General features: G+C 40.8%; 5 protein-coding genes and 1 non-coding gene across 10 annotated transcripts in view; 5 read left to right on the forward strand and 1 right to left on the reverse strand.

The window, feature by feature from the left end:
* The window catches only part of LOC103461725 (interferon-induced protein 44-like), a 5034-nt gene extending 3650 nt beyond the window's left edge, over nucleotides 1-1384 (forward strand). The window contains exons 8-9 of the mRNA XM_081604594.1: nucleotides 522-622; nucleotides 702-1384. Coding sequence (XP_081460720.1) covers nucleotides 522-622; nucleotides 702-863 — 263 coding nt within the window. The 3' untranslated portion in view covers nucleotides 864-1384. The remainder of the gene's footprint in view (nucleotides 1-521; nucleotides 623-701) is intronic.
* A 1034-nt stretch (nucleotides 1385-2418) lies between these two features.
* LOC103461724 (interferon-induced protein 44-like) lies at nucleotides 2419-6715 on the forward strand. Its single transcript, XM_008404075.2, has 9 exons — nucleotides 2419-2422; nucleotides 3251-3280; nucleotides 3538-3558; nucleotides 3632-3665; nucleotides 5197-5398; nucleotides 5527-5685; nucleotides 5790-5958; nucleotides 6132-6232; nucleotides 6310-6715. Exons 1-9 carry the CDS (start codon nucleotides 2419-2421, stop codon nucleotides 6469-6471), a joined length of 882 nt encoding a protein of 293 aa, XP_008402297.2. The 3' UTR covers nucleotides 6472-6715.
* A 1474-nt stretch (nucleotides 6716-8189) lies between these two features.
* Nucleotides 8190-20481, reverse strand: LOC103460036 (activin receptor type-2A-like). The gene is made up of 11 exons (XM_008402004.3): nucleotides 19455-20481; nucleotides 16384-16600; nucleotides 14953-15068; nucleotides 13383-13528; nucleotides 12416-12559; nucleotides 11305-11448; nucleotides 10545-10678; nucleotides 10356-10470; nucleotides 9721-9859; nucleotides 9155-9285; nucleotides 8190-8972 (listed from the first exon to the last, which is right to left on the reverse strand). Exons 1-11 carry the CDS (start codon nucleotides 19507-19509, stop codon nucleotides 8778-8780), a joined length of 1536 nt encoding a protein of 511 aa, XP_008400226.1. The 5' UTR covers nucleotides 19510-20481; the 3' UTR covers nucleotides 8190-8777.
* A 16080-nt stretch (nucleotides 20482-36561) lies between these two features.
* On the forward strand, nucleotides 36562-36635 carry trnas-gcu (transfer RNA serine (anticodon GCU)). The gene has a single exon. It is a non-coding gene; the product is annotated as a tRNA-Ser (tRNA).
* Nucleotides 36636-55853: 19218 nt separating this feature from the next.
* LOC103460027 (zinc finger E-box-binding homeobox 2-like) lies at nucleotides 55854-100587 on the forward strand. 3 transcript variants are annotated; one of them, XM_017303190.2, is made up of 10 exons: nucleotides 55854-56033; nucleotides 56860-56947; nucleotides 86377-86601; nucleotides 87257-87325; nucleotides 87436-87630; nucleotides 87731-87945; nucleotides 89299-89407; nucleotides 90087-91966; nucleotides 93478-93658; nucleotides 97778-100587. In XM_017303190.2, exons 2-10 carry the CDS (start codon nucleotides 56887-56889, stop codon nucleotides 98353-98355), a joined length of 3513 nt encoding a protein of 1170 aa, XP_017158679.2. In that variant the 5' UTR covers nucleotides 55854-56033; nucleotides 56860-56886; the 3' UTR covers nucleotides 98356-100587. The 3 variants fall into 3 exon arrangements, with proteins under 3 accessions (XP_017158679.2, XP_081460722.1, XP_081460721.1); XM_081604596.1 differs by having other exon boundaries at nucleotides 93478-93580; XM_081604595.1 differs by lacking the exon at nucleotides 55854-56033 and adding an exon at nucleotides 56040-56144.
* A 1033-nt stretch (nucleotides 100588-101620) lies between these two features.
* On the forward strand, nucleotides 101621-121204 carry gtdc1 (glycosyltransferase-like domain containing 1). Of its 3 annotated transcripts, XM_081604597.1 has the most exons (11): nucleotides 101622-101704; nucleotides 111273-111463; nucleotides 113839-114006; nucleotides 114361-114534; nucleotides 116821-116889; nucleotides 116961-117050; nucleotides 117520-117629; nucleotides 118302-118446; nucleotides 120270-120340; nucleotides 120641-120732; nucleotides 120833-121204. In XM_081604597.1, exons 1-11 carry the CDS (start codon nucleotides 101690-101692, stop codon nucleotides 120905-120907), a joined length of 1200 nt encoding a protein of 399 aa, XP_081460723.1. In that variant the 5' UTR covers nucleotides 101622-101689; the 3' UTR covers nucleotides 120908-121204. The 3 variants fall into 3 exon arrangements, with proteins under 3 accessions (XP_081460724.1, XP_081460723.1, XP_081460726.1); XM_081604598.1 differs by lacking the exon at nucleotides 118302-118446 and having other exon boundaries at nucleotides 101621-101704; nucleotides 116961-117015; XM_081604600.1 differs by lacking the exon at nucleotides 118302-118446.
* Nucleotides 121205-129047: the final 7843 nt, after the last annotated feature.

Raw genomic sequence — 129047 nt, forward strand, 5'->3', positions numbered from 1 at the left:
TTTAAAAACACGGTTATTACAGAGGATTTGGACCTCGATGTGGCCATCCTGAATTCGACTCCCATCCTCGGTTCCGTTGCTGCATGTCTTTCCTTCATGCTCCATGGCCCCTTTAGACTGCTGTCAAATAAAGTTTGCTAGTGCCATAAAAATGACTTAAAAGCAAACAAACGCAATGTTTGTCCAATGGACATTTGGATAAAAGTAAGGAAGTATGCAGGCTATTTATTGCAAGGTGAGTTATCCTTCCACCAAAGCACTAATATTATTTGAATAATGCATTTCATGTATGATGATGTTTATTTCTTGAGATATCAAAGGCTTTCTTTTAAAAATTCCTGAGCATGTAAAGCAGGAAAACAGACATTTGGTTTGAGGTAAAAAGCATTTTTCGAAAACGCACATTTTTGCATTTCAAGCTTACAAAGTTGAGAGCATTGTGAGTTTGATTACATGTTTTAATCAGTTGAGAGCACACAGAAACAAGTTTTATTTACTTGAATGAGTTTCTTTTCCTGCAGGAATTCCTCAGATGGCCATGATGACCCACATCGATGAGGCCTGTGGTGAAATAGAGAAAGACTTGAGGAATGTCTACAAGAGCAAGTACCTGAAGAAAAAGGTGACTTTCAGTCAGTTGGTCTAGAGAAATAACACAAAGTTATTTTAGAGTATAAATGTAACTGATATTCACTGTTCAGATGAAAGACTTCAGCGCAGCAGTGGGAATCCCCATGAACTGCATCTTCCCTGTGAAGAACTACAGTGAAGAAATCGACTTGAAAGATAATATTGATGCTCTGATCCTGAGCGCTCTGAGGAATATGGTCGACTTTGGAGACGACTTCATTGAGAAGATTTAAACTGAGATGAAGAGAAAACAATGAGGAGAAGCAGGTTCATTTACATCCAATATACTGAATATATATGTAGAGTTACGGCTTCATAAAGTTGTTAGGTAAGAGGAACACATTTAGTAGAATTTGTTTTAAATCAGAACTCAAAAAATATATATGGTCGTGCAGTCGTGTTTATTTTCTTAAACATCTAATCTGGTCTTTCATATATATACAAGATTCTCTAATATTTTTTAATATACTTTTATGTGACATTGCCTTTATCTTTTTGATTTATCGGTTGTTTTTCAGCTCTGTTTTTTCATGTACTAATAAAATACATTGTCATTTGAAACGCTTACATGCATTACGTGTTCAAAGCTGGTGCACAAATAAACCTTTTCTTTTCAATAAAACTTGTCATAAATTGCTATTCATTGTGATACAATGTTAAACATCTTTGGACAGTCTGATTAAATGTTATTTTGACATAAGAAGATAATTCAATTATGTACCAGAAGTTTGAATAAACTCTCTGTCAACTTCAACATCTTGTCAATAATTTGTGCACCTGTGGATGTATTTTAATTTCACACCTGGAAAACACTGCTTTCTTGTTAGACACACAAGGGGAAAGTCAAAATATACTGAACAAAAATACAAACGCCCCACATCAAATACGGTTGCCATGTGGAGTTAACGACTGTAAATTAGGATGTGCGGACATTTCATTGTACAATGGAAGTAACACTTACCTTGATTTGTGTATAATTTTTAATCCAGCTCATTCTCAGTGAGCATTACTCAGTGAACTGTTTTTTACCCAGTGCATGGGTGGGGAATGTCCCAGCTGGACAATAAAAGGCCACTATGCTGCCCTCAAGATGTGCTGCACTTACAAAGCTAGACAGCTAGCTAACACGTGAGCTGAAAATAATCCAGTCCTTGATAGTTTTCTTGTTTTATTTGGGAACTCTTTTCTTGTTGTTTTTTTATTTTTGTAAAACTGTAACAAAGCACAAAACTTACAGTAGGGTTGCCACCTTTCAAATATTAAAATAAGGGACCAGTCCCTATGTGTGTAAAGCGCGGAGGGGGGCAGGGGGGGGACTGCAGTGGCAGCGTGTCAGTTAGTGTGTGTTACCCAGAAAGCAGTTGGGCACAATGTCGCAACACCAACACCATGAGTGACTACCATATAAAGTACTCGGGGATCACTTTTGTATTAGTACACATGTTTGTAGAGTACGGAAAAAATTGTGTCCTACATTTAACAGCCAACTACGGGACGGTTTTGTATTTTACGGCAACCTTACAAATGACACCATGGACGAGTTCTGCTCGACAGACCAAATTAAAGACGTGAATAATGTCCACTAGGTCTCAGTATGTCTTTACAGTTTAACTTACAATTTACCAAGGGAAAACTAAACAAAACATAATGATGGAGTCAGCACAGCCACCCCAAAATGTCAAATTTTGTAACAAGTCATAAGGCCTCAGATGTCACAAGTTATGCGGGAGCTGCCATTGGTTCAGGGAACATGGTGAGGGCAACAAGATATGGTTGAAGGAAAAAAATATGGGTGAGAGCAGTGGATACTCCTGAGATTCACTCTGAAATGTGACCGAGAGGATCTTTACTGTAAAAATAAAATGTAAGGATCCCACAGGGCTCAGAGCAGGTGTAGCATATTAGGAGCTTCAGTCCCCAGCATAGTTGTCCCACAATCAGCTTCAGGTCTTCCCCTTCTCTCTTTGCCCTTCCAGTGACACTTTATTGTTCTTCACTCAGTAAAGATACTCACCCTACTGACAGACTGAAATTTTAAATAAGAGTAGCAATGCTTCATAATAATGCTATTTAAGTTAAAAGTATAACACAGAGAAACTACTCCGAGATGTTACTTAACTAAATGTAATTTTGTAAATGTAGCTGGTTACGACCTACCTCTGTCAAAAAGTGAAAGTAAACGGAGCAGAGGCTTTTTTTAAGAGATAATGTTGCTGATGATTCACTTTGCAGCAGAGCAGCATGGATCAACGGCATGCTAATCGTTTTTCTCGTATCAGAGAATTTTTGAGTGAGTGAATTTTACTTTAGATAACTTTTCTAGATATTTCCCAAAATGTATTCACAATAACATTGATGCTGTGTTCATGTTACCTCGTGCTCTAGCTAAATAAAGAAATACGGCTTTCCAACTGAGGATTGCTTCTCCTGTCTTCTCTCATATCATGACAATTGATAAAATATTTAATATGAAAAGAAAGCAGTCGATTCCTTCATCAGATTGTAATTAATGTTTCTGTTTTAATCTTATTTGAAGAATTTTCTCACCAGTAAATCTTGTAGAAACATCCTGCAGCATTCTTTACGAGCAGCTTCATATGTTACTCTATTTCCTCCGTAGGTAGACACATACATTATGTGGACGATTCTGGTAAGTTAAAGTTTCAAATTCAACACAAATTTACTATTTCCTCTTCCTGACGCTGAAACTGTGTTAAAGGGAAAACTAAATTTTAAAGTGTTTGTGTAAAACTAAAAAAGACTTTGAGTACAAGCATTACAAGTTTCTTCTTTCATCTTGTAATGCTTCTTGAAGCTTTACACATTTGTGACTGACTTGATTGAAGAAAGCCCGTCAGGAACTCGTTTAATTGATTTATTTTTTCTTTTTGTTTTTCTCTGCTAAAGCTGAGGTTGCTGAGTCTCCAAGTGAGTGATTCCATTTTGGTTTTGAAAATGTTCCAGTCATCGCTGCAGAATAATAATTCATGTTTCTGTTCAGCTCTGGGTGAACCGTGGAGGGAACTAAGCTGGGGGTGAGTTTACAGTAAAACTGTCACATCTGATCAATAACAGTCTGTTTACTGCCGCTCGGTTGTTTGTCATTCTGCTGAAAGGTAAAACTGGGGCTTCAGATCTCACTGGATAAAGCTTTGAAACAGAGTTGGGTTGAGAGTTAACAGTAATTGAAAGAACAAAGTGGAGCAGGAACTAAACGTTAGTGTGGATTGAAGTCGAGTCTGAAACCAAAAGATGATCATCATACATGAACCATCATCACAGGAGGAACAGTTCAAGTAACTTGGTGAACAAATTTCACAAGAAGTTCTTATTTGATGTAGGGATATAAAACAAGTTAGCTGAACATTGATAACAGGACATAAAAAGGCAGTGGGATCAAAGCTCACCATCATTCTGAGAGAAAAGCAGAAGAACAAATGAGTTATGAGACATAGCCATGGTTATAAAGTTTATAAGTTTTGGCAGGTGGTTGGCTGTGTGTGTGTTGGTGAACGGGGGTGTTGATTGGTTTGGGAGGGATGGGTGGCATGTTTGGCCTGCAGTTACAGTCGGGGGGAGGGGGTGGAGCAGTGGAGTTCACATCCGCCTAGATGTTTCTCTGCTTCAACACATCTGACTGTTAGAGATTTTTTTGGTATTATCATTTTGTTATTACTTTAGTTCATATTCAGTCTAATGCTCAGTTTAAAGTGTTCTCTTTCTTCTGTGTGACCTGGAGGCCCCATCTGCCTGTTTGTTTTCATGTGAAACAGTTAACTGTGTGTTTCCCAGACCTTAAATTACGTTTCCACAGGTGCCTTCTTATCAACCGGAATACTCCCTATTTTAGAAACTGCCTGTGTGCAGTCATAAATTGTCTCTGCTGTCTTCTTTAGCTATCCTCCCTGTTTCTGCTTGATAATAAAAGACAAGCTGTAACCAAAGGTCTTCAGAACGCTAAGTGAATGGCTTGGAGGAGCAGCTTGCTGAGTCTTCTCCTTTTGCAAAAGCTTGGTCATAAAATTCATATACGTTGTCTGTAGTTCTTTTATTGAAGGTTCGAGAAAAATACTTATCAGACTCCAATATGAGCTCATTAGAAAAGCTCTGCAGAGCTTGACTGCATCCTAGTGAGGCAGTTTCACCATCTAATTCAAGCATATAGGAGACAGGACATCTAAAAGTTCACCCTGGAGGAATGAAGCTTAAGGCCACTGCTTTAAAACTTCCCCCATTGTTCCCTTTTCCATCTCAGTGTCCTTCACATTTGAAATAAACTCAAATCAATTTCTAATACATTTACGTATATATCAAGTGGAGTATCACAGTGAAAGTCAAAATGGTTCACTAATCAAAGTCTGTTGGGCCTCGTCTTGGCATTTGGATAACAATTCAGAGTCCCACACTGATGGACAAGACACTTTGAAATAAAAATGACCTGAAGTGTTTTTTTAAATTTATCTCTCAGTTTTTCAGATGATCTCGGATTCTGAGCCCATTGGATTGAATATTTCCTGTTATCTCGTTTCAGAATGACCAAACTAACTGATTTATTTATGTTCTCAGAGAAAAACAGAAGGATCTTCAGTATGTGCAGGAATACAAACCTGAAAAAGACGACATCAAGTACCTACGAGTCCTCCTGGATGGACCTGTTGGATCTGGAAAGTCCAGTTTCATCAACTCTGTCGGTAACGTCCTCAGAGGACGGATTACAATTCCTGCTTTGGCCAGCGCGACCACGTCCGATAAAAGCTTCACCAAAAAGGTTTGAGAAGTAACATGTTTCTGTTCATCTTCCAGAACTGACTTTAATGGGCCAATCAAAAAATGACTGCATCAGCAAAACGAAGTTTCCCTTGATGAACATGTTTGTTTTTTCTTGCCGTGTTTCAGTATGAGACTCATAAGTTCAGTAAAGGACGAGGAAGCTCAAAGACATTTTATCCTGTGGTCTTCAACGACATCATGGGACTGGAAGACGGGACCAACAGGGGAGTTCATGCTGACGACATCAAACTGGCTTTGAAAGGACATGTGAATGAGGGTTATAAGGTACAACAACTGGATGAAGTTCTAAGAACTACATATATGAATACATGGATGTAATTTCTTATTTGATTGTTTTAAATATTTCTGTATCTTTTGCTCTTTTCCAGTTCAACCCAGTTGCTCCTCTAACTCAGGATGACCCAGGCTACAACCCGACTCCCTCTGCTGATGACAAAGTTCATGTCCTGGTCTGTGTGATGTCAGCCAACACTCCACAGATGAATTTTTCAGTTCTGGAGAAGATGAAGAGCATCAGAGAAACAGCCAGTGACCTGGGTGAGTTTACACAGAATGATTTAGTCCACATGGTAACAGACCTGATCCATAATAAGGTCCAACGTCAGCGTCTCTGGTTCCAACAGGAATTATACCTGCATTGATTTCAGTTACTTTAACCTTTCAAGTTGAAGAAAGCATAAATATTTTCTTCAGTGAGTCTCTTCCTGCAGGAATTCCTCAAATGGCCGTGATGACCCACATCGATGAGGCCTGTGGTGAAACTGAGAAGAATTTGAGGAATGTCTACAAGAGCAAGTATCTGAGAAAAAAGGTGAGTTTCAGCCCGTTTGTTCAGAAACAACACAAAAACGTATGAAAGCATAACTGTGATAAATGTTCACCGTTCAGATGAAAGACTTCAGCTCAGCAGTGGGAATCCCCATGAACTGCATCTTCCCTGTGAAGAACTACAGTGAAGAAATCAACTTGAATGATGATATTGATGCTCTGATCCTGAGCGCTCTGAGGAAAATGGTCGACTTTGGGGACGACTTCATTGAGAGGATTTAAACTGAGATGAAGAGAGAACAGTGAGGTGGAGCAGATTTAGGAGAGAGAATGTTGACGATGTTGCAATAATGTAATTCATTGACATTAAAACGCATGATTGGACAAATTTGAATCTACTGAAGATTTATCTTAAATCAGAACTGAATCTTTTTACTGCAGTTGAATGTTAAGGGTACTTGATTTTTTTTTATGTAAAAGGTTCTTCTCTATAATCGTTTTTCATATTAAAGTGATATTTACCTGATGTCTTTCATCAGTTTTTTTATGGAAAGCACTTTAAATCACCCTGTGTACAAATAAACCTGCTTTGCCTTTTCTTACCAATATTACATTATTACACACTGCATGGTGGTCGCCATGCAGTGTGATACAGTGATAAGCATGTTTAAACTATTGGGTGTGATTTTGATGTAAAAGGAACAAGTGGGATGATTTTGATTTAAGACAAAAATGCAACGTTAGATCAGAAGTTTGAATAAATTCCACAAATCTTATGTCTTATCAGTTTAATAATTTTGGTTTATTTGTTGAGTTGGATGCAAGTTTGATAAAAACAAGTGAACGGTTTATTCACTAGCAGCAACTTCATATCACTCTTTAAGGTGATATGATGAATTTTGTACAACTTGAAGCTAGGAGGGATTTCTCAGGTTGACCAAAGAGAAGACGGTTTCAGTCGTCGATGCGGGAGGTGACCAGGCCATGGACCAGAGCAGATATGGAGCGTGAGGGACAAAGATGAATAATATGGAGGTGGAAATAAACAGAATGGGTCATATTGAAAGGGGAGGTGAAGGACGGAGTGCTGTCGATGATGACATGGACTCTTTAACATGAGGCTAATTGGAGAGTAGAACCATCAAATGAAAGAGAGAAACTGTCAGCATTGAATGATACAGATTTGGTTCCTACAAGGAGGATCTCAGTTTTGTTGCTTGTCGGTTTAAGGACGTCAGATGTGAACATTTCAGATAAACAGGAAGTTGGGCAAGTTGGCTTATAGGAAAGCTGGAGCTGTGTGAGGGACTCAAAGAACCTGTGATTGTTCTAAAGCCTCACAGAGGTTTCTTCTTCCGTCTTGCTCATTTCCAACCCATTAACAAGACAGAAGAAATGTTTGCTACTTCTTAAAGTAATAAGAAAACCACCTGAACTTACAAAATGAGCAGCTCCTGTTAAAAAGCCTGGATAAAGTAATAAAGCTCTTTGCAGTTTCTGCATGACAGAAACAGGCAGCTCCATTTAAATTTAAGCTAAAATCATGTCAAAACAACAAAAACTGTAAAATTGCATTAACATTTTTAACATATTAAAATCTATTTAAGTAACCAAAATGAATGCATTAAAGACCCGGTCCCAGTGAAAAACAGAATATACAACATAACATTATGCCATCATACAGATGTTTTGCTATCGTATGCGTTAGAGTTTACATCTTAATTTAAATTTTTTAACTGCATACTCAGAAAAAAATTGTCTTTTGTAAGAATGACACGGTGTATGTCATGTTATCATTTTGATTTGTTAATGCAGTCAGGACTGTAAGAAAAGAACCACTTTGCTCTGAAGTTTTCAACAGTTGTTCTGTGATATAAAGCACCAACTTACTAACTACTTATTACCTACAAGTAAGCTGAAGTATTCATTCTCTGTTTTGAAAAAACTAACATTGGGACACTGCTATGTTTCAACAGAAGAGAAAAATGAAAAGGCTCAAATCTTGAAAACTGTTTTATTTATTTTACAAACACTGAAAACATCTGGATTGCTTCGTCACAGACTTGGTGGATTGTAATAAAACTATAAAATAAAGTCAGCTGCATTCTGCAGAGCAGTCACCGATTATTTTTTTCAGATCATCAATAAATAATTTAGTTCCTAAAACATCTGAAGTTGTCCTGAGATGCTGGTCACGAAACACTAAACAGGTCAGTTCTTCAGTTGAGCAGCAGATGTTCAACAGTAAAAGGTTCCTCAGGTTCCTGTAGATTAGACACCTCGTCTGTGGGAAGGAAGTGTCCACAGAAAGTCTTCAGCAGTGATTCTCTGCTTTCCAGAAGATTAAAAACGAGGTCAACAATTCACCTGGAAACTGAACCATCGTCCTCCGATTCCACCGTCCAAACCCTCTAGTCCTACTGTCCATCAGGAGCAGAACCAGCTCTTAGTTTCACCCTGAAATCCCTCACTGTCCATCATCATCATCATCATCACCATGATCCTCAAGTCTTTTATTTTGTAGTGCCAAAGTTACGTCACGGGTTTCAGACTACCTTCCACCTGCAGGTAGAAGTCAATGTTCACCATCAGAGCCCGGATTCTTTTGGAGGATAGTCCATGTTGGTTACCATGGTAACGACCGTGACGAGGTCCTCGGGAGCGGTGGCGTTGGTCAGCCGCTGCATCTGCGCCACGCGTTCCTCCACGCAGCCGGCCGACAGCCGAGCCTCGGCCTCGTGGTCCCAGAGCTCCTCGATGGTCTCGCAGAGCAGAGCCAGACCCTGCAGGGGAGACGGACACGTCCACAACACCGGTCAGAGACCCATCAGAAACAAACACGTCCACAACACCGGTCAGAGACCCATCAGAAACAAACATGTCTACAATTTCTAACAAGGCTGTCATTTCATCAGTTTGAGTTGTTAAAACAGTGGTGCATGCTGGGTAGTGTAGTATGACTCACCGCATGTTTCTGCCAACACTCCCTCAAGGTCGGCCTCAGCTTCTTGAAGACCACCACCTCCTGCATGTCCTCCAAAGACGGGTGCTGGCCCACCTCCTCCTCAAATGGCAGCATGTACTCATCCACCGGACCTGGATATGGAGCAGAACCGGATATGAGCAGGAGGTTAGCGGTGGCCTCAAGTCACAGAACGCAACAAAGATGTTTGAGTGAGACTCAAACTTTTATATGATAAAAAAGTCTGCAGAGAAAGAAACACCTCAGAATAAACAAGATTCAAAGATCCTGTCAGGATAAATCTAAGACCTGTAATTAACATATTACAGGCCAACTAACTTTTTAAAATGAATTCAAGACATTTTAAGGCCTTAATTTTATTTATATGAATTTAAGGCTTCTGAGGGATGCACAGTCACTCTGCCTACGGGTTGAACTTGTCCAGACTGAATCCAGACTTGGTCTGTTTGGTTCTGATAAACGTGTGAACCACACAGTTTATCACACAGTTGTTAAACTCTTCCGCTATTTTAATGATCTAGCCGGACAAGTCGGGTCGTGTTTCTTACCGTCAGCAGCTTTGCAGCGTGAGGCGAGCTCCCACAGCACCAGGCCCACAGCGTACATGTCTATCCTCAGGAAGACGTCTCTCTGGAAGTTAATGGCCCCTTCCAGGACCTCAGGGGCCATGTAGCGCCGGGTCCCCACCTGAACAGGGACATAGAGATATTTCACAAAAAAGTTTTTTTTTTTATAAAACTGATCTGAAAGAACTTTAAAGTAGAGCTAAAGCTCAAGAATCATTGACACTGATGCCTAATTTGATCGTTTATCGATAATTTGAGAAATAGCACATTCTACAGATTTTTCTTTTTAAGCGTATTCTCTACAATATTAGAAATACACAGAAAATTAAACTTTGGTGGAACAAAAGTATATACATTTTGTATAGTTTTGACTATTGCAGCTCTAACCATGTTGTTCTTTCAGCAAATTGACTCTTTTTGAGTCTGTATAGTCCAGTTACAATTAACTGATTAATTAATTACTAACTTAGTTGACAATTATTTCAATAATCGATTAATCATTTCAGTCCCACTTCTGAATAACTAAATCAGCCACCAGAACAGTGAGACCAGCTGCAGGTTACCTAGCAACAGCCCTTTAGAGATTACAAATCAGAACTTTTCTCTGGAGGACTCACGTGTCTGTGGTTCGCTGCTGAAAATTTCCCAGCCTCAAATCTCAGAGCGAGGCCGAAGTCGGCGATGCAGGCAGTCAGGTCAGACTTCAGGAGGATGTTCTTCGTTTTAAAGTCCCTGAAAGAACAAGACGACTGAAAACCTTCTGTGTGCCTGTGGTTTAACCTCCGTACCTGGATGTGACGTCTTACCTGTGAGCAATGGAAGGTTTGTGTCCAGGTACGTCCTTATGGAGGTAGGCCAGACCTCGGGACATCGTCTGAGCGATGAGACAGAGCTCAGACCAGGAGAGGACGTTGGCTTTCAGGTAGTCACACACCGAGCCCTGAGGACACAGGACGGACAGATAGGATACTGTAACACAGCTGTGTTGGAATATTAGTTTGATCACTAAAATAAATGCAGTTTTTACACTTTTGCAGCAGGAAAACTTCAATAAATGTGCCGTTTTCAGGAGTAATACTTCTGAAGATCCAAGTCAATGTTTACGCTCCACTTCTATGACTGTCCAGCAGAGGTCATTGTGTCTTCATTCAACAAAACTTCCCACAAGAAACTTGCATGTCTTGTTTAAATCAAAATCTAAAATTATTTTAAATTTATATTTAAAAAAATGACACTATTCTGTTTGTGTCTTATAAAGGGTTAGGGTTTCTTTAGCACAAGAGTCTAACCAATTAATGAGTCATACAAACACTGACATCTATAGGAGAAAATTACATGCATTTCTGGTTGAGAATCTTCACATTACTTCACGACTTCACATTACAGATACGTTTTTTTTATGTTTACTGTAGTTTCTTCTGTATCCAGCAGAGGTCATTGTTCTATGTATTTAGCTTGATGGTCCATATTTTATTTGCTGCAATACACTGCATCACCAGCAGAGGTCCACCCTCTGTCTTAAGGTGTTGCAGTACCATAAAAGCCCAGCAGGGGTCACCGTTTCACCTTGTCATGGTAGGCAGTAATGAGCCAGAGCTCCAGCTCGGCGTTGCAGCCTCTCTTCTCTGCTCCGATGAACTGCAGCAGGTTTTCGTGCCTCATCCCACTCAGGCTGTAGATCTCGTACTCCGTCTGCCACGACTGACGTTCCTGAACACACAGATGGAAAACTCGACATAGCAACTCTGATTCAGACAAGACTGGAAACGTTTATTAAAGTAAAATGTGTTTTGGAAGTATTGATCAATCTCTTGGAACTGCATGGATTCTGCAGAAGTCAGTAAATAAAACTTGTGGCCATTTTTATGTCACTTTCTCACTCATAATGCCATCAACAGTGAATGCATGAAGTGAACTTTTAGAAATACTATTTTAATCCATTGACAATAGAATCGTAAACTATTACACATTTTTGTGTCGTTTCAACAACAGATTACGTCATGTGGCTTAGTTTGAAAACTTTTCTTCGCAGTTCTAACTCAACATTGTTCAGTTCATTGCTTCTGTCCCTCCATCATTGCGCTGGATTCATTTTCAGCATGATCAGCTAACTCATCAGCATCCTTTGGCAGATCATCTTTCAAGCCTCTTTTCTCCCCCTCTCCTTTTCTTCTTATTAAAATGTAGCCAGATTTATCTTTTCCACATGTGAAACATTTGGCCATTTCTGAATCTGGCCATCCAATAAGAACAAATACTGTTAGCATACCAGTGGAAAAACAACTGGACAAACTTAACCGTTTTCTTTATTTATAGTTGATTTATGGCCCCCAGATTGCATGTATGCATCTTTTTTTGAAAACTAATCAAATTCATTGCCACCAAGATTCAAATTTTATGTTTTTAATGTCATTTTCAGCAACAAAGCAGTTCATAAAAACATCATAGTTACCAGTTGTGAAACTAGTAAATATTACATTTTGTCGAGTGCCATCATCCATACACACCAAATATGTTAGTCAATGTTCTAGTGTTTATGGTTCTAAAAGCCACTCTATTCATGTTTTTCCTTTACACAAACTCAATGTTTCAGCTGTTTTGCAGTTTCCTGGAAGTTTGTCCATTTAAGGCTTTAAATTTAATGACTTTAAATCCTGAACTGATGGAGCAGACTCACCTGGATGGGGAAGACCTTGACAGCTACTTGTTCACTGAGCAGCTGAGCCTTCCACACACAGCCAAAGCGCCCCCTAGCTTTGACCTCCAGGAGCTGCACAGGCCTGTGACCTAAGACAGGGGAAGGGGGCATCGGACCGGGGTCCTACAGGAAAACAGAAACAGGAGATTCTGGGTGAGATGGGATCCATCAGATCTGAGTCGTTTTCCTCAACATAACCAAACAGATCTCCATGCATCATCATCATCAACATCCTCCTCTTCCTCAGTGGACATCATCAGTGTGAGACGAGCACAGGCAGCATCACAGTGATCAGTGTTTGAACACACAGAGGGGGGATGGGAGGGATGAGAGCAGCTCTTACCTCCATCAGAATGTGGAAGACGTTCTGAGGCACAAACACAAACAGGAGGTCACAGTCAGAGCTGATCTGAGATCTGCTGTCAGTCGCCACCGCCAGCGCTGAGCTGCTGACTCCGTTGGCCACAAGTTTATTCACAGGGTACAAAAATGTCTGACTGACACCACCTCAAATGTCTGCCACCGTGACATGGAGAAACGATCAGAGTTCTGATCCAGAAGGTTTAGAAAAAGATGAGTTTCTGATGAGCTGCGTCTCTGTTGCTGTCTGAACAGACAGGACTCAGAAACTAAAAGTCAGGATCTGGCACTTATGTGCAGTGGAGAACCCTGCAGTGTTTGGACTCAGCCCATCACACAATGTTCAGACAACTTTGTCAGACGGCACTAATTTCCCAGGGTTCCCATGGCAACACCAGACCATCACAGAAGGTCTGAGCTGAACTGTTGAGACTCGGTCTGTCCCAGTAAGATCAGTTTGGAGCAACAGAAGAGATAGAACCTGTCAACTGTTGTTTTTTTGTTTTTTTTAATAAAATAACATGAATAAGAGATCAAACTGCAGCTGAACCATTTCGCTCATGGGACCAGAACCAGGTGGACTCACCTGTGTGGGCAGCAGGACCGGAGGGTACGGCCGTCTGTGGCGTCGGTACATCCAGAAGGAGAGCAGCACCGCGCCGCTGACGGCCAGGCTGGGCACCATGGAGAAAATCAGAGGCTCTACTGGCTGCCTGGGTGGGGCACTGGTTGCTATGGAAAAATAAATGAAACACGAGAGGCAAAAATATCAGACATGATATAACCAAATGAGAATAACCATGTGTGATAAAGTTGTTAACCAGGAAGAACTGATGATGCCATCAGGCCTGTCGTGATAAATTCTGCTGGACTAGACATTGTCCCAGAAGTTATTGCAATAAATAACTTTGTTATTGTAACTACATTATTATTTAAAGCAACTTCATTGCATTATTATTACTCATAATAATGAAAGTTCACCTTCTCAAAAAACATTTAATTTTGTAAAGAACACTGCAACATATTTTAAATGTCCAAAATAAAACAAAACCACTGAATGCAATACAACTAAAACCATAAATAAAGTTATATATAAAGTCTCAACAAAATTTTTCTTCAAACAATAATCAGAATGAAAATTATCAAGCTCATTTTTAACCGATTCATTTCTTATTACAACAGACTTGGATGTCATCAGGTTATCATGAAGTCATCAAGGTAACAATGATGACATCATCTATATTTGGGTGTTATGCAATAATTATGACATCATGGGACAATTGCAATATCCAGATGATGTCATAACCCAAGAATTGTGATGTCAGCTGGCTGACACAGTCATTACACATCAGTGTAATGATGACATCATTAGTTTATTTCTAAAAGTAGGAAAGACATTGATGTCAACAAGTAAAGCAGCTGAAACACTGGGTGCCTTTAAATCTCAACTTAAAACCCACCTGTTTAGAGCTGCTTATGGCTAAATTAGGGTTAGAGTGCGGGTTTTGATGTCTTCCATGTTTGTATGTCTTTAATGTTTTTAATTTCTTTTCTACGTTTTAATGATGTAAAGCCCCCCGGAAAACGTCCCAGTTAAACGACGTTTAACTAAAGTTCTACGGGGTTTAGAGTCCCAGTTGACGGAGTTTCAACTAAAAACCTAGAGGTTGGAGTCCTTGTCAAACGGTGTTTTTGACTAAAGTCCCTGAGGGTTAGAATCCCAGTTAAACGGCGTTTAACTGAAGTCCTAAAGGGGTTTTAATGTTTTTATCTTTTTTTTTTCTTTTTAAAAAAAATCTCTCTCACTGTTTATTTAATGTCACATGCTGTTTTTATTTTCATTATGTAAAGCACTTTGAAATGTCTTGCTGCTGAAATGTGCTATACAAATAAAATTTGATTGATTTGATTGAAGAGATGAGCATCGACTTAGACACCAATCTACATCATATTTTAATAAAATGTGAGTCCAAGTAAACAGCAGATCTAGAGGCAGAACGATCTACCCTACAGTTTCAAAACTATCCTAATCTATACAGAGTTTCTACATCTGCAGTTTCTACTTTGAGTGATTACAAACAATTGACACAATCAGTGAAGTTATAGGTCTGATGAACAGGAGGTAAAGGCGTGGCCGGTGAACAGGTGTCTCTTACGTGTTATTGGGGGCGTGCTGACGTTGGGTCGATGGTAGAACTTTATGTTACACAAACTGACATCACAGCAACAGAAGAAGACTCCAGGGGCTTCTCCCATGTCCACACACTCACTCCTGGTGGAGGAGGAAGAACAGGGACACATCATCATCATCACCATGTGAACGCAGTGGTCAGCTGACCAATCAGAGTGAAAACATCTCTAACTGAACTCTAGTGTTGACTCTAGTGAGAGTTTTTTTTTCATTATTTCTCCTGAAGAAACATGTTATTATCCGTGTTATTATCACAGTGGTTTCACACCATCAAAAAATCAACTTTTTCAGATATGAATAAATGTAACCAATATAGAATAAACAATAACAAATGTAATTAAAGACATCAACAGCTTCACAGACTTTCAATATGTCAAGAGTTACAAAATAAAAAGTAAATCAGGAAATAATACAATTAATTTACTACTGATAAATATTGCAATGTCCACACCACTCAATACTTCAGCATGATAAAAATATACATCAAGTGAAGGAAGTCAGATCCACCCAACAGCCCAAAAATACTACAGGTATGCAGAAATAGCATGCATGGTGCTTTAAATATAACAATCTGCCAAATATTGTATACAAGCAGTTCTACACAAACATTGATGCTGATATGATGAAGGTGGTTTAACAAATAGCACAGCTTTACTCTATATTTGTTTTAGTCAGAATTATCTGTTGACTGTGGAAAAAAAGGAAGGAAGTCGTGTTTCATTTATGAAATGTTCATTTTCACAAGAATATTAAAAACTGACATGATTTGCATAGCAAAGTCAGGGATTCTGATTCTTATATTTAAATAAAGAGAAACTTTAACCTGGACGTTTTGGGTGACTGAAAACATTTTAATATTTCAAACAGGAATCCAGCTACACCAGCTGTTCTCAGCTCAGGTCTGGAGCATCAAGGCCGTTGTGTAAAACAAGAATGTAAAACAAAACTGTTTTGTTCGTTTAATAAACGGATGAAACTTGAATGACTCCTGTTGTGATCTTAGTCAATATAGAGACAAAGTGAACTAAAATTCACCCCGAAGGGATGAGAGATGTTGCACAATAATGCTATGGAAACACTGATGTTTGTCCTCATAAAAACTAAAGTAGTACACAGCTTTCATTATTATTCAACAGGCAGAAAGACGTGAACTCACTGACACTACAGATGTTAATAAACTGGTTCAACAGGATGTGAAGGAAGCTCACCAACCACCACGTTACGGTTAACTTATTAAATCGCACAAATAATGTTAGACAGGCAGATTCCACAGTAAACATACAGATAAACCCAAAACTATTCAGATTCTTGTCACATTAAAGACAGGAATCTGCCTGTGTTCGGATGTCCTTTTATTTAATAACCAATCCTAGGAGCACAAACAGTTTTTCCCCACCTGTAGCAGCTGGGGTGGTCCAGCCAGCAGCCCTGCTGGATCAGCTTCACCTCTCCGGAGGCGTTCTTCCAGGTGGAGAAGCAGTGCTGCCGCTTGTCCTCCTCCCCGGAGCAGGTCACCACCGTCCTGCCGTCTGCGTTGCCCGTCCCGATGGATGACGGCGGGTTGTGGGTGTACTGAACACACTGGTGGGTCTCTGAGCGGCCCAGGATCGAACCTGACGCGACAAAAAGACTTTCAATATGCAGACGTTCTGCTGCAACCGTTCATCATGTGGAAGAGCTCATCAGCGGTCTCACAGGACTGGTTTTTAACTTCACTGTGATTAAAATAAGTCCTACACAAATTAAATAAAAACTTACGTTAATAAATATTTAACTTTTTCAGTTTAATTTGGCGTTTTTCATGTCTGGCCTGGGACTTGAATCCTTTTACACCAGCGTACAGTAAGCAGTGATCTTCATAAGTTATTAACTAGGTTTTAGTTGGCCATTATAATCCCCGTTCAAGAAAAATCTCATTTAATCAGGATGAAGGAGCAGTTAGTGGAAAACCCAAACGGGTTTATTTTTCATTGACTAACCAAAACTTTTAAACCAGATCTTACGAATCATGGAAAAGAAAATCAATCAGAACATTTTATTTGATAAGATTCCTAAACATCTTTATGGAATAACTCAAATTCCTACAGTTGAGCTGAAACAGATTTTATTGACTTGTACGTCCTTTTTCTAAAATCCAATAAACATAAAAGACACAGCCTGAATGCATAAGGCTTAGATTATTACCCAACACTTAATGAAGTCCCAGCAGCTCTTCACAATATGCATATTGTGTATTATGATATTGTAATAATACATTTAATGGCTCAATAAATGTCTACTTTTGATATATTAAATATTACTACATTATTGTTAATTACAAAATAGCCAAATATTTCTTCATTTTAAGTGTTTTACTACACCAACTATTAAAATGTGTAGCATTTCTCTAATATAGATAATCTGTACCATATAAATGTTTGCATATTGTCCATATATTATCCAATATAAACCTACATTAAATTAATTTGTGCTTCACTGGGATCCTCTGGGAATTATGACATTTTTGTTCTTCAAACATAAAAACAAAGTGTGCTGCAGAACTGATAACTGCTTACACAGCATTATAAGAGCAAGTCAGGCAACATGTGTTTACGTATTTGAAATTGGCGAGCGCTGATGGTGCTTGTTGAAGCAGTGTCCCATTTCGCTGTGGAATATTTTAGCTTCCTGATTTAGGAGCCAACAGCGTGAGAGAACAGGACACACTAGTGAAATAGGATTTAGCCCAAAGTTTGGTACCACGAGCCTCATCCGACCCGGACTGAGCAGACACATGGTGGCTCCCAGTGGATGGATTGAAGGAAAACAAATGAAGAACGGAGGCAGACGTCAGAGCATCAAGGTGAAAAAGTGAAAGCAATAAAACTACTGACAAAAAGACAAAGGGAAGAGAACAGGAGTTTGATAAATGTCAAACTTCAATCTGTTCTTCAGAATCGAAGAACGACGAGAACTTGATGCAGGAAGAAGAATTGTCCTGAATTAAGATATTTAGACTTTGTGAAAATTCAAGAGAGCTGGAATTTCAGTTCAGGTTCATTTTCCCTTCCACTCCTTCTGAAAAGAATGAAAAAATATTTATTTTTGACGTTTCTGGAGTCAGACTGTTAGCTGAAGGTGGATACCTGGAGTTCTCCAGGACAACTGGTTTTATGTTGTTCCAGTTACCTGGGAAGTGGGAACACAAAACTGTGTTTGGCGTCAGACCAGAGATCACAGAGGAAGTCGGAATTTCAACACGGCATCGCCCTTAAACATTGTTTGATGTTACAAACATTATTTTAAGCGTAACTTTCCATAAGCAAACACTCTTACTTGTGTGTCTTGTAAAATAGGTCTCTCTGTCCCATCATGATGATGAGCCGGTCTAGTATCAGCTAAGGACGGTTGGTGTATTTGAAGACATTTACGTTGGGAAATTATATTGACAATATATTGTTTACTGCAGTCAGTGCATTAAGTCAACTGACTTTGACTTAATGCTCTGACCGGCGTGACTGTCACATGTCGCACAGAACCTATTTCCAAGTAGCTTTGCTGGAAAACAAATGTAAAAAATCCCGGTTTTTTTGGCCATCTTTCAAAAATTTCAGTAAAAATAAAATTGTACAATCTCACTGACCCTGAATATAACACTAAGTGGGATAGTTAACTGAGTAAGACATAAAATAATGAGCTCATTGTTTTGTGTTTAGTGATTCTGACCAGCTTGATTCACACATGTTTTTATCAATATTGATGTGAAATTGGCTGTAGATTTAACCCACCTGGCCTGAAAGATATTTAGTTTTCCATCACATCCAAATTCAAAACCACTCCACTTTATTTGCAATGATTTAGATTTTTTCATGTGGTTTATTTGTTAAAACAGACCAAATACAGTGACTGTCCCAAATAAATGTTGTGTTTAGAATATCTGGCCCATATTTACGGAGGACTGCTTTTAGAAATAAAAGCAGAAAAATAAACGCACCAGACCTTCCTGAGTTTACTTGTGATAACTTCATATATACTTATTTCATTTTTTGAAAACTTTTTTTTATTGAATATCAAGTTTAACAGAACAATGCGCAATAAAGAGGTCCAATTTCAAAATGCTTTTTATACTTTGTGTTCAGCTGCACATATTCTATCATTTTAGATAAATTCAGATTTTAAAAAGAACAAATTGTCCATTATTTGAATTTTATGTATAATTGCAAATTATATTAAAAAAATTAAATAAAAACGACTCGAAATGACTTGAAATTAAAGGTTCCTGACTTGAGACTTGACTCGACTTTTGCCTGTCTTGACTTGAGACTTGAGGACAGAGACTTGAGACTTACAACACAGTGACTTGGTCACAACTCTGGCAAAACCACCAGAACCACACACCTCTGGTCCACTAAACAGAACTATTCTGGATGAAACTGTATTCCAGATGCTACTTTGATCAGCTAACCTTTAGCTAGGTGTGCATCTCACCTGAGCAGCAGGAGATGAGAAGAATACTCAGAACCAGTCTGGCTTCTGGTCCCATCCTGAGTCCAAATCTTAAGGCTCGAGTTGCGTTTGTGACCCTGTGACTTTTAAACTGGCTCTGATGAGCGGAACACGGAACCACGTTTTGATCCAGACAGCTGATTAAGGTCGGTCCCGTTTACCGAAAAACACCGAACCAAAGCTCTGTGGAAAGAGTCAGAACCCGTTTTTGGAACTGGAGAAATGTCCGAAACGTTGACCCACAGAGTTCGGTCATCATGTCCCCGCTGTGGGCAGCTGAAGTCGGTTCGGATCAGGGGGATCTTAATCACAGCAGAGTTCCAGAGGAGGCGGACTGGCAGAGATTGACTGCTTCAGGAGCGGGTTGGGTTCTGGCTGGAAAGCTTCGCTCCAGACCTGGAGCTGTTTTGCACGAGAACCGAACCACCATTCGGTCCTTGTTTTCCTTAGTTCGGTTCGGATGTACTCGTGTTCGGTTCCTTCATCTACCCGAGCCGGGGTTAGCTACTAGCTTAGCACCGCCACTAAAACAGAAGAGGCAATTCTTCATCCAGCACAAACTGAAACCCGACCAGAACCGAATCTGCCGAGGTTCTGATTCCGGACTTAGAACGGGTAGATACAGCGCTTCAGTTGTCTCGGGCTCCGTTCTGCTCTCCTTGACCGAACCAGCATAGCAAAAAAATGGCTACCGTGTAGATATTAATCTGTTTTTAAGCTTCTGCCACAATATAGTGACTGACACTGCAAGCAGCCAATAGAAAGATGGAATGGTCTTTCTCCACCAATCAACTTCTACGTGTGGATGTAAAACAGCTGATGGAGCGGGAAAAACCCCGCCCCCTGTCAGGCTCTTTAAACCAGCAATCCGAAACCTCTTTTGCCCCACGATCCAGATTCATGTTCTGAAATATCTGACAGACAATGGGAATGTAAGACCGTCACGACATAACTGCAATCTAACAAACTATAAAAAAAAAAACTATGAACACGGGCCCTATTTGTTCCCACAGCGCCTCTTTATACTTGTCAAGATTACCAACAGGAACAGAAGGCTGCATCCGGTTTTTCAAAATAAAGCGTCTTGTGATGCTTAAGACAGCGGAAATAATATTTTTTGAGGCAGGTGCTGCTTACTAATTTACAGGCTAAACCAACCAGTTTAACCAGCAGATTCCAGTAAACCAGTTCCATTAATTAACCAAAGCAGTTTATAATAACTGAGCTCATTAACAAAGATTAATAGCTCTGATGATATGAATTATTAAATGTGTTTATAAATTGAAAAGCTCATTGGATTTTTAAGTAATATTCTCTATCAACCTTAAAACATCATCTTCAAATATAAATCAAATTTTCATATTTTTGGTTAAAGTTTCCTTTGGCAATTTTTTAGAGATAAAAAAAAGGGGAAAACAGCAGAGAGAGGAGAAGTGAGATTGAAACTGAGGGTCATAATTTATTGGACATAATGACAAAACAAAATCGGGACACTTTTGATATAACCACAAACTTTTAAAAAATATTTTCCAAAAGAGAGAAATTCTAGGTCTTCAATAGATACCCACGGAAGAACCATATAATCTGGAGCTGTGTCCATCTGAAGGTTCAACGTTTCCACTTTAGTAGCTTGAGAGAGAGAGAGAGAGAAATGAGAGCTCCTCTATTTTTTTCATTTTGTAGCTCAACTCTCACTCTCTGTGTCTCTGCTCACAGCATAACTTTACTTTGACGGGATCATACTGTTGTGTAAAAACTGAACGGGTGAGAGACGATCAGGTGAGTCCATCACCTCAGTCAACAGACAACAGAGAGGAGGAGAGAGTTAAAACCCATAAATGTAACTGACATCTGTAAGAGAAGCTGATTTGGATACAGCTTAAAGATATACAAACAAAGGTCTGTTCGCTTACAGTGTTATGTTAATTTGTTTTGTGTTAAATAAAAAATAAATGTACTATACTTTTGTATAGTAATTTAATACTGTACTTTCTGCTTCTCTAACAGAGTAGATACATAGTGAAGCCAGTAGCGCTGAGGCTTCTCATACAGCGAACACTGAGTGCAACAGGATTTATCTTACAAAACATTCACACTGTCCAAATTAAGATACAAGACCTCAGATGATAATAAATCATGAAATGGTGGCCGTTTTTAACACTGAAGATAAAATGATCAGGGTCAAAGATGAAACATTTTGGATAAAAGTAATCAAAATGAACGATGAAATTACTGTTTAAACTTCAGGATGATGAAAGGAAAAAATGTGATTCTTTTTAAAAAAATGTGTAGTACTGCAATCAGTCCGGTAGAGGGCGGTATGATACCAATCTGTTTCTGTAAAATCATCCACATACATTGAAAGCGCAACAGCCAGATCTGATTTGGGATCAGCTGACACACCACGGACACGGAGGTGGAAACGGGAACCTATTTTCTGTCAACCATCAGAAATAAGAAATGCATTTCTAAACAACCCACAAACTATTTATTTTCCTTGGGTATGTGATAGATCAACAAAATGGCGAATATAGGGACTTTGAGCTAAACTTTAAATAATTACTGTGGTCAATCTCCTTTAGCTTCTCTAAAAGACAATCCAAGGCATTTACCTGCCTTCAAATTTCACAATAAAAGCAGAGGTAAGATATAAAACCATATCCCAAGCTTGAGACATCGCAAGCAGAGCTCTTTCAATCCAACATGTGAAAATGGAAAGAGCATGGTACAACTCCAAACCAACCACAACCTCCAATATACTCACAGAGCCACCATGGAGAGCAGCCAAGAAGCCCATGGTGCCTCTGAAGGGTGTACAAAGAGCCATGGTTTAAACTATATCCACAGTACTCAGAACTCATGTTCTGCACAAATATGATGACATGAAAGCAATTGTTAAAACTATTGAATAAAGGAGCTCTGGAAAACCTGGAAGTTGAGCTTCAGTGGAGAGCAGAGGAAGGTTGCTTTTCTCTATAACATTTTATTTTAAAAGGATGAAATTCCCTGAAGTAAATCCTGGAATCAGAACCAATAGAACCTTCCACTGGAGACCTGAAGCTTCTTCAGCGACCATTTAAACCAAATCCACTTAGTTCTGCAAGAATACTGGGAAGCTACGATGATCTTAAAAGATCCTCACTGCTTCCATTGATCCATCAGAGCAGATTATGAGTTACTACCAGGAACCTTTGGTCTGATCTGGGGTCAGCTTTGTGGGAACATAAAGGTTTCTGGTGGTTTTGGTTTGTTTCTCAAATAAAGGCTTCTGTCCCACCAAAATAAAAGCTTGTTCGGAGGACAGGAACTCCTGGCGTGTTCTGTTCATCTGAACGTGTGAAGAAGAGGAAACAGTTCCTGCTCCAGCTGGGACTTAATGAATGCAGCAGTGTGGAGGTTTATTTTAATGCTTGGCTCCGTCTGCCAACATTATGACCCTTTGTGGGAACCACCGGGAGCTTTTTGTTTCTCAGACATCATGGAGGGGTTTTATTTAGCTTGATTTGCCTTTAATAAACAGATTTAAAAGAAAACTTTGCTCTCTCCTCATCAATCAGCTCCACCTTCTGACTCCATTAGTAACCCTGAAGGATGCAATTCCAATGGGATTTTTTCTCAGACCTTTTGAAAATGTTACAGTGAGATCCACCTCATAAATGTGGAATACAGCGCTTTGCAAAAGTAGCAATAAATCCATCTTCTATGGATTTTCTCAGTTAGATCAGCAAGTATAGTGCAGAATTGTAATGTGGTCAGAAAATTATCTTCTGATTAGTCAAAGTCGGTAAAGAAGTGGAGCAGCAGTGAAGAATTCACCATAAAAATCTGGTCATTCTGCAAATTAGCAACTTGCTCTAAAACACATGAAACTCTAATTTCAGCAATAATTATGCACAGATGATCATCATTTTTTTCCCCCCAATTTCTTTAAAACTTTGGAACACCATGGACTTCCTGGTGCTGGTCCCACACAAAAAAAATTTCTGTGGAATATTGACTGGTAGTTTTAATGTAAAAAATGTGAATGATTTATTTATTCTTTTTTTTTTTTTTTTTTTTTTTAGCAAATCACTAATAAAGCTATTTATTTTTTATTGGTCCTCCCTGTTCCTGTCCGACAGGCCCTTCCAGCTGAGTTCTGGTCTGGTTTGAAAGGTGCTGTTGCTAAGTGATGCTGCCGCGGCTCTGGAAGCGTCTCCTCCCCGCCGGTCGCTCTCCTTTGCAGCCAACATTAAAACCAAACGCACCCTCGGTTTTATTCAGGCCTTTTGCTGCAGACATCCTGCAGACATCAGGGGCCCATTGGTGGCTTTCAGCTGCAGACTCCGTCCTCCTCGACTCCGTCTTTGTATTCAGAGTCAGGACGAAGAAAAGTGACCTGATGGCAGTGGCTGGACGTCCTGCAGGGTTTTTATTCTGAAATGGAGAGCCCAACTGGGACAAAACAAACAGGCTGAAAGTGGCTGATGTGTTCATGTCATGCTGCTTCCTGTCTGTTGGTTTAAAGGCTGTTCCTGCAGAAAGAAGGTGTCAGAGTGACTGCAGAGCAGCACAGGGAAAAGAGCCTCCACTGCAGAGCGACCACCAGGAGAATTAGAAGTCTTGAATCCCAGTCGGAGACAACAGAGCTGCTTTTTGTCTTCATAGTTTCACCCAGACAGAAATTCAAAAGAATTTAAGAATGCAGGAAGTAATTTTGCAGAAGCCTCTTGCTGCAGGAAAAGTATACTTGCCTTTTTTTTCTTCACTTTGCAGATTTTTATTTTTTTGAAGAAAAAAAAAAGATAAACCATGGATGTATGTAAGATGACTGACAGCTTGATATGGAGGAGAAGCTGTCCATCTGCTGAGGACACTGCCTGCTAATGGAGCTGACCACAGGGGAATTCATAGAATGATCTGACTTTGGAGAGAGAGACTACTGCACTTGTATGTGCACAAAATCTCAGAGTTGAGCTTTTACCTACTGGAACTGCATCCCTCTTCCTTCAGTATGTCCGTGCTGGATCTTGGGTCCAAAATATTTTATCCCTTCGAGTCTCAAGATTGTTGTTTAGAAGAACAATAAAATCAATTTCTTTTATTATTATCCAATGTAACAGCTCTCATGTTACCCCAAGTCTGCTTATGATTGGCTGATGAACCCCTCATGACGACTCCTTCCCTATAAGCTGGTCCCAAAGCACATCTTATTCAAGAGATTCAGTGAGAAACGAGCGAAAGAAACCATGAATCTGTCAGAATGGAGACTCTGAGCTATAAGTGTTTTTATGTCATATTAAACTTGACTCTGTTTTTACTCCACCCACATTGAACATGTGTTCGGTATGGCTTAGTAACTCTCTAAGTAAAATCCAATTCAGATTTATGCTGGCTCTGATTCTGAAAATGAACTGCCAAGTCATACCATGACCTGGACCAAAACTGACAGCTTTCCAGTCTGAGGGAATTTTGACCGAAACAACAGCAGTTTGTCCTGAGATTTTACCCGTCAGTCAAGTCAAGAAACTAAGTGACGACAAATCCGGTCAGTTCTGTGAGCGAGACAACAGCTCAGGCCATAAAGCTCCTTTCTCTAGACATGCAGAAGACACAATGAAGCTTTGATAAACACAATAATGATTTAATTACCTCTTCAGCATCCATCACATTTGCCTTAAAGACCCAGTCATTTGATTCAAGCCTTGTGGGAACAGCGACTCATCCCAAAGCTGCAGGACAGTAGCTCTTGAAAACTGGAGCTGGACACCCATTGTCTTCAGCCTTACAGTTCACTCACTTAAAGTTCAGAAAGACGTCACTGCAGATTCCAATTGTCAGAGTGGCAGATACCACAGTCTGAGCAGAAACTACACGCGTGTCTATCTGAACATACGTGAACTAAGTGGGTTCTGTCTGGAGGAAGTTCAGAAATCAGCAGCATCTGTATTCCGACATGTTTCTCCTGCTTCTCTCTGTCTGGATGAGAACCTTTCAGCCTCCAAGGACACGCTTTGTGTCAGAGTGGAGGTGATAATGTTATCGATGACCTCTTGACCCCCCCATCAGCCTCCCCTCCTCATCATTCGTTTGTCTCATTATGAAGGCACCGTGCTGTCGTCCAATCACAGCTCAGATAATGAACACAGATACTGGATGCAGCAGCTCATCACATAAGTAATGAAGCTCTCTGATTCCGTTCGCTCCCAATGTCTGCAGATTTTTGGATCCTTTTTTGAAACACACAGGAAAGCTCTCCTCTGCGGTTTCCTGTAGGTGTGTTTGTCTGTTTGAGTAAACCTTTACAGATGAAGCTGCAGAAAGTGAAACTCCCCAACCATTCTTAATCTGGTCTGCATCAAATCCTAGGTTCAGATTTTGAGTGAGATTAGTCTCATCTGTTTATTGCGTCTGATCTGAAGTTTCCTATTCCTCTCCTCCGAAGGTCAGACTTTTCAGATTAATTAAATCTGTAGCAGTTCTGTTTTCTGTCAGAATTGCAAAAATGATGATTTGCAGGCAGAGTCTCTGATAAGACTTGTTAATATTCAGTTGAGAAACACAGTTAAAATGAATGTCGGAGCAGCCAGAACAAGCCTGGTCATTCTGATCTGCAGAACCAGAAAATCCTCTAATGTCTGGTTCGCACAGCAAATTTTCAAAACCTGAGAGACCACACACACATGACGATACACACTCTAAGCTGTAACAGATTTGATTGTATAGCAACACACCTCAAACAAATCTCACAAATCAATTTCATTCACCAACATTCAGGTGTCAGACGGGAAATCTAACAAATCTCGCAAACCCCTTCAGGCCAAATGTGAGTTCAGAGTAAACAACATGGCCGACTAGACAGATGTATTGGCGATAGATTGTGGATTATGCCTAACAGAGAAAAAAATAATATAAAGATGTCTTTGACATCCAACAGACTTTTTAATGCGCCAAAGCAGTTATGTTGTCATCTTTGTTTAGAATTCCTCTCTGTGTTTCCGTCACCGACATGATATCAAGGCAAAACAATTCAACATGTTCGATTTTTCGATTTTAGATCCCAGTCGACTCGTCCCGATGTCTTTCTGAGCAGACCAGATCACTCTTAGCACAAAACACACAGCAGGAAGATCTTTTAAGATTACCTCAAGATACATTGTGATACTCGGAAAAGCTTTAAGATTGTCAGAGGGTGAAAATTGGCATAAAAATCTTGACATGTGAACGAGGCATTAGGGATTCATTCACCTTCAGGGTTTCTTCTTTCAGCCCACAGTATCAAACTGAACCTGATGATCTGGATGTAGTTTGGAATCGGTTTGGAAACACTCCTGGATCCGTCTGGATTGTGTTCATGAGTAAAGTTGATGGATGGTGTCTGAATTTTGATTGGTTGTTTCAGCAAATCAGCAGCTTGTGATTGACTTACTGCAGAGTGGAGATAAAAATCTAGTGTTTCAATAAAGTCATATGATCTGAGGTGACAGGAATCATCTCTGCATTCATGCAGGTGGAAGGTGACAGAACTGAAGCATATTTCTCTTGAGGAGAAGGTTTGAAAGCTTTTCTTTTGTCAGATATTTTCGCAGCAGGCTGGCTGGGTTGTGGTGTTATCCTGTAGCTGTCATGTTGATGGACTAATATGATGATGTCACTTGGCCACTCAACCTGTACCTGCGTGTTGAAGGGTACAGGCAGGGCGACAGTCTGTCTGTTGCTGCATGTTTTGCTGTGTTTTTGTGTGTGTGTGTGTGTGTTTTCAGGTTTAAGTGTGTTTGTGTGTGCCTACATATTTCAGTGTGTATGTATGTGTGTGTGTGCAGCCAGGCATTCAGTGGTAATCTGTGCTAATCTGATAAAAGGGTCAGATTACAGCGATGTTTGCAGCTGATAACAGATCAGATGTAGGATCAGAACATTGTCAGGGCGGCGGGTCGGGCTGGGGGATGGGACGCTCCATGTTTAACTGGACTCAGTCACATGACCCGTCTTTGTTTCTGCACAGAGGATCTGATCGTTTCAGAGGTCTGATCTACACCTGCTCTTAGCTGAAAACAGTGTCCATCAAATAATACCCACAATACACTGCAGACTGGGTACAGCACCCTCTAGTGGCAGCTTGGTGCAGTAAACCTCATTTTGTCATCTTCCTTCTGCTGAAACTCGGATTTTAGAGATTTTGGTTTGGATGTGGGGGCTGCACAGTGGCGCAGTTGGTAGAGCTGTTGCCTTGCAGCAAGAAGGTTCTGGGTTCGATTCCCGGCCCCAGTCTTTCTGCATGGAGTTTGCATGTTCTCCCTGTGCATGCGTGGGTTTCCTCCCACAGTCCAAAAACATGACTGTCTGGTTAATTGGCCTCTCTAAATTGCCCCTAGGTGTGAGTGTGTGTGTGCATGGTTGTGTGTCCTGTGTGTCTCTGTGTTGCCCTGCGACAGACTGGCGACCTGTCCAGGGTCTACCCCGTCTTTCGCCCAGTACGCTAGCTGGAGATAGGCACCAGTAACCCTCCCGACCCCACTGAGGGACAAGGGTGCAAGAAAATGGATGGATGGTTTGGATTTGTCCACTGGATTTTTGTTCTGGTATAATGCGTAACTATGGCAACAGGATAGCTGTTTAAGTTTGGATGGATTTTCGTAAGACAAACTAATTTGATATATTTTCTAGGTATCTCCAGAAAATGTGTTTTCAACCTAATTTAAAGGAACTTAGCGTTTCAGCTGTTTTGCAGTTTTTCTAGAAGTTTGTTCCAGATTTGAGGTGGATAGAAGCTGAATGCTGCCTCTCCATATTTGGTTCTGATTCTGGGTCAGAAAGTTTTGACCTGAGAACTGGGTCAGGAGCAGACCCTGTATAGAGGCAGTTAACACCAACCTCAGAAACCTACTAACCAGGATTAACCGGCCAACCCAGAACATCCTTCATTGGTGATGTATCTCTTTATGAGCCGGCTCTGGTGACCTTTGTCACTGGATCTCACATAAGTAGAAAAGTATTACAAAAATTCTTTGTGTCACACAAAAATCACCTGAATGACTGAAACTGGGCAGCAGGTCATGAATATACGGTATGAGGAGATAACTTCACGACACAGACAGAAACCAGGTGAAAGGTTTCAGGTTCTGGTTCATTTAAATTAGGGTCAGGCAGATGTTGTGCTCTGACAGCACCTCCTGTCTCCAGTCCTGTTAGGAGGGTTCTGTTTATGGGTCAAAGGCCGGACCAGGGGAGAGCACCAGTCTGGGGGAAAGTTCGGATGTGATGAAAATCAGATCGAGCATAAAGAAATGTGGAAAACAGTCTGATGAGGAAATTTTCAGAAATAAAATCTGGTTTTGTTCAGAAAGATGGTTTTAACAATTTCTGACTCAATAAGTATAACAGCAGCTCTGGAGACGTTTCAGTCATTAAATACAGAGTCTGGTTTTAAATGACTCTACAAGCAGCAGGTTGTTTTATACTTACATAAATTATCCTGAATCATCAAACAAATTCACCTAAATGCTTTAACTTTATCTTGAGTAAGAATTAGGTCTGACACATCTGAGTCAGGTCCAGGTCCAGTTCTCAATAGGTCATAGGTCATAGGACATTATGCAAACAGAATCAAACTGAGAACATCAAAAAGGAAGGAAATGAATTCTGTAATGACTGAACTCACTAGAACCAAGTGGTGAGTTCAACATTATTACAAATTCAACTTGTAACAAACTACCAAACCAGGTCAAGGTCAAAACCAGCTGATTAGTGAAACTATAACTAGATGTGGTTTGTTAACTTACCAGAACCAGACATAAAGATTAATAAACCAGAATCAGGTCCAACAAACTAAAATACCAAGACTGTGTGATCACAAACCAGAACCAGGTCTGATTGTACAAATACAGGCAGAAACGGGACACAACCATTAAATCCCTTAACATAGAACCTGGAATAGGACATAAAACAAACAAAATCCTGATTATAACATCCTAAACAGAACTGGAAAAAATCTAATGTTTTTTTCCATTAGAAACTGAAATCAACACTCTTTCTACTTTGCTTTCTTCTATGTTTAACATTTTTTTCTTATTTTCTTCACGTTTAATAGTTTAGGTGGTTTTTAGATCGTTAAGGTAGCTTGTAACATTGTGACAGTGACTCACTGACCCTTTCTGAGCAGCGATGAGGCAGAGTTTGTCAGCAGGGCGTTGATGCGTCTGCAGGATGCTCCTGCAGGCTGGACAGAAGGTAAAATCTAACTCTGTTCCTCTTGTCTTCCTCTGAAACCGATCAGAGAGGAAGTGTGGGAGCAGCAGGTCGTCTGGAGTTGCCACATTGCTGACAGTTTGTCTTACCTGCTAACAGACGCGGCGCTGAAAGCTGCTGAGTGAGCACTCTGAGTCAGACTGACGTTGGCCAACCAGCCGCCGTTTTACCCAGTTCTCCTTTCACAGCAACAAGGTGAGAGGTGGAGCTGCAGCTCCACAAGTCAGACTAAGCTGCAGCCAAGATGAAGAGCAGAAGATTAAAAAACTTCCTACCTTCATCAGAAACATATCTGGTGTGATGCTGTGATTCTTTCATGCATGTATCTAATTGTTTGATCATGCAAAGCTCCATTTATTATTTTACCAACCTTGCAGCTGTTTTGTCATTTTTTATGCATCATAATAACATAATTAAAGTTTGACTGGAACCTGATACACTCTCATGGATGGATGGATGGATGGATGGATGGATGGATGGATGGATGGATGGATGGATGGATGGATGGATGGATGGATGGATGGATGGATGGATGGATGGATGGATGGATGGATGGATGGATGGATGTGACACCATTTAACACAGCAGCCCTCCATCAGCTCCCAACAGCATGAATTTACCTCGGATACCTGCATTAGAGGCCTAATCTGATTATAGAAACATTATGGGATGCTGAATGCTGCTGTGGCAACAGCAGGTGTCTCTGCATTAGGATGAAGATTATCAGACTGCACTTATCTTTGTTGACACACATGAGTGCGGGTGGGGTTGGGTGGTCTTTAATCTGCGTCTGACATTATAAAAACACACAATGATCCATCACTGAGACAGAAACAGGTGGGAACTGATGAGAAGTCAAGAAAATCCAAACAGAAACCAAAGATTCCTGCTGGAACGTCTCAAAAACAAAACTAAGAACACAAAAAGAGGAAATGAGGTTCTTTAATGCGGAGAAGAAGGAGCAGCAACTTTATTCGTTTTGTTCAAAATATTTTCTGATTTTGAAGGGGTTGTTTTTGTTTTTTAAAGGAACACTACAACACATTTGTGATCTTTAAAAATACAGAACAGGTATATTTGCTAGTTTTATTGCTTAAAGGGGTATTCATGGGTTTTACTATTTACAGGAACAGTCCATTTTGTTCTTTTCTGCTGGCTTTGACTAGTTCAGGTTTTTTATAGTTAAAATAATAGTTCAGACTTTTGTGTGTTATTTTAAAAGAACAACTCTTGATTTTTTGGAGTACTTTAAATGAAGCATTCAACTGTATGTGGGCAGTTTCTGCTCTGTTTGACTGTAATACAGAAAGACCTCCCAAGCATCCCCTGTATTTTAAATTAGTTACAATTTTTGCATTAAAAAGGTCTTAACAATGTTTAAATTGAACTTGCTGAAACAAACAGACACCATTTCAGGTTTAAAAGGAGCATCATTGTTTTATTAAAAGAACAGCACACATTTTCAGTGTTCAGGAAATGTTTGTGTGTTTTGATACTTTCAAGAACAGCTGAGATTTGCTGGATTCTTTTAAAGGAACAGTTCTGACGCAGGTCAAACTGGAAACTCTCCCAGAAGTTTGAGCTGCTGTGACGGGTAAAGACTCTCCCTGCTTGTCACGTTAAACATCAGGGGATTAAAGCGCCTCTGTTTCCTCTGTTCAGACACATGAACCAACTGCAGAAGGTGACAGTGAACACATGAACTGTGCTCTGTGGCCCCCTCCCTGCCTCTGTCCTCTCTGTTGGGGGGGCTATATGAGGTGCAGATGAGACCCTGAGTGTGTTTGGAACAGGGGGGGCATTGATAGGCTGGCTCTGACCGCTGCACATCTGGACGACAGTCAACAAGCAGCTCAGTGTGGTGGCATCCTCCATCTCTATATGAAATCAGACGCACATTCATAAACCCCCCAAACGGGCTCCTGGGGGCGGGCACCACCATCAACTCTTTATCTGTTCACTGCTGAAGAACACGTTTGTTCGGAGTCCTGATAACGAGTCAGAGAGAGGATGACAACGACGACGCTGTGAGGGGAGCGAGGGAAGAAGATCCTCTGAGGTGGGATAGAGGGGAGGAAAATCTGCTGTTTATCCTTCAGACGTTTGATCAATACATGATCAGATTGATTGGTAAGTTTGAATGAACAGAAAGTTTTCAGAGCAACAGTTTGACGCTCTTCTCACAGCAGGTCCTCTGTCTGACTGAAAAATACTTCAGATTTACTTTCTTTAATTGAAATGAACTGAAACAGTTAGGGACCACAATCTCCTGCAATTACTTCAAAAAAAGAGTTGTATCTGCCTTTTTCAATTGTTCAAACGCATAATATCCCTTATGTATTAATCATCTTAGCATTACCGCAGAAGCTAACATTTATATTTCCCTTATCTCCCACTTTGGAGGGAGCCAATCAAAGAAAGGAAATGGTGCTCCTGTATTGGCTGCTTTCCTTGATGCCAGCCAATAGTGTGTCAAGTTGCATTGTGCTGAGATATTTCAGCTTCCAATAGTGCATTGTCGTTTGAATATTTTAGATATGACCAGCCCTGAATTCAGTGTAGAAATAGATATAAGCTGTAAAACATGTTTGTCAAACAAAGGAAGTTGTTGGGTGGAAAAACGGCACTTTCGAAACCCAAGGAGTGGAATAAACAATCCCAACTTTCCAAAATTGGAAAACAGAGCATTTGTTTCAAGCAACAAGCAGTTAATCAGTTAATCACATTATAAATTCAATATTAAATTGCTCTTAATGTTTTTTGAAGGGAAATTTTGTTTGCAGAGACATCATAATCCATGTTATTAATAGTTTCAGTTATACTTTTTATTTTCCGTTTTATTTATTTATTTGTTATATTTTGGTTGTTATGTTTTATTTTGCATGTTTAAAATATCTTCCAGTTTCAATGTGAAGTGTTGTTTATAAAATTATAAAAAGTTTATGGTTCTTGAGAGGGCAAACTTGCATTATTATGCCATTATCATTATTAGTTTGAAATGGTCTTAAAACAACAATAACATCTTTTATCACAATAATTTCTGGGATAATTTATCGTCCAGAAAAATTTGCTATCATGAAAGGCCTAACTCAATAAATTCATAAAATCTATTTATTGCCCAGTCCTAACTTAAAGTCATATTTTTTTTATCAGAGAGGTAGAACTGCTGACAGGAACAGGAGGAAGATGAGAAGCAGAAAGACGCAGAGGAGACTTTTCTTGTTCTCTCTCTCTCCACACTCAAACATCAGCAGCTGAACGTTTCCTCTGGATCTATGTGAACATTTTAGTAATTTTCCTTTAACCTTTGATTCAAACTAAACAACTAGCTGTTCGACGTGACCTTACAGGCTTCATGTGATCTGTTCTGCTCCAGACAGCGTCGGGAAGAGGGGAGGGGGCTGATTGGGGGCTTCCAAATCCAGAATGTACAGAAACCAAAGCCTATTAGAGAGTGAAACATTTTGATCTATCAGATCCAAACAATGTCAACACCCGAACACATCTGTTGCAGCTTAATGTGGCTGAAAATCTGCAGCTGGCTGCAGCTCGCCGTGCACCTCCGCATGCGGCGGAGAGCTGATCAGAGCGAGCAGATTTCAGGTTTTAATCTGCACCTCTCAGACCTGAGGATCAGCGTTTCCCTCTACGACCTGCTGCCTGATCAGGGTTTATCTCCATCCCAACACCAACACTCACACTCAGACCTTCATCTCTTTAATTAGACTGAGCCTCTGCCTGTCCAACCAGCAGGAGCGGAGCGGCGGGGGGAGCGGAGGGGGTTCATCATCGTCTTCATCATGTCGTGCTTTTAAAACCCACTGATACCTGAACACAGACCGCTGGCTGCAGCTCAAACTCTCAGAGGATTTTCATGTCAGCCTGTAAGAGGCTTTCAGTTTTCATACTAATGCCGACTTAAAAGGTAAAAAACAATCTGCTGCCGCTGCGGTGGCGGCGTTCACCTGATGATGTCCAAACAGACCGGAGCATGATGGGTAAATCTGTTGATCTGCAGGATAAACAGGCAGCTGGCTGCGGCACAGGCATCAGCCTGTTGTTTCAGTCATTCGTGGAGAAATTCCTCATCAGGAATGAAGAGCTGAAAACACGCTGCGGCGTTCCTGCAGGATCCTCCGAGGTGTTCCCGCCACAGAGTGCGATCGAGGAAACAAAAAACGGGGGCCTCTTTCAACACACACATCATTAAAGATTAAAGATGTAAATAAACATGAATGGGATCCGTTGGGGGTTCCGGGATGCAAACAGAGACTTTTCCTCCTTCCTGAGGTGGTTTCAGTCACAACCAGGCAAATTAAAGCAAAGGCAGAGGAGTTGCTTCGGAATCAGATTAGAAAACTGGGGCAACGTTTCCCCGGAGAGTTTGATGTTCAGCTGGAAAAGACATCTGCAGAAAACAATCACAGCCTGCCAGCATGTATACATCTGTCCAACCAGACAGGATCCTACCAATCAGAAGTCAGAGGCCTGGCAGGTGAGCTGATGGCCTGTTTCACCTGGAAATTTCAGGTTGTGTGTTTGTTTTTGAGAAACATTCAATTTTGAGTTTCAGAGACAAAAAGAACTTTAGATATCAAACAGGGAACAAAAAGACCTAACTGCAACTTCATTCAGAAACTCCACCTACAACTCCACCTGAACTACAACAGAAAATGCCTCTAGGAGGATCCAGGTGGATGAACAAACGGAATGATGGGTAAGTGGAGCCTTTTGAAGTTTCAAGTCGACCTGAAACTTCAGTGTTTCAGTGGGCTAACGAAGGAAAACTTCTTTTACTAATGCAAGTTACAGTATTTAATATGTAGTCCTATCCATCAGCAGGTATAACATGTCCCCTAGACAACAACTCCGCCTTGTTTCATAAAAGAAAGCCTTATAATTTTTAAACATTTGAATAATGTTTCTAAAAATATTAATACAACTCAATTGATTTTGGGGCTATGAGTTTTGCATAAACTACAAAACATACATACATTCATAAAATAAAATTTGGCCATCCCCAAAAGTTAATGCCCTGGGTTGGTGCCTCTTTAAGCCTTTTCTGACCCGGTTCCCAGCTTACCTGCAGACTCACAGGTGAACATGAATCCAACTGAATGTTAAAAAACAAAATCCCATCAAATATTAATCAGCGCTTTTTATTTGCATGAAATTCCAGGAGAGCAGAGGAGAAAAAAGGAAAACAAGGTGTGGATGTATTCCCAGTGTTCCCAGCGTTCCCAGTCAGCTCTGGTTCCGTCTCTGATGTTCAGGACGATTGTGGTGGATCAAAGTGGAGGTCGGATGATCCCAGTAGCTCATTTCCATAAAGGCAGAAGGACGGATCTGTTCTTAATATCTCCATTTCAGAGATGCTTGTTTTTAATTAGTGCAGTAATTTAACCTGATGTTTCCATGGAGTCATCTGCTGACACCCCCCTCCCCCCACTTCCTGTTCGCCTTAGTTCATCTTATAGATGGGAAGATCTGGTGGGAGTGGAGTGTGTGTTGATTTTAATAGCTAATCAGTGCTTTGCTGCTGTCAAAACAGGGAAGCTTTTAAACAGTTACTGTTGGGTTAAAGATTATATGTTTTGGATCATCTCCACTGGGACACAAACTGGACCTGTGGACCTGGTTTGCTCTTTGTTACCAGAACATTCGTCTATGTTTCTACTGCTCCATCTGCTACAAGGCTGCCTGGTTTGACCTTTGGTTACAACAGTTTTGCCTTCTTTTTGCATTAACTTTTTTAGCTTGTCTGCCTTTTTCATACTGTTTTGATATTTGATTGATAGTGGTTGTTTAACCTAGTTTTCTGCTTATTTAAAATCATGTCAATTGTTCTTAAATCAATGGAAACTCAACATTGTGTATGGCTGGTTAGCTCAGCTGGTGCTAATAATGCTGAGGTCATGGGTTCAATCCCCATACTGGGCAGTTCAAATCTAAGGTCTTTCAGACAATTAATACTAAGTAAAAAAAAAAGATGGAAAATCAAATATTAGAAAAGCATTAGAACACGAGCACTTTTCTTAAATCTTCATTGTGTTAAGATCATGTAAGTTGTTCTTAAATTGATGGAAACTCAACATCATGTAAAATAGGTTAGCTCAGCTGGTTAGAGCGTGGTACTAACAAGGTCATGGGTTCAAGCCCTGTACCGATCAATTCAAATATAAAGTATTTCACACATTCATCACTTCAAAATCAAAAAGGGCTGGAAAACAAAATTAACACTTCAAAATAAAAAAGGGCTGGAAAACAAAATCAACACTTCAAAATAAAAAATGGCTGGAAAATCAAATATTATGCATGCTGATTTTGAAAAACATTAGAATATGGCTACATTTATCATGTCTTGTGTTGAGATGATGTAAGTTGTTCTGAAATCGATGGAAACAAAACAGTATGTAAGGTAGGTTAGCTCTGCTGGCCAGAGCATGGTGCTAGTAATCCTGAGGTCATGGGTTCAAACCCCATGATGGCTAAATCAAGTCTGAAGAAAATCAATGCATAAAAAAGGATGCAAATCTTAAGCATGTTGATTTTGAAAAACATTTATCTTATTGTCTAATCTTTATTGTGTCACAATCATTTAAGTTGCTGGTTAGCTCAGCCGCTCAGTACGTGGTGCAAGTGAGATCATGGTTTCAATCCCCATGCTGGGCAAATCATATCTAAAGTCTTTCAGAGAATAAAATTACAAAAAGCAGGAAAACAAACTCAAAATAAAAAAGGCTGGAAAATCAAATATTATCCATGTTAATTTTGAAAAACATTAGAATATGAGCACTTTTCTCAAATCTTGTTAAGATCATGTAAGTTGTTCTTAAATCAATGGAAACTCTACATTGTGTATGGCTGGTTAGCTCAGCTGGTCAGAGCGTGGTGCTGCTAATGCTGAGGTCATGGGTTCAACCCCCATACTGGATAATTCAAATCTAGAGTCTTTCAGACAATCATTACTTCAATATATAAAAAAAGACTGGGAAATCAAATATTATGTATGTTGAATATGAGCACTTTTCTTAAGTCTTGTGTTAAGATCATGTAAGTTGTTCTTAAATTGATGGAAACTAAACACTATGTGAGGTAGGATAGTTCAGCCACTCAGAGCGTGGTGCTAGTGATTCTAAGGTCATGGGTTCAATCCTCATACTGGCCAGTTCAAATCTAAAGTCATTCAGAAAACAGACACTTAGAAATAAACAAAGGATGGAAATCAAATATTGTGCATGTTGATTTTGAAAAACATTAGAATATAAGCACTTTTCTCAAATCTTCATTGTGTTAAGTTTACATAAAATAGAAATATCCATCCCACTGTGGAGAAATTCACATCACAGCAGCAAGTTAAGGTGAACAGTAACATACATATTAACACAAAGTAAAAAAAATATTAAAATATGAATAAGATACTGTTCAATAAGTACACATTTATTAATTTACTTACTAAATTAAAATGTGATATGCCTTATTGAAACTGTAATCTCATTATGTTTTGGTGAAAAACATTGTTAGAAATTAAAAATTTGCAATGTCTTGGATTTCATTGTATATCTCATCTGTTCAGCAGTTTGTTGAAAAAAAGAGAAAAAAGACGACTTTAGGAAATAATCCTTGAGATTAGGACGTCATGGTATTAAGAAATTCAACAGCAAGCGCATTGTTTCCAAAACCTTCAAACCTTCAGCACCTTGATGATCTTTATCCAGTATCGGTATCTACTGATAAGCTAAATATCTGATTACTGAACAGAGTTTGTATTCATGACAGTTCAAAAATGACAACCAACAAACAGAATAATATTCTAAAAATCAGCATTTTAGAGAATTATACTGTAAATTCAGACATCTCATTGTTAAAATCTCTTCTTTAAAAAGTAAACTGACACAATGACACTGGCTACACAAAGAGAGATACCATAGCATCAAAGTACTAGCTGTTTTTCTTCTTCTTCTTCTTTTTTCTTTTTACAAAATAAAAGCTGCTTATTTCACTTAACATGCAGGGGAATGTGTGGGTGGGTGTATGACGGTGAAGGTGCAGAAGGAGGGGCTCGCTCAGAGCCACCGTTTCCTGGACAGGTCAGCCAACCATCACAGGAACAACATACAGGATAGAAAACCCCACATACACACACCTTAGAAATTTTTAAAAACGTAAGTTTTTTTGGAATTTTGAGAAAAACATTTGAGTACTTCATGGAAAACCAACAGATTTACATTGTGTCAGAGAGAAACACCCCGGCTTGGATTCAGACCTCCATTGTTTGAGGCCAGCTAACCTCTAATCAACCAACTGGACACATATTTTACTAAATAAAAGGTAAAAAGGGATCAAACTTATTTTCAGGAAGTAAAACTCAGTCTGTTCCTTTTTTTTCTTTTACAGAAAATAGCATAGATTAAAGTCTGCATGGGCCACAGACTTAGCAGCCCAGTTCTCTGGAAAATGTCTCAAGCTTATCTCATCAAAGTGAAAGAAAACTGCTGCTTTGTTCCAAACAGAACATATAAAACACATGAAACCAGAACCAGAACCTGGGGAGGGTAAACTCAGACTGCTTACTGATTACATCATCTGGATGGTTGAGTGTCTCTTTTTTTCCATAAATATATCAGGTTCAGGATCAAATGAACTTGAAGAAATGCTCAGTTTCACAGTTTCAGAGGGAAAGAAGGATAAACAATGTAAACTGTAATCCTGCACCAGCCTGAATCCAGAAACTTCACCTCCATCAACACCAGAAACCGTTTCTAGATGGATGAATGGATGGATGGACAACACCAGCAGCAGCAGCAGCGGACTGTACAACCTTCAGAATGTCATGCTGTATGAGTGTGATGTGTCATTTTATGTGTGTCTGTATGCATGTGTGTGAGTGTGCATGCGTGCAGGCGTGTGCGCGTGTGTGCGTTTGTGTGTGTTGGGAGGAAAGATAAATAAAAGGGCCCAAAGAGCAGGTCTGGGATCAGAGGCAGGAATGCAGAGAGGGCCTGGGAACAACACTTCCCCTGCAGCAGGATTCACAAAACACACTCTGATCTCTCACACACACATATATATACACACACACACACAAACCAGATCATCAGTAGTCATAACTGAGATATAAAGTGATAACAGAAACTGGTTGCTGCAGAGCAAACATCCCAGATGAGAAAACTTGACTAAAGACAACAAATCAAACATCTGATCATCCCGAACACTGGAAGATTAATTCGAGTTTGATCAGATCAAAGTGACACACACAGCTCCAGAGAGACGAAACAAAGTCTCAGCTGTCAGATCAAAGCTGTTCCTGCTCCTGAAGGCGACCGAACGGTGGATTATATTCCCAGACAAAACAGATATCAACATAATCTCAAATGTTTCTAGAGACACCACCTCAGATACTTTTTCATTCTCTTAAGTAAACCTAAGAAAGTCTATCAAATCCCTCTGACTGTGTTGAAACCACCAGCTGGTTTCCGTCTACAGGGAAGAAAATCCAGGACCTGATCATCAGTTTGACCTGAAGCTGCCATATTTCTGTGAGGAAGGTTTTTCACCCTTAAACTGTCTGTCATGCCTGACAGAAAGCTTCCCAGATTTACTGCTTTCTGGGAAGTACCAGAGCAGACCGGAGCAGCTTCCCATCCCTCACACAGGAAGTACTGACCCACTAGTTGAGTCTGCTAGTGCTCAGGGGTCAGGTTCATGTTTTTTAAACACTCAGAGATTCACACATTCCCAGCTGAGCAATGGAGTTATTTATATATCTGCAGTTCAGCCTGAACAGGCAAAACCCAGGGTGAAAAAAGCCCAGAGGATCAACGGGGTTCTGGCTCGACCGGAAGATCCAGGAACAAACGGTTCACCCTCAGATAAAACTGTTTTAAACAGCAGCTTGCACAGCATCGTTCTTTCTGGATGGGAGCCACGAAGAAGAGCTCAGTGATGAAGGCTATCACCCAGACGACCCAGGTCCAGACTCATCCAGATCAGACTCTTCATCCTGATCCCATCTGAAACCTGATCCTACTTGATCCTTAACCCACCCAGGTTTGAGAAAATTCTGATCCCAGATTATTTTGATTTTATCTGACACCAGATTCGCTCGGATATATGATTCCATCTTATGCTGAACCAACTCGACCAGGACCCCATCTGACCCTGGTCCCAGAAGTCTTGATCCTGGTCAACACCTCTTCTTGATCCCAACTGATCTGGATCCCAGATAATCCAGAAACTTGATTCTTACTGACACCTGACTCACCTGATCTTCTTGATTCCAGAAAATATTCATTCCAGTCGACACCTGATCCCAGATGACTCAGATCCTACCTGATCACACCTGAGCCTTAATCTACTTGACACTCCACCCCATCTGAATCCATGTGATTCTGGATCAGGCTTCTCGGGGATCCCAGGTGACACCTTGTACTTTATGATCCTGCTTCCAGATTCTCGTGATCTGACTGGACATCAGATTATATCTGACACCTGAGCCAGCTGATCTTCTTGATCCTAGGTGACCCAGTCGACAGATTATCCTGATCTTATCAAACACCAGATCCCTTCTGAGCCTTGTTCAAGTTGACCCGTCATCGCAGCTGATCCTGAACCCGCCTGACCCTGCTGCTTTCTTACAGTCCAGATCCCAGTTGACATGTGATCCTGATCCCAACTGATCTGCATCTTGTAATGCCTGATCCTGATCCCAGATTACTTTGACACCTGGTCCTGATCTCAGATCATTTTGAAGCCATCTGTATATACGTGATCCTGATTCCAGATGATCCAGATCCCAGTATCTAAACAAGTCGTCAAAAATTAAAGAATTCAATAAAAGAGTATATTCTTAAAATGCTAATGTTTAAAGAATAGTTTAGATCCTTTTCTGGCATTAATCAGTAGTAACAGGTTTAAAACTTGGTGTTGACTGATGATGATGTCAGCATCTTCATGAGGTTTCATGTTGATATAGATTACTTTATCTGATCTTGGATCGGTGAGTCTGATGTACTACCAACAATAACCCAGATAAGGAGCTAAGTAAATGTGTTTGATTGTATCGTTTCCTGAAGAATTGTGGCTCTGGTGGGAACCATGTGAGCCAGAAACAGGAAATCAAAGTGCTGTGCAGTCAGAGGATTTAGTTTGATCTGCATGTTTCTGTCAGAAAGGTGGAGGCAGGCAGCGCCGGCTTTCTGTCCATTAATCAGTCTTAGAAAAAAGCAATCAGAGGACAGATGTTTTCTCCTGCAGCTGGAATCAGTTTGAGGGGGGATTGAGAGCAGGACGCCACCTGTGAGTCTGCCGTCCAGATAATCTGCTGCTGACGGCGGCTTCAGGCCACGATCTGTAGGGGTTCTTAATCTGAAGCACACAGAGTGACCCTGTCAGACTTTTTGCTGCTGCAAAACTGATTTACACACAGATACTGATGGTTTAAATGATCTGTGAAGATCAGCTGCCCAGGTGGACAGACGGGTCCAACAGCTGAATCACAATCATCAACAGCTTCAGGAAAACCGAGGGTAGAAAACTTTTGATTCCATCATTTGAGAAGTTAAAACATGAGGTTCTGATGTGAAATGTTGGATGGTGCTTCTTCTAGCTGACTGGAACCATCTGATCAGTGAAATATCTCCACTTCAACATGAGAAAGTTCATCACAGGAAGTCAGACACTCCTGTGAATGTGAGACTTTTAAGGAAACAAAAACAGACCTCAGACCGATCTTCTGGTTCCACTGATAACAGATTACAGGTTAAAGATCAGATGTTACCATGGAGACAGGTTGTAGAGTTTCTGATGTGCAGCATCAGTGGATGTGTTGGATGTCTGATTTCTCGCAGCAACAGTAAAATGATTCAGCTTGTTCAGTGTTTGCCTGTATGTGTGTGAAGTCTTTAGAGACAAACTGTTGTGTCCCTCTGTGGGACACTTCCTGTCTCTTCATTCTGACAGGAGGAACCTCAAGCTGAAGTCTGAAGAGCAGTTGGACTCCTCGTCATGAACAATGACACTACAGTCGGCGAGCGTTGTCAGCTCTGAGGCGCCATGCCAACCGGCTCTGACAGGAAGTGGCTTTTCTCAGGAATATTAATAACCAAGAACCGCGCTGCCAAGTTCCTCTGGACGCTTTTCAAACCCTCAAAGGCAACAGGACGCTCCGCAGGACGCCATGTCCACGGCAGATAAACCTACTGCCACCGGAACTGTCAGTCAGGCTGAGGACGCCTGTCGCCGACGGCAACCAGCAGCTGATGATGCTCAGTGGTCCTGAACTGTGGTGGCTTTCTGTTAGAGGTGTCCTCATAAACCCCGCAGGCTGTCCAAAAGACAAACAAGGGGACAGACATGATCACAAATATGGAGACAAACATGAAGACACATTTCTGAGCTTTTCTGTATGAGCTGTAAGTTTAAATGCTAGACCTTCAGGTTTCTGGACAACATCTGTACTGGATTGAAACTTTATGTCACCAAACAAATTCACAAATGCTTTTGATTTATCTTAAAACAGTTTTAAAAGCTTTGCAAACCTGACTCAAACGTGAAGTCTTGTGATCCATTAGATGTCCCACATATTTGTGTGTCTGGACTTTCACAACAGACTTTATCCTTGTGAAAATCTTCTTCATGCACATGAAAAGTCCATCATCTTCCATACACGATGTGTAAAAAACCTTAAAACATAAACACACGTATACTATTTTATTAGAAAACTCCAATTTAAAAATGTAAGTTCTTTTTTGCTTTGCATTTCAGAAGAACAATATGGAGCTGATTTAAATCTCCAGCAGCAGCTGGTCATGCCCACACTGCCAACAAAAATAATGCCTTTCACTTTTCCAGCTGAATTACTGGAAAAGAAAATCTATTTATATTGATGCTTAACATTATTTAGATACATCTGATTTAATTTTCTTTTGCAGAAGCAGAACATAAATATTTAGAGAACGCCTTTAATCTGAATACATTTTTAAAGTGGTGGGAAAAAATCCTGTTCTGATCAAAATTACAGTCTCAGTGGTTTGTCTGCGAGTCCAGTTTCCACCACCAGATGGCTTTAAAGTGGCAGTTACCTGACCCCACAGGTAGCCAAGCAGGGCCCAACCTGTTCCTTAGTCTGCAGGGCCCACATTTCATCATGGTACCTGGTCCAGGAATGGCAGTCCACTCTGATCCCATTAGGGATCTAATCTATGGGATTGTGAGGTGGTGCAGTCAAATGTTCAAAACAAGTGAACAAAAAACAGCTGCCAGTTCCAGGTTCTTCTGGTGAATTTTATTGTTTAGCATTTTTATAGGCTCTGACATTGATTTTGAGCATTTGAAATCTTACTGGTATTATACCAAATTGGCAACATACCTGCACTTTATTAGACCATACCAAAATAGAATAGATCAAACAAAACAACAAAATCTAAACAGAAAAACATCCATCCATCCATTTTATTTACACCCTTGTCCCTTAGTGGGGTTGGGAGGTGCTGGTGCCTACCTCCAGCTAACGTTCCGGGGTCACCCTGGACTGGTCACCAGTCTGTCGCAGGGCAACACAGAGACACACAGGACAAACAACCATGCACACACACACTCACACCTAGGGACAATTTGGAGAGGCCAATTAACCCGACAGTCATGTTTTTGGACTGTGGGAGGAAACTGGAGTACCTGGAGAAAACCCACGCATGCACAGGGAGAACATGCAAACTCCATGCAGAAAGACAGGGGCCAGGAATCGAACCCAGAAGACAAACAGCTCTACCAACTGCGCCACTGTGCAGCCCCAAAAAAACAGAGAAACAGGAATAAGATTATTGATCTAATTTCCAACTAATCTACATAACGAAATGGTTTGCAAAATAAAACATTTAATACAGGGTAACTTAAAGGGTTACATTAAAGAGAAACAAACAGTGATGCAATCAGTGACATCATCCAGACATTTAAGCAGGAAATGCTCAGCAAGCCCCTCCCACCTGCTCAGGCTGTAGCATCTAAAATGGACAAACTGGTGAGTAAAAAAGAAAAACACATATTTTACTATAAATGTACTTTGAAACAAAAGAAAAATTCATACTCATCCAATGGTCCAGAAGTATTAACTTTAAAGCATTTTGATCAACTAAAGAACATTTGAATGAATCTTAAATTTCATGCTAGCTCATGGGTCTTCATATATGGGCTCCCTACAGATGTGGACCCATCCTGTTTTGGAGCATGTGAGGTTCCAGTTAACATTAGGAATGAGAATCATTTAGGACCAAATGAAGCCTTAAAGTCCTTAACGGTTAAGGTGCAATAGAGTTAGATTTGGTCAAAGTGAGTTGAAATTTCTGGTAGTAAACTGGTGACATTTTTATACATATCGCTTAAGACCCATGTGGTCGAAGTCTAGGATAGTTGTAGGTCTCCCACGCCCACAGTGCCTGACAGAAAACCCACAGAAGGCTGTGGTGGGCCCACATGGATCTGTTTGCTGGGAAACTTAAGGCTTTATCTCACAGAGTATCACTGTTGTCCGATGTTCATAAATAACAAGCTGAACAAAGGAGAAGTTCATCACTTTGAGAAAACACGACCTCGGGACTGTTTTCACTTCATTTCACTTAATTTCTACTCACATTTGCATCATTCAGAAAAACCAGAGAGATTAAACTGAGACATGACACAACCGTTGGTGTCTGCCACACTGAAGGTTTTCCAAAAGCTGGAAGGGATAAAAAATAATCCTTCTAAATAACTGGTCTCAGTGGGAAAACCACCAACAGGCGGCAACAAGAGGACATCCTGATAAGATCAGCCAGTCAACTGCTTCCTTCAGTTTGATCCATTTCTTATGACCAGATTGAAACAAAGTCCATGCAAACAAAGCTTCAGTCCATCTCTCTGTCTCATTCTACCCTAATATCACTGGTGAAGAATTAACCAGTGAAGAACGTTTTACCCTTAGGCAAAGTTTGATCCCAGACCAGAAGGGAGAACTGATTGAGAACTGCAAACTTCAAAATGAAGTTTACTTATTAAGCACCAATACAGCACAAAACCTATTCATATTAGTCATTGCAAACAGTTGAGTCACTGACTTTGCAGCAATCCCTCATCCTGAGGAAGCATCCAGTGCCAAACCGCTGCCTTTTGACTGGAAGAACAAGGCTGAGCATAAACAACAATCTGCAGCTACCGGCTGAGGGATGAGAGGTCAGGAATAAATACATCAACTCTCAGAGAGAGAATTCAACGTCAGTAACAGGAATAACTGAAGAGTAACAGTCGAAAAGTAGTCACCTCATTGGCCCCAGTGCCTCTTATTTCAGGCAGACCTGGAGGTGCTGCAGCCTGGAATGAAGGAGGAAAAAGATGCTGACATAAAGTTAAGCTAATGAGACAAGAGAGGAAAAAACTCTGATTCAGATTGACTGATAAGCAATAAAAGTAAATTGAAGAATTTTAGCCACATTTAAACAGTAGCACACTTAAACTTCCAGAAGTGTTATGCTTAAGTGCATTGACTGATTATGTAACAGATTTTTGGCTGGTCATTAACTACTGTTTACTGAGATTCTGTTTGGTTCTTGTCGCATGGTTCCTGATGTTCTCTGAAAACCGCAGAACCAAACAGTTCCCCGCCTCTGATGGAAAGTTTTTCCACGTCCCAGTTGTTCATGTGTCCGAATCGTATCGATCTGAAACTGTTGCGTTCAGGCAGATCTCAGAAAATCCACCTCCAGCGGCAAATCTTCACTGATGATCCCTGGGTGGTCTCCTGCTTCCTCCGTTTCATCTGGGAGAAAACCAGTTGGTTTGTTATTCATGCAGCAGCATTTTAATGTGATTAACTCAGAAAACAGGGGCAGCTTGTGTTCATGATTTAATCAGTTGTAAGTAGCGCTTATTAAACTGATATGATGGGCTCCACGGTGGCGCTGCTCATCCTCCTGATGGGGGGTTTCCACTCAGGCTGCCCTGTGATGGTCAGGTGAAGCAGCCACTGTTACACCTGAGAGAGAACAGGATGTTTTTATTTGTCTAACCAGCTGTTCCCTGTGGGAATGACGCACTTTAATAAAAACAGGAAGAACTGGAGGGGAAGTCACCTTTAGGTTGGGATGGAGACTGTGATAAAAGGAACGATCAGGACCTTGGGTTATATCACTGTACTGCTGTTACAGTTTGTTCCCGCATTGATGGATGCTTTAGGCACAAGACTGGTTTAGGTCTCGAAGTTCAGCCTTTTATCTGAAACACTGAGGTTTGGTAATGAACTTTGTTCCACCTCCAACTTTAAACTCTGTTCCTTTTTACGGGTTTATGCTGTGCCTTGTAAATGTATTTTGTCAGACTGGAACTTAACAGCAATTTATTTTGCTAGGGTTTTATGTGAGCAACAAAAAACTAATGGCACATGATTGTGAAGTAGAAGGAACATGTTTTTTAACCATTTAAAAAAAACAATAATCTGAAAATGTGTCATTTATTTGTTTTTAGCACTCTGTATTCTGATACTGGCAAGAAGAGCTCAGGAGAGAGGACGGCTCTTAGCTGTGCAACCCAAAAATCTGATGTTTGCGGAAGATCAGATCATTTAAAGACATGTTCTGCTGTTTTGTGTGTGTATCATCTTTGTGAAAATGTAGTGTGTTTTTTTTTTTGTTTTTTTTATGTTCATGTTGTCTAATTTATGCCATTTAAATTGTTGTTTCATCTTACATCCCCTCTTCTTCTCCCTCTAAAGGCCTTGCCTTTGTCAAAGGTACAGGTTTTAATAACAAATTCGTTCTTACTGGGTTTTTTTTTTGTTTTTTTGCCTGGTTTGATAAATAAGTACAAAAATCCATGTCAAATTAATTGTATTTGTAAAAAAAAACTATTTAAATAAATAAATAAAAATTGTGAAAAAATATAAAGGAAAGCTTTTAAAGCAGTATGAACAGAATAGAATCATGATTCTTTGAGCTTAGTATTTTGTAGTAATTTGTCATTTTACCCAATAATTTGTAGTTAATTCTATCTTACAGCCTGGTGTCTTGCAAATTTTAGATTAGTTCCTGATGTAACACAGCTGAATTAAATGGCTGAAGTAACTTTTAATTATACAATGAATTTCTTCAGAATCCTGACTAATTATTTGATTCAAAAGTATTGAAGAAGAGACACATCCAAAGTTGCAGGACATGGGTGTTTAGATTAAAACCTCATCGAAGTCTAATCCAAAATGCATCTGAGAATATGTAGAAAGAGTTCAAAACTGATGTGCATCAATGTTCATGATTGCAAATTATTGAGTTTCTGGTTACAGAATGCAGATTATATTTGCAAAACAGACGAGGGGGTACAAGGTTTTTCAAAGGGTTTGGATCATTTGACACAGTTCAGTGTGGAAGTGAAGCGCACCAACTGAAAATGTAAAGAAATGTTGGTCAAACCAGATATGAAATCATTCTTAGTATAATTGAGAATATTTGACCTGGTTTGGGTAATTTAGGTTTGACTACTTTAGATTATTCATGTTGTTTGGTTTTAGGTTTCTGAAGCTCAGATGTGAGCACCTGACTCAGGCTGCAGTCAGAGACGTCGTCTTGAAGTGGCAGAAACATGACCAGATCATAGTTCCATGTGTGGGACTCTGAGGTCAAACGAGTGTAGCAGAGGTGGAGCTCGTCCCCCTAAAGAGTCAGTCCCCTGTCTGTTTTCTTCGGTTTTATTGCCTCATTCATTGTGTTTGACCAGAGGCGCTCTAGAATTAGCAGAGCTATGCGTGTCTGTCATGTTCAGTCACTAAAGACCAGACGCCATCTGAATCACGGCTCCCTGAGGCCAGGCCCGGCCCTGGCCCTGGACGGACAAAAGAGCCGTCTGTTGAGGGTGTCCCCCTGCTTCAGACGTGGCCGGGGGTCCTCAGTTCTGCTCCCCATTAGCATATCAACTTGGATTTGGGGGTTTTGTAAGTCTGTAAACAAAGTTTCCAGCAGGAGCGGGAATAATGTCGCTACTGTACGCCAGATGTGAACAATGCAGCGCTGCGTAAAGGAATTTATGAGTGCCTCCACACAAAAGGCCTCATTCTGTCATACTGCAGGTCCTGCATTATTTTTAGACCGCCGTCTGACTGCAGATCCACCACAAAGTCTCTTTGATAGGCCTTCGTTGTCGTGTGACCTCAGGTATCATACAGACAATCCAGTAACTGATCTCAGTTCTTCACACTGATTTCTCCTTCTGGTCATCTTTGTTCTCAGAAAAGATTTTATCTGCTCCATGCCGTTAACTATGATTTTACACAGTTTAGCTCCAGACCAACGAGATAAAAGCACCCATAAGAATCTAATTCCCTATTTGTTCTCCTCTTTCTCTTATCATTATCTGCCTCGTTAATTTTTCCTATGAGCTAAAACTGGAGGCATGAATGTCTCCACTCATGGAGGTTAGTGTCTTCGCTGGTATTGCATGGGATGACTTTTTATAAGTGAAAACATCTGCCAGTGGAACTACTACTTTTTATCAATATTTTGCTGTGAAGTTACTTGTAAGTTTGTTTTGTCTTATTTCAAGTGTGTAAAGAAACTAGTCCAAAAAATGTGTTAAGGATACACAGAGATCGATTCAACATGACGATGTGGAGCTAATGTGGAGCTGTGGTTCCCAACCTGTGGTGATGCACATTTAGGAGACATCTCTTCACTTCAATGCCAATAAGACTGTTGAGATGTTTTGTACATATTATAAGCGAAACACCAAATGACCAAAAAGAACCATTAAACTTCAATTGCATCATATGCTTCTTCCACACATACATCTACCTGGTATGAATCTGTTTGTAGAAATAAAAGCAATAAAAAAATAAAAAATAAAAATAAAACAGACATTCTCTGAATTCACTCACATTCCACAGTTAGATCTTGAATCAAATATTAAGGACAAACTGAAGTGAAGAGTTTGACATATGTGCCAAGGTTGGCTGGCTTTGCTAAATCTGCTTCTCTCAACATAAATGTCAATGTTTGTGATGAGCTCAAGAGTGAGAACGTGTCAGACGTCCAGCTTCACCTCAGGTGCAGAGTGTCTCAGGTCTAATTCAAAGCCTCAGAGGATTGGGGTAAGATGGCACCCTCGTCCTTTTGTCGCTCCGTGAAGGATCTGCTCCTCTTCATGTTGTGGTGTGTATCCTCTGATCCTGTCACATGAATGATCCTGTGACTACTCGCTTCCTCGCTGCCACCATCAACAAGTCATGCTAATTAGTGGTTTTGGTGAAGAAGCACGAAGCCCCAGGAGGGAAAGGTTGGCACACAAAGACCTGTTGTCCCCCGTACTGCGTGTCTGCCAGGACCGGGACACAGTTTGTCCTGGACGGAGACACATAAAAAAGGTTTACAATCTGAACCAACAGCACAAGCTCCAATGAAACGCTGGACTGGAGGGAGCCAGGAGCTGCCAGTAGTTTGTTTATTAAGGAATAAAGGATCTAATGAAACATGAGGTCAATGTTTCCGTAAGACATGTACAACATCCATGTGAAAATATTAGAACCTAAATTAATTGTGTTACTTCAAAGTCACCTCTATAATGTTCCTGAAACCTTTTTATGCTCAATATGAAATGCAGAGTTACTTTGATTGGTCCACTTGTTAAAGATGTCTGCAAACCTTAAGATATTTGCAGCAGCAAAATCTCTAGTGGCACAAATGTTGATTGATATTTATTACGACACATTTTTAAAATTGTACAGTACTTTGTGTTTTCCTATAATTTTTCACAATATTCATACATTCAGTCCTTTTCCTTTACCCTCTGTGCAATATGTCTCTTTCAGATTCCTGGATCCTCTCTGATGCTTTCTTCTCTTCCGACCATTCCAGCTTTTCTATAGAAACGATAGCAGCTGCTTCTGGTTGAGGAAACTACGTTTCAAATTGCGGATCCTGTTCGGCTCAGAAACATGAAACTATTCAAACCTGGAGTCCAGTAATCTCTTCTATCTTCTGTTGTTTCTATATTGTGTGTTAAATTTGCCAATTAACATAAATTGATTGATTCATCTGCGAAGGACTGGCGACCTGTCCAGGGTGAACCCTGCCTCTCGCCCGGTACGCCAGCTGGAGATGGGCACCAGCAGCCCTCCCGAACCCACTGGGTGTAAGAAAATGGATGGATGGATGGATGGATGGATGGATGGATGGATGGATGGATGGATGGATGGATGGATGGATGGATGGATGGATGGATGGATGGATGGATGGATGGATGGATGGATGGATGGATGGATGGATGGATGGATGGATGATTGATTCATGTCAACATGAATCAATGTCAACTCTTACAGTTTTAAAGGTAGTGTTTTTTGTTTGTTTGCCATCAATGTTAAGGAATTTACCCCGTTTTGAAGATAATATGACTGTGATTGTTCAGATTTTACTTCCGTAAAAACAATCATTGCCAAAAATCAACAAATATTTTGTTCTGTACTAAGAATCACAGCTAGTTGAACTTTTGCATTTCTTGGAAAACCATTCATGAATACTTGCATTGCTTTCCAAGCTGAACTTGCCTCTCCCAATATGGCGGACGCACTGACATTTGTGTCTGTTCTGTAACCAATACAATACAGGGATTTCTGTTCTATTTTGATAGAGACAACCAGGCATAAAATTTAAAAGCCACACCTTCGTATCTGGGGCTCCTATTAGCCTAAACGCTCCTTACCAGATGAAGTCACATGCTGACATCAGACGCAGACAGACTTCCCTTTGATGGGGAAACTTCACGGTGATTTAATATCAGACTTCATATGTCATCAGCAGAAAAATAACTTTTACATCTGTGTTTTATAAATAGCATTTTCAATTTACATGAACATGGACGGTCACATGACCTCTCTGACCTTCCACCCCCCGCCCCCTCTCTTCTGCCCTGTAGGTGACTCCTCCCCTCCACTTTGGTTAATGATGGAGCAGTGATGGAGCCTGAGGCAGATCAGCGACTGCAGCACAAAGACGAGGCAGAAGCCAGGAGGCTGCGGGTCTGTCCGAGGGTTTCTGACCATAACTGTGTGTTACTGAGTGTGTGTCAGGGTGGGAGCGGGGTTTGTGGGGGGGCGCAGTGTTCCTCCCTGAGCTCTGGACGATGAAGCCCAACATTGTGCAGCCTTTACAATGGTCACACTGTCGACACCATGCGTCTAATTCAATTAGCCTGGAGACGGTGCATAAATTCCCCCAGAATTCCTCTGATGAGCCTGTGTTAGCCTCCAGAATGGGGGGGTGAGCAGTCTGAGCGCGCTCAGTAACCTGTCACACACAATGAGGAGCCAGTCAGTCAGAGGACGGACTGTCGACTGCCAGGCCCGGGCTTCATCCTTCAAGATCACAGAGACGACCGACACGAGGGAAACCTCGACTCGCACTGTGACGTCTGGAGCCCAGAGGAAACACTCGGAAAACCTTTGACATGTGGAAAATACCAAAGAGACAATGAGCCTATAACTGGTTTATTTACCATGTGGAACTTGTTCAGAATAAATGAATGCAGTGTTTGAAAATAGCTTGAAGAACTGGTTTCAAAATAACCCAGTGAACTCGAATCGGATAAAGTCATTGTATAAAACCCGATGAACTGATTCATTTATCATTTTCTACCTTCATATAACCTGATAACTGATTCGAAATAACTTGATGAACTGCTTTTACATAACCTTATAAAGTGATTCAAGATATAAAATAAACTGGTTTACTATTAATGTCCGGAATTGGTTTGAATAAGCGTAGATTAGTCAGTATGACTAAATGATCTAATAAACAAGTTTAATATAACTCAAATGTGTTCAGAATAACCTGGTGAACTAATTAATGCACAATTATGAACTGGTTCAGAGTGACCTAATGAACTGCTTTAATACAACCTGGAGAGCTTGTTCAAAAAAACCTGAAGAACTGTTTCAGAATAACTGAAAAAACTAACTGAATGTACCTGAGTGAACTGGTTCAGAAAGACCTAATGAACTTGTTTACTCTAGTCTGTTGAACTGGTTCAGAATAATGAGATAAACTGGTTTAATGTACTCTTTTGGACTAGTCCAGAAAGGCTGAATGAACTGGTTTAATATATCCTGATGAACTGTTATGTGATAACTGGATGAATAATGCCAGTTGAAGTTCTTTAAAAGCTTCTGTTGTCCTGAACCTGTTTCTCTGGTTTGCAGGATGTTTTTCATTCACACTTTAGCTTAATGGGCCACAGATAGCACACAGAACACGACCTGCTGGGTTTTTGTCTGTAGCTACCTGCAGGCTCTGGGCTCTCTGCCAGCTGCACTTCCTTCTCCTCAGTCTTCAGCTCATAAAACTGTCAGGATGCTCGTACTCACCGTGACCTCTGACCCCATTAAACTCCCATAATTTCCCTGTTTCACCCTCTGTGTTCCTGCTACAGCTGGGACGTCTGGAGCTGCAGTCGGAGCAACAGCGCAGTCAGAACGTGAAGCTGCGGTGGAGTTTCTCTGCTGAAGCTTTCGTCTGTTTGATGACCTGTTGGTTTTCTGTGACTCAGAGTTTTCTGTCCTGTGTGCAAACAGAGGAACCAGAGAACGTCTGTCAGAGGGGTTATGGCTCTGGGAGAACCTCTGCTTACCAACCAGACAGCTGACTGGTTCAAAAAATATCAGAGGAAACAGTTTAACCCAACCATCACCACCGGAATAAACATCTGAATCCTGCAGATGTGCAAAAACCAGATAATTCACCTCTGTGGAGGTTATCATCTGTCTGTCTGTCCATCCATCCATCCATCCATCCATCCATCCATCCATCCATCCATCCATCCATCCATCCATCCATCCATCCATCCATCCATCCATCCATCCATCCATCCATCCATCCATCCATCCATCCATCCTGGACAGATCTACTGATGTTACTGTTTCTCCACTTATTTCCTCAAACCTGGAATCTCACTTACAAAATCTATGAGAGTTTCTATTGTGACATCAGCCTTTAACTCTGCAGCTCCTGTTGGTGAAATGACTTTTTTTAAGTCAAGTGAAGTTTGACCTTTTATTCTGAGATGTGTGAAACACTCCCAGCTGTTGGGACACCTTGTGGCATGGCGAAATGAGGTAACTACGATGAACTTCCTCATTCAGCCAACCTCACCTGTGAGAAGCTGCTGACCACTTTGTCTTGTGAAACGCTCTGACTTGTGAAACGACTTCCTGTTGATGGAAATGGAGATAAGAGCAGCTTCAGAAAGAGAACAAACTTACTGCAGGCCATCCTCTCAAGCACATCCCTGATCTTTTGCAGTTTGCCTGATAAGAATCTTAGTCTGAAGTGATTGAATTTGTTTCCATCTTCATCCTTTTGGAGTTACGGCTCCATCAGCAAAACTTTCTGTCAGCTGATGTTTATGTGAAGGTTCTGATGCTCTGCAGGAGCCACAACATGTCACCAGAACAACCTGTATGAAGCGTAAAATTCCTCCCAGGCGCCGTTTAACAGCCATGAAGGATCAAACCGCCCACTCAGACTGTTCTCAGATCAGCACCTGGACCATAATCTGCCGTCTGACTCCCACAGACTCCGATTATCACCTGGAGTCACCTGATCAGAGGCGGTTATCAGCCGTCTGCAGGAGCACCTCCACAGTGTGGAACAGGAGCATGAGAGAGCTGATGAAACTGTTCGGGTGGAAACTCCAACATGTGGAGCAAACAGGCTGCAGAATTTCAAGTTCACTGTTAGGGTCAGAGCGAGTCAGGTGGGTCAGCCTGGAGGACGTTTCGATCTGAAACATCTTGGATCAGATTGAAAGTGTGAAAACATCAGCAGGCAGCTGCTTGGTCACAACAAGTCACATGAGTCAGGCTGAGTTCTCCTGTCTTACCCTTTGACCTTCAGAGGTCAGCTTTGGTGGCAGGATTACGTTTCCTGTCAGAGCATTCTTCAGTTCCTTCCTGAGTTTTAAATTGAACTGAATCACTGCTGTGAGAGTGAAGATGTATTGGGATGAAACCAGGAATTTCACCTGGAGTGTTTGTGTCAGACAGCACAGGAAACTCCTCCACAGCTCACTGCTACTTCCTGCTCTGAGTTTCCAATACACACTTTTAATGTTTGTTCCAATTCAGTGTGAACTGAAAGTTTGGAAAGTTTAAAGTTGAATCCAAATCAGTTCAGTCAAGTAAAGTTCATTTAGTTCAGTTCATTTCATCTTAAATGAGTTCAGTTCAAATAATTTCAAACCAGTTAAACTAAATAAACTCAGTTCACTTCAATACAGTTCAGTTTCTCTGGTCTCATGCATTTTAATTCTGTCCACAGTTATTCTATTTATGGTCATTTCAGTTTATTTTAACTTAATCCAGTTTTCTTAAGTTTATGTCAGTTCCCTTCAATTTGATGCAGTTCAAATATCTTTAGATCAGTTAAATTAAGTTAAGTTTAAATAAGTTTTGTCCAGTCCAGTGCATTTTAGTTCAGTCCATTACAGTTATTTTAATTCTGGTCATTTTAGTTCATTTGAGTTTAACTCAAGTTGTTTTGGTTCATTTCTGTTCTGTTAATTTGAATCTATTTGAGTTCAGTTTCTCCAAACTCTGTCCAGTGAAATTCAAATGCTGACCTGCAGTGAATCTTAAACTATTTAGTTATTTAACCTCCAGATGGAAACACTGTTGTAAGTAAATTTAAAGGATTTTGAAGCATTTTGAGGTCTTCACAGAAGCGTTGTCGTATGGAAAGCTGTAACGGTTATTTATCATAACGCAGAAGCTGTTATCTGTGGGATGCAGAAAATCATTGCAGCGCTAGCCAGGAAACACGCAGGTATCCTCCCATCAGATCCAGTTTGGGAGCCGCTGTCACTCATCAGAACTCCACAGGAAGCGGAGGGTCTTTATCAACCTGCACGCGCCACCACAGGGCTAAATTTATTCTCTAACGCTGACAGTACATCAGTCCAAATACTCTGATACGGACAGAACTTTCTGCTGCCAAACACCAGCAAGCAGAAATCCAGTCAGGTCTGGAGAATTTAATATTTATACTCCATTAACATCAGTTACCTGTTCAACATCTGCTTTCAGTGACCGGTTCACCTGTTTCTGACTGAACTCCCTGCAGCTGCACCCAGCTGAGGACAGATGTTCTGCCCTCTCTGTCAGCGTGATGGGAGCACTTACACTGTGATTAGTGTAATACTCCTTTAAACCCCCACTCTGACCCATAAACACCCCTAATACCACCATAAACCCCCACAGCTCGGATTAAGGTAAAACCAGACAGTCACATGACCTCAGAGATGTCACATGACCTCCTTCAGGTGTTCAGCTCTGGCTGTGAGTCAGCAGAGCCATCAATACTGCAGCCTCAGGCCTGGAGGCCCAAAGCTGTTACAGTGATCAAACTCTATCCATCACCACAGGAGGAATTGTTCTCTTTTTAGCAAAAGGTTGAATACATAAATAAAAAAAATAAATAAGAAAAAAAGGTCTTAATACAAATTTAGCTCTTCTTAATTTCACATTAATATTCACAACACATATTCATAGTCTATAAAAGTAGAAAATCTGTAATGCTGTTTAATATTCTGTTGTATGAATAATAATAATAATAATAATAATAATAATAATAATAATAATAATAATAATAATAATAATAATAATAATAATAATAATAATAATAATATGAAATTTAAGACAACTAGATTTTTCTTCAATATTATGCATTTCCTGTGTGATTAAAATATGTACATGTATCATTCATTTTATATAATAATAATAATAATAATAATAATAATAATAATAATAATAATAATAATAATAATAATAATAATAATAGATTATTTAAATGAAATAGATTGTTGTGTGATGTTATTTAACAATTTTAGAAATAATCAATTTAATATTGTTATGGATGAAAAATATTTTCCTTTGATGTTTTCTGACATTCCCATCGATTCTGTTTACATGTGACTCATTATTTCAGAGGCCTCTGCGCATGCTCCACCTGACTAGGTGAGACGCTTCACCTGTTCAGGTAACATCCTGTGAGCCAATCAGGTGCAGCCTTCAGGTATGGAGCAGAGACCGGAGCGCGTGAACAGACAAGCTGATCAATTATCCCTCCGCGTGAAGATAGGTGGCGCGTGCGGCCACGAGTTCTCGCGGCTGTTTATGAGGCAGAAAGACGCGGTGACAGGCGGCGGGAGGCGGCACACGGAGCGGACCAACCTGCAGTCCGGACTCGCGGTCCAGACCCGGACTGAGAGACCTGCCCGGACCCATCCGGACTCACCGAGACCCGGCTGGACTTTTTGATTCCGCAGCAGGAAACAGCGGTAAGACGAACCCTCCGCTGCTCTTCATCCTCTCTGTTCCGCTGCTCACAGTTTACTCCGCGCAGCCAATCAGAGCGCAGCACTTACCTGCACGGCTCTACCTGTGGACAGGTGAGAGGAGAGTCTCCAGGTGGGACGGAGGGATGAATGGAAGAAGGGATGGATTAAAGAATGGATGAATGGACGAGTGGACCGGTATGTGACAGGCTGTGTGACCGAGGTGCCGCTCTGTTTGCTGGGCTTAGATCTGCCTTAATTCCCGCAGGGGATGGATGTATGGATGTATGGATGGATGAATAGATGGATGGATTAATGGATGGATGGGTGGAACGAAGGATGGATGGATGGATGAAAGTGAAGCAGCAGAAATATTCCTATTTAAAGCGCAGCTGATTCCATGTCAGCAGGCCTGAATGTTGCTGTTATATAAGCAGAAAATATTCAAAGATGTCATCGATACTTTTATTGATGAGTGATTGGAGAGGCCTGACAGATCAACAAGTTAGTTGTTGGGTGTAGTTCGGTCAGGAGGTGGAACAGGGAGTGTGTGAGTGTTTGTGTGTGTTTGTACGGGAGTGTGTGTGTGTGTGTGTGTGTGTGTGTCCCCTCCTCCTGTCAGACCAGCAGAGACGCTCCTCATCAGAGATCAGGCTGACGGGGACGCGGCTCGGTGCGCGCTCTCCAGCCAACAAAGTGTTGACAAAGTCCGCAGAGAGTGCGGGGCGCCTCCGTGGGAGTGGATCGGGAGTTCTGGGAGTGGATCAGGAGTTCTGGGACTCGGACCCGGTCTGGGACTGACTCTGTGTGTGTCTGTGCCGTTGTTCAGGCAGCAGGAGGACCGGGACAGCCGGAGATGATGGCCCAGAGTCCCCGATGGAAGAGGCGCAAGCAGCTCAACCCCCGCAGAAAGAGCGGTAAGACCGCACACACACATACACCGCAACTCCGCTACAAGTGTTACAGACTGCAGAAAGTTTGGAGCGGGACGCTGCGGGGAGGGGACCGTTACCCGGAGCTCCGCATGCGGGTCACCGCGTGTCCGGGGAACCGCTCGTCACTCTGTGATTCAGTTTGTTTGTTTCTTAGAGGGAGTTCCCGTTTTTCCTTAGAGTTAAAAAGTATATATATATTTGTAGATATAATTTGTAATGGTGAATGAAACTAGATACAGAATCGGTTCTGTTTAACACAATGAACTGGAACTGACGCTATACAAACTGGACAGGTGCAGATAATATTTTTTTTTTCAATGTAAAAAATTATTAGAAATGGAAAATATAAAATAAAACTCTTAGTTACATCAGTCAAGGCGTGAGGTGTAGATCAGCCCTTATGAAAGAAAACCACAAAAACTGCACATCATCAGAGGTTTGGATTTTTATGTTTAGTCTTTATTTTCATAGTCAGACAGTCAGACATATTCAAGGGGTAATCCGTTTGGTTAAAGGAAAACATATACTCTGTTGCTTCTGATTTCTTCTCATTTGATTTATTTAAATTTTACCCATTTAAATTAAACTGAGAGTTTTAATTTTTATTATTTTCACTCAGTTTTTTTTTACAGTTTTTGGTTCTTGTTTTTATGCGACTTTGTGCGTTAGGGCTCCTGCGGGTCCCCCCTCCCTCTGGGTGTCTTTGGGCGTCTCAGTCAGCTGCAGATCTAACTTTTGGGGGATGGGGGGGTCAGAGGATCTGTGGCCTTCTCCACCTCTGGAGGTCTCATCCAGCTGTGTGGCTGCAGATGTTTGTTAAAGTCTGTTGTTTTCTGCTGGAGCTCGGATGCTGACTGTCTGAATGTGTGTGTGTGTGTGTGTGTGTGTGCGGGTGTGTGTGTGTGTGTGTCTGAATGTGTGTGTGTGTCACATGTTGTTCAGGCTGCAAAATAATTTTGTGCTTGTTATCCATAACTGTCATGTCCAGAATAAATGTAGTCTTAAATCAAATTTTCTTTTTTATAGATATAATAAATACATTGCCACATTTGATATATAGATTTATATTAGAATATATTTCTGTGTTTATATAATTTGTTCACATGAAGCAGGACGGAAAAACAGAACAATATATGGAAAATCTGAAATGTAAAAAGAAAAACATTTCTTTTTACATTTTGATTTGACTTCTTGCATCAGAATATAACAAACTTTCACTCGTTGACTCGGTTTGGATTGAAGATTCTTAAGAAGCGGATCGTTTTGATCAGGTTGATCGGGTTCTTCTTGCTGGAGGTCGTCATGGGTGGAACTGCTTACAGTCCGGATGGTTCTGCGTGTGTGTTCTCGGTGTCTGTGTGTGATGCAGTTTGATGGTTCCCTCAGAGTGGACTGGAGGCTTTCCATCAGAACCAGAACCACAGCTGTCAGTGAAGCTGCAGGGAGTGAACTGAACCATTCAGGATGAAAGGAGGATCCTGTCTCTGCCACAGCTCAGTGTCTCTCTGTCAGCTATCAGCTCGGATCAAACCTGTTGGGTTTTTGTCTTCATTTTCATCCCGACGGTTCTGTTCTCCTGACGTTCTACATCAGTGGTGTCCAGACACTTTAGCGTGGGGGCCAAAAAACGTCAAGTTGAATTTATTTGTCTTCTTCTTTTTAATAACAACAAAAACAAATGTATTTTTTACATTTTTATTTGCTAAGAAAACAATAAACACAACACAAAATCTTAATAAAAATTAGCAGAGCACTTGGATTGCGGTTGACAAGTGATGCGTAATTATTGTACAATTAAAAACACAGCAAACCACATTCTACATTTTTCAGGTTGATCATCTTTTTCTAACTTTGTTTTAGTTTTATCAGCAATAATAACAGAATATGCCTCACTTCTGCTTTCTGTTGCTAAGTTTATTCATGTGTTGTGCCCAAGTCTGCATTTTTGTGCATTAGTTCATATAAATTAAATTAAACTGAAAGCAAAAATCTGGATGAATAGTTCATGCTGCACCCTAAATTTTTAATTTTAAGATGATTGTGTCTTGAACGGCCTGGCATCAGTGAAATATCAAAACTTAGTCCACCCAAAGTTGTTGTGGCGGCCGCAAATGGCCCCCGGGCCCTCACTTTGGACACTCCTGCTCTATACTGAAACAACACAATATCTTACCAAATATGTTTAGTCTAGTTTCTGGTTTAAATACGTTAGTACATTTGAAATAAGACAAAACTATTTTACAAGTGACGTTTTAGAAAGATAAGGGAGCTTGTTTTAAGTCAGTAATTCATTTTGATAACAAAAAAATACTAGTTCCACTGGCAGATAATATTACTTCTGACAAAACATTTTTCCCATGTTATAAGTGAAATTACCTACCAACCGAACTAGTACTTTTTCATCAATATTAAGGAATTATTTACTTAAAACAAGTAACTTACTGAGAAGATACTTGTAAGTTAGTTTTGTCATATTTCAAGATAATTGCATGAGAAACTTGACCAAAAATACTTACAGACTATGCCATGGCCACATTTGTTCATGTAATTGTTTGTGTCTTATTTTCGTTTCCAACAATTAAGAGGGAGATGGAGGTGCCTCTGATTGACAGCAGTCTGTTTGACAGTATGTGTCAGTCGACCCCAACTTCCCTCTAATTTCACTTCATTAAATCAGACTGATGATGGAAGGAAACTGACTGATTATCATGTGACAGGAGCTACCAGGAGCTCTTTTCAAGCTGACAGCGGCTCTGTGCACATTGACAGGAGTTTCATGGAAGCTGACTCTCGCTGACAGAAGGCCTGTTCACATTGACACACTAACTGCCTCACACTCCATGCTGGTAGAAACTCTTGTGCTTGTTGACCTAAGTTTGGTATTGTTCCCACCTCTCAGCTGTGCTTCTGTCTTGTCCCTTCAATCTGATTCTGGCCATTTATGCATCTTTAAAATGTCTTAAACTCATTTACCTAAAATAAGGCTGTGAAATGTCTTAAATTTGTTAAAGAAAATGTAAGTTGGCCTTAAATATGCTAATTACATTTCTCAAATTTTGTAGAAGGACTATCTAATCATGTTGGCTTTATCTTGATGAACTTTTCTATCAGGCAAAAGCTTGTGTTGTGTGCAGATATCTTCATTAGATGTGTTCTGTGACTCACGGTGGTTAAAGCCACCGGTAACTGCTAATATTTGCTAGCTAGCTAGAGAGCCGAATGCCATGTGAGAAACACATAGCTGCTTCCAAAAGCCACAAAAAGATCCCAGAAATTTCTGTTTTGGTCCCCTGTATTTCTTTTGTTCATATCTGTTGTGATATAGGTCTTAAATTTCACTCATAATGGTCTTCAATAGGTCTTTAAAAAGTCTTAAATTTGAGTTGGTGAATCCTGCACGAACCCTGTGACTGGCAGAAGAAGCTGTGTCGTGTCAGGATGGGATTTTCAGCTTGATGTTTGGTCCAAATTGATTCTGTCACTTAACTTTGAACTTGGTTAATTTCACTCCAGGATCTATAACTGTCTGAATTTTGGGTTCTGGTGAGCAGAATCATGTTAAAGTAACATGACGGGGGCCTTTTTATGGTTTTCTGATGAAGCGGTTTAAAAGCAGTTCGGAGCTGCTGCTCTCTGACCCGAATGTCTTTCATATCTGCCCCCCTCCCTCGGTAAATACCCCCTCCCTGAGGGCAGAACAAAGAAAGCAGCTCCTCCGCTCCTCCTTAATCACCATTCAGAGGCTGCAAGCGCCGCCGGGGACGCTCAGCTCGCCGCCATCCCAGATGAAAGGAGCTGCAGAAAAGGAACTGAGCGCGGAGAGGAGGAGGTGAAGAAGCGAGGCAGGAGGAGGCGCGGTGGCGGCGGCCTTCGCGGAGCTCCTCCTCCCGGGCGGCAGACGCTTCGATCAGAAACTAAAAACTTCCTGAAAGTTTGTTTTTAAATGAGAAAATTTCCTAAAAACCGCCTTCCGTCTGCAGCTTCGCTACTTCTCCTCACTCCTCACTTTCGTTTGGATTTCAGTTCATTTGCTGCTGCTTGTTTTTAGTATTTTTTATATGTAATGTTTCCAAATCCGGAGCTTCACTGTGTAAGAGGCCCCTGGGGGCCCGTGGCTGTTCTGTTTCTTTACAGGTCAGGAATCAAGTCTAAAATGCAGCATGTGATATGAATTCTTAATTTTTCTGCCCCGCCCCCCATGAAAGCTTTTATTGTGAAGAAAAGCAGATTATCTTTATTCACCTTCATCCCCCCGGTACCTCCTGTCAGACTCCCCTCGGCCCCCTCCTGCTCGACTTAGGCAGATTTACTTCAGCAAACACCTCTGGTTGGACAGCAGAGGAGGAACCGGGGCCCCGCTTTCAGAAGAAGGGCCCTTTGTTAACAACAGGAAGCCTGCTTAATGCAGACCCCCACACCCCCCCACACACCCACCGCCAAAATAAAGGCATGGTGACATCACAGTCACATGACGGAGGGTCACCCACATGATGAACCTTTATCTCCTGATCTGGATGAAAGTGTGATACGGTGGGATGATGATGTTTGTGAGGGTCAGAGGTCAGGATGGCTGTGGCATCATCGTGTGTCAGGTGATCCTGGCTGTGGATCAGCATCCTACCAGTCCCTGACCTCTGACCTCTGCTTGAGGACACCAGTTAGATGTGATGAAACAGTTTGTTTCCTGTTGATATGATCTGAAACAACAAGAAGTGGTTGACACAGGTTCCGATTTTCCTGATAACAGAGTTGGGTTGTGTGGCATAAATCAGATTTTTTTGGGATCAAGTTACCAGGTCAGGCTTTTCAGAATAAGTGTGAACACTCTGATGTGCCACATATTTGACTTTTTAAGTCAGATTTGAGCCACTTCTGTATGTGATTCTGAATCCGACTAGTATCCAATCTTTTTGAATGTGATTCCAGTGGGAACAACCAAACAAGTTTTGATGCAACTTTAACGTCACTTTCCATTTGTCACAGTTGTGGACCGGTGAGCGGTGTTAGTACAATACAAAAACACAAAATCCTACCAAGTATTTATGGCCTCATTTCTAGTTCAAATATCTTAGTACACTAAATATAAGAGGAAAATAACTTACAAGTAGCATTTTAGGAAGCTATATATCGGCACTTGTTTAAGTCAGTAATTTCTCAATATATATGAAACAGTACTAGCTACCCTCACAGATTCTTTCACTTATAACTAGTATTTTTCACATATATTTTATAAGACTTCTTCTTTCATATTTGTTGGCTTACACAACTGAAATTCACCAGAGGATATTTTCTTCGTTGTGAGAACTTACTTTTACTTTTGGTGGCAAAACCTAGAATTGAATTTGGAAATAAATCTTTTCAGTTTTGTGCTCCATCCCATTGGAGTCAGTGGCAGAAATACATGGAGCGAAGGGGGCTGCTGTCACTGAATATTTTTAAGACAGTCTTTCATGATTTTGAGAAGAAATCATCTGTTTGCAAATGTTTTAACTGAGGAATCCTTAACTAATTACAGTGTTAACTTTTTTTTTCTGTTTGGCTGTGAATATTCTGTAATCTCTGCATGCCGGTCGTGGACAGAATTCTCTTGCAAAAGACACTTTTTAATCTCAGTGGGATTTTCTAGTGAATTAAGCTTAAATAATATTAGTAATAATAATAATATTGACCATGCAAAAATATCTCTCTATATATATACATATATATGATTTCAGAATAAATTCGATTTGAGCATCAAGTTCTGCATTGTGAACGAAGCCATCTTTGGGCAGACGGGTTTTAGTTTTGTTTCCAGTTCTGGTGTGTGAATTGGACAGAAATGAGAAAAAATGCAGACAACTTTTCTTTTCTCTAAGAAGGAATCCTGAGATCGTCTCCGGACTGTTCTGATTTAGTTTTTATTTTAACAAAACAGTTTGGACTTGATCCAACAAAAACTAATTTGTCTGAGAGTTATTGACTTGTTAAACACCCACACTCTCCGTCACTCACTGACTTTCACATCTGTCCTGCGTCTTTCCGTGCATTAAACCATATCAGGACCCCCCCACCCACTGCCGCCACCTTTATTCCTCGTAAAGCATCTCTTCTTCTCTTTTCTTGTGAAAGCAGCTCGTCTCTGAGTCACCAATGTTCCTCCACCTCCCATCGTACCTCGGTATTTTATGTTGTTGCAGTAAAACTCTGTTGTTTGTCATATTTTCAAGGTGACTGACACGCGCTCACTTTCACTGAACCATGCATATTTTGTTCATCAGCGCGCCCGGAGCCGACTGGTGACATTTTGTTGCCGTTAGCCTAAACAGGCTTCATCAAGGTCAGAGCGGAGGTGCATCAGGGCAGAAAGATAACACACACACACACACACACACACACACACACACACACACACACACACACACACACACACACACACTGTAGCACACGCATCCTGTACCAGACAATAAAGCACACCATCACACACTCTCAGGTCACAGCAGAGGCACATCAGCATGAAGAGATAAGACACACTTAAACAGTCAGAAACTGTCAGAGAACAACACACACACACACACACACACACACACACACACACACACACACACACACACACACACACATGTAGGAGCAGGTGGTGGGGTCAGATTAAAACAGAAAGCTTCGTAGATTAACCTCGAGAGAAATTGTTTGTCAAATTAAACTGAGCTGTTTAATTTCCATCAGCTCATTAATGTCGTCACTTTCTTCTGGATTCTGGTTCCCTTTTGACTCCCAGTTCACATCACCTGAGTGTGTCCTAACTTATTTAGGACCCGTCTCCAGAGAAAACAACCTGTTCAGTCCGTAGGCCCCGCCCTAACCGTAGAGGTGCATTTGAATGGCCGAGCTCCTGCGGCAAGGTCACACACATGGAACAATCAATAACGGATGGCTGGATTAAGGTGTCATGACATCTGTGTGTCCAGACCAACACTGTACGCCTGAATAACCTCCCCCTCCCCACACCAGCACCCCCAGGCTCCGCCCACCTCTGCTGGGATGGTCCTGGGTTCACCTCCGAGTCCTTTGCAGGTTATCGTCAGGATGATTGATGGAAACCAACAATAACTGGGCTGATTGACCAGATAGGCAGATAATGAGCTGAAGGGGTTATTATTGTTCTGGTACTGGGATACTGTTGGACTGGGATTATGGGTTCCTCATATAGGTCTGATGTATGAGGAAGGTGTTAGCTCTACTTGGACTGGCTATAGGTTCTTATTGGCCTGGTACTGGCCTGGTTCTGGGATAGTTATTGGGTAGCTACTGGGATGTGATATTGACTGGACACTTGTCTGGGTTTGGATTCTTATTTTTCTTGTTTTGGTGCGGTTCATCAAGGTTTTTAATTGCTCTAATGCTGGTCTTGTTTGAGTTTTTTTGGGTTTTTATTATATTGGTTCTAGTGTAGTCTTGCTAATTGGTCAGATATTGATCTGGTGTTTGGTGCATCAGATCCAGTAACTGGTGACAGCTGGCTCATTCAGGCGCTGGTTTGGGTTTGTTCTGGTACTGGTCAAGATCTGGATATTGAAAGTTGTGGGTTTTATTGGTCTGATAAAGTTCAGGAATGTTCTTTTTCTGAACTCTTTAACTCTGATAACCAGTGAAATTAAAGACATCTGAGTGTTGAAGACATGTCTCACCGTTGGGCAGTTGATGTTTGACTGTTTTCATTTGAGATTTTGTCTGTACAAGTGTTTTTATGCTCTCGAACATTTGCTTTGATTATTTAAAACTTTTCTTTTGTTTCTCCATGAGTTTGCATCTCATGGAGGACTTTGTTCACGTTACCTCTGTCCACTTGGACTCGCAGTGTAACCTCCTCAGGCCAGATCAGATCAGTTTCTCTCATCACTTGCTGGTCACAGATCTGCCAATTAAAGTAATGAGGCAGAGGAGCGCCTCTCGGTGCGACCCGGCCGCCTCAGGGAGAGTCCTGCTGGACTGACCTCACAGTATGAAGGTATCAGAGCTGACACTCCTGTCAGAGCTGCTTGCACTGTCCGGTCTGAAGGAAACGTCTCCGCTGTGATGACCACGAACAAACGAGAGTCCAGATACGATGAGAGTAGGGAAGCTTAATGTGAGGAAGCTCACAGGTTCCTGATCAACTCAAGTTTAGGAGGAATTTACTGATAGGAAGAACTGCAGATGAGCCATTAGGTCAACTTTTACTAAAACTAGTTTAAATGATTCCAAAGAAACATATCACACACACACACTTTGTTGAGTTACGTTGAACAGTTGATTTTAAAAATGATAATCATTGAAATGTATCAGATTTTGATGCCTGTGCACCTCAGCAGCGTTTCCTTCACTCTCGGTTCCCACGGTGATGAGCACCTTTCAGCTGTGAGAAGTCTCGTGCATCGCCTCTGAGCCTCACAGCCGTGTTTGCTGTGGGATTACCAGACTTTGTGAGATTGTTTTGGGCGGGGGTGTAAAGGTAGTCATGGGAAGGGCCCCCTGTTGGCCAGGAATGCCGGTCAGGTCAGGGGGGGCAGCCAGGGGAGGCGGGGGACACTCGGAGACGGGGCAGGTGCTTTGTAAGTCCCGTCAACCTTCAAAGAGGCAGCAGAGCTGAAAAGGTTAGCAAAGGACAATAATCCCCCTCCCTGGCTAAAAAATACCCCCCCTCCGTCGGCCTGCAGCCTGACAGACGCTTTCTGCTTTTGTCCCACTGCTTCATTTCAGCTGAACACACTCATGTGTCACTCTGTCACAGACTAAAAACTGACCAAATGATGGAGAACTGGCCAAACGCTTGTCAAAGACCGAGAGTCTGTTTCCATCCTCTGTCGTAGACTGAGAGTTTGGGCAAATGATTCATCAGAGGGTGAAAAACTCACCCAGTGCTCCATCAGAGACAGAGAAACTCATCGCAGCCTGGAAAACTAACAAGGTACTGTGTTACAGATGGAGTAGCTGACCAAATGCTTCAACATTCAATTAAAAAAATCCCCAAAGACTGAAAAATCCACTGAAAACAGACTCAGTTCTCCAAACTGCAAAACAGCTCGACTGTTTCATCAGATACTGCAAATCTGACCAACCTCCCATCAGAGATGAGAAAAATCACAAACTCCTCCATCAAAAGCTGAAAAACTGACTGATTACTCAGTCACAGACAGAATAACTAACTAAACACACTTCATACAGGAAAACTGACCCAGTGACCCAGCAGGAATGACAAAAATAACACCAGCTCTCCACCACAGGTTGGCAAAACTACCTGGATATCCATGATGGACAACTGACCCATTTGAGACTTAGTGTGCATTCACACCAGCCCTGTTTGGTGCTCTTTAACCAAACTCTTGTTTATTTGTCAAGAAAGTCCAGTCAAACTCTGATGGAGGTCAAAAAAGCAAATTCTGGTCCAGCTAAAAATGTAGTTTTAGTTTGTTTGAAGTTAACTCTGGTACGATTTTAATGCATATGTGAATGCCGAACGGACAGGAGAATAACCCAAAAGCAGGTAGTGGACTGATGCGCAGGGCCTTCTGGGTAAATACAACAAAACAAAAGTGCAAGTCTAGTGTTAGCAGGAAAAATGCTTTGCAGTGTTTTGCCAAAGATTGCAAACCTACAACCACTAAACTCGGATACTACTGCATTTTTATTTACTTTTTATAAACAAGGAAGTTGTACACAACTCAGAAATCACTCATTTATTTTCTAAGTTTCTGAGTGGGTAACTGAGTTTTTAAAGGCTTTGGTTCATTTGACAGCACAGTGTGAAAGAGAAGGGCACCAGATGAAAATGTAACAAATGTTTCAACCAGTCGAATTGAGTCTACCGGACCATCTGGTATAAAAACGTCCCAAAAAATTTACCTCAAACTCTACGAGTTGTAAAATGAACAAACTAACCAACCTGCCGTCAGTCTAAGAAAACAGGTTCCCTCCAATGAGAGATCATAGTAGAGGTCCCTCTTCACCATCCTGATTGGTTTTTCATCAAACTATCATCCACAGGAACTCAAACGTTCTCTGATGTCAGATGTTTCAGTCGTAAAGTGAAGCAGTAGAAACTTCCTGTAGCTCCTGGGTTTGGGGGCCGGGGGGTCAAACTTCTCTGGGACGGTGATGTGGGGCTGCCGGTTTCGTCATGGGACCCGAGGTGTCCTCTTTTGTGCGCCCTGTCAAACATGGTTAACATGCAGCCATTTATCTGCTGAAGACCCCCTCCCCTGGTGAACAATGGCCTGGCCCGACGGCAGTGGGAGGAGGGCGGGAAGGGAGGGGGCTTCGATCGCCCCTCTGGTCCCTCTTCGTGCCGACGCTCGTGGTTGTTCTAAGACGAAGTGCCTCAGAATCCACTTTCTGACACGCCATAAATGTGTTGGAGTGAGCTTGCTCCAACCAGGCCACCGCTTTGACCCGCTGTTCCTATTAAAACCTGAACCAAAGCTAAAGAAAAAAACAAAGAATACGCCTTGTTCAGTTCAGTTCATGTCATAGAAACTCTTAGAGTTGTGAGTTCAGATGAAAAGCACCACATTGAGCCCAGATTTGTTTGAATGCTTTTTACTCTGGATAATATTCCAGACGGCCCTTCCTTCTAATCCTTCATGTGGCGAGAGCAACAGCTGACAGAAGCCTGTTTTCACTCCATCATCTGTGCAACACATATTTCCATGCACAGTTGTTGTCCATTATTGTTGTTTCACCATGAACTGCAGAGTGTCTACTCTATTGGTTTAATGAAACTCTTACTGATTTCTCTATTAGTCATGGAAACAACTGGAGGAAAAACAAATGGTGTTTTTATCGGTGTTAATCTTTGTGTTGATGAAACTATGCTTTCAACCTTACTTCTACAAGAGATCAAGGAGTTCTGCAAAGCAAAACCGACCGGTATTTTTAGTCTAGTTTCTAGGGAAAAAATCTTAGAACACTTGAAATTAGACAAAACTAACTTGTATATAATTTTTCAGCAAGGTAAAGTAGCTTGTTTTAAGTCAGCAATTCCTTAATATTGATGAAAAAGTACTACTTCGTACTTTTAACATAGGAAAAATGTGTTAACATAGGAACATAGGAAAAATGTCAGAATATCTGCGTTTGGAACTAGTACTTGCTCATCAATATTAGAGAAATATTTAAAAAAAAGCTCCTGTATCTTGCTAAAATTACTTGCAACCAATTTAAAGTGTACCAAGAAAGTTGCAGTACCAAAACTGTAAGGTTGTTGTGTTTTTGCAGTGTGGTTTTATGTTGTGGTAAAAGCCTAGCTGGAACATTTTGTTTCCAGAAGTCTGATGTCCCCCGGGTTGACCCGTGCCTTAAAACGCAGCAGAATGTTTCCAGTGAAGCTGCTGATACGAGATAAATCATGTCAGTCGTCTCCAGATCTGCAGCCCGATGTTATTTGGTTTGTTTGCTTGGCAGAGCGTTTGGCTGTGTAGGCTGAGGTGGCGAGCGCAGGCGCAGCGGCTTCCTCTCGCTGCTCTGCAGTGGTTCTAATGTGGCACATAAAACCCCAGCTTTGATATCGCCTGCTCCAATAAGCCCCTTCAGCCTGCCAGCACCTGCCAGCGGGGAGGTATGCATTCATCTGGCCCCTAACAGGATTATGCTGCTCTGTAATTGATTCATTTGCAGTGAGGGGAGGTGACAGTGCTTTGGAAATGAGAGTTTAGGTAACAGGCGCCCCAGAATTCAGCCGACTGCATGTGTCAATTTTATTACATCAGTCCAGATGAACTTGAAAGGCCGGCTTTGTGCGTGCTCAGAGGGAACAGAGTCAATAGGCCTCATTGATGTGAGTGTGTGTCTGTGTGTGTTCTTTCTTCTCCCACAGCCCACTGGGTGTGTGTGTTTACTGTATGCTGCACTTTATGAGTGTGTGTCTGTGTTGTGATCAGTTTTGGGTCGGTGGGAGCGATCGATGTGACACACATGCTAAAGTCTGGATGTGTTCACACATGAATGGAGGTACGACAGTGATGATCCGACAGGAAAACAGGCGTAACCGGGTCGATCAATACCTCACTGTGTTAAAGGCCAAATCCAGTCTGTCAGACTGTAGGTTAAATAATATCTTAATTTGTTAACATGGATCACATAAATCCTTCTGCACACTTCAAAACATTTGCTTTATTTTCCCCACATGGATTATGTTGCACACATGAGTCAGATGTGAGTCTATGTGGGTCTATGGCATCCATATATCAGCTGAATGCCACAATATCTTAAAAAAAATCCCTTTTATCCCATTTAGACAATTAAATCACACATAATGAAAAACTTATTTTAGTGCAGCAGACATGCACCAAATGCTTCTGTTTAAAATATTTCTGTAAAGGCTGAATACCATGTTGTTTACAGTGGTTCACTACGTCATCCCTGCTTGTTTGTAGCCTTTGTTTGAGATGAGTCAATGTTAAGTCTGTCGTCCTTATTTAGACTTCTATTTTTAATCTATGTTTAGACAAAGCAAAATTGTTAAATAAAGAAAGAACCATGGTAAATTTTGAAATACATATTTGTACTGTGCTGGTGAGAGAAAACAGGATCTCCTTTATTCTGAAATTCAAGTTGAACAGGCTGAACACAAGACCCCTCCTCATCCCCCTCCTCATTATCATCAAAGACAACTTCTCGGACGTTTACATAAAAATAAATCTGCAAATTGTTTTGCAAGAATCATCATTTCTAGATGGATTTACTACAATTTCATACGGTAGCAGTGCCTCTGTGTATTTAACGCAAATGATCAATTCGATATAGCAGCAACAAAAACCAAGACTGGAATAAAACCGTCTTGAACTGATGTATCATTATTATGAAGCTCATCCAGTAAAGTTGCCGTGTTTATAGCTGACAGTTCCTGCGTTTGAGGCCAGCTCACTCTGTTCTTTTTCTTATGCTTGTTCATGTCGGTTAAAACAAGCCTACATTGAGATGTCTAATAAATGTCTAAAAACACACTAAAAGGACTTTAATTTCTTTGGAAGATTTGAGAAAATAGGTGTATTTTGAGGAAAAAACAGCTCCCCAGGCAATCTTTATATTTACAGCCTTTGTGCTAAATTGCATTCAGTTTTCAGTGCTCTCCTTGTGTAAACTATATTAACAACCTTTCCTCTGTTAGAAAGTTTATACAAAGTCCTCCCTGTTTATAGTTCTGTTCCTAAGCTATGCTAATTTTTTCATATTATGTTTAAGGACTCTACACTAATCCTACATGTTTACAATGTTCTTGCAAAGCTTTGCTGATGGTCTTCACTGTTGCTAATTTTAACAGCATTACTTCATAGTAATATTTAAGAGATATAAATATTTAGAGTTTTTCTTTGACATTTGATGTTTGTGCTTACCAGTGCCAACAGTTTTACATTTTTTTAAATGAATGATGCTAAGCTATGCTAACTGTTTTTCCAACTTTATGCTCTTTCTGCAAATGCTGACATTTCCCTGTTTATAGTCTTTTTGTAAAATCACCTGAACATTACGTTGATAGTCTTTGTGCTGAGCTATGCTCATAACTGATTGTGTTCAGCTTAAGGTGTAGATATTGCATGTTACTGGGAGTCTGACCAGTTGTCATGAAAACCAGTTCACCTGAAAGTAATGGTCCCACCAGACCAGGCCCCGTTTCGTGCCCATCTTAATGAGCCTGGGAAAAGTTCCCCTGCTCCCGTGGGGCAGAACTAGATGACCCAGTGGACACAGTGTGCCCTGGGGGGTCGGGGAGGGGGCGTCTTCACGTCGTCCCTCCTTTGTCCGGATGTCTGGAAAGCTGAATGTGAGGCACGGTGATTTATGACTGAGCCCAAGAAGCTGCAGCGGAGAAGACGGCCGCCTGTCCCCGTTTCTCTTGACGCGCCGCAATCCTCTTTGCTCCCAAAATCTGGGTTAAATGCAAATTGATCCAAGCGATACCAGACAATAATTACCGTCCGACTTATGTGTGCGTGCAGCAGAGCAGAAGAGAATTCAATAAGACCTGGATGTGTCTGCACTGTAGCCCCCGTCCAAGTCAATCCACTGTGGTCATTAACAAAGGGCACGGCCTCCACAGGGACTGCCGGTGTTTTAACTTCACATTGTCCCTGTGGACAGAGACAGGGCAGTTTATGATAGTCATATTTAATTTTTCATTTATTTGGATAAAATCAGAATGTTGACAGAAGGAACCAAAGATTAAACAGTGCAAAGCAGGTCATAAAGGTTTTCATTGGTTTATCTGTGTCTAAGTGTCTAATATCTGGATGTTCCTGATTCGTTTCTCTGCAAAATGTACATAGATATGGTCAATATCTGGTCAGCAACCTCCAACACTAATGTTATTTTGATTGGTTAAGCTTTTAAGAGACCTCATTCCCAGGTGGAGCTTCGTTCTCTCGAGTCCTTCTCTGGTCTGAAAAGCCGACCTGCTCTTGCTCTCCTGAGGTTTCAGTATCAGTTTTAAATGTTTTTATCTCTTATCTCAAACTAACAGTTTTATTTGCAACGTTCTTGACCCTGAAGACCTGAAGTTTAACCAAAAGTTACCTCACAGAACACAGTGCAAGACAGCAGATAGTGGTTTTAGGAGTGCCGGTAGTGCTGATATGTCACTGCTCAGGCACTTTTAGAGTCTGTCCAAAGTTAAAGCTAAGACATTTTTTGTTGTCCCTCGCAAAACTGGACAGGAAATGTTAATCAGACTTAAAAAGTGATGGTTCAGTGAGATTTGTCTGATCCAATCAGAACTATGTTAGTGACTTTAAACAATATCAAAGGACTTGGGAAATGTTGGTCAAGCTGCTGGTTTTTTGTGGTACGTTGTCACCTCGACGCCATACAACCCAAGCAGACACAACTATTTATTGAATGACTGTTAGTACATTTGCTGCTTCGTGGAACACTCTGTCTTTTTCTTCACGCATTGTGTGTGTGTGCATGTCTACACCAGCAGGTAAGCAGCAGAAAACCGTCCTTGCACCAGTTTCCTCTTTTTGCGTCGTCCTTGAGTTCCCTTTGCCGTAATCTGCTGACACTTTGTTTCACGAGTTGTGTTGACCGTGTCACCACATTGTTGCTTCTCCTTTGGTTCTGAGAACACACACACATACACACACCTTCATGCGGTGCCCTCGCACTCTTTTTTATTTCCTTTTCTGCTCTCACTTCCCACTCGCCTCCTCGGATGCTGGACGAGCGTCTTTCACAGCAGATGGCTGTTTTTAGGTGAAACTCTGAGACTCAGTTTGTTCAGGTTTTAGGAAGTTCCCCCACCTAAAGTTCTCTTTGACACAGTGCCTGTTATTTTCAGACCTTTGAATATATTGAAGTCTGTTACTGATTGTCTGACTGGAAGAGAAGCAGTGCCTTCCTCTCTCTCAAACTGCTTGGATTTCTGACAGTGCTGATGAGGATGAGACTCAGATTGAGTCGAGTCTGTGGTTTGCACAACAGAGTTTGTGTTTTTTCACCCTGACAGTGCCCCGGACTCCGAGGTTATGACCTTGGTGATGATCAGCGGCTTCAGACTCAGTGAGGCGACACAAACTAACGAGCAGGACGGTCACAGTTTGTTCCTCTGATCCAGAAACTGGGAGCCAAAAACTCTGATGATTTAAAAAAAGACGAAAAGGAGAAATTGTTAAATGAATCCATTATACTAACAGATTTGAACCTGAATGTTGCAATTCAACAACAATTAAAGGTCAGGTTTGTGGCTCTCAGATGTTAATAAAGCAAATGTCACTCAAAAACATTTAAAGACCCGAAGAACATGTCACATATCCGTAAATTTACTTGACCTCACATCGGAAACATCTCACACCCTCGCATAAAGAGTCTCTAACCAACATTATCACCTAATTTAATATTTATAACTTTGCAATGTTTCAAACTTCCTCCGCAACAACAGAAAATAACTGCTGATGACTCACCCCACACTTGGGGGCATGATCTAAATCCGGGTCCAGTGAAGTGGTGCAGGATTGTGGGTTTGGTCAACAACCAATGAGCAGCGGGAAGTGGCTCTCTGCTCAATGCCGCCGTTACACTGAGATGACACGATTGCTGAGATTACACAAGGATTATAGTGGCAGCCATGACGGATTAATAACAGAAAAATCAACCTGCTGAGTAATGTGCGACCCAGATCGTCAGAAACTGTTGAGTCACTGGTTGTCATGGTGATCCCCGCCTTTTCTGGGGCTAGGGGTGGAGGGGGAGTCCAAAGCAATACCCCTTTCTTCTTATTGGCAGAAATAAACCACAGATAACAAACCAACAGTCATTATGTGAATGTCGTTCAGTGATGGACCCTCATGATTTATTTTTATTTGTCTACAGTGGTTTAGATGCGACAGGTTTGTTCAGCTTTTTTACTTTTGAAAGAATGATTGTAAGCTAAGATGTAATGGCATTTATTAGAGTTTGGGTTATTTTACACTCCAGGTTGATTTTACAAAACACTGTAAGTCCTCTAGAAATAGGAAACGTTCTTTGGGAAAGTCTACAAAATTGACTGAGTGTTGATGTATAAATCATGTGAAACTGTGGACATGAGTGTAGTTTGAATCCAAACACAGTTTCTGTTTCAAAATCTAGACTGTGTGACATCAACATTCCAGGGTAACATTTTCAAATGTCATGAAACTTAAGCTACGATTGTGTAAAAGTAGGAAAAAGTATCAAAATGCCATTTCAGTCAGGGAAAGTCCAACATTCTGTGATTTGCTTAGGATGTAAATTAAGTTTCTTCTCTAAAGTTAGAGCTAAAGATGCTCCAAACAGACCTGGGTTTTCTCACCACTTTCACTAAATTTCTCCTAGGGACAATTTTTGTACTTTTTAAATCTATTTTTATAAACAGTATTTGATTAATAATTTCAGTACAGTACACAGTTTTGATTACTAGTTTCCATTCACATAGTGTGGGTGTGAATATAAGTCTGGGAGTTTCAATGATTTATGTGAACTGTTTTATTTCCAGGGTGAAATAAAACATATAACTTTTATAACTCAAATTGGTTGCAAAACTTTCAATGAATGTATAAAATGCTGCATGTTGTCACTTATTCCCTCAGGATTAAACATAGACAACCTCACTAATACTCGATGTTGTCCTTTAACGAATTGCACCTCAGCTTTTTCTGTTGCAATCAATCAACTGAGCTTTTTTATGTCGGTTTGTTTCTGGCAGCAGACTTCATTTCACTGAGAATATCCAGACTGAAAAACAACCCCCGGCTGTCAAATTAAAACTCAACTGTGAAGAGACGCATCTGGAAGCGCAAAATGCCTTCTGGAGAGAAGTTTATCAGTCAGATGACACTGAGATTAAGTTATTTTTACACAATGCATGTCATAAATTGCAAAACATGTTAGAGGAAGCATTGTTCTCAGGGTCTATTTAGGTATTAGTTCACAAAGTGGGTGGAATAATGAAGAAGGGTGACTACATCTAATTTATAAGTATCTTTACTGTTCCAACCTGGAAAAATAACTTGACATAAATCATTAAGAGCATGTTTTTTTAATGACTCTAATGATTAAATGGAAACTTCTGATCCCATCGCGAGCAACATTCATAACCCAATATTCCTGATTAAGATGCAGATTTTCCCAAAGCTGTGGGGGCGTGTTGACCAAAAAGATTTCAGGAATAGAAGAATGCATAGATAAATGCTCATGTTTTGGCATCCTACAAGCTAAAATGAACTTAAATGAATTTGTCTTCAACAAACCAAGGAGATCTAATGCTACACTGATGCATCTTTCTGGTAATTTTCATCAAGAAACTAGCCATTTTCAGGAAAATGTTTGGCCACAGATGTTGCTGCATCGTTCCCAACAATCCAGCAGCTGTTCTCAGCCTGTCCAATATTCTTGCATGCAAACATTTCAGACCCAGTGATTTGAGAATCCATCCAGCATCCTGACAACTGACAGCTCACTGAGCCTATAGCAGCCATCATGTGGTGTCCAACCATTCCCTCCTCCTTTAGGGAGAGGCTGTGGAAAACCTCCAGCTTCTTTGCTGTTGTCCTCAGATCTGGTCTGGTACCGGTCCAACATCAGGCTGTGGTCTGATCGGGTTTTCTAACTCCAGTCATCTGCATGTGTTTGTTCCAGGAATATTCTGAGTTTTCAGGATGTTCAAACATCTGCAAGTCAGTCCAAGGCACATTTAGTGATTCCGACTGTTTGGGGGAGTATTTTGAGAGTTGGTTTCTGAAAAGGACCAGAACCACATATTTACTGCTGATGATTCTGAAAAAGAGAGCACTTTCAGGGTAATTTTACCAAAAGAATAAATAAGTGATTCTTAGATGTATTGTATTTATTTTCTGCTTCTTCCAGTGAGAGTTGATGTGGTTCAGACTGATTGTGCCTCATTCAGGGTCCTGGTTGTGTTCAGAGAAAGAACTGCAGAGTTTTCAGCTCATTTTGCGTTTGAAAGAACTCTGAGAGCCTCTTCATGTTGTCGACTGTAACAAAACTCTCTTCTTCTCCTCCTCCTCCCACTAATTTAGCTAATCTCTGTCTCACACACTTGGGACATGAAGAAGGAAAGTGAGACAGAATCAACTCTGACCACTTTGCCTAAATGCTTTAATTAGCAGAGAGGCTACAGAATAAAGGGCTTTTATTTTGGCGAGGGGTGAGAGCATGGCTGGAGAGGATTTAAAGTGCCCTCCCCCATGTCCACTCGTCTGCAGGCACAGCTAACGGGAGGGGGGCTGCAGACATGTCACATCTCTGCTGACATTGCTGCTGCTGTTGTTGAGTTGAAGCACAAATTATTTTTATTTAGCTTAAATATGAGGCATGCTTTCTTATCTTGTTCAGAACTCATAGAGATGCACTGATCTGATAATATCTTTATTGTTCCTGATATTGAAAACAGTTCTAGATTGGGTATCTCTGATAATGTACTCGATCCACAGATCTGTTCAGTCTAGTTCTGTGCTTTGTCCTCTGAGGGACGTCATGCTTTATTCTTTTATTTTCCTAGTTATGCTTTCTGAACCCTTTGAAAGAAGGTTTTTTATTTTTTACATGTTTGGCCAAAGTAGTTTCAGTTTCTTTATTGCACTGACTGAACAAATAAAGTTTAGTTGTTTTTACATGTTTGACTCAGCCTGTGAAGCTACTGGTGTATTTAAGTTTGTTGTGCTGTTGCAAAGTTATTAAATACATTTGGATTTCAGTACATTTATGACTGTGTTAAAAAAAAGGTTTAAGTCAAATAAGCACTAATTTTCTGTATTGGATCAGTATCAGCCAATTCTAATCCTCAGATATCGATATTTGTTTCAGTAAACAAAAAGTGGAACCTTAAAGTAACACTTCAGAAAACTGTGCAACCGAAATAAGCTGCACTTAGGAGTGAGGCCTGCTGGGCTCCTGGAAGCAGATTACCCAAACGCCTCCGCCGCCTCTTCTCTGATAAATAGGAACATTTGTTATACCAATTGATTGAGTGATTTGGTGTTTTATCAGCTTTGATTCAATAATTTGGTAGAACTTTAAGGTGGGTTGGTGAGCAAGGAATTCAAATCTGTCATGTGACTCAGGTGGATGGACTGAACAGGTGTTCAGGTGTCACCCAGGTAACCAGCCTGTGAGCTGGGATCTGATTGGTTGACAGTCTGGCATTGAGTGACAGTTGTGCATGGATTTCTACTTCCTGCAGCCACTTGTTCATTTGGCTGGAAAGTTGGGCCCCGGGGCCTGAGCGCCTGTCACTTCCTGTCACCTCAGTGGTAATCAGAGTGAGTGTGTAGAACAGGACTGTTCTCAGGTCACATGACTGAAAAGCACATCTGTCAGTCCAAAGGTGCAACCGCGAGCACTGACTGACTCCAATGACACCTCACTTCCTGTTTGTCCTTCACCCCCGATTACACACATACAGATACACACTCTGAGTCGGGGTCCTCAGGGTGCTTATTCACCTCAGAAACGCTGCCGTCTTATTGGCTACAAGTTCTGCATGCTGATGTTGTTTCTCTTTTAACAGTGACCAGAATCACCTAAACAATGACAATGATCAGAAAACCTGAAGCAGAACATGAATCACTTAATGAAGGTGTTTAGTGAACCAGCCTGACCCGGATCAACTCTGATGTATTTTGGATGGATGGTGTTTGTCGTTTCCCAGGTGTTTGATGGTTCTCAGTTCATAGATGTTTCTTGGTTTTTTTAATGTTTGATTATTTGCTTGCAGGTGTGTGTTTCTTGGTTCCCAGATGTTTGTTAGTTTTCATGATACACAACATTTTGACTGTTGATGCTTTTGATAATGATTTCCAGGTATTTGTTGTCATGCTTCTATTATCAGATTTTGGTCACTGTAACCAGGTGTTAACATCTTTGTGTCAGATAACGGTAATACTGAGCTTCTCCAGATCGGTGTTTACTGTCAGAAAACAACTGACGCTGTGACACACCGACTTGTGTGACCTGAGGAAGTGCTGACAGCGGCGTTTTCCTTCTTCTTCTCTCGGCTGTGCCCGGTGCTGGTGTCCGGCTGCAGGTTGTGGTGAAGGATGGAGGTCTTGTGAGTCAACATTAGAGCAACTTGATCAGCAGTTTCACTTCTGCAAATTGTTCCTGGAACAGATGAAAATACCTCTGAAGACCAGTCAGTGTGAAGTGAAGCAATACCTGACACACACACGCACACGCACACACACACACACTGTAAGTCTGTAGTTCAGTTTTGTATTTCAGGTTGAAGATGATTCACTGAAGAATAGTTTTGCTGTGAATACACAGCTTGTAGAGCTTGGTTTGGTTTACTGAGGAAATCTGTCCTCAGTGGAAAGAAAATATTTTTGTGTTGTTTTATTTGCCACATCCCTTTAGCTACACTACTTGACATGTTGTAACTTTAGAGTCCCCAGGTGATCTGTTTTACTGTCATATTTATTTATGAGCTCAGGTTTTATGAATTATTTTAAAACGGATCTCCTTACTGACAGAGCTTTGAAGACCACCAGATGTTTAGTGTTGTTCTGGGGTTGGATTTGCAGTGACTCAGTTTTAACTCGGATTTCTTTATGTGTTTCGTCTTGGAGTTGGCTCAGCGGACTGAATGTTGACTCACTCGTGGCTCTGTTTTATGGTGTTAGTTTGCCTTGACTAGTTTCTGGCTGAACTTCAGCTCTGTGTGGTGTTTGTGACTCAGTTCTGGCTCTAACTTGGGTGTTTTCTGAGCACATTTTTTTTTCCTCTTTGGCTGATTTTCTGAACCTTTTTGTAGGTCCGCCTCTGAACCTCGGCTGGTCCACAGAGTTCCCTCCGTCGGCAGCAGCTGATCCTGATGGATTAAAGTCTGACGGCACAAACTGACAAAGAGCTTTAAAGCTTGCAGTGCGCCTCTGCTGCTCCGATGAAGAAGAAGTTGGAGTGATGCTTTTTGAAGCGGCGGGAAGTTAAAATACCTGCAGTCATGAATTATTAGCAGGAAAAAGTTTTTCTAGCGCTGCTTCTCGCAGGAAGAAGGTATTCATTGGAGGGATTTAATAACTGCGCTCTTCCTGCTTTCTCTTTTCATAAGGATTCATCCTCCACCTGGGAAGATAAATAATTCAGACATTTTGGATTTTCTTCCCCCCTCCTTCCCCCCAAGGGGGGCTGTTGGGCTGTAAACCCTCAAACTTCCTCATCATAGTGTGAGCGTATCTATCCATTATTCACTCCTAAAGTCTGACTTTCTCTTAAAGTAACCTACATTTTTATGGACATGGCCCCCCTGGAAACCTCGGAGACTGATGATTAATTGATTTCTCACACAGAAAGACGAAGTTTGACGGGCTTCAAAATGCATGTAGAACAAGACTGTGACTTCAAACGGCAGAAAAGCCAAGTTTTTCGTGAGTTTTTGTAGAACAAGAGGAGCGTGTTCATGTTCACCATGAAACCCATTCACGGCTCACCGGCTGCGTTCTCTCTTGTTCACACCTCCGACCTCCTTCTACTCCTCCTGAAACAGACACACATGAGTGGATGGTGGCCATGATATCGGCGCTTCACCTCTTATCAGAGCGCAGCAGCTCTGTTTTCTCCTCTGTTTGTCTAATCAGGCGACACACCGAGGCCGAGGTGAGGCTTCAACGGACGCCTTGCTGCTGATAAACTTAACGTTAAACTCCTGCACATATCTGCAGACAAAAACAACTTGTTCCCTGCTCATTTAAGGTCTAAACTGAGCGCTGAAATCACTTTAAGTACTTTCTCAAAGAGGTAAATTGCTGCAGAAGTAGATTGGATTAACAAATGAGCTGTCTGATCTATTATCAATCAGAAATTAACGTTTAGTTTTCACATGTTTTTCTAGAATGCAGATCATCTGTTGTAACATCAATAACCTTAAATCAGCATTTAATGGCCTGATGTTTCTTTTATCTCATCCTTGTCCTGTGTGTACGTGCATGCTTGTGTGTGTGTGTGGGGGGGGGGGGGGGGGGAGGAGGGGAGGCGTGTGTGTGTGCGTGTGGGGGTGTGTGTGTGGTTGTGTGTGTGTATGTGTGTGTGTACACTAACCACACAGTGCTTTAGCAATTTATGTCAAACCTATAAACACAAACTGTCATCCAGTTCTAAAACTGGAGAAAACAACTTTAAATAATATTTAAAAGCAGAACATAGTAATTAGCAACTCCTCTATCAATCTTATCATGAAACCTTTTATTTTCGGTATGCAGCCATTATGAGGTTTTCATTTTATACATAAGAATGTGTAACCTTGTAGCCAGTTTGTAAACATAACATCATAATGAGACTGGTGACAGATGTTGATTGCAAAGACTCATTTAGATTCTAACAGATTAACAAGTTGTGAATCCAGACAAAAATCTTCTGTTAAAAGATTTTCTGACAGGTGACCTATCCAAGTGTTGTTAGTCTGACACTCCAGATGTGAACCGACTGAGCTGAAAGTGTTAAATTAGGAATGACTGGAAACTCAGGTAAACTTTAACACAACACCACACAGTTTAGGTTTTGCTGACTCTGTTAGTTTTGTTTTTACTCTGAGATTCTTATGTTCCTTGTTGTCACAAAAATAAATCCTTAGCTTGCTGTTTGTTGAATTATTCCTTCAGATTGGTGTATATGTGAGTCTGTTGTTTTACTGCTGAATGTTCATTAATTAAAAAGGGCAGAAATGCAACATCAGTGCATGTAAACATGGTGTCTCTACTTGTAAAGCCATGTCATGGCTTATAAATGTGTTGTCATTGCAAGCTAAGTCAATATAAAAGGCTCTGTAAGTGAAACAGATGTCAAGCCTGTAAAATATTTTACAATGAGTAACTGTAATATGTGATGCATGTGAAACGTGATATCACTTCCTGTAAATAGCATCACTGCATGTAAAAGTTTACATGGCTCAATTAAAAATTGTGACATTGCTGGATGTAAATCTGACATTTTTATTAGGGCTGAAATGATTAATTTGATTAATTATGATGAATCAATTATTAGAATAATCATCAACAAATTTAATAACTGATTATTCATTAACTGAGGTCATTTGCTGAATAAATGACATCTTCAGAATAATGTTTGAACCAAAACTGTACTACAAATATACACATTATTCATTTAAGATTAAAGAAAACCTCTGTTTGTAAATTATTTTAGCTGCATTTGCATCATTTGTTACAAATGATCAAGCATCCACTAAAGAAATGAGAGGTTATTGCATTTTAGAAAATAAAATGTTTGTTTTCTTATTTAACAAGAGATTTAATAATTTGCTTACTTGCGCCTTTCAATGTAACATTGCATAAAAAAGGCTGAAGTGATTAAATGTAGAATTGGCCAATTCTTTTATCTGAATAATTTATTAATCGCTAGGTTAATTGATTAATCGTCAGAATAAAATAAAATAATCATTAGTTACAGACCTAGTTTTTAGTAAGTATGATGTCACTGAATGTAAACCTAATGTCCGTGTCCGGTGAGGTCAGAGTCGGCGCCGCGGTGCCAGAGCTGTTTGGAGATGATTGAGGAAGATGCCTCTGCTTCACCTCTTGTCACATTTAGGGAACACAGACTTCTTCCTCCTTCATCTCTCCACCCTGCAGGCAGAATTACAGATTCCCCGGTTCTGTCTTGGAGCGCTCGGCCTCATGGGAAAGTTGGGTTGTGGTAACTGTAATTACACAGCAACTCTCCAGCAGAACATCTCTGCCTTTGGTGCCTCCCCCATCTCTCCCTGCTCCCCCGTCAGCGCTGTCTTTGAGGGATTTTGCTCCATTCTTAGAGGCAGCACATACCTTAGAAATGAGCAGCTGTCGGTTCCAGCTCCTCTTCATCACTCTGCTCCTCTTTAATTCTCGCGATGGTAAGCTCTGAGGTTGGAAGTCTGTTGTTTCTGAGCACGTTTGCAATTTTGTGTACAGCTGGAGGCCTGAAATGATTCACAAACTGTTGGCGTTCTCGGTTTGGTTCTGCAGTAAGTTTTTGCAGAGAAACTTGGGGTTCATTTACACCAGCCCTGTTTGATCTGCTTTAATCTAACTCTAATTCATTTGACTAGAAAGTCTGATTCACTTGGGAAGATGTGAATGCGCAACCGAACTGTGAAGTTGATTGAACTGTGGTCAGCCTAAAAGCCTAGATCTTGGTTCGCTTGAAGTGAACTCTGGTGCATTCGAATGCTTATGCAAAAACAAGAGGGATTAGGGCTGCAGGAATTCTGGGTAAGAACAACCAAAACAAACACTCGTATCTAGTGCTAGTGAAAGAAATAGCTTGTGGTCGTTTACCAGACCAGAGTGAAATCCTACAGATGCTAAAGTCTGACGCCACTCCATTTTTGTTTACATGTTGTGAAGAAGCAAGTTGAGTTCAGGATGTTCTTCAGAGGTTTTTGCGTCTTTTTCTTCAGTAGTTCTTGGTGCAGCACCACCACAGATGAGGGATAAACAATTTTTTTGAATGCTTTGGTTTGTTTGACACACTGCAGCATGAAAGCGAACCGCACCAGCTGAAAATGTAACAAATGGTACAATTTTGAGCACCTAATCGAACCAAGTCTATCAAACTATCTTGGTTAATTCTTTCAGAGCACCATGGCAACCGCTCTGTCTACTTCCTGACAGCATCAGAAGGAACACAGGAAAGAATAAAGAGGGAAATATTTTATAAAACGATGCTCATCAGGGAGAAACGTGAATCAAATCAGTCAATCAATGTTGTAACAGTGTAACCGTGTATCAGGTTCAGCTCTGCTGCTTCTGTGAGTCCGTTAGGGTTGATGGTGACCAGTGGGGCCCATAAACATGGGAGTCGTACCATGTGTGGAGGCGGGACTCAGGAGGAGGACGGCTGATTTGTGGGGGTGACGATGATGATGTTGGGCTGTGACCCCCTCCTCGCCTCAGTTTCCAGCCTGTTGCACAGGTCCCTGCAGATAAATGAGACTTTAATTCAATCAGGAACTGAATACAATCAGCGGCTCAATGCAGGAACTCCCCACATTCAGCGGACTCCACAGCCCCAACACAACAGCACACCTGTTCAGAGGAAACCGCAGCAGGTGCAGCGATGCTACAATGAACTATAAATCTGTTGGTTTTTATTAAACACCTCCCAGGGACGGAGTGGCTGCACAAAGTTAAAAGACTTTAGGACTGCCTGGAGAATATTGGGTCAAAATCACGATAAAATATTGCAGAGGATTCTGGGTAGCTGGATGAAATGCAAACATTGAGTTCCAAGTAGCAACCTGGTATCCATGGGAACCACCTCCCCTCCTCCCTCGGGCTGCTGCTCAGGTGATCAGCTGATGAGGAGGAAGAGGAGGAGGATGCATCAGCCTCCACCTCAGAGTGAGGCAGCGAGCGGACGGAGGAGGACGCAGCACCTGGACCTGCGCTGCAGCAGCTGGAAGATGGGCTGCTGTTTATGAAGGTTCGAGCTCAACGTGATGCTGAGTCACATGTCCTTCAGAGACATGAAGAGGACACACTGTTTTCAGTGTGGCTTGTTTTTCTCTGGTGTTGCTGCTGTTGTTTTCAGAGCTGCGTGTTCCATATTGGTTTGCGTTTGCTGTTTGAGCTTTTCAGATTCCAGTTGTGTGTGTGTTTGTGCCGCCTCTGAGGAGTTTCCTCTCAGAAACAGCTGGAGACGAACGTGACAACAGAGAACGTGTCGGAGGAGGAGGAAGATTAATGTGTCTGTGTGGGAAGCTGGCGGAGGAGGAGGAGGAGTCTCAGCTTTGTCCTCAGCTCTGTGCTCAACACAAAGACAGCTGACAGAGATGTTCTCCTCCAGCGATGCCTCACTCTGATGAGACAGAGATGCTCTCCGGTGGAGACCTTTCACTCTGAAACATTGTTGGGTTGCAGCCACAGGTGTGCTGGAGCTGATGTGGGGTGACCATGAATCATGTTACCCGTATGACAGATGGCACTTTAAATGCAGTTTGTTGGGAGGTCAGCAGCTGTTGACCAGTCAGAGTCTGGAGTTTCAATACAAGCCTTTATGTCACTGATCGATCCTGGTTATTTGACTTGTTGGAGGTCCAAAAGGAGACATCTGGATCAATAAGTATCAGCTTTGACAACTGATGAGCTGAAATTGGCTTCTGTATTCACACTTGAAGGTGTTCCCCTGTTGTCTTTTGGAGATGAGCCAGATAAGCTCCAGTAGGGTTTGCCTCATCCCTCCAGGCATGAGGAACTCTCTGTCTGAAGTGGAGGAGTTAAAGTATCTTAGTGTCTGGTTGATGGAAGGACAGAGCTGCAGACGTATAGACAGATTTGGTCCTCATCTGCACGTCTAAATATAAGCTATGTTCCAACTCTATATCGGATAACCTGAATACAACCCTCTGAAATAAACTTCACTAGTAGGGTGGCATAGAAAAAAAGGTGAGGTTATCTGTTATTTAGCAAGTGCTTCTGGGCACCTCTGAATGGAAAGAGACCCCGGGACAGACCCTTAAGGCTACATGTAGCCAACATGCAGCCGACATGCAGCCAACATGCAGCCAACATGCAGCCAACATGTAGCCAACATGCAGCCAACATGCAGCCAACATGTAGCCAACATGTAGCCAACATGTAGCCAACATGTAGCCAACATGCAGCCAACATGTAGCCAACATGCAGCCAACATGTAGCCAACATGCAGCCGACATGCAGCCAACATGCAGCCAACATGCAGCCAACATGTAGCCAACATGCAGCCAACATGCAGCCAACATGTAGCCAACATGCAGCCAACATGTAGCCAACATGCAGCCAACATGCAGCCGACATGCAGCCGACATGTAGCCAACATGCAGCCGACATGTAGCCCACATGCAGCCGACATGTAGCCAACATGCAGCCAACATGCAGCCAACATGTAGCCAACATGCAGCCAACATGCAGCCAACATGTAGCCAACATGTAGCCAACATGTAGCCAATATGCAGCCAACATGCAGCCAACATGTAGCCAACATGTAGCCAACATGCAGCCAACATGCAGCCTTACTCTGTGTTTGAAAAACATATAATTCCTCCACATTTAAACAAAAGTTGGTTGGGTTCTCTGATTGGAAAATCTGAAAATCAGCCGGTTCCAGACACTACCTGATACCTCCAGCGCGTTATAACCTGATGGCTATTGATCCTGGTTATCGTTTATTGATCAAGCTGGATAAATCAGCATCCTGCTTTGGAACAGCTGAATATTTCAGCTGCAGCTCACATTCTTTCAGTCAGGAAAGAAAGAAATAATAGAATAATAGAGGGGGTGGTTTGGGAGTGTGTTGGCCCTATGGGGGTGTGGGGGGGTCACATTAGACCCCCACGTATACCTTGGACCACACAGCGAGCGCTCCATCTCTCTATGTTTGATCACAGAGGGCTTTACCCGTCTGAAGCGGTCACACCTCTTATTAAAACCCGGCCTGTCCCACGCCCCCCCCACTCCCTTCGCCGACCCCCACCCCCCTTCTCTTGGTATTCAGCCCAGGTCAGCAGATTTGCGCCCAGCCCACCGTGGCTCCCTTTTTAATTTGCACCTGTTGCGCAGTTGTCCGGGAGGCGAGAGCTGCAGCGGCTGCAGACAAAGATCATATTATGAACAGACTAATCTCCGTGTAGCTGAGAGGGTCGGGGGTTTGTTGGGGGTGGGGGTGGTGGTGGTGGGTGGGGGGGTCTGCTGCCTCCTGTGGGAGATCAAATCTGCAGCAGGAAGTGTGATAAGACGCAGCAGAGGCGATCCAACAATCTGTGTTCGCTGAACGAGGCTGAAAATCTGAGGCTGTTTCTGTGGCTGGACTCCCGTCTGCAGGCTGTTCCCATGATGTCATGCATACACCCCTACCCCCAACCAACACACACACACACGGACACACACACACACACACACACACACATGCACCTCAACCCTCACCCCTGCACACACAATTCACCTCAGTCAGGTTCAACTCAGTTCAAGTCTACAGCTGACACAGCTGACAAACACCACACTAAAATAAGTAGAGCTACAGCTAACAATTATAGTTATCGATTAATTGATTATTCTGACGATTAATCGATTAATCTGATAAAAATCTGGCATGTGCTTTCAGTGAAGCTTTTTTATTATTGTATTTTATTTATATTAGAAAAACTTCCCGTTAAAATAAATTCCCGTTTTAATTAAGAACATAAACATTTTGTTGTCTAAAATATAATAACATTCCGTTAGTGAATGTGTTTGTAGCAATGGATGCATCTGCAGCTAAAAATGACTTCTAACATCAACACGTGAGAAGCTCAGCCGCTTTTGCTGGACTTAACATTAATACAGTGTAGGCCTGGCCTATTGACTATTTAATCAATTAATAATTGGATCATAAATCATGCTTCATAGATTTTTTTACAGAGTTCTGTGTCGAACATATTTACAGACAAAGGTTTTATTTCTCTTAAATGCAAAATTAATATAAATGTTTTTTAAAGTTTTGGTTTAATTACTGCTCTGAGTGTGTTGTTCTTTCAGCATCTGACTTTTGTTTTGAGTCTGTTGATTTAATATGATTAATCCTGATTAATTGATTCAGCTCTAAAAATAAGTCAAAATGGAGTTAAAGGAAGCTTCTGCTGTTCTTTTTCCAATGGAAATGACAGATCAAACTACTTTACATAACGGGACAATCAAATCACTCAATCACACAGCTCTTGGATGGAATCGTATGGTACTTATTGTTTCTAAATCCATTTTGTCCAAGTGTATATGTATATTTATTTCAGACAGAACTATGAGACTTTAACGAGCTGATTGACAGAAATCGAGAGGAGAGATGAATCAATGTCGTTCATTCAAGAATCTCCTCAAAGACTGAACTGAATTTAACTCGACTTTTCTGGATGAAGATCCAGACAAAGAGCTGGTTCCAGATGTTTTACGAGCTGTCTTATCTCGTCCTCCATCTCTGTGTTTCAGTTCTGAACTATGACAGTGTTCTGGAGACGACCTCAGAGACAGATGAGGACGACCAGACGCTGCTCCGTGATGACAGCAGCTTCACCGGAGGAGCTGGAGACGATGAAGAGGCGGGCAGTCCAGTTGGTGTCCCCGCCCTGGAGGCGTCGCCCAGGGTCGGCCACGACCTGCTGTCCAACCGGGAGCCAGACGACTCGGAGCACCGGGGGGAGGACGAATGTATCGGTCAGTCTCTGATCTTATCAGCACCAAAATGTTGTTTGTTCTTCTCCAGCACATAAAAGATGCTGCTTCTGATTAACAGATAGCAGAAAGAAGAAAGTTATCATCTGTATATCAACATATTGGAACTGTTCTTGTGAGAATTATTGATCAATCAGGTTCCTCTGAACCCAGATCAGCTGCATAAAACAACTTTTAGTGTATTGAGTCTGAAAGGAGGAGAATAACAGTACAAACCGGAAGTGGGAGTGGGACTCTAGGAGGGAAGAACCAGAAGAAGAACCACAGGGAAAAATACACTGCAAAAACTCACATTCTTATCAAGTATTTATACACTTGAAATAAGGCAAAACTAACTTACAAGTAACATTGTGGCATTATATAGGAGCTTGTTTTAAGTAAATAATTACTTAATGTTGATATATTTAAAAAGTATTAGTTCCAGATGGACAAGTGGGAGAGAATATCAAGAGCTGGCAAAAAAATGGGGAGAGAACCAGCAAAAGATCTTGGACAACATGGGAAAAAACAAAAGCAAACAAAACACTAAATGGAGTACCAAGAGGAAATTCATGCGGAGAACCAGGAGGAGAAGGGGAGCACCAGTTCTAAATAATTAGAAGGAATAGAATAACATGTTTGTCTTTTGCTCCATTAGATGATCGCAGCAGCGAGTACGATGCTGTGGGACCTGAGGCCTCTCTGCAGGCGGTGGAAGACAGTCCAGGTGAAATCAATAATCAATATTCTGATCAATAACAACACAATAAAATGAAACAAGTCAGGGCAGAAAGTGTCTTTCTATGCCGATGATCATCTTTTCTCCGTCCCCTTCAGGGAGACGACTGGATGGCATCTCCGGGTTGGATGAGTTCTTTCTGAAACGTAAGCTGGAGGATGACGACGGTCACCAGGCAACCATCGCTGAGTACCTGCAGCGCAGCGACACCGCCATCATTTACCCAGAAGCCCCGGAGGAGGTGACGCGCCTGAGCACGCCCGAGGCCGGCGGTCAGGATGAGAGCGAACATGGTGAGTTGATGATCACAGTAAAAGCATCGTAACCAATAACTTAAAAATATGACTCATCAACAAAATGACTCATGATTTAACCTTTCACCCCCCCCTGCAGATCTGCCTTCCAGTGCCACAGACGACTTCGCCCAGCTGCTCACCTGTCCGTACTGCGAGCGCGGCTACAAACGGCTGACGTCTTTGAAGGAGCACATCAAGTATCGACATGAGAACACAGAGGAGGCCTTCACCTGCCTGCTGTGTGCAGAAACGTTCAACCAGAGAGCCCAGCTGGAGCGGCACATGATCACACACAAACCCACTGTGGACCAGGTGAGAATACACACCTGTACAGGATGGATGGAGGGACGGACGGATGGACAGATGGACAGATAGATAGTTGAAGCTCCGCCCAGCCACTGCAGATGCATCCTGTGTGGGCGGAGCCTCCTCCTGCGGCAGCAGCTGTGTTTGGGCGTGCAGCCTTTAGACGCAGCTCATCGCTTCGCGCTCTAATCTAATGATGAGGCCGTGTTAAACGCTTCCTGCACACGCCTGCTCTCTGCTCCTTACATCCAGGAGTCTCATTAGAGTCAGTAACTAAGCTGCAAGTCATTCCATTTTCCAATTACACCACGATCGTAATGGGATTACCTTATCCAGGCAGTCGGCTGTCAGGATCCTCCAGTTCCTCAGACCTCCTCACAGACTGAACCGGGACCAGATGGTCTTTTCCCTGCTGGGCTGGAGAATCCTAATCCTCTCAGTGTTTATCTGAGGACTCCCTGAGTTAAACCGTTAAACTGAGACCAGAGGCTGAACTCAGATCAGTTCAAGTTTCAACAAAGAAACGCTCAAGTTGGATCTCTGAAACATCTGAGACATAAATCCTTCGCTTTCATATCTGCTTGATCACAAACATGAAACACAACGGACAATGAGATACCTTATCAAGACTTCTGACCTTACGATGGATGGATGGATGGATGGATGGATGGATGGATGGATGGATGGATGGATGGATGGATGGATGGATGGATGGATGGATGGATGGATGGATGGATGGATGGATGGATGGATGGATGGATGGATGGATGGATGGATGGATGGATGGATGGATGGATGGATGGATGTGGTTTCATTTCCTTGAGTAGCTGAAGGAAAACAATTTCCAGATTAACTTCCATCTCTGAAGTCATGAATAGTTTTCTCCTCCAGTCCTTCTTACAGAGAGCTTACCAGGGAATCTGTATGGAGCAACTCTAATAATAATGTCATAAATGTGTCCAAATGCTGTGTAACATGATCATCATGTCTCTTCTCTGGTTAAACTTGTGGTTAAGCAGCGTCAGAGCAGCCAGTTGATAGAGGCGCTTTATCGGCTGAATAAAGGAAATGACTGTTCAGGTTTGCGTTTCATGTAAAATGAAATGACGTGAGCTCCCACTCTGCTGTGGGGGGAGGACACCCCCCCATTACGCTTTGTTTTTGTTTATCAGTGTATTTGCATTTGAAATGTTGGGAATGCACCTCAACCAGAAACTGCAGCATGTGAACAGAGTCAGCCCACGCTGTTTCTCAGAATGCCTCTTTGCACTTAGACTTCCAGGAGAATCTGTCTCTATCCTCTCTGCTCCACTCCCACTCCTCCTCCCTCCTTTTCTAATCGGTTTCTCCTCTCTGCAGCCACCGCTACTCAGTGAGGGAGCTGCAAACCGCAAGTTCAAGTGCAGCGAGTGTGGAAAAGCCTTCAAGTACAAGCATCACCTGAAGGAGCATCTCCGTATTCACAGTGGTGAGTGGAGCAGAGGGGCGGAGGAGCAGATAAACACACACGTATATCACCATGGGCAATGACACACCAGACACACACACTCAGAGAAAGAGCCCAGACAATGCGGTCTATTGGTAATAAAAACACAATATCCTGTTGTCATTAGGAAGTACAACAAAGGTATAACTGCCACTGTTTCCTAATAAAAGATGAGGTTAAATAAAAAACAGGAGCAATTTCCTGAACTCTTCATGATTCATGTTATTTTCTAACATTTCAACCTAAAAAAGCGACATATTAATCCAGTTGTAAAGCAAAAGCAAAGTTTTTCATGCTCAGTTTATCAAAAGTCATTCAATAGATGAAATTGTTGGTGGTCTCTATAGAGCGCACATATATTCTGAACCAAAAATTGGATTGTTGGTCTGCTTAATCAGTGATTGGCAGGTTGAGACAGTTGGGTAGTTCAAAGCTCTGGGTGCTGCAACCAGAGGCGGGTAGTAAGGAATTGAATTTACTTGAGTAGATTCTGTATTTTGACAGAACTGACTGAAACTGAGTACTTTCTCCACAACTGAGCTTAACTAAGTCAGAAACACTGTCTTGGTTGTTATGAGTTGACTATTCATTGTTGGAAACCTCTGGAAAAATCTCAGTCTTTTGAAATAGAAAGTAAAGTAATCCCTGTCTTGCATTACAGGTGAGAAGCCATACGAATGCTCCAACTGCAAGAAGCGCTTCTCCCACTCGGGATCCTACAGTTCCCACATCAGCAGCAAGAAATGCATCGGCCTGGTTGCCCTTAATGGACGAGTACGCAATGGGAACAACAGCAAACCTGGCTCTTCTCCAAACTCCACAACATCCTCACCTGGAAGCCCCGCCTTGGCTCACCTCCGGCAAAAACTAGAGAATGGGCGTCTCCTTGGCCTGCAAGACCAGCAGGGTCAGGTGGACATCAAAACCGAGCCAATGGACTTTAATGATTATCGGCTGCTAATGGCTTCACAGCATGGGTTTGGGGGACCAGGCGTCTACTTAAATGGTCATAGTGGAAGCCCACTGGGTACCCATGGCTCTTCACAAAGCTCCTTTCAACAACTGGGTGGCATGGGGATTGATCTCTCTCTGCTAGGATACGCTGGACCTTTCGGGAGCAGCCTAAGCGAGGTACAGAAGGTTCTCCAGATTGTGGACAACACTGTTTGCAGGCAGAAGATAGATGGAAACCCAGAGGAGCTGTCCAAGCTTAGAGCCTATATGAAGGAGTTGGGTGCCCAGATGGAGGCACAGGCCAGCTTTCAGGCAGGCAACAGTCCTACCAAGAGCATCATTGACTACACGCTGGAGAAGGTCAATGAGGCCAAGAACCTTATCAATGACTCCAAGATGCAAGTGGATGTTAAGAAAGAGAAACCAAACCAATCAGTTGATCTCAGCAGTGAAGAAAAGTTCTCTGATGGACAGAACCCATTCCTGACATTTACTTGCCAATACTGCAAGGAGACCTTCCCTGGACCCATCCCACTTCACCAACATGAGCGCTACATGTGTAAAATGAATGAGGACATCAAAGCAGTCCTGCAGCATCCAGAGGGCAGTCCTGTTGGCTGCAGGGGGCTGAGGGTTGATGAACTGTCCCGTACTGAGAGGCCCCACAGCCCCACCAACCTTTTCAAGGACCACATGTCAGTGTTAAAGGCTTACTTTGCCATGAATGCTGACCCCAACTCCGAGGAACTGCTCAAGATTTCCCTTGCTGTTGGCCTTCCTCAAGAACTGGTAAAAGATTGGTTTTCACAATGGAAAATTCAAAACAACCACATGGACAGTTTGAGGAAAATGTTCCAGACTCCCGAGCGTGGAGGACCAGACCGCAGCTTGAGTCGGTCTCCAGTGTCCCTTCCTGTTATAGATTTACACAATGGCTGTATTAACACAGATCCCACTCACAGACTCACAAAGATCAATCAGTTTACAGCCAACAAGCAGACAAAGGGGGACAAACCACTAGATCCTGCTGATCCCTTGAGGAGCAACACTTCGTCACCTCTAAACCTGTCTTCCACCTCGTCAAAACACTCCCAAAGTAGCTCTTACACTCCAAACAGCCTCACGTCTGAGGATGCCCATGGAGATACTCCTCTAGATTTGTCGCTGCCCAAACACATGGCACCAAAGCGACCAAAGCCAAATGGCTTTATCACAGAGCACAACGGTGAGGTGTCGGTACGTGAACAGGGTTCTGGATCTCTAGGGCTGGTAAAGATCAAGAAGGAGTTCTTGGGCTCGGACAGTGGTGGGAGCTCTATCCATCAGCTGGAGAAAAGCACCAGTCCAATTTTTGGGATTAATCCCTTTGCTGGTGGTCCTGTGTACACCTCCTTGCCACCCCATGGAGCTTTTCCTCCACCCACCTTCATAAGTCTTGCTCAGGCCACCATCCCTGGCCTCAGGCCCTACGCCGGTCTTGACCCCATGAGCTTCCTGCCCCACATGGCCTACACCTACGCCACAGGGGCTGCAACATTTGCAGAAATGCAGCAGAGAAGAAAGTTCCAACGGAAAGCAGGTTTCCAGGTAAAACTGGGTTATCATATAGAAACGTTTTTATGATATTATATCACTAAAATCAGTTTTGGGCAAACGTGGTTAAACCTGAGAATCATTATTGTTGGACATAAGAGCTAAGGCCTCAAAAGAGCTTTGACTTAAAGAGCACATGCTAATATTTGAGCATCTCTCTGCAGTTAGACATGCGTACTAATCCTGACCCACAGCATCACATCTTCTACTGGTTCAGGACCTTTTTGGGCACTAAAAGTCTCTAATTGATCATGTGAATGAGCAGGGACATTTCTTGATTAGTTCCAAAAAATGAATATAATTATGGGTTTTTAAAACCTGTTGTACACTGTGACAAAAAGACCCAGAGACAGACATTCACAAAAAAGTTGTATTTTTAATTTCTTTTTAGATTTTTTCATATAAAAGTGATACTTTTATCACTTCAGCACATGATCAGGCAGATTAAACTGATATTTGAGGGCCTTCAATATACAGTTAAAGTGAAAAAATCTTGTAGTTGGTGGATAACTCCATTAGTCATGAGCTTTGATGCCAGTCTATGTCTTCAGAATTTGAACCAACCAACAAAGTTAGCAAACCTTTAGAAAAGTTTTCTGAGGTGGAATTGGAAATGGATCCTTCTTAGAAGCTCTTTGACCCACAATCAGTCAGTGTGCCTTACAGTGAAAATAGAACTGTCTTCATTGTGACAGAAACCATGAAAAGATTCTAACAGATTAGAGCTGCACAATATATCAAATCACAGTCAATTATATCTTTATATCAGATCGCAGTATGTCCAAGTTGAATGAACTTTACCTGCCCTTAATGCCCTCATCTTGTGGACCAGTACTTGTATGATTGAAATGCTGAGGCTCACTGAGTCATGGCAGCAATGTGAGGAAGGAATTGCTAACAGTATCAATACAGTATTTAACAATATCTCATTAGCAGGTCATTGTTCAGATCCAAAGGACTGTTTTCATAATGGAGGAACATTTTGTTTTTATAGCTCTTGGTGTGTGTCTACAGACTGGAGGACAATCAAAGAGTATGTAAAGAACGGTTGGATGTGGGATGGTGTTGGTTGTCTAAGCTTTTAATTTGTTAAATATTGAATCAAATGTTTATCTGAGAGAAGAAATCCTAAATGTTTTGACTGATGTATGATCCAGCAGCCGCCTGCTTTACGTCAGAAAATCTCTGTTGTAAATTCAGACGGAAAACAACCTTGAAGGAGTGTTTGGGCTGAAAGCACCTGTTTAAGAGGAGCTGTTTCTGATCACAGTTTGGTTCTGTGAAAAGTCACCTTGAACATCTCCTGCACACCCTCGTTCACTTCATTCCCCTCCCCCACCTGTTTTTAAAAAGTCTCCTGGATGAAGGGACTTACCCAGGTTGGGCCTTTAAGCCCTGTCCAGACTTGGGATCATGGAGCCAGGAGGGGGGTGGCAGCAGAAGGTGTCTCGGAGCGTGAAGTCGACAGGTGTGGGATTATGACTGCAGCTCTGTCTCTGTCTCAGGGGGAGCTGCTGGACGGGACGGCGGACTATCTGTCAGGCCTGGACGACCTGACAGACAGCGATTCGCTGCTCTCCAGGAAGAAGATTAAGAAGACTGAAAGTGGTATGTACGCGTGTGACTTGTGCGACAAAACATTCCAGAAGACCAGTTCCCTCCTAAGACACAAATATGAGCACACAGGTATATATAACACTTGGACATTTCTTTTTAACCCCCCGTTCTCCTTTTATCTCTAATTTCTTCACACTTTTGTTTCACTCCCTACTCCTTACTTCTGTTTCTTACTTAGCTTCCAACTCGTAGCTCTTCTGACCTGTTTTGTTTCTCTGCAGGCTGCGGCCTTTAACACGTTCTCTTCTTTGCAGCAGCTGGTTGGGGAGGAAACATGTTCTGCAGCATGAGTGTCAGACTGTGGTATAAGGGGGAATTTGGCTTTTGTTCCTGTTTGTGTCTGAGTGAAGATCCAGAGGAATAACTTAATAAAAACAGAGAATCGCTTTTCATATTTACCCTGGAAACAATTTGTGATGAAACTTCACTGGTAAAGGTAAACCTACTGTCAGGCCTCGCGTTAAACATAACTTTAGAAAACATGACTCATTTTAACAGCAAAGGGGTTTTACGTTTACACTGCAAGACAACGCAAGTCGTGTATATGGCACTATTCATAACCAGGATAATTAATTCATAGTGCAAAGTCGTGAAATAAAAGAAATAAGGTAAAGAAAATAACATTAAAATAAGAATACATTAAATTAGCGAGACAAAATTAAGCTTCACTCAAAAGGGAAACACTAAATAATATCAAACCTGCATGTCTTAAATCTGTCTAAGGACAACCAGTTTGACTAATTACAAGTATTCACTACTTTTTCCCAGTCCTGTTTTGACAAGAAGCCCTTTAATGTAACAATTTGATTAAAATGGCAGTAAGTTGATTTTTGTAGTAGAATTTATTTGAAAATTTAAATTCAGGTATGTGTCCATAACCAAACCACAGTTTCTTGTATGCTTTGTGGTTGGGCCTTATTGAGAATAGCTGAGTCCTGATAACTAATCTTGTGGGTTTTTTTGGCCAAAAATATTAATGCTTTGTTTTATTTATTCATCTGACCCTTTGATCATAATATTATGGCTGCATTATATAAGTGTAATCATGTGGCAAAACAAAAATATAAAGTTGCATGTAATCAGCAAGCGTATAGGAATATATTTAGTTCTCTATAATCTGGTGGCACATTTGAATGTTGAATAAAAGTGTTCCAAAAAAGAAGCCATGAGGAATCCCACATGTAATCTTTCTTTGTTTAGATTTATATTAACCAAATGACTCAAAATATTCGCAATTTGCCAAGTAGGACCTGAATCAATTTGTAACAATGTTCCATCTACTTTTCCAGTCTATTAGTTGGTATGTAATGGTCACTTTTGCCCATAGGTGAACTTTCTCTGTGCAGCTTATAAATGTTTCTGAATATAACCTGATACCGGAGTCCCATTCATCAGTGACTTTCTTTTAAAGCTGAGAGAGTAAGACAGGATTCATGAAGGTGATACATTCCCATCCTACCTGTTTTATTCCCTGTCTTTCTCTGCATTGCATCATGCCGTCGTCATGTTGGCCAGATGAAGAAATCCTGAGCAGAAAAAGCAGGCAGCCAGTATTTAAACCCACAGACTTCATGTTTAATTCAGTAGTGTTATGTAAACAGTTTCTCAGTTAGATGTTCTGGAGGTTTGAAGTTTCCTGTATGAACTCTGCCTGTTTTTAGTTTTCGCATTAATGTTTCCTGTTTATTTCCTTTAATATGGAGCTTGAAGCGCAACAGAAAGCTGTTTCCAACTAAACTCAAACTGATGGTAATATTGCTCCTGCAGTCCTGCAATCCGTTTGTTTGTTTGATTGTTGATTGGTTGCATTAAAAATAACTGCTTAATATTCCAGAAAGATACTTTTTCAAACTTTCTAGAAGAAAGTTTGAAAAGAAAAGATCCAAGTGCACTCTTGCTTCTCAGGACTGACAGTTGCATTCAGGTGCTGCAAGTCATATCTATTGATTAACTGATCATAATCAAAATCTTTTTCATAAAAGTAATTTTTGTTAGTTTGATTTTCTGGATGCTACAGGTGTGTACTATCACCATGCCAGGAATGAAAGGCATCACCTTTGAGAAACAACCATTGCTATCTGTCAATCTCTGAAGGATTGTTATTATATCGTAATGCCATTTCCTAACAGCTCGAAATCTATAATTTTTGAGAAACAAAGATTATTCATGAATGGAAACAATATTAGACAACTGTCATTCTTCTAGAGTGAGGACATTTCACCAAATAAGTTTAGACTTTTCAATGTTTAGAGAAATTGCAAAATATATCTAAAGAGCTCCATCAGAGACAGAGCTGAGATCTGTTAGCATGCTAACAGATCTCAATTAGCATGGTAAATGTCAATGCTTTGTCTGCATTTTTTAGTATATCAATATTTAAAACATTAGCTGGTTATTTTCACTTTTTATTTCACAGTTATTAAGAACCATTCTGGAAGCTCCAAAGAGCCGTGTTTTGCAGATCCCTGGTATAAACTATCATTTCAGAACAAACCTTTTCTCAGAAACCAAACAATGTCTAACAAATTTATTGAAAAACTTAAGAAATGTCAACATTTCTGTTTAGAATCAGTTTTTTCTACTGGAGTCTGTTTCAGAACTGACCAATTGGTTGGTGTCTGTGTTTAAACACCTGCTCTACCTTCATCTCTTTCACTTTATTGCATCATCCTCGATTTGACTCCCCAACGCTGGAGCAGAAAGCTGCCACCCACTGATATTTACTAGTGCGTGTGTACGCGTGTGTGTGCGTTACAGTATGCTAGCTCTGGTGGATGTTTCAGGTGTTTCCAGTGTGTTTGTAGGAACAACCTGCCTGCATGTGCCTACAGAGCTGTGCAAGTGTGTGTGGAGCTGTGCTTTTAGTGCATGTGTGCGTGGGATGCCTGATTGGATGAGGTTCTGACTGCCGGTTGGCAGCAGACGAAGCATCCTGCTCAGTCAGATGGAAGAAATTTCCGCCCATACGGAGTCGTAGTAAATCCAGCAGAGTGTGTGCGTGTGCGTGTGTGTGTGTGTGCGTGTGTGTGTGTGTGTGTGTGTGTGTGTGTGTGTGTGTGTGTGTGTGTGTGTGTGTGTGTGTGTGTGTGTGTGTGTGTGTGTGTGTGTGTGTGTGTGTGTGTGTGTGCGTGTGAGACGACTGTGCTCCTCCTCAGGTTAAATCTGGCGCTGTGATGTCGTCAAAGCTACTTTCTGCCTGACGACATTTTTAGGCATCTCACAGTTGCCGAGGCAATAAATTATAACCGAACTCTAAGTTTGAAGTTCCAACTGTGAAAAGTTTGATAAAGTTTTTCAAACAGTACTGCATGAAACCAATAGAAAATGATTTTTAGAACAGAATAGTATGTATGAATGGCCATGGCGTGTTCAAAGTCAATCCTGTCAAACTTGCAGGGTCAGCGTCCTGCAAGTTTTAGGTGTTTCCCTGGTTACGCCTAAATGAAATGACTGGTTCATTAGCAGGCCTCTGCAGCATTAACCTCCCTTACTGAGGTGGTTTCTATGTCATTTGAATCAACTGTGTTGGAGCAGAACTCATCTAAACCCTGCAGGACACCGGCCACTGATGGCTGAAGCTAACACTTGCTTTTTATATTGCTTTTGTGTATATAAATATTTTTGATGAGAAACTAGCCTGCTAGCTTAGCTATTTTGCGTCTATCAATGGTAAGTGTAAATACAATGCCAATTGGTTGGACAAAGTTTGTTTCTCTTCTGTTGCCAACCTGTACGATGCTACATGCATTCTCTGAAGAAAAGCTTGGCACTTCTTTTGTACATTTGTCATAATTCAGGTCTTAAATTATATTTATAATGCTCTTATAAAGGCCATTAGAAGTTGTTGATTTGAGCTGGTGAAGACTGCAGAATTCCTGTGTATAATAATAAAGATTCACTTTATTATGTGAATCTTTATTAGTTTTTGATCCATTTTCTTGATCAAAAACTCAAGAAAATTGAGTTTTTGCTCACTTTTTAATTTTTTTAAATGAAGCTTTTAAGTTACTTTGACAAATGTGAATTGATTAAGTGTGCTTTTAGACATCAGGATAATCAAATGTTTTGTCACTGATGGTTTTCACAGAAAAAGTCATTAAAAGAGCTTCTGCTTTTTTTAATACTTTAAACTGAAGCTGCTGTCTCTGTCCTTACCATCTTCTCCATCTGTCCTCTGTGTGTCTCCAGGTAAACGTCCACATCAGTGTCAGATCTGTAAGAAGGCCTTCAAACACAAACACCACCTCATCGAGCATTCACGTCTGCACTCAGGGGAGAAACCCTACCAGTGCGACAAGTGTGGGAAGCGTTTCTCCCATTCCGGTTCGTACTCACAGCACATGAACCATCGCTACTCCTACTGCAAGAGGGAGGCTGAGGAGCGCGAGGCAGCCGAGAGGGAGGCCAAGGTTGGAGGGCTGGCTGGAGGACTGGAGCCCACCGAGTTGCTGATGAGAAGGGCTTATTTGCAAGGCTTGGGGCCTCTCGGATACTCGGATCCAGAGGAACAGCCGGAGGACGGCGGTGGTACCATCTTAAGGGACGGAAGAGAGGGAGGAGGACAGGAGGTGGGAAGAGTGGACAATAAGATGTACGAGGAGGTGACAGATGGACAGGAGGCAAGTTTCAGGAACAGAGAGGAGGAGGGTGACAGCAGGAGCCAGATGGACTCAATGATGGATGAAGGGGGCAAAGACTCAGCACAGCTGATGGACACTTGTTCACGAGAAGGGAAGACAGACGGAACGTTGGAGCAGGAGGACTGATGGAGGAAAGAGAACCGGGAAGATGAAGATTTGTTTGTGAGATCTAGATTCTGCTTCATGGTGAAGGATAACAGAGTGTCTGATTGGCTGGGAGGATGTTTTAAAGTTTGTGCTATTCATCAAACTACCTTATAAGGTCAGAAAGTGATGTCATGAGGGTGTGGTTTACCTGGGACACTTGTTACCTGTATGACAACATACAGAATTTTAAGGCTACGACTCAGTTAATTTTGTTGTTTTTTTAAAAACAAAAACATTCTAAGCTCTGGTTTATCACATTCAGTCCATTTTTTCTAAAATCTAACTTTTATCTTTTGATTTGTCCTGACCTGTTGTGAGTTTTGAAACCTTAAAAGAAAAAAACATTGTAACCCCTGGTATTTGAATTCTGGAATCCTAGTTTATATCACTGGATTGTAAAGTTATTTAATCCATTTTGGAATTAAATAAATAAATAGTCATGTTAAATGATCAAATTTTGTATACAACTCAATTTATTTCTTAAGTATTTTCTCTGTGGGACTACTAAGCAGCCCATGGTCGGTTTGAAGTGTCAAACAGATCCTTTTGGTACCCAAACATAAGTTTTAGCTCTAATTTATGATTAAGTTTGGTAATTACGTAAACGCAAAGGGGGAAAGAAAATTACTAAGCTTGCCACTTCGTAGCTTGTTAGCTAGCTAACTGCTGTCTTGTTAGCTTACAACCGTTAGCTGATTAAATGTTCAGCTAGCTACTTGCTATTTTTTTGGCTTGTTCCGTCAACCACCAAAATCTTTTTTTTTCTTTTCTTTTTTTTCCCCCAAATTAAGCTACTCTCCTCAGAGTTGAACCAGAACTTTACATTTCTGTTTTTTTGTTGGAGGAAGAAGCTGTAGAATCTGTTGGACTGAACCTGGTAAATTAGAAATGTTTAACATGTAGAGCCGAAGTTCGAGGTGTCCTGATGAAAGAAGTGTCCATTTTAGCCTGAATAAGAGAGAACAAAGTTTTTGATCAGTAAATGTTAACCCCTTATAAAAGTAAACGAACCCTAACCATCAGGTGTGCAGGAGGACCAGAGACCTGAATCATGAAGCAGGACCGACTGGTTTAAAATCCATGTTATGCAAAATAAGAAGAAAATAAAAAGAAATAATTATTATTATTCTAATAAACTAAGTGAAGCGCTTGTTAATGTACAGTATTATAAAGGCCTGAAAGCTGTGTGGTGCTCTGATGTTCCTAACCTCTGTGTCTTGTTGTGTTCGATAAAACCACTTCAGGAAATTGCACTTGGCTCCCTGAATCACTACAAAATAATGAAAAAATATTATTAAAAAATTAAATTGGGAAGCCTGGAACACTCTGTCACGTTCTGTCCGTGTTAATGTTGTTATTCTGTCTCCTTTTAATGTGACTTTTTTTTTATATATATATTTTTATCCGACTTTATTATTTTTGCCAACTAACCACATAACTCCAGGCCTCCTGAGTTGTTTTTTTCTGTGAAGGAATAATTAAACCTGTGTGATTTTTCAGTCTTAAATCGGAGAGGCAGGGGTAGGAAAATAAAGGGCTCGGCTGGAAAAAGAGGACGGAGCCTTTTGCTCCAGAGAAAGCCTTATATGCAAACCTTTCACCTGTCTGTTTCTAAAAAGTGCCATCCCTGTGCAGTGACACACCTGTCCTCTCATCCTGTCAGTATTACCGTAGATAGATGCCATTCTGTAGTTTACAACTGTTGGTGCAATTTATATTGTTTTTTTTTTCATGACAGTACTTTTGACAGTATTACTTTTTGAATTTACCAACAAAAATTTCAATTTTTATTTGAGAATTTTCCATTTTATTTATGTGTGTCCTTTTATATTGCTGTCTTTATTTATTTCCTACTGTAGTGTACAGTATTGGGGTTCCTCACAGAAATATATTTTAGTAAAATGGTTCTGTCATCAAATATTGGGACATAAATGTTGATCAGGTCGTATATTTGTTTTCTTCATGTTTTATTATTTGAAACTACTGAGAAAAAAAAATCTAAATTTGGGGAACTTTTGATACAACAATTATTGTGCAAGCACTGTATTAATAAAAATCCACTTTACTCATGCCTCTGAAGAGAGGATGAAGAACTGATTATGAAGGAAGTCCTGAAATGTCTGAAGTATTATGGTTTTAATTTTTAATTTTTCATGTTGGAATAAATGTAGCCAAAATAAATTTTAATAAAGCTGTGTTATTCTTCTTGTAGCACGTCTGTTTTATTCATCGTCACCCTCATGAAAATGGTGATGATGTTTTTAACCTCCACATATTAGATTTACAGTGTTTGGTCCCACTTTTGCCGTCAGAACAGCCCTGATGGCATGGACTCATCTGGATCATTGAAGGTGATTTTAGTATCTAACACCAGAACGTTTAGCAGTGGATTATTAAATCTTCTAAATTGTATGATGGGTCTTCTTGGATTCCACTTGTTTGCCCCACAGATTCTTTATTGGATTAAGATCCGGGGAAATACGAAGCCAAATCTACTCCTCAAACAGAAGCTGTGCTTCTTAAATTCTTCCTAAAGCATTTTTTGTTTCATTCCATGAAGCACTATTCTGCTGAAAGGTCAGAGAATACCATTTCTATTACAAAAAGGTCAACGGTGTCAAAAACATCCTCACAGACGTCATAAAACGGCAATAGAAAATAAAAAGTCAGCCTTACACATGCCTTGCCTACCAAATCTGACTGCTTATTTATCAAAATAATTGAGTACTGCATGCATCATTTATTACTAAAAAACAAAACCAAAATCTTATGTCTTTATTTTTGAATAAGTTTTAGTTTTGTTGCTACTGAGTATTTCTGACTTGACTGTTATGTCCCATGTAAAAAAAATCTGGACACCACTGCAACACATAATTTGTATTTTATTTTGTTATCATCATTTTATCAAACACACAATTCGGTTCATATAAAAAAGCAAATAAAGATACTAAACCACCTTACCTTTTATGAGGTCATCAACGCAAATTTCTGTGGCGAAAACAATATAATACAATATATAGCAAGATGTTAAAAGCTAAGAACTGCAAATTCTTAAAGTAAATAATTAAGTCAACTGAAGGTAGTAAAAGCTTTTCAGTTCAAATATCAGTATAATTTACTACTTTAGGAAAATATGTAAGTTTAAATGAAATATTGTTTCTCACAATTTATTTAGCCTTAATTTTTTATGTTTTTAATTCAAATCCAAATTAGGAGAAGGGAAAAAAACTTTCTGCCAATCTTTCTCTCCTGTTACCCATTTGTATCGACGTGATGACGTCAGAACTAGCGTGCAGCGTGAGTCGAGCGTCAGATGCAGCAGTCAGAGGTGAGTGTTCAGATGGAATCAAACATGTGTTTGTATGTATCCTCTTCCTTCTTTGTTGGAGTTCGGGACTCAGCCGGTCCGAGGTTATTTGCGCCCGGCATGCTGGTCCCGACCGGGAACCAGAGTTTGGGTTCGGTTCGGCTAACGGAGCTAATGCAACTCTTCCAGGAAGTAGACGGTTCCTGCAGAGCTGTCAGGTTAATTTTTGAGGACATGGCTGCAAATGTTGCTAAAACAATCTGACTTTAAGCAGATTTTGAGGCTTAAAGAGTTCAGCTAACTCATACTTTTACTTAAAAAATCTGACGATAAAACTGAAATATTTTACCATGAGGCAGAACAGTGAGCTGAGACTCCAGCCTGTTTGGATGCAAAAGTGATGGGAGAGGTTTTGGGAATGTTGTCCACATTCCTGCTGCCTGGATAAAACGGCATGAAGTTTTGATACTTCTACAGATCTTTGCAAAAGTATTGGCACCCCAGTTGACTTTTTATCATTTTAGCATGCTGCAGTCCCAAACGTGTGTTTTTATGATTTGTGTGATAGCCCTTAAACAAAGTTATGGATTTAATGCCAAAAGAAAATTATGCATCTTTTTCCAAAATTTTGCAAATAAAATAAAATCAAATGTTAATTGTTATGCTGCAGGGAAGTCAGTTTTAGGGTATGCATCCTTTTGGTCACTGAAAGGTTTACCCAATGTTCTTTGATAAATATGTCTAGATGAATATCTTCTCTCTGTACAGATACATTTTAAGTACTGCCACAGTTTCTCAATTGAGTCTATGTCCAAATTTAGCAAATTAAAATTGAGAGAAATTAATCACAATTTATACAAACAAAATTGTAATCAAATATGAATAGCAAACAATAAAACATGTAACAGTACTTTTTATAATTATTAATCCATTAAACTGCAAGGAATTATTATATTGATAATATAACACTGTTAACTAATAACTAAAATTAGAACAAAAACCAATTTAAATCATCTGTTTCCAGTCTGAGCAATCTGCGAATCTCTAGTTTAATAAAACCTTAACTGAGTCTAGTTTTATCCATAGAGCAGTTTCTGCTGTTTCATGTCTGTATTTATAATATCATTGTATTAGTCTGCAGATAAAACAGTATGAAATTCAGCAAGGGCAGTGCTAGCTTCACAGGTTTCTGATGAGTCACAGAAAAACAGAAAGAAAGTGTAAAGGATTCTGAGAAGCTAATTTTAAGAAAAACGTTTGACAAAACAGATAAGTTAGTAAAGATTTTGGTTTAAAGATGACCTGATTGAGAATAAGGAGGAGATGTTTTAGAGGGTAACAATCTGAGTGAAGCAAACTGGTTTCAGTCTGAAATCAAATGAGAGGACATTAACAGGCCTGATGGACATGAAAATGTAGTCATATGGACGTAATCTGAATTCATAAGTTTAGCTCAGGGTTTAGAGTGAAACCAGTCGACTCAGATCGAAGCAGATTTCTCCTGGTTCTGTTTCAGTCGCTGATTCGGTACGAAATATTGCAACTCGTTCATAATGTCTCAGCTCTAAGTGGAGTCATCAGGTATAAAAGCACCGTTACCGCTGAGATGAGAGACGGGTTTAATTGATAGTTTATCAGTATAAAGTTTACCTGATGTCTCAGATGGTCGTGTTAAACAGCATTACTGTATTACTGAAGCTAAGGTTGTAGTGATTCATTGAGTACTAAAAATTCTCAACATGAAATGTAGTTTTTTATTTGTTGATACATTGTCTACAGCCACATAAATGTTATTTTTTTAGTAACCAGTGCACTACAGGAAGTTGTGGGGACAGTAGTGTCTCCACTGCAGACTGTGCAAAGCAAAGCTCTTGTTTTTACATCACAAAAGCCTCCAAAGTGCATTACCACGCAGCCGTGCGGCGACTCTGGACGGCTGAAACAAAACCACATTGGGATCTCTTCAGCATAGTTATATGCTGTTAGTTCTTGCTATTATCTTACATAAAACATGTTGTGGTAAAGAACATGGAAGCAGAATAGATCAGTTGTATTCTGTTGCTGATAATTTCTTCAGTAGTGATGCACATGGTCAGAAGCTTTTTCTGGAGTTACTGTTTAAATCGGCTCTTGCGTAGAGAGCTAGAGTGGGGGGAAAAGTTTGCACACCTTTGCTAAAGTACCTTGTTTTTGAGATGTCAAAAAAATGGGAGTAAAATAAATTAAAGGTCTTAAAGGTTTGGCAAAAATCCGACCTTTCAGGTGGGAGTTATTGTCGCTTCGTTTTTGAGTTATTGTCGCTTCGACGGATTGGTGAATGTGTTGAGTCAGTCTGTAATGACTCACAGAAAGTTTGGTACAGCTCTGACCTAACGTGTGGAAGTTAATACACTTTGATGTTTTATGCCGAGGAGTTAGATTTTGAGCCTTGGCTATGCCCACATACTTTTTTGCAGCATAAAGGTTTTGATAACTTTTGATCTCTAATGCCTCAAGAAAGTGCAGTCATTTTGAAGTCCAAGTCAAAAGCTGTAGGAGTTTGCATAAATACAGCGTGTGTAAAAGAGAGAAAATGGCAGCTTTTGTTCAAAATGGCCGACTTCCCTAACACTAACCCTAAGAGACATTTTTTTGTAAGTCCTGAGAGGTTACTTATGTGCAAAAAGAGCAACTTGATATCTGACTTCTGACACAATTTCAAGTGGATTAGGTCAAAATTTTTCCAAGTGGAAAAAAGTAAGTTCCTATTCTGAGGGGGCGGGGCTTTGATGATGATGTCAACAGGTGACTACAACGTATCATCGGGCATCCAACATGGATACACCATGAATAGTTTAGTGTTATTCTGCCTTCCTATGTGAAAATTATAGTGTTTTGAATTTTTTGGCGAATACGCCACGCCCCCTAAACATGCTCAAACATTTGATCCCCCATCTTTTAACTGCATACGGACTAAATTTGAAGCCGGAAGGTTAAAATTTCTTGGAGGAGTTTGTTAAGGTTCAAGGTTTGTAAATGTCTAATATGGTCAAAAACACCTTAGTGTAAGACTTGAGTCTTATCGTCATCTAATCAGGAGTCATAGCATGCCAGGCTCAGGTTATTCCCTGTAGTTTCATAATAATGACCATATAATATCTCTCTAACTGACTACTGCATAAATGACTGGATTGTTTCAGAGAAATATGTACTCATTACACCTTACTTTACTTATGTTGCAATACATGGCATACATTTTAATTTATTTTCTATGTAGACATAAGAGCAAAGGTTTTAAATGAATATAACATGATTTCCTAGTATTATTAAAAGATGATCCAGACACTCTCCTGAAAGAATCAAGGCTTGACTTGGACTTTAAAAAATTACTTTAAAAAACAGAACATCTCTAGTCTATATGTTTGTTTTTTTTCCAATAATAGTTTTTCCTTCCACTCAACTTTCAATTAACATGCTTTAATACAGCACTTTGTGAGCTGGTAGCTTATTTACCTTTCACCTTTTGCGGTCTCCTTACCTTGTTGAGGGTTTTATGTCTCTTGGATAACTCTAAAGTCAGCAGTGGCTAAGATGAAATGGAGCGTAACATAAATCTAACATTACTTAATTAAAAACAAAAAAATAATTAATGGCTAATTTTGAATTCTTCATGAAATTTAACAAACACTTGAAATGTGTAAATCTTTGTTCAAAGAATTTACATTTAATAACTTTCAGTTTAAATGAAATGACTGAAATAAATGCCATTGTAATGATATTGGGATTCACCGAGATAGACATGTGGATAATTTATATCAGCATCATTGACCTCCAGCTGTTTTTTTTTTGTTGTTGTTGTTGTTGTTTTAATGAAATGCAGTGGAGGCATCATGACCTGAAATCTGTGGGATGCTGAAGTGAAAAATGTGGGCCTCATGCTCTTAATAATTATTCAGAAAACATGATGGTATTTAAATCTCCCACATTCTGGATTATACTGATCAAACTTGACTTATTTAGTTCATTAATCGTTTGGTTATTACTGATCTTTGTAAAGATGAAAGTTCCTTGTTAAATTCATGTCAAACTGCAGAAGGCAGCTGGAATATTACCCGTGACATTTAATGCTGAGCCAACACTGACTTGTTGATCTTTCCTGAAACCAGTACAACAATGTGATGTGTACAAAGAAACTGATTTCAGTCAGATATCCGCCTTCGAGTGAGCCGTGAAGTGTCAGAGAGTCAAATGAAAGAAGCTCATAGTCAGAGCGAGAACGACTCGAAAGTAGAGGCAGATCAGGAGCCGCTACCTTCAAATAACACGGGGACTGGCTGCTGATTCATTCAGCAACATTTCATCATCTCACACTGTTAATACACACAAACACAACGGGACGCCTGCAAAGAAACGCTGCGAGGAGGATGGGGAAGGTGGTGAATGTCGGGGGATTCTCCAGTGAAGCTGCAGTTTGTGCAATGCAATTAGTTTTATTTTTACAGTTCCCATTCATAATGAAGACTCGTGAAGGTTGATTGTTGTCTAATTTTATTCCAGTTCATTTCAGTTTTTTCTAATGCAGCTTGTTGGACGGACCGAAGAGTTTTTGTAGAATGTTTTAGACTTTCTGATAATTAAGAAAGTCTAAAACATTCACGGAATGTTTTGAACTTTGAATGTATTGGTAAAATTCGCAGAAAGTCTTTTCAGCAGTAATTTATTTGATTCAAGAAGTTTAAATATTAAAGGCCTAAACACTGAACCCTGTGGTGCTCCATAACTAACTGAAGAGTTACTAAACTGGAATGTGTTGAACAAATATGATCCAAACTTACCTTGTGCTGTTTCCTTCATGCATACAGCTACATCTTTATGAAATGAAGCACTGCTGGAAATCCATGTACACTTAAAAAGTCTTTAATTCATTTATCTAAAATTAAGGCCTTAAATGTAGTGAATCCATTTTAAAAAGTAAGTTGGCTTTCGATATGTTAATCACAGTTATTAAGTTTTGTTTTCGCAGGACTATTTAATCTCATATATTTGATGTATTTTTTTGTCTTGAGGGACGTTTCCATCCTGCCAAGCAGACATCTTCATTGCATGCTGTTATTCACTGCTAACATAATTTTGCTTGCTAGCTCCCTTGCTAGCTTTTTTGCATCTGTCTTGGCTAAGTGTGAATTTATTGCCACTTGGCTGGACAAAGTTTGTACTTTATATCTGTGGAGACAAGATGGAGACAAACATTCACATTTTGCACTAAGTAGGTTAGCATTCCTTATTTGGAAGCTTTAAAGATCAGACCCTCGGTCATTAACGTCAATTTATCTGTGGTTTGCCACAAATAACTTCCCAAACCTGATCTATGACTCATTTGAATAATTTTTTTTTTTTTTGCCTTAATGTTGACTGACGAAGCAAAATGTACCTGAGACATTTGGTGAGACGTCACTACCTCCACAAATTGCTTGTCGGAGGTCCGCTCTACCTGAGTCACACTTTTGCGTGGTCAGAACGGTCTTGTCGTGGCATCATGTCACTTCTACGATTGTCAAATTATTTTAGCTAATAAAGATTTGATGTAAACTCAAGGGCTTCCTTGCATAATTCAGATTTTCTTAGCATCTGTCTGAATGCTGTTTATTTTCTCAGAACCATCCTGAGCTTCAGCTCCTGGCCCTGATAGCTGTCTCGGTTGGAAAGGGTCACAGACTTTGGTTCATACCAATCCTGTCCACCCAGGAAGGTCACTCCACGGCTGTGAGGTTCTCAGATGGTCGATTGCTTTTTCCTGTCTTTGGGTTTCTGAACCAAATTTCAAGCATTTCTTAAAACTATATTAATTCATGATTTTAAAATATTGTGGTGAATTAAAGCAAAGCAATGACATTTCAACCAAGTTGATCAAGGTGTTGATAATCGGATTGGACACAATTTGTTGGTTCTAGTCTCCTGTAGTTAGTCTAGACCAGACAATATTGTTCTAAATTGGTTGTATACCATTGTCTTTTCTTCAGATTATTGGTGATCTGAACCAATAAGCTTTTTTTGACTGGCTACGTCTCTGAGTGGTGGTGTTGGAGTCTGGTGAAGCTGTTGCACGTTGTGTCCGTCAGAGAGGTGAAGATCAGTCTCGGACATAACAGAGTCATCTTGGTCCTAAATCTGCTGAATATTAGTCGGAGTGACCTACATGTTGTTGTTGATGGTGTTGAGTCTGAGATGGCATGAAGTCATCAGGACGTCACCGTGGATGAAGCAGCAGACTCGCCCACAGATTCACGACAAACACGGCGAGAAGCGTTTCCAGAGATTCCACCGTTTGGTTTCCAGGCGGCGCGGCACGGCGCTGACTCAGCCCGGGCGCTGCAGCTGCTGGGGGGATTCCCTGCCGGGGGAAACGCCCACATTAACCCTTTGTTTCATGTGTGTCTGCAGCCTTCCATGTTCGAGGCGGTGGGAGGAAAGGTGTCTAAACTGGAATCCCCCACCGTGGTTCTGTTTGATTTAAGGTGGAATGATTGATTTCACATTTACTAACACACTTCCTGTCTGGTTGATCAATAAGCAGCTCAGAGCGGTTTGACTTTCCATTGTCCTCGTTGTCCACATCCACATCGGCCTGTGTGTCCGACCCCCGCTGTCTAATCAGAGTTTATTTAGATTTATTCCTTTGACTGGTCCAATTATCATATTATTACCACAAAATCTAAATACTTTTTACTGATTTTCTATTCTTCTTTTTTTACTTTCGGCTCTTGTATTTTACTTTTTCTTTCTTTGATTTAAGGGTTTTTTTCAGATGCATATGGAAATCTTTTGCAAAATATTTGTATTGGTGTATATATTGAGAAAAATATATGTACATTCTATGTTTTTATATTTATCAGTTTTCTTTGTCCTTTTCCTCTTATTGTATCACTTTTTTTTGTAATACTTAAGTATTATAACTTTATACGAGAAATTATCATTACAACTTTATTCTTGTTTGGTTTTTTTATTCGCCTTGCCCCTAGTACAAATAAAAATGTTGTGTTTCATTGAAAAAGGAATTAGTAGAAAATACATTTATTGTCAGAACCAAAGAAGCTAATTGTTTTGAACTTAGTGAAGCAATCAGTAATGTTGATAATCACACCATATATTTTCATTATTGAGTGAAGAAACATGACAATCAAATCTACTTTAAAGAAATTCCATGATTGTAAAATGTTAATGTAAAATTCCAAAACCTTCTCAAAATGACTATTTTTAAATATAATTTTTTTTCTAGGTTTTTCCACCAATTAATTTTTCCATGTTTGCGTATTTCATTTTTGCCATGTTAAATCGTCGGCAGGCTGCAGACCAGACTCCAGCCTGTGGCTCACATCCTGACGTCTGTCTGAGGAGTTAATAAGAGACAAAACATTGAATTATTTCAGTCAGATATTTAGTTTTAATAGGTTTCTGCTGCTGTCGGCTCTGCAGGAGTCTGAACCTTCTTTATCTGGGGAGTAAAATGTTCACTGGGAGGCCAGAGCAGAAAAACGAGTCGTCAGTTTTTCTTCTGAAGGCCAAAAGGTCGCCCATCCGTAGTTAATCAGCCCTTCTGACACGTTTTCATATTTCACATTATTTGGACGCATTCAGGAAACAGATTGGTCCATTTTTAGCACAAAGGCTGACATTGTGCTTCTGTTTCCAATCAGATTTGTCTTTCTGACACATCTGCATGGCAGAAGGCTCGTTGGTATCTGTCTCCAGCAGAAGAAACAGCTCATTTCCTTCTCCTGATATGAGTGGCAGTGAGCAGATATGGACTGATGGAGCCGCGTGTGGGCGAGCGCTGAGTGCTGCTGCAGCCACATTAGCTCCCATTGTGGGCAGGGTAATGGAGGAACGGACTGGAAATGGTTGGGAGGGAATTCAGAGGAAGAACAGGGGAGCTCAGGGGACCGTAAGCTGTCCACTTCCTGCCGCCGGCTGCGTAAACCTCCCCACAGCATAATGGATCCTATCAGGACACATTGTGCTGCAAATAGATGGATGTTACTGGGTTTTACTGTGGTTTGTTACTGCAGAGTTAACTGGCTGCACAACAATAGGCTTTCATTTACGGCCTGAAAGAAGGAGGATTCACTCTGCCTCCATCAGGCCGGTTTTTCAGCTGCATGTTAACTTTAGCACAGTGTCTGCTGCGACCTCTGACCCTCGCCGTGTTAGCTGCTCTGTGTTTCTGCAGCTGACGGGGATTCCTGTCAGACTGGAAGAGCCGTGTTGTGGAAATCTCGCCGAATTCTTGCAGTCAGACTGTGGAAACACCGTAGGCTGGTGTTCCTGCTGTTTTCATGAGACTGGCCTTCAACTTTCAGATCAGTTCTTAATAATGACGCAGCGTTCGGTGACTCATGGTGGAGTTTTCAGCTGAAAACAGACTTTTTATAGGTGAAAAATCACTGACTGAACAGGTCACGATCTGAAACATTTAAACGATCTGAGACAAATGACTAACTTAATCTCAAGGCATTTTACAAGACAAAAAGATCCTTTTCTGAGCTAAAATTTTATATAAAGATGCAGTTGTGTTCAATAAATGTGCACTAATTATGATAACTTTACTCTTACAGTTAATGAAAACACAACATTTAGGATTAAAATATTACAACAGACTGATAAAAAATATTTATAAACTAGAAATGTAGGCTCAGGTAGCCTCAGCTTGAACATTTCCTCATTCTTCCATATTATAACAACAAACTTTAATGTATTTTGTGTGATCGATGAAGACAATATATCTGAAAAGTGTGGTGTGCATTTGTGTTCTGTAGAATCATCGTTCACCACAGTTAGAGCTTTAAGTCTCTCATCTAAAGTCTGGATTTATTTCCTCTTTGCCAAACAGCTCAGACTTCATCTGTAAACATCAGTTTTCAAGTCATGGCACAGATTCCCAATGTAAATTTAGATTTGGGCTTTGACTAGACCAGATTAATTCAATCTTTACAATCCAAAGAGCCAATTTTTTCCCTCAGCCCAGCTATAAAAACTTTTAGAGCCATAAATGTTACATTACCCTTTAATAAAACAGCTTATATGTCTACTATAGGAAATGTCTTTTAAAAAGAACATTAATAAATTAATAAAAACTACAACTTTTGCCAAAAGAGGATGGATACATTTACTTTTATGGGGTGTTATTTGTTTAAAATGTCATAAAATAAAAAAACCTAACCTAAAAAAGAAAAATAAATAATCACACTCAAGTGGGCTCTAGTTGCTTATTAGGTGTTTAGTAGGTATTTGGTGTCATTGACTTTTATTTCCAGGTTTCAAAGTGAAGAGAGCAAAAATATAAATGTATAGAAATGTATAGCGTGTTGTTTAGATTTTAATTTGTAAAACATATAATTTGTCCCCAATTCGTAGCTTTTATTGTGTTGTAATTACAACAAAAAATCACAGACGTTTGTCACTGGAAAATTACAAAAACTTTCAAATCTCTAGGACTGCTTCTTCACCTCACCTCACATATTTAATTTGCAAATATATATAAATATAAATGAATAAATATCAGCTCACATATTAATGAATATGCCTGCTGACTTGTGACCTCTCTCTCCGTCAGGTCGGTGGCTCCCCCAGCGTCCTGCTGGTTGAAGCGTTTTATGGCGGCTCTCACAAACAGCTGATCGACCTTCTGAAGGAGAACGTCGATGGATGCTCCGTCTTCACGCTGCCGGCCAAGAAATGGCACTGGAGAGCGAGAACAGCTGCTCTGTACTTCAGCCAGACCATTCCTGTCTGTTCATCATACAGGTGAGAGGCACACATGTGACATCATGCAGGTAACTCCTCAAGTAGACTCCAGAATACAAATAAAAGCTAAAAGCTGTTTGTGGCTTTATTTTTGTCCCTTTCTTGCTGTAAGATTGTTCAAAGGTGTCCTGTGGCATGGAGTGATCATCTAGTTTTTGCATTTTAAACTCTATCATTTCCTGTCAGTTGGGACTCATTCAAGCCTTTTGAAAGTGTGTAGAGCATGATTTTCCTTCCTTTGTCATTGGAAAATAAGAAGAAGCTAAACAATCTGTCCTTGGATAAAACAGGGTTTTTGATACATCAATCGCCAGAAATGAGCACTTATGTGACGGAGTCATGATCAGAGTTCTGGCCATCAATCAGATACAATCACAGAGTCATCAGCAAACGTTACGACATGTCTGCCCTCGTTTCGACCCTGGCACTCATTTAAACCGAATAAAAGGGGTGCAAGGTCACAGCCCTGAGGTGCACCAATCGAGGACAAAAGTACATCAGATAAAAACTTCAACCACTAGGGTCTGTACAAAAATCACCTTTCTCATTCTTACTAACTGGCAGTATGTGGTTAAAAGCTGAGGAGAAGTCAGTGTATTTATGGGTGTGGGTCTGTAGTAGTTTTTAGGTCAGACCCTGTTGAGCTCGGTTGGAAGACCTGAGGCTGAGGAGCAGCAGGATGAAGAGTTTTCTGCTGCTTTCAGACAGTGTGAAGCTGCTGATCTGATGGAGGATAACAGGATCAGTTTCATGTGCGAAGCCTCGGTCCCTGCTGCTGCTGCTGACTCATTCTCTGACTGGTTTCACTGCAACATGAGCGGCAGCCATCACTGCTCTGAACTTTAAGATAACCAGACACAGGTGGGAGATCTCTGAGTGCTTTCATCAGGAACTTCACTTCTTTGGTTCCGTCTCAGTTCACCTCCTAATAGACTAAGAGAGTCACAGGATGTTTGTACAGTAAAAATATATATTTGTTGTGATTAACTATTGAAACTCCACTCACCTGAAAAAATTCAGCATCCTACCCAAATATTTCATCCAAGGAATCCTTGCCATTGTGTTCTTATCCACATTTATGTAGCAATGATTGTGTTTCAACATATTGTGCAGATTTAGTAAAATCCACCGGATCAGGAGAACCTCTGTACAACTGTGGACCTAATTGTTGATACATAAATCTGAACTCAAACTAATCAATGTAAGTCTTTTTGGATCGGATGAGTCCAAATGTTGTTTTTGTTCTGCTTAAAACAACTTGTGACTTTTGTCAACCCGGTTTCTGAGAACAGATGGCTGTAGTTGGGTCCAGACCAGAGGCACTGAACCACATTAAGGTCCTGCAGCCAGACATTAGAGAACCTATAAGGATGAGCGTGACCAGAACTGATCATCACAGTGGTCCACTTTGGTTACACCCTGGTGTGGATGATCCACAATGGTGATGGAAAACAAAATATTTTTGTGTTTTAATGTCTGTTTTTATTTATGAGATCTTACAGAATGTTGTTAATATTTAGTTTTCAGAACTATAGTCCAATATTCTTAAAGTTTCTGAGACATTTCATCTGTTCATAATACACAGAAACTATCTGAAGGTCTTACAGTTTCAGCTTTAGTTGTCCTGCAGTACAGTAGATCCTGGGTGTTTGTGGAGGTTAGATCCGCAAACACCTATAAATAGCTAAAATATCCCCTCTAAAAACACATAATCACAATAACCACTTCTATTATAAAGCCTAAAACACCAAAGATGCCTTAATATGTGTTAATACGTACAGTGGAAACTGTCTTTTCACAACAGCAGGAGCTAATGCCTACAGTCTTCCTTATCTTTGGGTTCAGCCAATCACCAAAAATAAATTTCTCTTAGCAGCAAGTTCAGGTTTCACCATCGTGCTTCATAATTGCTTAAAAATAAGAACAACAGCATGGAGTGAAAAGAGAAAATGACAACAGCTAGAGAAGAAACTGGATAAAACAAGAAAGGTCACATCACCAGTTTGCCAGTATTTCAGATAATTAAAACAAAAAAAATCAATAATTATCAATATCAACTGATATGAAGTGCTTATACCATGGTAAAATTTTCAGTCATTTTTTTGTCCATCCTTAGTGTCTCCCCTTGTTTTCACCCCAACACTCCTTAGTGTATGAAATGAATCAAAGTGGTGAAAAGACACAACCCTGGGGCGCTCCAGAGAAGGAGTCAAACTTCTTCCTGCCTGTCAGCTCCAAACTTGTGAAATGCTTTCAAGAAGTCGGTTTCCTCATCTTTATAGACCAATGGGATGTTTTTGTTTTTCTACCATTATATACATTTACTTAAATTGAAAGGTTTGATTTTTTTTTAAGTGTTTTGTTTTTCTCCACAGGGTTCTGTTTAGCAGCTCGGTTCTGAACCTGTGTGAGTTGGTGGCTCTCCGACCCGATCTGGCCCGGCTGAAGAAGGTCCTGTACTTCCATGAGAACCAGCTGGTCTACCCGGTCCGTAAAGACCAGGAGCGAGACTTCCAGTACGGATACAACCAGGTGCTCTCATGGTAACTCACCCAGCCCGACTGATCATTGATCACAATAATCAGAGCTTACTTTGACGATGTGAAGGCCCTCTGATTGGCTAGTGATGAGGAGCAATCTGATTGGTTGATTGTGTCTAATTAAAGTGCTTCAGGTTATTGATCAGCTGTCTGACTGTAAAACTGATTGTTGTTGATCAGCTGGCAGCTCATCAATAAGCCGCAGTTGCTCCGTCTTCTCTAACCACATTACGGCAGGGATCATTAGCAGACGTCTGATGGGACACTTAGAGTCCAATCAGTGTCCCAACCCGTCCTCAGGTTCTCTGGTTCTGTCCCCTCTGCTGTTCCGACCGGGTTTGTCTCTGGGTTCTGCAGCCTGGTGTCGGATGCGGTGGTCTTTAACTCTCACTTCAACATGGAGTCCTTCCTGTCCTCCATCGGCTCGTTCATGAAGAAGATCCCAGACCACAGACCCAAAGACCTGGACCAGCTGATCCGTCCAAAGTGTGTGGTTCTGAACTACCCGGTCCAGTTCCCTGACATCAGCAGGTGGGTTTAAGGTGCTTCACCGACGTAAACTCACAATGGCAAACATTTTTGGAGTTTTTTCTTGCATCAGTCTAACTCCTCACAATCCCTTTTTCATATTTTACTTATTTTCTATTCATTTCAGCATATATTTATTTTATTTATTATTACTGTTAGTATTTTTTGTGCTTTGTATGTTAGTTCCTGAAAATATGCAGCTTGAAGTTGATGGTGCATACAATATGTTTATGCTGAACCTAATTGCAACCTGGTAAATGTAAACAGCTTGGTTCTGTATGCAAAATATCAATCAGAAAAGTGGTTCTGATCTTGGTCAGTAAATGTAAAATAAAATCCTCACGTCTAAGATTACGATTAAGTTTTCAAAGATCTGCTTATAAAGTTTTCAAGAGATGGATGCAGAATTGGATCAGATAAAAATATCAAAAACTTTGGCAACATTTAGTTGTTCCAAAGGACAGATCTGTGTGCTTCTTGTATTCAAACAGACATTTTTCCTTCCCTGTGTTTAGATATCAACTTTGTAGGTTTCTGTTGTTTTTTTCTTGCCGTCTTTTCTAAAAAAAATTTTAAAAAATTGCAAATTCCAGAAAATATTTTCAAAAAGTGACTTTTAATTCAATCATCCCTTCTGTGAGTTTTATGTGGAGATTATGAGAATGTAGCCATTTCATCATAGATTTGACCTGAACTTAAAGAAGCTGTGTTAAACAAAATGGCCACCATGGGCATGTTGACATCATCCTGAACTTTGGAAACCCAAGGAGTGTAATAGCAAAAGAAATCTGGATCTTTCATAAATTAAATCTTAACAAACCAAAAATTTGATAAATTGTTAAAACTGATTTGTTGCCCAGCTCTGGTCTGTTGAGTTTTAAGAGAAAAGCTTCCTGTGTCATGTGACCTCTCATTTCTGGAGCTTTGTTCAGGTTCAGCCTCAAGCCATGAAATGTGGGCGGAGCCAACAGTGTGAAGGCCTTAGCTGTGTGTCTATGGTTGCCGTAACGACAACCTCCATCCATCAGTCGGCCTCTCATTATAACTGAATAGTAATCGAGTCCAGCTGAGAGAGACAGACGTTCCATCCATCATGGCTGCTGCTGAACCCCCGACTCCTCTGAGATCAATGAGGATGTCACGAGCAGCTGAGCGTTTCTTCTTCTACTGCCCCACTGCACAGCAAGGGATGGGTTCTGGTTCTGGTTTCAGTCTTCTGCATGTTCAAAGTGGAACGTGAAGTCAGAGATGATTAAATGTGCAAAAAAGTTCAGATCCAATTGTGGGAACAGCAATTGGATTAAACTTTTTCATTTTGACAAGTAATGTCAAGTTTATTTGTACAGAACATTTCAGCAACAAGGCAGTTCAAAGTGCTTTACACCATAAAAACATAATGCAGTAATCAATGAAACAAGAAATAAACATTAAATGCCATCATCCAGCAAATACACATGAAGTCTGTTGCTCAGTTTTCCATTTATTATGGTTCAAAAGCAACAGGTGGGGTTTTGGTTTAAAGGAACTCTGTGTTTCAGCTGTTTTGCAGTTTTCTGGAAGTTTGTTCCAGATTTGTGGTGCATAGAAGCTGAACGCTGCTTCTCCATGTTTGGTTCTGGTTCTGGGGAAGCAGAGCAGAACCAGAAGATCTGAGGGGTCTGGAAGGTTGATACAACAGCAGCAGCAGATCTTTAATGTGTTGAAAACTAACGACTAAATGAAGATCAACGCATGAATGAGTTTTTCTGGAAATGTCTCTATGTTCAGGTCTGAGTCCATCACTACATCTACATTTCAGACCTGATCTCTAGTTTCCAGCTGTACTGAAGCTGTGTGTTGATTCTGGATGATTCCTCTTTAGGTCCAAACATACACACTTCAGTTTGTTTCTGCTCAGCTGGGGAACATTCTGATTTCAGACCCAAACTGCTGGATGAAGTCCTGTAGTTTAGACTCTGCAGTCCCTCCATGTTCTGCTCAGTGATCTGTCCTCCCTGCGGCGTCCCTCTCTGATTATTACCCCGATTATAAACCCCGGCAGCCTCGGCGGTCGCTGACCTTCATCTTTAATCAGACTCAGAGGTGACATCATCACTGTGATCATCAATAAGCTGATTGGTTTTACTGCCTGCAGTCAGACTGCTCATTCCTCAAATGGATCACTGAGTCCTGTTTTCCTTCGTCCTCAGAGAAACCGACGGACCTGGAGACACTCGTGTCCTGCAGTCCTCCTGTCCCTGTCTGTCTGGGTTCTGTTTGTGTAATTCTGGTTTTGGTTCTGTCTTTCAGTCTGCTGCCTGAACACAAACTGAGACGTCTTCGCCGTTCTGCAGAGACCAATCGGCAGCAGACGTCGAGGTAATCACATGATCAGCTCATTGGGTCGGATCGTCTGTAGTTTATCACAGCTGTTGGTTCTCACTTGATAGGGGTGAAGAGGATCCATCATCTGATCCCAGAACCGTTCTGACACCAGTGGACCAGGTGAAGCCTCTACACATTGTGTGGCCTCACAGGTGGTGAGTTCTGGTTCGACCCGATCCACTGCTGCTCTGTGCCGCTTTGCAGAACCTCCCTGAAAGTGTTGATCAACACATTAAACCAGTAAACTACACAATCTGCTGCAACCTTAATAGTTTGAGAACACAGGATCAGACAAGCAGAACTGAACTGATTCATCCATTCATAGCCTAATTAACTGATTTGAAGTGTCAATCTTCATGAATCAGCATAAAATATCCAGAGCTGAAACAATCAAATTAGTGGTGATTAATAATTTTTTTAAACAATCATCTTATTAATTAATTGTTAACTGGAGTAGACAGGCACCAAAAAGTCCACTTGCTGAACAGCACACTCAAAGCAGTAATTAGGTCAGAACTGTACAAAATGTGTGTGTGTATGTGTATATATATATATATATATATATATATATATATATATATATATATATATATATATAATATTTTGATTTTGTTGTGTTTAAAGGGAACACGACAAGAACCCGGAGCTGTTCTTCAACACTCTGATCGAACTGAAGGAAAAACAACTGGATTTCCAGCTGTCAGTGCTGGGAGAGACGTTCACCGATGTGCCAGGTACACACTCACCTGCTCAACACACACATTGAACTGCATGGAGCTGGAAGCTGCTGTTCAAACCATTCAGGACTCTGTCGGTCCAGGTGTGTGTTCACCTGTGTTCCAGTGTCTGTGTGTCTCCTCCGGGCGTATTTCAGTGTTTTAATAACGATGTGATGGAGTGTTGATGAGTGTGTGCTTTAGCGGGCTGAGCCCACTCTGAGTTATTGGATCATAAAGTTTTAGTGCAGAACAAACAGCCGGCGGTAAATCAGCCGAGAGCCAATCACATTAGGAGCTGAGTGATTTCACTAACAGCTCTGGGTATTGATCACTTTCACCTGTTAGAGACTCTGCTGGTTTAATCAGAGAGATCTGTCCTCATCAAACTGTCCTCTTCCTCTAATTACCAACATAAACCTCCTGCAAGATCATCACAGCCCAGGAGGAGGAAAAGGAGGAAGGGGAGCAGACTGAAAGCTGAGGGGAAAATGTTTCTATTGATTTTTAATCAAAAATAATATAAGAGTCAAATCACTCAGTTCCTTTAAGATTTTAGTCACATAGTATCAGAAAATCTTTTTCATTCATCACCCTACACAAATAATGACCAACAGGAAGTTCAGCCAATCGGTTTAAAGGAACACTGTGACCTTCCTCACATGGTGAAGCTGTGATCTCCTCCTGCAGAGATCTTCTCCTCCTCCCAGCAGCTGCTCCAGTCCAACATCCTGAACTGGGGCTTCCTGCCCAGTAAGGACCAGTATGTGAAGGTGCTGTGTGACGCCGACGTCGTCGTCTCCACCTCCAAACACGAGTTCTTTGGAGTGGCAATGTGAGGTTTTAAATAATGATGATTAATAAAGATAATAAAAATAAAAAAAAACATGAGCCTCCAGTAAAATCAATAAAATTACAAGTAGCATTGAAAGAACTTTAAGTTGAGCAGAAAGAGCTTACAGCTTAAATATACAAAAAGATGCATGTTTTCACTATACGATTAATAAAATGTATCATAATGAATCGATTTTTCTAATGATCAACTAATTTAGTAATTGATTAATCGTTTACTGCCACATACAGACTTTAAAGAGGCCACCGGTCACATGTAGGCTAATGGAATGCTATGTCATTCTATTTCAGCCAACAAAATTATGTTATTATTTAAAAAGGGAACTGAGTTTAGTGTTTATTTCCATCTTTTAATATATTTACAATATTTTATAAAATAAGTCTGAGTGGTTAAATAAGAAATCTACAGAACAAGCCTTTTTTTTTTATCCAATTAATAGCCAGAATATTGATATTAATTTCTAAAATTGTTACTCACAAACCTGTTTAAAAAATAGGTTTGCCACAGCAGCAAAATCTAACTCTAAAGAAACAAACATTTTTCAGACTGCTGAAAAAATTCAGAGAGGAATTATTTTCCTAAAGATGAGAAAAATCACACTAATATTTTATTTAACCCCTTAACTTTCCTTCCAGTCTTACGTTGGACAATTCTCAGCCCAAGATTATTGGTTTCTGCGTCTTCGTAGATGTTTCTACTGCTTGATGTCAATGATTCGACCCTTCTTAAACAAACTAACATATTTTCTGTAAAGTGTTTTTGACCACGATTGCTTATGAAGCGAGAAGCTGTTCTTTGGTTAAAGATATGGTATTAAAAATGTCAGTGTCTTTAAAGGATGCATCTTGGATTCAGCTGAAAGAGTAAAACAGGTTTATAATTTAAACCAGGACTGGGTCCATGCATGCTGGGTTTATACTGAGCTGTTACACATCTGGAACCCAGAGGCTGCTGTAGATGTTTGTTCCTGCTTCTTCTCCCAACGCTTCCAGATATTCCAGGATGCAGCTCCCCGTAAGTCAGGCTCAGCTGTCAGAAGTTCTGGAGCGGAAACAACACAATCATGTGGGCCTGAGGCCTCGCTGACACTTTGATCCTCATTAGGTCTGAATCTGGTTCTGTCTGATGAATCCGGATCATCAGCAGAGCTCATTAAGGCCCTGCAGCCAGCATGAGACAGCTCTGATCGGATGTGTTGATCCAAGTTCAGCATCTCCAGGTTCTGTTCTCACATGTCCTATTAAAGGATTGGTGTTTAGTTTGCATTCACACTGAACCGCCAAAAAGTCCAGATCCCCATGAAAAAACCCAGAACCTGAACACATCGTCCACAGAGAGCAGAGGAAAAACGACTGCAGAGATTAGCCAGAAAGGATCAGAACCAAGATCCCAGAATGAATAAAGGTCTTAAATACATGTACCTAAAATTAAACTTTTAAATTATATTAAAATATTAAAGTTGGTCTTACATACGTTTATCATAGGTCTTAAGTTTTGTCATAAAAGACCTCATATGTATTTTTTTTTCTCAGACAGTGAGAGACGAAAGTCTTCACCACTCAGCGTTAAATCCCACACACAGCATGTGATAAAAGTTGAGGGCCACAAACAGATTTTACTTTTGTTATACCTAATTGTAATACAACAGGATTCCCCAAGCAACCCCTATGTTTTCAATCTTAAATTTAATTCCAGGTGGATTTAAATAGTCTTATAAAGTATTACATTTCAGCAGTTAATGGAGCTGATCCAAAGCCTGATTCTTCCTGACTGTCTGTGTTGATGATGATTCTGGGATGTTTCAGGTTGGAAGCAGTTCACTGTGGATGTTTCCCTCTGTGTCCAAAGGCTCTGGTGTATCCTGAAATATTCCCAGGTAAACACACCTGAGACGGCTCTACCTCTCCGGCTGCAACACCTGACCTTTTCCTACTGCTCTTTACCTCCACTCCTGCAGTGGGACGCCCAGAAAATGTTCATATGGGTAGCCAGACCAGTAGAAAACCTGTGGATTCACATCTAATAAAATAACAATTATACATTTAGATTTAAATTATATAATTTCATATATTTATTTATTGGGCTTTCCTTTTATGTCAGCATTTTTCAAGAGGGGGCCATGGCCCCCCCAGTTCCTCTCTTGGGACCTCCACTGACTTCCTCCTTTTTGTCCCAGATCTGTACCTGTACTCGACCCCTGAGCAGCTCTGTAAGCGTCTGCAGGAACTCTGCAAGAGGCCCAACCTTGCCCGTAGACATGATGTCATGGTAACCCTATGATTTTTTTTTTTTGTTTGAAAGTTGTGGTGTTCTTTATTTCAGAGGCAAAGCAGCTTGTCGACAGATTGTCCTGGTTCTGATTCTGCAGGTGGACACCTCATTGTACTCCTGGTCTTCTCTAAAACCACAATTCCAGGCTCTCCTATCTGCAGAAGGTACCTGAACGCATCACAGTGCTGATTACTTCAACTTCCTCTGAGCTGTGAATCAGAGCGGTTCTGTTCCGAGTCGAGTTGGACCAGAGTGAACTTTCAAACCCAGGCAGGAAACTAAGTCCAGATTAGAGATTCCTCATGATCTTAATCTGGCATCTCGCTGCAGGAATAAGCAGCCGGGTTCAGCCTCTGGTTCTGAGTCTTTCATGGGTTTACGACTGTTTTTCAGTGACCAAATGTCTGCAAAGGTTTATTTTAATCAAAATGTATATGTTTTTTAATAAAAGACGTTAAATAAATCCTGATCTTTAAGCGTCATTGAGTTTCCTGAAAAACGCTACATAAGTCTGATGTCAGTTTGTTTGTTTCCAATAATCTTATGATTATTGGAAACCATAATTGTATTGGAAACTAGGATCTATACAGACTAGATGCAAAGGTAATAAAAGACAAATTGCAGCTTTACATGCAATCAGTTTTTGTATTACAGGGATCTAAAACTTCTAGAAGTGGTCCGGTTTGGAAACGTACAATCTTTTTGTTTATTTTTTCTACATGTTGACTTAATGCCTGTTTAAGAAAAATAACACCATTTATATAACCCGTATAAAAGCTGAAATCCAAATTTCACGTTGAACAATTTGGATTTACTACAAAGTTGAAGAGCCATTTAAAGGATCTATTGGCTCAACCAGAGTTTCCTCTGCAGTAAGTTTGTAAATAGTGTTTAATGTACCTCATAAAGAAATATGTACAATATATTATGCAAACAGTGGGCCAAAATGTAAAATATTCACTGAAGATACTTGAATGGTACCAAAATATTCATAATATTAACAGTGGACCAAGTCAATATGCCTCTCAATCAAAGATTTATTTATGATTATTAATCATCATTAGCAGCTGGCATCACTAATATACAGCCATCAGGAAGATGAATTAGATGTTCACTATGAACTGGTGTTTTTTATTTATTTATTTATTTTTAAATAAATAAAAAACATTACATTTTTTTTAAACAAGTCAGATTTTTTACTTGTTTTTTTTACTCATGAACCATACTTTCTTTGCCTTTTGTTGAAGCATTAAAGGTGATAAACTTTCATTTATGCACAAAGCTTTGAGCAAAAAAAAAAAAGAAATCACTAAATTTTACCACGCTTCTGTGTAGGATAGCAAGCCATACTTTACCTCAGGATCTGTTTTATTACAAATGTCATCAAACTACTTGTTACCAATGTTTGATGTTTGCTTAACTAATTGTTTATTGAAAAAGCTTTTCTCGAGTGATTTTTGAAAACTTGAGATTTGTTCTCTGTGTAGTTTGATCCATATATCCAAATTTCTGTTTTGTGAGTTTTCCAAAAGGCTTTGCATTTTTTGAGACAGATCTAAATTTAAAAAATCAGCAAAATTAGTCTTTGTTCAGTTTGTCGCTTGCAGACTCATCCACGGTTTTTTATATAATGAAAGTTTTCTGACAATGTGATTTCTGGTGTAAAATTTATCATCCAAATTGTGATGTTGACCACAGTGCCACCAATAGGGAGTAGCAAATTTATAGTAAAGAGAAGTTTCCTGTTTTGTTTTTTGTGTTCAGGCTTCTGATATTTACAGTTTAAACAAAATTTGTGAAATAAATAGTTTTTCTAAGGTTCTGTCAGTCTTTGATCAATCATCTCTAAATCCTGAATAACAGGAGTCCAATATATTCCTAACTGAATCCCTGAATGCCTCCAAAGAAGGTCATCAGTCAGAGCAGCTGCTCCGCAGGTTTAATCCAGAGCTGCAGACTTTAAATCAGACCTGTAGGTGAAGCTAGAAGGAACATGGAGCTCCTCTGATTTAGCATTTAATCTCCAACCGCAGTCGTGTTATTTGGAAAGCCTTCAGAAAGCTGGAAGAGTTTATATTTCATTATTAACAGAGAAGAACCATAACACCAGCAGGTTTCTGTTCAGATGTTATAGCTAGGATTGAGATGTTTAAGTGGATATTTGAATAAAACCTGGTTTAGGTTGAGACATGTGGCAGCTTGAATTGAGAGAACCCAACTGGAGTGAGCAGATCTTCCATCAGACAGAAACCGTTTGCTGCTTCAAAGCTTCTCTACAGACTGGCGTATTATCACCAAACGGCAGCCTCCATGCTGCTGCAGGAGGAACGCTGCTCGTTTCTGATTGAGACTGACTCCTGCAGCATTAAACCAACAAACTCCTCCTGACGTCTGCTCATCACAGAGCAACACAGAGGAAGATTTACACAAACTACAGTCACTGAACAGGAAATCCTCTGGGCTGACTGGTTCACACATCAGGACGGCAAAAAGCTCACACATTAGAAACCAACACATAAAAACCGCAAAACGCAAATATACAAAATATACATAAAAACAGAATAACATAAAATACTATACAGTAAGCACAATATTTTAACATACATACCTTGGAGTTATAAAAAAAAACTATTCCAGTGGAATGTGCAACTGAGTTATTTAAAAATGTACAAAATGTGATTTTGAGCATTAAATGACAGACTATTTACAAATGGTGACAATAAAACATGTACAACAGTGAAGTTGTGCAGATACCAGCATGGATGTAAACACTGAGTTTGATTAGATCAGTGATGATTATAGAGTCTAACTTGGTGGAAGGATCTATGGTAACGCTCCTTAGTGCATTTGTCACTGAAGGAGCAGCACTGGATCCCTTTGTGATTCACAACCTGATCAATAACAGATTTTTATTTCAGCTTCTTGGGAGAAAAAATCTTTTATATAGCCAGTCAAGTGAAACGGATATTCTCATGTTGATCAGAGGCGTTGCTCCAGGCTAGTTATAACACATTTTAATATGTTGGTCTGGGTCACAGGGGCTGATGAAGATGATGAAGAGGAAGAGGTCAGCTATAGCCTCAGAGTCTGATGACTAATTAGCAGCTGATAATGGAATCAGATTAAACGGATCAATGACAGTGAATGATCTGAGCTCCCATGGATACACTAAACAATGACTACAGATTGAAATCAGTCAATTAAAAACATTTTTCTCTGGGTACAGTGAATTGTTCCGTTTTAATTCCTAATCTTCCCTCCATCATTTGCTCAGAGCCAATCAGGTTTGAGTGGTGACCTTTAACCTACAAATGTCTGCAGTCATCACCCAAGGGACCAAAACTCACCTGAAACTGAGGCGCAAAAAGTGGGTCTGCACTGTATGCAACGCATATTGGCCCTGAACTAGAGGTAATGCCGGAATTAATAATAAAATAAAGACTGTTACTCTAATTTAGTGACGTATTTATATTAGTTGTGATACCACCCCACGCCACTAGAGGCAGTAGCAGGCCCGAAAGGTGCAACTTAGGAGTAGATTTAGAAGTACACAGAAAGCTATGGAATTTGTTAAAAACTGTGAGCTGTTTTTAAGTAAATAAAAGAGAGAAGTTCAAATACATGCTGAGAGTGCAACTCCTTAAAGATGAAGCTATATCCCAGATTTCAAAAGAAAATAAAAACGGGAGACCGCAGATAATGTAGGAAATAGCGCCCCCCTTAAATCCCGGAGTGCAATGGTCCCATTTAAGGTGTGAGACTGACAGTGGTCTGTCCCCGACCCTTTCTGTTTACTGCAGCAAAGTCCTTCTCAAACAACAAGGTAATGGTGGGTAACTATGGCAACCAGTGACAGTTTAAAGCCCGCCTACTCTTTCTGCAGTCAGGTTGCGCGCGCATCTGCCGTGTTAATAAAAAATCCGTCAGACAAGCCCATATAAAACGCAACTGTGACGTCACAATGTGACATCACAATACAACTCCAAAGGCAGAATTCTGACATCACTAGCGATTATATAAGCTCGTCACATCCATCTACCTTCATCACAACCTGTTAGCAGCCGTTGTCGATAGTTTCTCGTGAGAAGTTACTTAGCAGTACATAGTAGGATTTTCAACTTTACAAAGTTAAAATGGAGTCCAACCAGAGTACCATCGAAGAAGTAGCATCCGACAACATAGTCGAGAGGGACGTACAGCCACCCAAGCCACTCAAGCGCAAGAAGAAGATGTCATTTACAGCCTGGTGGGCGCTGCATGGATCTGAGGAGCTTAAGACGTCAACTGAAAACGTGGAACAGCAGGACTCTTCATTAGTGCTTGAAAATGCACCGAGCGCCAAAGCACTGCAAAAAGTGGATGAAAAAGGGGATGAACAACCACCCCAGAGTGAGTCCAACGAGAACAACGAGGTACCACTCAACACCTGTTCGGGGGAAGACATCCCCTCTGACCAAGACCTTTCTGCTGGAAATATCAAAAAGCAGAACGTCAGTGTAGAAGAGTCTATTGGTAGAGAGCAGGAGACAGTCCACACAACAGAGAAAGAACAGCCCTCTAAGTCTGAGGAACAGCCACCAATGAGGAGACGTAACAAGATGAAGGTGAAAATGATACCGTGGTCCTTGTGGTTGGAGAAATATGGCCCCGCTAAACTAAGGACCCCGGCTAAAAGTACTGGAACGGAAGACGATTCACTGGTTACTGAACAGGAATCAATCTTCGTACTGAAGGAGACACAAGAGAAGGAAGAGTCTTCGAAGTCCAGCACTGAAATTATGAATCAGAACACTTCTCTGCCTGTAGAAGATCATCAGGAGAATTCCTTTAAGACGGAGATTTGCAAAGAGGAACTTGTTAGTTTTACATCAGAGCCACTGACCGAAAAGAAATCTGTCACAGTAACACAGAAGAAAGTCAACCAGAAAGGGGAAAAACAGTCAAAGACTAAGCGCAACAAGAAGACACCGCTATTGTGGAAATCATTCCCAGAGCCAGATGCTTGCATCGATCTGACGTTTTTTGCTCAAAACAGTGACATCAACGGTCCTCTGTCTGAAAATCAAAGTCACCAGGCAGGTTTGCCCAAAAGAGAAAAAAAGACATTGTGGAAAATGCTCCCAAAGTCTGAACCTTGCATAGATGTAAGTTTTTTTGCTCAGAATATTGAGGTCCAAAATGTTTCAATGCCGGCCGAAGAACGTGATGAGGTAGCGTCCATGAAAAAGAAAACTTCTACTAAGAACACCGTGATTTCTGCAACAGAGCTAGCGACCGAAAAGAAATCCGTCACAGCAACACAGAAAAAAGTCGACCAGAAAGTGGAGAAGCAGTCAAAGACTAGGCGCAACAAGAAGACCCCATTGTTGTGGAAATCATTCCCAGAGCCAGATGCTTGCATTGATCTGACGTTTTTTGCTCAAAACAGTGACATCAACTGTCCTCTGTCTGAAAATCAATATCACCAGGCAGGTTTGCCCAGAAGCGAAAGAAAGACCTTGTGGAAAATGTTCCCAAAGTCTGAACCTTGCATAGATGTAAGTTTTTTTGCTCAGAATATTGACGTCCAAAATGTTTCAAAGCCAGCTGAAGAATGTGATGAGGTAGTGTCCATGAAAAAGGAAAGTTCTACTAAGAACACTATGATTTCTGCAACAGAGCCGGTGACCGAAAAGAAATCCATCACTGAAACACAGAAGAAAGTCGACCAGAAAGGGAAAAAACAGTCAAAGACTAAACTTAACAAGAAGAAAATACCGTTTCACATTTGGTTGGAGAAACATGCCGCCACTGAACTAAGAACTTCAGGTGAAAATACTAGAACGGAAGACGATTCACTGGCTACCGAACAGGAATCGATCACCTTACTGAACGAGACACCAGAGAAGGAAGAGTCCTCATCCAGCACTGAAAATGTTATGAATCAGGAACAAAAACACTTAATGAAACAGCTCAATGACATGTCTGACGTAAATCAAAAACTAAATGCTGAACTTAAACAGCTAAAAGATCTCAAAAACAAATTACTCTCGGAGAGAAGACAGAGGAAGAGTACAATGGTTTCAGTTCACACTCAGAGCAAATCACCAGTCGGTCAATCAGTATCAACTCAAACAGAGAACAGATTTCACTTGGAAACAGTTCATAAAGACATTTCAACCCAAACTGAGCAGTTTTTAATAAAAGTAGCCAACGAGTCAGCAACGAGAGATGGATCTCAACTGAAAGCTGTCAATGATGAAAACGTTTCTGAGATTACAAAATTACTTTCACTACTGCAAATAGTTGACAAAGCCCAGACAGAGACCATCGAAAACAAAATTCACACCAATGAAAAAGCCATCGGTGAAGTACTGCAGGTGATAAAGGAAGAAACGGTCTCCATAGCAGAACAAAATGGAGACCACCAGGATGAGAAAAGGCAGTCAAAGAAATCAAAGCGTAAGCTCAAGAAAAAGGCAGCGACGAGCGAAACATCTGACCTGGAGAGCCTCTGTAAGAAGGCAAAGATACAACAAGAGGATTCTACAGTAGATACAACTGGGGTTAAGAGAGCTAAACGTAAGATCAGAAGAAAGGCAGCAGTGAGAGATGCATTTGAACGGAAAGCTGTCAATGATGAAAACGTTTCTGAGATTACAAAATTACTTTCACTACTGCAAATAGTTGACAAAGACCAGACAGAGACCATCGAAAACAAAATTCACACCAATGAAAAAGCCATCGGTGAAGTACTGCAGGTGATAAAGGAAGAAAGGGTCTCCATAGCACAACAAAATGGAGACCATCAGGATGAGGGAAAGCGATCAAAGAAATCAAAGAGTAAGCTCAAGAGAAAGGCAGCGACGAGCGAAACATCTGACCTGGAGAGCCTCTGTAAGAAGGCAAAGATACAACTAGAGGATTCTACAGTAGATACAACTGGGGTTAAGAGAGCTAAACGTAAGATCAGAAGAAAGGCAGCAGCGAGAGATGCATTTGAACGGAAACCTGTCAATGATGAAAATGTTTCCGACATTGAAAAAGTACTATCACTACTGGAAATAGTTGGAGACCAGACAGAGAGCATCGAAAACGAAATTCACACGAAGGAGACAGCCATCGGTGAAGTACTGCAGGTGAGAGAAGAAGAAAGGGTCTCCATAGCACAACAAAGTGGAGACCACCAGGATGAGGAAATGTGTTCAAAGGAATCAAAGCGTAAGACCAAGAGAAAGGAAGCAACTAGAGATGCATCTGTACTGGAGAACCTCTGTATGAAGGCAAGGATACAACAAGAAGTTTATTCAGTAGAAAAAATCGGGTATCAAACAGCCTTCATAAAAAATGACATTTTTACAATAGAAACTGCAATATCTAAAGAACTGCAGGTCACTAAACTGGAAAGTGTTGTAAACCAGAATGAGTCAGATCAACACTTCGTCCCAATCAGTGAAACAACAAATCCTGATTCGGAAAGAATACCTGCCATCCCCCAGATTGCTCCAGAACAAACTGAGAAACTGTGGAAGCAAATAATAAAGGCTGTAACTCCGTTTTTCTCAACTCTTTTCAGCCCAGCGCACCGAATCGCCGAACGGATTATGTATTCCAATCCACTTCAGCGCGCCTTACGCTACTTCACCTCGCGCACATAACGGGGTGAATGTAGCGAGTTTTCCCCTAAACTATCGGCGTCTGGAGGAGGGGGGTTGGGGGGGAGGCGAGCGTATGTTTCTACGCTCCTTCGTGGGGGGGCGCCGATTTATGTTTTCACATCCACCTGAAGAATGTGTAGTTCGTCTAGTTCGTCGCTGTGTTTTATGTCCCGCTTCTCTTGTTTGAGTTTTGCACAATGTGCGAGGCGGTTTTTTTTTTTTTGTCAACTTTGAGCGGTACCGCCCACGTTGAGAACCGCTACTCTAACTCCACAACTTCTACGCCAGTTTAAAAACAGATGCAAAGTCCAGCCAGCTTAGACATAAACTGATGTCTAAAGAAGATTAGATTTAAAAGGGGGGCGGGGCCACGTGTGTTTTGGTTTGGCGGTAATTTGAAAAAAAGCTACTGTGATTTTTAATTGGACATTTTAATATTCAAAAGAAAGGACTGCACGGTGGGAAATGTCTCACCGTGTAGGTGTGGGTTCACTCCGGGTACTCCGGCTTCCCCCACGTTCAACGACATCAGTAGTCATCTTCATCCATTGTGAGATGTTTATTTCTGACTCGAAAAAGAAAATCAGAAAACCACATTTATTAATTAGAGGGAGATTTAGAGGAAGAAAATGAAAACAACGTGGAACAAAAAGAGGATTTTAGAGTCTAAACCTT

This window comes from Poecilia reticulata, chromosome 2 (assembly GCF_904066995.2).
Source record: "Poecilia reticulata chromosome 2, P_reticulata-male-v2, whole genome shotgun sequence".
Classification (NCBI taxonomy): Eukaryota; Metazoa; Chordata; class Actinopteri; order Cyprinodontiformes; family Poeciliidae; genus Poecilia; species Poecilia reticulata.

Bases quoted from the DNA above. Each gene is read 5' to 3' on its own strand.
- LOC103461724 (XM_008404075.2), top strand. The intron at 5,686-5,789 runs GTACAACAACTG...GCTCTTTTCCAG, and splicing joins ATGTGAATGAGGGTTATAAG to TTCAACCCAGTTGCTCCTCT. The intron at 6,233-6,309 runs GTGAGTTTCAGC...TTCACCGTTCAG, and splicing joins GCAAGTATCTGAGAAAAAAG to ATGAAAGACTTCAGCTCAGC.
- LOC103460036 (XM_008402004.3), bottom strand. From the start codon at position 19,509: ATGGGACCAGAAGCCAGACTGGTTCTGAGTATTCTTCTCATCTCCTGC. The intron at 10,679-11,304 runs GTGAAACGGTGA...CTGTGTCCTCAG, and splicing joins TTACTGCCTACCATGACAAG to GGCTCGGTGTGTGACTACCT. The intron at 9,860-10,355 runs GTGAGTCCTCCA...GTCCCTGTTCAG, and splicing joins CAGCAGCGAACCACAGACAC to GTGGGGACCCGGCGCTACAT.
- LOC103460027 (XM_017303190.2), top strand. From the start codon at position 56,887: ATGATGGCCCAGAGTCCCCGATGGAAGAGGCGCAAGCAGCTCAACCCC. The intron at 87,631-87,730 runs GTGAGTTGATGA...CCCCCCCTGCAG, and splicing joins TCAGGATGAGAGCGAACATG to ATCTGCCTTCCAGTGCCACA. The intron at 93,659-97,777 runs GTATATATAACA...GTGTGTCTCCAG, and splicing joins ACACAAATATGAGCACACAG to GTAAACGTCCACATCAGTGT.
- gtdc1 (XM_081604597.1), top strand. The intron at 114,007-114,360 runs GTAACTCACCCA...TGGGTTCTGCAG, and splicing joins TACAACCAGGTGCTCTCATG to CCTGGTGTCGGATGCGGTGG. The intron at 120,341-120,640 runs GTAAACACACCT...TTTTTGTCCCAG, and splicing joins GTATCCTGAAATATTCCCAG to ATCTGTACCTGTACTCGACC.